The sequence below is a fragment of the Nothobranchius furzeri genome, chromosome 2 (genome assembly GCF_043380555.1).
Source record: "Nothobranchius furzeri strain GRZ-AD chromosome 2, NfurGRZ-RIMD1, whole genome shotgun sequence".
NCBI lineage: Eukaryota > Metazoa > Chordata > Actinopteri > Cyprinodontiformes > Nothobranchiidae > Nothobranchius > Nothobranchius furzeri.
Window position 1 is genome coordinate 82,562,642 of NC_091742.1, and position 136,517 is coordinate 82,699,158.

The 136,517-nt window shown below is 42.1% G+C and overlaps 4 protein-coding genes and 1 long non-coding RNA gene across 7 annotated transcripts; all 5 read left to right on the plus strand.

The window, feature by feature from the left end:
* Window positions 1–27,905: 27,905 nt before the first annotated feature.
* Window positions 27,906–48,162, plus strand: LOC139062072 (C-type mannose receptor 2-like). The gene is made up of 10 exons (XM_070542304.1): window positions 27,906–27,937; window positions 27,988–28,040; window positions 28,270–28,437; window positions 28,655–28,882; window positions 29,717–29,816; window positions 32,787–33,040; window positions 36,826–37,065; window positions 39,771–40,028; window positions 47,537–47,704; window positions 47,894–48,162. The coding sequence occupies exons 1-10, from the start codon at window positions 27,906–27,908 to the stop codon at window positions 48,160–48,162; spliced, it is 1,770 nt and encodes a 589-aa protein (XP_070398405.1).
* Window positions 48,163–48,350: 188 nt separating this feature from the next.
* On the plus strand, window positions 48,351–89,314 carry LOC107376944 (macrophage mannose receptor 1). Its single transcript, XM_054748569.2, has 14 exons — window positions 48,351–48,445; window positions 51,545–51,798; window positions 52,719–52,958; window positions 53,757–54,014; window positions 57,875–58,042; window positions 58,248–58,493; window positions 58,726–58,825; window positions 62,195–62,436; window positions 67,023–67,262; window positions 73,565–73,822; window positions 81,028–81,195; window positions 81,390–81,623; window positions 81,841–81,940; window positions 89,014–89,314. The coding sequence occupies exons 1-14, from the start codon at window positions 48,399–48,401 to the stop codon at window positions 89,276–89,278; spliced, it is 2,820 nt and encodes a 939-aa protein (XP_054604544.2). The 5' UTR covers window positions 48,351–48,398; the 3' UTR covers window positions 89,279–89,314.
* Window positions 89,315–98,211: 8,897 nt separating this feature from the next.
* Window positions 98,212–99,785, plus strand: LOC129165114 (uncharacterized). The gene is made up of 2 exons (XR_008564542.2): window positions 98,212–98,345; window positions 98,423–99,785. It is a non-coding gene; the product is annotated as an uncharacterized lncRNA (long non-coding RNA).
* A 4,766-nt stretch (window positions 99,786–104,551) lies between these two features.
* Window positions 104,552–111,574, plus strand: LOC107376943 (E3 ubiquitin-protein ligase TRIM39). Of its 2 annotated transcripts, XM_054747419.1 has the most exons (9): window positions 104,568–104,646; window positions 104,788–105,000; window positions 106,221–106,785; window positions 106,875–106,970; window positions 107,047–107,280; window positions 108,283–108,430; window positions 109,139–109,165; window positions 110,442–110,587; window positions 110,667–111,574. In XM_054747419.1, the coding sequence occupies exons 3-9, from the start codon at window positions 106,231–106,233 to the stop codon at window positions 111,096–111,098; spliced, it is 1,638 nt and encodes a 545-aa protein (XP_054603394.1). In that variant the 5' UTR covers window positions 104,568–104,646; window positions 104,788–105,000; window positions 106,221–106,230; the 3' UTR covers window positions 111,099–111,574. The 2 variants fall into 2 exon arrangements, with proteins under 2 accessions (XP_015801768.3, XP_054603394.1); XM_015946282.3 differs by lacking the exon at window positions 104,788–105,000 and having other exon boundaries at window positions 104,552–104,646.
* Window positions 111,575–116,306: 4,732 nt separating this feature from the next.
* Window positions 116,307–135,102, plus strand: rpgrip1 (RPGR interacting protein 1). Of its 2 annotated transcripts, none has more exons than XM_054747417.2 (31): window positions 116,307–116,576; window positions 116,762–116,924; window positions 117,152–117,205; window positions 117,289–117,406; window positions 118,744–118,949; window positions 119,020–119,122; window positions 119,205–119,342; window positions 123,553–123,658; window positions 123,735–123,758; window positions 123,843–123,989; window positions 124,070–124,143; window positions 124,263–124,483; window positions 124,552–124,658; window positions 124,742–124,792; window positions 124,873–125,052; window positions 125,140–125,257; window positions 125,359–125,522; window positions 125,591–125,936; window positions 127,615–127,757; window positions 128,697–128,929; window positions 129,006–129,121; window positions 129,635–129,831; window positions 129,937–129,984; window positions 130,066–130,244; window positions 130,456–130,534; window positions 130,670–130,739; window positions 133,925–134,004; window positions 134,096–134,285; window positions 134,361–134,445; window positions 134,550–134,677; window positions 134,840–135,102. In XM_054747417.2, exons 2-31 carry the CDS (start codon window positions 116,837–116,839, stop codon window positions 135,031–135,033), a joined length of 3,987 nt encoding a protein of 1,328 aa, XP_054603392.1. In that variant the 5' UTR covers window positions 116,307–116,576; window positions 116,762–116,836; the 3' UTR covers window positions 135,034–135,102. The 2 variants fall into 2 exon arrangements, with proteins under 2 accessions (XP_054603392.1, XP_054603393.1); XM_054747418.2 differs by having other exon boundaries at window positions 116,762–116,900; window positions 134,840–135,101.
* Window positions 135,103–136,517: the final 1,415 nt, after the last annotated feature.

The following is a 136,517-nucleotide window of genomic DNA, read 5'->3' on the forward strand; positions in this document are numbered from 1 at the left end:
GTTTCTTCTCCTCTGCTCTTGGACTCATGAATAACACTCCTAGGTCTGCCCACTCCAGTCGCTTGGTTTCAGTCACATGACCCCGTGTTGTGTTGTATTTGTACCTGAACTGAAATGCTCTGATCAGTCCCTACACTGTCTTGTATATAGTAGCTGTTTCTCTAAGTATTGTCACTTTATATTATTATTGTATCATGATTATATTCTTACTTCCTATGTTTTCTTATCTCTTATTTTTATTTTCCTTTTTTTGCACCAACTACCACAGCAATTTCCTAATGTTGTGATTCTCACATACATGGCAATAAAACCTTCTGGTTCTTATTATGATTCTTCTTCTCAAACCAACCTGATCTGTATGAGTAACCAACTCAGACACTTATTTGAGCTGCTTTATCGTGTCTTTTGAACCACTTTCATTTTCATTTTGAGTACATGTATCCAATGCGCTTAAGGCAATTTTCCACCTCTGTGGAAACAAAAGACATATTTTATGCTCGGATTCACTTTACCTGTTCTTCATAAGTGGTTTGTCAATGTAATGCAATGTTTCTAAAAAAATCAGTTCTTTAAACAGGGATAAAAGAAATCACATCAATAGTAATGATTTCAAATTTAAATTGAAGAAATTCTATTTAAAATAATAAATATTTCAGTCTTTGATTTTGATTTTCCATTCTGTTTTTAAATAGTAGATTATCTATAGGAGAGATAACCTTCTTAGGTTGCGTTCAGTATTATATTAAAGTATTAGAGTATTCTCAACATTTACAGGTGCTGGCCAGTAAATTAGAATATCATCAAAAGGTTGAAAATATTTCAGTAATTCCATTCAAAACGTGAAACTTGTACATTATATTCATGCAATGCACACAGACCAATGTATTTCCGATGTTTATTACGTTTAATTTTGATATTTATAGGTGACAACCAATGAAAACATCAAATCTGGTATCTCAGAAAATTAGAATATTCTAAAGGCCAATGAAAAAATGTTTGTTTCTCTAATGTTGGCCAACTGAAAAGAATGAACATGAAAAGAATGTGCATGTATAGCACTCAATACTTAGTCGGGGCTCCTTTTGCCTCAATAACTGCAGTAATGCGGCGTGGCATGGACTCGATCAGTCTGTGGCACTGCTCAGGTGTTATGAGAGCCCAGGTTGCTCTGATAGTCGTCTTCAGCTCCTCTGCATTGTTGGGTCTAGCGTATTGCATCCTCCGCTTCACAATACCCCATAGATTTTCTATGGGGTTAAGGTCAGGCGAGTTTGCTGGCCAATCAAGGACAGGGATACCATGGTCCTTGAACCAGGTGCTGGTGGTTTTGGCACTGTGTGCAGGTGCCAAGTCCTGTTGAAAGGTGAAGTCTGCATCCCCATAAAGTTGGTCAGCAGCAGGAAGCATGAAGTGCTCTAAAACTTCCTGGTAGACGGCTGCATTGACCCTGGACCTCAGGAAACAGAGTGGGCCAACACCGGCAGATGACATGGCACCCCACACCATCACTGACGGTGGAAACTTTACACTGGACCTCATGCAACGTGGATTCTGTGCTTCTCCGCTCTTCCTCCAGACTCTGGGTCCTTGATTTCCAAAGGAAATGCAGAACTTGCTTTCATCAGAAAACATAACTTTGGACCACTCAGCATCAGTCCAGTCCTTTTTGTCCTTGGCCCAGGCGAGACGCTTCTTGCGCTGTTCCATGTTCAAGAGTGGCTTGACACACGGAATGCGACACCTGAATCCCATGTCTTTCATGAGTCTCCTCGTGGTGGTTCTTGAAGCGCTGACTCCAGCTGCAGTCCACTCTTTGTGGATCTCCCCCACATTTTTGAATGGGTTTGTCGTCACAATTCTCTGCAGGGTGCGGTTATCCCTAGAGCTTGTACACTTTTTTCTACCACATTTTTTCCGTCCCTTCGCCTGTCTGTTAATGTGCTTGGACACAGAGCTCTGCGAACAGCCAGCTTCTTTAGCAATCACCTTTTGTGTCTTGCCCTCCTTGTGCAAGGTGTCAATGATTGTCTTTTGGACAGCTGTTAAGTCAGAAGTCTTCCCCATGATTGTGGTGCCTTCAAAACAAGACTGAGGGACCTTTTAAAGGCCTTTGCAGGTGTTTTGAGTAAATCAGCTGATTAGAGTGGCAGCAGGTGTCTTCTATATTCAGCCTTTTCAGAATATTCTAATTTTTTGAGATACCAAATTTGGAGTTTTCATTAGTTGTCACTTATGAATATCAAATTTAAATGTAATGAACATTGGAAATACATTGGTCTGTGTGCATTGCATGAATATAATGTACAAGTTTCACGTTTTGAATGGAATTACTGAAATATTTTCAACCTTTTGATGATATTCTAATTTACTGGCCAGCACCTGTATAATGGAAATCTAAAATTCTGTCAATTTAGCGACAATGTTCATCGCCGCCTCCAGAGGTCACCAAGTCCTGCGTTTTTATTTGAGAGAAAGGGATCAGAATCATTAGTATTGTTGTTTGTGACTGTTATGGTTAGTATAAGCAGTATTACTTGTTTCATGGGTTGTATTTAATTTTATTCTCAATTCTACCTGATGCAGATTTCCATCCATCAGAACAAAATGAGACCAGCATCTCTCTGCAGTGGAGTAAAGTCAACAACAATATCAGCTTTGTTCTCCAGTTTAATGGAACAGAGACCAACATCAGTGCACCAGATGGAGACGGACCAGTAACTTACACAGTCTCATCTCTGACTGCTGGATCTAAATACACATTCACTCTGTTATCTGTGTTTGAGAACATCAGGAGCTCTGGAGTACAACTTACAGCTGCTACTGGTAAGATGTTTTAAATACGGATGTCCCGATCAGGTTTTTTTGCCCTCGAGTCCGAGGCGGAACGAATGCCGCAAAATTCGTGCAACACCATGCAGGCCTGGAGTGTTTATAGGCATACCATTGCGGTAATATTGCGCCAATTTGCTGGCATGGTGTGTCTTATAAAAAGGGCTCCTGACTAGTGTCAGGGTCTTTACAGCAATCCTCATACTAAGCAAGCATGCGGCGACTGTGGAGAGGAAAACTCCCTTTTAACAGGAAGACACCTCCAGAGGATCCTGGCTCTGTATAAGCAGCCATCCACCACAACTCACTGAGGATCGAAAAGACAGAGCAGACCTGCTGAGGGTGAGACAGGGAGCACCAGACCTGCTGAGGAGCTGGTAGGTGCTACAATGGAGTGAGATTTTAGATGGTTGATGACGAGAGGAAGACTCGAGCATGATAACAAGTGAACACGACTAAATAATACTATAACAACCATGATTTTAATATTGCACTAGTCCTCCAGCGATATTTTTTACTCCTTATTCATGTCCACTGTTTTTATATTAGAGATCAGATCAAGTTCAGAAGGAACCTGCTGACGGTGAGACAGGGACAGCCAGACCAGCTGAGGGTGAGACAGGGAGAGCCAAACCTGCTGAGGGTGAGACAGGGAGAGCCAGACCTGCTGAGGGTGAGACAGGGAGAGCCAGACCTGCTGAGGGTGAGACAGGGAGAGCCAGACCTGCTGAGGGTGAGACAGAGAGAGCCAGACCTGCTGAGGTGCTACAGTGAAGAGTGAGATGATTTTAGGTTGCTGATGAGAGGAAGATTTGAATGTGATAATAAGTGAACACAGTTGAATGTATTTAATCCCAACAAGTAGAGCTGGGCAGTACGGCTTAAGAATAAAATAAATGCTTCCTTAGAAATATTAGAAAAATAAGTGTTAAACTGTATTCTGGTGCATTTAGACTGCAATTTTGGCCACTGTTTTTTCTTTTGCCCGTCTGAAAATTAACGTAGTTCCAGCTGTTGTTGTGAGTGTCAGAAGCTAACAGATTTTTCTGATTGTTGGTCAGCATTGTTGGCTGATGTAGTTTAAAATATTCTGATGAGAGTCAGATCGATTCAGACTGAATATTCACAGCTTTAGTCTTGTATTAAATCTGTTTACACATCTCTACCCATATGTATAATATATCCTACATTCATACTATTAAATAAAAATAAAACAGTACTGACACATAAACAGCTTTTTTATCATTAAAACGTCCACGTTGGCTGGTAATCACCTGGATTTAGCTAATGGGGAGCCTAAGTCTCCTCCCCTTCATAATGGTCAAATAATGCATTTATCTTCTGTGTCTGGTATACCTTAAGCCATTCCAGGTTTATGTTCTCCCTTCGCTGGTTGAGGTCCTTGGTGAAGGCAGCCTTGAATCGCACACTATAGGCAGGATCATCATCTGAGATCTTCATTGCGTGCTGGAGGTGGCACAGGGCAGGTAGAGCCACAGAGCAGGATACATAGTTTCCCCACCAAGCAGCTCAGTAATGTACCACACACACACACACACACACACACACACACACACACAAACACGCACATGGAGAGAGAGAGAGAGAGAGAGCGTAATAAATAATTAATGATCAATTCATTTGACTCCGATTACACATTTTTTAAATTTTTAATCACATTGCATTTAAGGGCAGATGGTTCTTAGATACAAAAGTGACATTTCAAAGAACTTGTATGCCAATTCATGAACATCTGAATTATCTTTGTAGACCATACCTGCATGGCTCCAGCATTTTCTCCAGCAAGATTGTGCAAGATTGTGCTTCTGCTGAGACAGCGTTGTTTGCAGAGCGTCTCTGTTTCGCCTCACGCGTTTGACCATCTCAAGGGTGGAATTCAACATCTCGCACAAGTTGTTCCTGTTCTTGTCCAATGGAGGCTTGCTGGGCATTCAGCTCGTCTGAGTTTGCTGGACTGTGTTTGAAATGTCCGACCACTTTACGCCACTTGACCAGAACGCCATCAAAACCACTTTCCCGAAGTGACACTACTATAGCTCTCTGAATAACATGTGCAACGCAGGGCAAATGCTCGAATGGCAGCATCCTCCCTGCTGCCACCATATTACGAGCGCTGTCTGTTCCAATAGTGCTGGTTTTGGCAGCTAAGCCCCCACTGATTAGCAATGTCAAGAAACTGACTGGCACATGCGTCTGCAAATTGGCGCTCCTCTGTTTTCATCACACCTAACGGTCAAACAAAGATCAGAATAAGTTCACAAGCAGTAAACAACTAGCAATCATTAAGAAGCAAACATAATGTGGTGGTAATTCATGGTGTTGTGCTAATTAATAAGTAGGCTAATTAAATTAAATTGTACAACAGTTAGTTCTAACCAAGTCATTTGATTGGACAAGAGACATTCCTTGAGTGCTGATATTGGAGTACAACAGCACTGGGACATTTTACAGACAATATCAGGCATTCTAATGTTATGTTGTGTTATTTTTGTGTTGCCTGGCAACAGCTTTTTAGCTGAAACTATTTGTGTTGGCGGAACTAAATAAATGATGGAATAAACTAACAAATTATAATCTTATGTCACTTATTATTGTTAAATAAGAAAATTTGCTCTTAGAACTGTTGTATAAAAACAATATCACATGAGAGGGAGTGCTGTTGTGCCAAATATCAGCACTGGTGTGATTATTTACCTATTAATGATATGAATCACACAAATGCATATGTTCAACACAACAGCACTCCCTCTTGCGTGATATTGGTTAATTATGAAATTTAAAAGGACACAGCCTACCTAAAACAAAGGAGTGAAGTTCCCAGCTGGCATGGATGAGGTGTGCAGTAACACCGAGGTAGTTATCATTACACAAGTTGCCTCCACCAACTTCTCATCTTTCGCGGCTTTCTCTGTTGTATGCTGGTCGTGTATTTTCCTCACGATTGTTCGCCTCGCAGGTAGTTTGTAGGATGAGTCAGCTGTGGCCTCCTGGAGAACAAGCTTGAGCCCATCATCTTCGATCACGCTGATGGGTCGGCAGCTCGTGGCAATCCACTGAGCAAGGAGATTAGTGAGCTTACTTGATAAAGCTGCACTGATGGGCTTGCCTCGGTTGCACTCAAACATAGTAGTTTGACGAAAACTCTTCCCCTGCGCAACACTTGGCCCAGCATCTTCCAAATTAGCTAAGGGATGCTTAGCGTTTAGGTGGTAGATGAGACTGGAAGAACTTCTACAGTAAACAAATTCCGCATTGCACAAGGTGCAAACAACTTTAGCCTTGCCAAGGTTTCCATTGGGAAGCTTCTTAAAAATAAATTTTCCCTGGAGCAAACCCAGCGGCTTCATAGGTGCATCCATGTCGGCGTGTCACGTTTGAAGATTCCTCTGGCATTAAAGATGTTCTCTTTCGCGCGTATACATCCGCGCCTTATATGTCGTCGATCCGCACCGAGTATACATCCGCGCAATTTGAAGAATAGATTAACGGCGTCATTTTTTTAATTGCGCGATAAGAGTCTGGCTTTGCCGCAGCACGTTAACACCGATAACGGCCCACCCCTACTGAATACACATTACTGATTATCATGAATAATAATAATTATTATTAACCCAAAGAATTATAAGTCATTTCAGTAATTCAAAAACATTTATACTGAATCAAGAGATTATTTATGATGATTATAATAACAGTAATAAAGTCAAAGAGTTTATTTAAATTATTATTTAAAAATTATTATTGCGATCTTGAAGTGTCCTTCATCCTGGGACGGAACAGCAGCAGATTTAGATGATATTCAGCAGACATCATGGCTCCTCACTTGTTTAATCTGTGGGGCAAAGTTACAGTCGACCCAGATGACCCAGCTGGGAAAATGTGACCTTTGTCACAAATTAGAGGACCTTCGTGACGCTACACAGCTTCTTCTGGGGAGAAAAACACTTGGAGAAAAAAATCAAGTTAACAGCTGAAATAGCAGGAAATAATACAGTTAAAGAGCAAATTGTAGAAGAACGTACTAGAGTGTGGAAAGTGGTCAATATGTCCTCCAGCAGTCTAAGCCTATAGCAGCATAACTACCGAGATAACTCTGGATAACCTAGCCTTTTGGATGGAGGCATGTTGGAGGCAGGGCAAGGGAGAACCGTCTTTACCAACAAATTGACATAGTGGCCTAAAGTGTCCCAGGAGAAGGGTGGAGTCCTAGCCTGGCAAGCCATTTAGTCTGGCAGTGCTCCATTTTTTTTTATTTTTATTTATTTAACCTTTATTTACCCAAGAAAAAAAGGTCCCATTGAGATTTAAAACCTCTTTTTCAGGGGAGTCCTGCAGCAAACATCACACAAATATACAAGACAAAATTTACAATTTAGACTTGTATGAAAACAATGTAAAATAAAACTTCTTAGAACAAAGTTAAGTAAAATATTTTAAACTTTAAACAAGCCCAAAAATAAAAACAGTCTAAATAAAACAGTTGCATGTCATTGAGTTGCTCTCAAGATTTCTTAGTTTAGATTTAAAAACATTCAATGAAATAAACTCTGTCATCTTCCATTTTTCCTGCAACTCATTCCAAGCTGATGTCGCTGAATAGACAAAAGCTCTCTTTCCAAGTTCAGTACGTACAAATGGGACAGAAAGCAGCAAAGTGTCTTGTAGACGAAGAGAATAACGACCTGCAATTTTCTTTTTAAGTAGGGAAGTTAGCTAGCCTAGTGAACTAGACCAAAGGCTAGCAGTTAGGAAGGTAGCAGACCAAGTATTGACAGCTCTCTGTCATGGGGCGGGTTCTACTGTTGTCTTTCAAACAATCACCGCATGCTACTAGACAATGAACAACAAGTTAAGTGGAGTCCAAAACTCGACCATAGACAGTCACACACAAAAACAATCACACACTCCCACCCTCATGCTCACACATAAACACATACAACCTCAAGACCTGAATGAACATCAAACACCCACTCACAACTCCCCATACACACCCTACACACTCTAGTCCAGGTATTGCTCCACAGCAGGCACATCCATTACCGGACCCAGGAGATGGTCCCAATCTTACTGGGAGCAGGGCACCCCATCCAACACAAGGCAAAGCAACCCACTAGCCCAGACCCCAATCAGATAGCCAGCACTCACTCCCAGCCTCAAGCCTCGAGCATTTAACTGAGAACAGAGGTGTGAGAAGACCCCTAGTCTCCCTCCACCTGCTCCAATGTGCTGCCAATGCGTGTTGTTTTAGGGTGCATTTAACCGGCGGGGATATTCAGATCACTCTTATCACATCACAATATCTGCATCAACAATACATTTGTATGGGTAATGATATAACAGTACAAGGAGCTCTGCTGAGTCAACTTATCTCTCAGATTCTATAACCCTTCCACTTTCCGATGAGGTGACCCTGCCAGGACAGGGGGTGGTTAAACAGGGTTTAAAGTTTATGCTTTGGCAGGGGTGAAGTGATGCACCCCTTAAAAAATATTAAAATAAAAAATAAATATACACCAGAGGTCAATCTGACCCCATTAACAATGCAGTAGGGTTAAGCAAATTGTATGTTTTTCTTTTTTTTCTTTCAGCTCCTCTAAATGCAGATGGGTTCAGAGCATCGGGACAAGATGAGACCAGCATCGCTCTGCAGTGGAATAAAGTCAGTAATGATGTCAGTTTTGTTCTCCAGTTTAATGGAACAGAGTTAACTTATTCTGCACCAACTGGAGATGGACCAGTAACTCACACAGTCTCGTCTCTAACTGCTGGAACTAAATACACGTTCACTCTGTTCTCTGTATTTGAGAACGTCTGGAGTTCTGGAGTCAGCATCACTGCAGCTATTGGTGAGATATTGTACTTCACTTTTGTTAACGGTACACTAAGTGCTTTAACACCCTCTAGTGACTGTTAGAAATCCCTTTCAAAGAAATTGTTCTCCTATCCTTGTTGTGCGCCTGTGTTTTTAACATCTCAATCTAAATGCTGAAAGTTCTCTCCAGCCTTCATCAGTTTTTACAGGAGTGGTTCATCCTTGATTCAAACTAATCAAATCTGTTTAAGCAGGAGAGATCCAAAACATGCAATAATCATTTGCTGGAATCAGAATCAGATTTATTGTCAATGCCCCAGCATCCTGAAGCATTGAAAATTGTCTCCACAGCACAGCCTGACCAAAGTTAAACACACAGACATGTAGAACAAAAAAAAGGCATTCCAGAGTTACCTCCGACAGGGGTTTGCAGAGCAAGAAAACTTACTAATTATCACCCACTCACTACAGTTAGGGTACAGTCCTCCAGCTCCTCTGACTTGACCTGAGCAGCTGCAAAGGCGGAAATATGCACACATGCTCAGTGGGCATTATTTTACCCCAACAATCTGAATGAGTGTTTGTATAGACATCAATCGGACTGACGATCGGACAAAACCACCTCTCTCAATCGGAATGGAATTTCATTTCGATCAGGCCGTTTTGGATCAATATATTCTGATTGACATGTTTACATAAAGAATTTTTGATCTGATAGGCGTTCATTCCGATTACTTGTGCCCATGTAAACCTAGCTTCTGCATTAGATCAGTAGTTCCCAACCTTTTTTTTTTCTTGAGGGCACTCTTGCCTGAGTCCAGGACACTTCAGGACCCCAACCCGCATACACACATTGAAAGTACCTAATTATATTCTACATACAGAGATCCAGAATTATAGCTAGTTTTGATCATACTATTGGGTTTGATATTGGGATTTTATAAATGTCATTTTTACAATTATTTACAAGTAAATTCTCACAACCTCAGCATAGAATAAACTGGGGGGGTCCCACAGATTGGGAATCACTGCATTAGAAGGCTCTATCACCCTCGTTTAAGCTCTGGTATTTCACCAGGAAACCATTTTGTGGTTTAAATATTTATCTTTTTTTCAAACAGCTAAATGTGCAAATTACTCTGCTAGTGTACGTGTATTTCTGCTGCTGCTGTATCCCTCCTCCTGATCAGAGTCTCATGTTGCCAGTTTTCTGGTTCTCCACTCAGGCAGATGGATACAGAAGAAAGATTGAACATATAAGAAAACTACTTATTATGAGTGATCTAGAGGTGGGGTCCTAATTATTGAACATTGTCTGACTGAACATCGCCTGAAATTAGGTGGCATATCCCTTTGAGGCACTGCAAACACAAAGGGGCCATGCAAATGAAAGTTGGCTTTGCTAATGGCTTTAAAGGCAGGCAAAATATCTGAGTCTGAGTTTTTGAAACATCTTTACATCAGTTTTATAAAAACTCAATATTTGTTCCTGCAGCTCTGTTCAATGCAGCCTTTGCCCAAAATCACCAGTACTATTTTGTGAACACACCAAGAAGCTGGAGAGAGGCTCAGACTATCTGCAGACGAGACTACACTGACCTGGCTACAATAACAAACATGGATGATGTTGCTGCTGTTGTCAACACCACCTCAAGTTATAAAGGTGAGTTAGTGAAATAGCAAGAGAGCCATTAATCACATGTTTTTCCTGATAAACTGTATAAGTGAATGTCTAACAGTGCTGTAGACACATAGTCATTATTTTGGCACTTTGGTGCATCTTACTTCAAATTTCAGCCTAAAACCATCATTATTGCTTTTTCGGGGTTTTCACCTTGGCGGAGTCCAACTCTCACTGGGAACGAGCCCCACTTACTGCCGGTATTACGGACCAAGCTTTGTCATACAGGGACCTAACAGCCTGTATCAAAGAGCCTGGTACCCCATATAAAATGGTAAATGGCCTGTATTTGATATAGCGCCTTCTAGAGTCCTGGAGCCCCCCAAGGCTTTACAACACAATCAGTCATTCACCCATTCACATACTGGTGGGGATGAGCTACAATGTAGCCACAGCTGCCCTGGGGCGCACTGACAGAGGCGAGGCTGACGAGCGCTGGCGCCACAGGTCCCTCCGACCACCACCAGCAGGCAAGGTGGGTTTAGTATCTTGCCCAAAGACACAACGACAGCGACAGACTGAGCGGGGCTCGAACCTGCAACCTTCCGATTACGGGGCGAGCGCTTAACTCCTGTGCCACCGTCGCCCCATACTTTTCTTTATGTTATGATTTCCATAGTATAATGTATCAAAAAAGAAATATAGTTGTTTTTGTCTTTGTCTCCCACAAGCCATCAATTTGACGGCATTTTTGTTTACATGGGAAAGTTTTCCCGTGGAAATAAATAAATAAATACAGTGGGGCAAAAAAGTATTTAGTCAGCCACCAATTGTGCAAGTTCTTCCACTTAAAATGATGACAGAGGTCAGTAATTTTCATCATAGGTACACTTCAACTGTGAGAGACAGAATGTGAAAAAAAATCCATGAATTCACATGGCAGGATTTTTAAAGAATTTATTTGTAAATCAGGGTGGAAAATAAGTGGTCAATAACAAAAATTCAACTCAATACTTTGTAACATAACCTTTGTTGGCAATAACAGAGGTCAAACGATTACTATAGGTCTTTACCAGGTTTGCACACACAGTAGCTGGTATTTTGGCCCATTCCTCCATGCAGATCTTCTCGAGGGCAGTGATGTTTTGGGGCTGTCACCGAGCAACACGGACTTTCAACTCCCTCCACAGATTTTCTATGGGGTTGAGGTCTGGAGACCGGCTAGGCCACTCCAGGACTTTCAAATGCTTGGTGTGAAAAAATCAACTGTGGGAGCAATTATCAGAAAATGGAAGACATACAAGACCACTGATAATTTTTTTTTCACATTCTGTCTCTCACAGTTGGAAGTGTACCTATGATGAAAATTACTGACCTCTGTCATCATTTTAAGTGGGAGAACTTGCACAATCGGTGGCTGACTACATACTTTTTTGCCCCACTGTAAACATATATATATATATATATATATATATATATATATTAGGGGCTGCACGACTTAATTTTTTTAAAGTCGACTGTCAAGTAATGAAAATCGAGTCGACTTTGACTAGTCGTTGATGACATCATACACCTGAAGCGGCGCGGGGGGGTTTGCTGGAGTTTTTGACAATTAAAATTGCGCTCACATTTTCAAAGTTAAACACATCTCTTTTAACAACGGTAGTTTCTGCATCTATACTGCTCCGCTTCAGCTCTCTCCCCCGCGCAGCAGCCGCAAACTCACTGCAGCCTCTCAGAGTTCCTGTTGCTCTAAACATTAAAATAATTATTTCATTTTCTGTTCCTCACATCTGATTACCTTCAATGGTGTCTGTTTGTTGCAACCACCAGGTACAAAAACTAACTTGTTTTTATTTGACTATTTTTCTGTCCTGTCTGTTTATTATCTTCCTGCATCTCCTCTCAATCCTAAAGAGAAACTGCTACATTCACCTTATTAGTTACCTTTGAACTGCGGTTCTAAAAGATCTTCCGACTGCAAAAACAGCGGAGTGCGCGCTGCTCGCCGGCCGCACCAGTGAGGTGCTTCACCGGAGGACAAAACAGGTGATGCGCCCCGCTCCACAGCAGCGAAAAGCATCAGGAACAAATAAAAGACAGAAAACACAAAAGGAAATGAGCCGACATGAACGATCGTGTGGTAAATCTGTTTTTGAGGTGGTGACACCTAATTTGATAATGTTACTGTGGCCATGCTCAGGAGGACGCAGATGTCTGGAGCGCGTCAACGATCAGAGCTTTGCATGCGCAAGCTGGTTAAGGATAGGATGGGGGTGAGGGGAAGGTTAAATTGCAAGAGGGTAAAGGTCACAATTTGGTTAAATGTCTGTTTTACGGCGGGTGTCAGTACCGACGCTCTGGCACAGCGGATTGCCTCCCGACGTGCAGGAGCTTGTCACCTGCTGTCTTTTCCGAGGACTGCACCTTGTCAGACATTATCACGTGACAGCGTCAGCGACTAGTCAATGACGGGCATAAAAAGTCACTACAGAGCAGTGAAGTCGACTAGTCGACTAGTTCATACAACCCCTAGTATATATATAAATATATATATATATATATATATATATATATATATATACTGTATATATATATATATACAGTATATATATATACTGTATATATATATATATATATATATATATATATATATATATATATACAGTATATATATATATATATATATATATATATATATATATATACAGTATATATATACTGTATATATATATATATATACAGTATATATATATACAGTATATATATATATATATATATATATATATATATATATATATATATATATATATATATATACAGTACAGGCCAAAAGTTTGGATACACCTTGTTCAATGTATTTACATCAAATCAAATCAAAGATACTTTATTAATCCCAGAGGGAAAGAGGCATCACCACTTACATTGGGAGATTCTCACTGAAGGCATATTAACTATGAATTAACACATGTTGAGTTATGTACTTATCCAAAAAAGGTGAAATAACTGAAAACATGAGCTGGAGGACATGGTCTCTAGAATGAGATGAGCAGCAGGAACTCTGAGAGGCTGCAGGCGCATCAGTGAGTTTACGGCCGCTGCGCAAGGGGATGGGGGAGAGGGCTGAAGCAGGGGAACAGCAAAGATTTAACAACTACCATTGTTAAAAGAAATGTGTGTTAACTTTGAAAATGTGGGAGCAATTTTTAATTACTTGTCAAAAGCTCTAGAGAAATCCATGATTTAATAAAAATGGAGTTTTCAAGAGTAATGCAGAGAAGCGCTTTGTAGACAGACAGCCTTGGGAAAAGATAAGGGAGGAGAAAAGAGCAGCGTCTGTACTCTCCCGGTGCCAGAAGATGCAGTGCTACAAAGTAACGCGTTACTGGCATCACTGATCACCACCCACAGGCAACATGGCTGATGTGTCTTGCCCAAGGACACAACTGCAGCATTCTCTGGCGAGAGCTGGGATTGATCCTAAGACCTTCCAATAACTGGACAACCCATACTACCGCTACTTTGTACACTCTATCAAACTCCAGTCCTCGAGAGTTGGTATCCTGTATATTTTTGTCATTTCACTGTTCCAACATGGTTGATTCACCTGTACAGTAGCTCATCAAACTCTTCTGAAGCCTGTTAATCACTTGCTGATTGAAACCAGGTGTGTTGAAACAGGAAAAACACTAAAACATGTGGGATAGCGGCCCTCGAAGACTGGAGTTTGACACGTGTTCTCTAGAAGGTGTTATATAAATATGGGTCATTTACCATTTTACCATAAACAGTTTCTAATGAGGCTTAAATTGGTGAAAGGCTTCACACGATATCTGAAATCTCTAAATATATTACAGTTTGGATGAATTAGCACTTGAGGACATGATTCACTGGCTTTTTTCCAACAGGCAAGGCTTGGATAGGTCTACACGATAACCTGGTAAACAGCTGGAAATGGTCTCTAACTGACAGCAGCTTCTATGGTGAAGGAGAGACCACATATAGGAACTGGCTTCCTGGTTATGTCAACTACCAAAGCACACGGCAATGTGCTTATATTTATAGCTATTACTATAACTATTACCAAAATGGTAAATGGCTTGACAATCCTTGCACATCCCAACTACCTTTTGTGTGCTATAATGGTAAGTTTTTACCCAGTTTTATAGATAAACTTTATTCTAAATAATACATCATAATATCAGTTGGTTTTCTTTATTTGAAGGAGTAACTTATGATACTTCAGAGATATGGTTAAAAATAATTTATCCTAATGTTGTTTTCTATTTTTTCTACAAACAGGTATCATAAATGGCTCACCATCTTTTGTTTACAGAAGTGAATCTCTGAGCTGGACTGATGCTCAAATATTCTGCAGGGAGAATTATGTTGACCTGGCCAGGTACAGCTAACACTAGTTAATAGTCCATGAATACAGCTCTGTGAATAAAGCATTTTCCTACATACACAGGGTATCTAGCTAATGCTTATAAAGTTTTAAAAACTTTAAATTCAATCGTTGATAATTAAAGGTACACTGAGTAGGAATTCTACAGTGCAATAATCACAGTATAATGTCTTAGTCATTGTGGAAGGAAGGTTACATCAATTTCCTTCTCAACCAGCTGGAGGGTTGCCAGTTTTTTTTTCTTTTAAAAAGACAGAACAGGGATTTAGTCTGTTTACAATCTGTGAACACACGGGGTCTCAGAGTCTAAGCAGGCTAGTGCTGCAGCACCAGCATTTGTTATTTGACACCGACCAGCAAAAAGTTCCTGAGTTGCAGACAGTATATTAACCAGTAAAAGGAGCAGCTCAGAAGCTATTATTCATTCTTTCTATTTTAGATTGAAAACAAAGATGAAAAACTGTTTTGTTTTTTATTCAAACATATTGTGTTTTTCATATTCTCTGTTTTAGTCTTGGATCAAAAATACAAAATGGAAAAACAGCTGCAGGACCAAATTTAATTTTAATATTTCATTTATTGGGTACAAGAGGACAGTTGTTGTACCGATGTAGGTTAACTGAACGTTAAAGCAGATGTGAGGATCTTCTTGTTAGGGAAATGCAGAAGCCTTCTGGTTAGGTGGGAATTTATTCATGAAGTAAAAATCAGTTTATTACTCCAATAGATTCATAATGTGTTGCTGTGGCAATGCCTGACACAAGCTTCCTCTGCATCGGGAGCTCCAAGAGAGCTCACAGCAGGTGTAAAAAAGTCATTAGCCATTGGCTTATCAGGGCAGCACACATGAATATTACAATCACCAACAATCAAAAATTATCATACATCAAGTGATAAATGGTAAAGGGCCTGTATTTGATATAGCGCCTTCTAGATTCCTGGAACCCCCCAAGGTGCTTTACAACACAGTCGTTCACTCATTCACACACACATTCACACACAGGTGGTGATGAGCTACGATGTAGCCACAGCTGCCCTCGGGCGGACTGACAGAGGTGAGGCAGCCGAGCACTGGCACCACCGGTCCCTCCGACCACTGCCAGCAGGCAAGGTGGGTCAAGTGTCTTGCCCAAAGACACAACAGCAGCGACAAACTGGGCAGGGCTTGAACCTGCAACCTTCCGTTTACGGGGCGAGCACTTAACTCCTGTGTCGCTGTCGCCCCCACATCAGCATGTTTGCAGCGAGGAAGTCAGCAAAGTTATTTAAAAAGTCCACATTAAATTTAGGAAGACGATATAGCAATGCCACAAATAACAAGGGAGGTGGGCCAAGCTCAAATAAGCACTTTTCAAAGCTAGAGAGTGGATTCAGAGGAGTAAACAGTTTATAGTTAAAGTAAGATTTATTACAATCAGCCCGCCGCCTCTGCCACAAGACCTGAAGACATTAAAAGTTACAATCCACTGGCAGTAGTTCCAACTAGGCACTTGAATCCCCTATGGGTACCTTGGTCTCACAGATACACAGGAATTCCAGCCCATGTGCATCAAAGTCCTTTAAAATAAAAGTTTTATTCATTACTGACCTGGAGTTCACCAAGCCGGGGCAGAATGGTGGAGAACGATAGCCTGGCAAGCCAGACTAAATAAATGTATTATTTAGTCTGGCCATGCTCCATTGACGGCTCGCGGTTGTGGGGCAGGTTCTACCGTTGTCTTTCAAATGATCTCCGCATGCTACTGGACAATGAATGTGACATACTCTTGTTTCACTCTGTTGCATCATCCCACCCACCAGGCATATAGAGTGCCCTGATTGGCCCACAAAGCGGATAAAGCTCTGTGATTTGTTCACTAAGCAGATAGAGCACTATGATTGGCCCACCATTATGGACCAATCACAGCTCTTTATGTGTTTGAAACCCCTCTAGAGAGCTGTGATTGGCCAGCCAGAGTCCTGGTAGGAGCTGCTGAGGTTCCAATGGAGCATGCCTAGACCATTCTTTGCAATGCAAGAATTTGGTCTAGTTCACTAGGCTAGGAGAACGAATTAATCCAGCACCAATGGAACTCACGGACATGGGCGTGACTCCCACACTAGACACAGGGTGCCGATTCGCCAGGTTCACACCCCTCTATCAGAAAGTGCACCGCACAGGAGCCTCCACTTCCAATCCCACCAGTGGCGCCAGGCAGGGTGGAGGAGGGTCCAGCTGGTGCGACAGCACCAGAAGATAGTGGACAGGCAGACAGTCCTGTGATCTCCTTCCAGGACCATGGTGGTTTGGCACGCAGGCTAACACTTCACCTACCACGGCCACCCCAATGCCTGCAACACTTTCTCTCATGATCTCGATCCAGGATACACCACTGCCAAACAGGTGGCGCCAAAGCGTGCTGGGATGAGAACGGAAAACTGAACCAAATGACCCTTAAGATTGTCCAAAGGAGATGGAGGAGTTACAGCAAGACCGTATCCAGAGTTGCAAAATTATCGATGTCCACCATCTGTTATTCTGTGCACATAAATTACAGTGTAGAGACCAAACTGAAGACCAAAAATTATGTTTAAAGTTAATCCTTTATTTAAAAACGTAAGTGAGATGTGTAAGATGAGTAAATCCGTGAAAAGTGACATATCTGAAGCATCTGTGGAACCCAACAACACTCACTAAACTGATATGAGATAGTAAATCAAATACTTATTTAACCAGTATACAAGTTTTTGACATATATTTCACTTATGCTGCTGAAATTCTCCTGTATCCAGAAGCGTCCTAGCACATCAGAACTTTCTCAGGATCAATTGCTCTGCTTTTATGCACATGCAATATTGTCCTCAATCTCTGTCCAAGTCTGCTGTCCTCCCTTTAAACTCACACAGTCAAGTATACATTTCAGTGACATCTACTGTCCTTGTACTGTCTTTGTCTTTGAATTTATTTTAGATTTAACCCACTGAAATATTTATGTAAATAAACTAATATAAATGGTAAACGGCCTGTGTTTGTATAGCACCTTCTTGGGATTTTACAACCCCCCAATCAGTCATTCACACATTCACACGCTGAAAAAACTTGTTTTATTGTAACAGAAACCTAATCTATTGTTCTAGGCTTGTTTCTGCAGCACAGGTTTGAGACATCAGTTGCCTCAATACCGGGTACATCCTCTAGGTTGTACGAAAAGTCTGGCGTATTGTTTTTATTAAACGGTAAATTGTAACTTTTTTATAGGCTTCTACTCCCTCTGCGGAAGCCCAAGGCGCTGAACATAACATAGATTAAAATAAAAACAAAGTGATAGACAGTCCTAAAAACCACATACAAATATAAAAGCAGGATAGAATACACACACACACACACACACACACACACACACACACACACACACACACACACACACAAAAGAAGGATAAGAAACATGAAATCAAGTCACATAAAAGCCAAACTCTTGAATATGACTTCAAGCGACTCTTGAAGACATGCAGTGAGGGTGACTGTTTGATGCTTAGTGGCAACTCATTCCAGAGGAATGGAGCCAAGACCAAGAAAGCCCGATCTCCTCTAGATCTATACCAGGAGTGAGGAACAGTCAGCAGCTCCAGCTCAGTCGAGTGTAGAGATCGTGATGGGGTGTGACGTGTTAATAATGCTGCCAAATATAGTGGATCACCACCACATAGAGACAAGAAGACAAAGCAAACACCCCAAAACAATTTCATATAATAAGGAAGGGGGCTAAAATGGCAAGCATTTGGAAACAATCTGGGTGATTCCTGGCCGGGTTCCTGCATCTTACCAAAATCAGATCCCGTGTGTTGTGCTTAATCCTGACCAGATGTATTTTAAGGCCATGCTGATTTCACACACTTGTGTGGAGATGCATCTTGTCAATTAGCCTTAGTCAATAATCTGAATTTGATAAGCCAGCAGTTTTTCAAAAGACTACAAACATCTTTTGTGTTTTTCTTCTGACCGCATTTTTAGGTTCTTTTTGAAACACAGGGAAGGTTTTTTACCTTGCTGACAGTTTTGATTGTGTCTGCGATCTTCCTTAAAGCTGACGCCACTGAGCGTATTTTTTTTACACTATCTGAATAATTGCTCAAAAGCAAACCAGATGATGGAGACTTAACAGCCAAACACAGTTGAATGTTTGTTATTGTTAAATCTTACGAATGAAAGGTGATCCCACTTTGTCATAATTGAAGACATCGTCTAGTAGTGCATCCACACAGAAGTCAGGCATGCTTGTTGTGTTTCACGCCTATGTCTGTAAAAATAAAGCCAGCAATTTCCGCTATTTTGATATAGTTCAATCTAAGTTTTTTACTTTTTTTTTTAACAAAGTAAGAAGCCTGGAAAACAAGGGCAATTTTACCCTCAGCTTCCACTGAGGTAAAACATTGTAGCTATGCGGCACAGCCACGGCAACCTCGTCTTCTCTAAGCCAAGTTAGACAGCTAATAAACACTAAAACATCCACCAAGACAGCCATTTAGACAAAAATTTGGTTTACGTACACTTTTTAGTTTCGTTGAACCATACGAACCCTATAATATTGATTGTGGTCTCTCTCTCTCAACCTAACACGCAAAACAGCTTAGCCGGGACACATTGTTCACAATTTTGTCGTGTTTCAAAAGTAATAGCAGTAATTTCAACATGAGTGAGTATCCTGCTTCAAGTCTAAGTATCATACTGTTTGTAATAAGGCAAACCGTTTGTAAATCTGTTAATATACCATCGAGTTATCAGTATTTTTATTTGATTCGTGCACTCACCCTCAGCTAGAGAAAGGTTAGCTGTCCGAAGTAAGATGGCCGTCGTGTAAGGACACTTTCGACTCCCAGTTAGGGCATCTAGTAAATATATATGATATCTATGGGTTACACCACCAAATGGTTCCCAAGCGCGGCTGTGTCTGCAGCTCACCGCTCCCCCAGGGGATGGGTCAAATGCGGAGAACAAATTTCGCACACACATCAGTGTGTGTGACAACTAATGGGACTTTAACATTCCTGTCTCAATTGCAGTCATTCCAAGCTGCCAGCTGTCTTTTCAGTCATCATCAAACTGTCCTTAGTTGCCACCAAGTCTGTTCCTGGGTGTCCCTGGCTTAACCAGATTGGAAGTTATAAAATACATCTTGGTACACATCATCAGTGGTGTCACCTGTTAATTGTAATGTGTAATCAATGAATTCATAATTGTTAATGTAATCAGTTAACTCATAATATATGTTTAGTTTTCATTCAAAAATAATAAATTTATGATATATTTTGTATAGTTAGAGAATAAAGTTAACACTGCATGATCAGATGATGACAATCTGAAATTAAGTGTTGAAAAACAAGGAATTTGTTGCCAATTTTTCTGAAACACATTTGACACGGTTTTATTTTCCTAACTAATAATAAAAGCCACACTAATGTCCTGTTCTCGTTTTGTGGTGCTAACGTGCTTCTCACTTTTTCTTTACAGTGTTCGAAGTCAGAAAGATAATGACATCATCCGTAGTCTGTTTAGTTACACAGTAGCATGGATTGGTCTGTATCGAGAAAAGTTGTGGTCTGATGGCAGCAGCTCTGCGTTTCAATACTGGGCGAACTACGAGCCAAATGGATCTCCTGCAGGATACTATGGTCCAAAGTGTATAGCTGCATCATATGGTGACTCAGGAAAATGGTCTGATGAAGAGTGTATGGACAGTTTACCATTCGTCTGTTACAGAAATGGTAACGTATTTTTTTCCTCCTCCCAAGTTTAGTAGGTGCTCTTCGGTAACGATGAGTGGGATTGTGTTGATTTAATGTTTAACCTAAAGCTACAATTTCCTCTTTTCAGGAATTGTGTATATTTTATTAAACTATCTAAAAAAAGGGATTGTCTTGGCCATTACTGTGATAAAATGAAGCTACATTTTTTGTTGTTGTTGCAAATAACCCTGTTCCATTGAGCTCCATGCAATTTGAGTTGACTTCTGTTCAGCATTAGCCAGTAGGGAGCCTAAGTCACGCCAGTCTACTTCTGGACCATGGGTCCCCAGAAGAACAAAAAAAAAAAAAAAAAAAGAATGCAAGTCAATGGAGCTAAAAACACTATTTTCTAATCCCGCTTGTCATGTGCCATGGATGTCACATTTGATATCCATGAATTTTATAGACACATTCTGGTGCCAAGACCGCGCTTATTTTTTCGAATGGGGCAAACTGTATTTTTTTGTATATTTCTGGTGTTGTGTGAAAATATGTCCGGGACTACAAATGTGCATCACCAAATTGACGTTATATAACAAGAAACAGAGGAAAAATGGAATTAAGTTCAGCAGACATCAAATCCTTCCCTCAGGAGGAAAGAACCACCATAAATCTGGTCATGTGGTAAATAGCAGCAACGCTAGAGGAGAGGAGATTCTGTGGTGACGTCAAATATGCAACGTAATGAAGTCTGATTTGTAGTTATTATAACTAAAAACTTTTACAAGCTGAAAAAAGTATTTGGCTGGCACGGTCAAAACACACCATTACTTTTCAGTTAAATTGAAGGACAACAAATGTGTGATTCAGGGCGTAAGGCTATGTGGATTAGAAAATAACTCTTTTAATTACGTTGACTTTGGGTTTAAAGTTTACCGGGATGTTGTGTTTAACGATGGAAAACATTAAACCCAACAACACCCTTGGACAGAAATTTGGCCAGCCAAAAGACACAACACCCATACAGAATCTTAGTGGCAGTCCGGTGAGGACTGTCCAGATCTTTACATTGGGGAAACTAAACAACAACTACACAAACACATGGCTCAACACAAGAGAATCACCTCCAGGGGATGGAGAGGTGAGGTACCCAGAGTAGTTTTTCCTCGTTAAATAACAACAGACAGCTACAGCTTATCAGCTTGACTCTCCCATATTCCAGTTAGAGTTGACAAAGCTCCTCAGATGAGAAGCAAAACGTCTTCAAGAAACCAAAGAAGTCCAGTTGCCTTCATTTGAACCCTTTAGATTACCGTGACCTGGATGACTGAGAAGCTTCACCAGAAAAATCTAAAATTGTAACTATCTTCTGATGTCACTAAATCCCACATTTAAATGTGAGAGAGATAAATCAGATGTATCATACCAGTATAGTAGTCTGTGGGTGTTACTTGTTTCATGTCTTGTATTTATTTCTTCCTTCTACATGATGCAGATTTCCATCCATCCGAACAAAATGAGACCAGCATCACTCTGCAGTGGAGTAAAGTCAACAACAATATCAGTTTTGTTCTCCAGTTTAATGGAACAGAGACCAACGTCAGTGCACCAGATGGAGATGGACCAGTAACTCAGACATTCTCTTCTCTGACTGCTGGAACTAAATACACATTCACTCTGTTCTCTGTGTTTGAGAACATCAGAAGCTCTGGAGTACAACTTACAGCTGCTACTGGTAAGATGTTTTAGATCTCTGTTGTTACATATGTCTTTTCCTCTCTGGAATATCATATCCTGCCTTCAAAACAAATGTAAACTTTTATGTCATTAAGCCAGAGAACATTTGTCATCTAACACATTTACCTCCCAGACACGACTAAAATATTTTTGTGTTTTGTTTCAGCTCCTCTAAATGCAGATGGATTCAGGTCATCAGAACAAGATGAGACCAGTATCACTCTGCAGTGGAATCAAGTCAACAATGATGTCAGTTTTGTTCTCCAGTTAAATGGTGCAGAGTTAACTTATTCTGCACCAACTGGAGATGGACCAGTAACTCACATCATCTCATCTCTGACTGCTGGAACTGAATACACGTTCACTCTGTTCTCTGTGTTTGAGAACATCAGAAGCTCTGGAGTCAGCATCACTGCATCTACTGGTGAGATACTCACTTCACTTATTGTTAAACTGGAATGAATATTTTATTATGTGAATGATTTAATTATAATTCTTTTAAGTTGTTCATCATTAATAACTTGTAACATTTATAATTTAGAGTAAAATGTTTTTATTTCTTTGTTGACCGTAATAAGCAGCTTTTTTCTTTATTTTGTGAAGTTACATTTTCTGCTCGTTTAAAAATTTTGATTGAGTTAAACAAATATGTAATTTTAAATTTTTTTGCCATTTAATGCTTCCTTACTAATTTGTTTCTCTAAGGGATGTTCCACCCATTTAATGTATCTATATTAAGGATCACCCTGCTGGTGACGTTACTCAAAGTGAGCCAAGACCCTTGAGACAGGAAGTAGTCAAGCAATACTCACGGCTAGCTATCTATTGGCTACATTCCTGTATTTATACAATTCTTGCTCAAAAGCCATACTGTTGTGATAAAATTATCTGATATCCTTATTTGCACCTCAGCAATTTGTAATGAGACCATTTGTTTAGTTAATCCTGGTTTTGCTTCAAATCAAGCAATGCTCTAATTTCTACTCTAGTGTAGGTAAACTGCTGCTGCTGGTGCTTTATCTGTCCTGATCAGTCTCTTGTAGCCAGATTTTGTCGGGCTGATCAGACTGGATGAAGGAGATGAACAAGGTGAGACGTTTAACAGTTTTATTATTTCTCCGGTCGTATCTCTGTGAGGAAGAAACGATGACTGAGATGAGAGGCCGGTACCGGCGTCTTCCATATATAGCCTTGCTTGGCTGTGACGTGGAGGGAATCCCCGCGAGGAGCACGCTGGGAGCTCCCCATGAGGAGCATGTCGGGAGTTGTGGTCCGAAAGTCAGCCGGGAGATACCTGAGTCCTGACAGGACCCCCCGGTCCAGGGACGGCTCCAGAAGTCCCAGCGCGACCCCGGCGGACCCAGAAGTCGGAGATCAGGGAAGGGTCCAGGATGGACCGAGCCGGCTCCCAGGAGCGTTCCTCGGGGCCATAGTCCTTCCAGTCCACTAGGTACTGCCAGCCCCGACCCCTGCGGCGAGCGTCCAGGATGCGCCGGACGGTGTAGATAGGCTCACCGTCGAGGAAGCGGGCAGGAGGCGGCGCCGGAGCCGGAGGCGGGAGAAGGGAGGACTCCACGAAGGGCTTGAGCCGGGAGGTATGGAAGGTGGGATGGATGCGGAGAGTAGCCGGCAGTCGCAACCGGTACGTGACCGGGTTGATGACCCTTTGGATGGGGTATGGGCCGAGGAACCGAGGAGCAAGTTTCTTGGCCCCGGCACGGACCCGAAGGTCAGCCGTGGACACCCAGACCTTGTCCCCAGGAGCATAGGAGGGACCAGGACGGTGTCGACGGAGATGCTGGCGAGCATAGCTGGTGTTAGCTCTGGTTATGGAGGCTCGTGCTTTGATCCAGGCGCTCTTGCAGCGTCTCACCATGGCTTCCGCTGCTGGAACGGCGACCTCGGGTTCTTGGTGGGCAAAGACCGGGGGCTGGAAGCCATAGCAGACCTCGAAAGGGGACAGCCGAGTGGCAGATGAGGTGTGAAGATTGTGGGACAGCTCCGCCCAGAGGAGGTATTTAGGCCACTGTGAGGGTTGAGCCGAGACAAAACAACGAAGGTACCGACCCAGCTGTTGGTTAGCCCGCTCCGTCTGGCCATTGGTCTGCGGGTGGTAGCCTGAGGATAGACTGACCGATGCTCCCATCAGCCGACAGAAAGCTTTCCAGAACCGGGCCGTGAACTGGGGCCCCCGATCCGAGACCACGTCGACTGGGAACCCGTGGAGGCGCACCACGTTCTCCAGGAACAGTTCCGCTGTGCGTTGGGCTGAGGGGAGACCCGGAAGGGCGATGAAATGGACAGACTTGGAAAAGCGGTCCGTAACCGTCATGACAGTGTTGAGGTTATTGACCGACGGGAGACCTGTGACGAAGTCCAGCCCCACGTGGGACCAGGGGCGGCTGGGCACCGGAAGAGGTCGGAGGGCACCAGCCGAGGCCTGGTTGGGGTTCTTGGAGCGGGCACAGACGTCACAGGCGCTGGTGTATTCTTTCACATCCCTCGCCATGCCTGGCCACCAGAGGGCTCGCTGGAGGAATTTAAGAGTTCTGGAGAAACCAGCGTGGCCAGACAGGCGTGATGAGTGGGCCCAGGACAACGCCTCGCTGCGACAGGCCGTGGGGACATAGAGGCGACCCGCTGGGGTCTCAGGAGGCGCGGGGTCGTCCCGGAGGGCGTTCTGGATAGCTTCCTCCAACGGCCACCTCAGTTGGCCCAGGAAACGGTGTTCCGGGAGGATTGGCGCTGGCTCGGACGAGGGCGAGGAGTGGGTGAATTGGCGGGAGAGGGCGTCCGCCTTCTGGTTCTTGGCTCCCGGGCGGTAGGCGAGATGGAAGTCGTAGGGTTCAAAGAAGAGGGCCCAGCGAGCCTGGCGAGGATTAAGCTGCTTGGCAGATTTTATGTGGGTCAGGTTCTGATGGTCAGTCCAGATCGTGAAAGGCTGAGTGGTGCCCAGAAGCCACTGCCTCCATTCCTCCAATGCCCATTTTATGGCCAGTAACTCACGGTCGCCCACACCGTACTTCTGCTGGGTGGTGGAAAACTTCCTGGAGAAGTAGGCGCAGGGATGGAGCCTGTCGTCGGGCCCGCCTTGAGACAGGATGGCGCCGACGTCCGAGGCGTCGACCTCGACCACAAAGGGGACTGCAGGATCTGGATGGCGGAGGATCGGGGCCGAGGTAAAGCGGGTGACCAGGTGGTGGAAAGCCCGAATGGCGTCGGGAGTTAGATGAAACGGCTGGCCAGGGGAGCCTGGTCGAGTGAGAGAGGTGAGAGGGGCTACGAGGGTGCTATAGTTCTTTATAAAACGGCGGTAAAAGTTGCAGAAACCCAGAAAACTCTGCAGTTGTTTCAGGCTGGTTGGCAAGGGCCAGTCCTTCACCGCCTGGATTTTCTGAGGGTCCATGGTTATCCCTTCGTCCGAGATCCTGTAACCCAGGAAGGATATGGACTGCTGATGGAAGGAGCATTTCTCGGGTTTACAGTACAGGTTGTGGTCCAGGAGCCGGGTCAGGACGGCGCGAACATGATGGATGTGTTCGGCCTCGGATTTGGAGTAGATCAGTATATCGTCCAGATAGGCGAACACCCACCGTCCCAGCATGTCGCGGAGGACATCATTAATGAGACGTTGGAAGACAGCAGGGCTATTGCATAGTCCGAAGGGCATAACCAGGTACTCCCAGTGGCCGGTGGGTGTTATGAAAGCGGTCTTCCACTCATCCCCGGCCTTTATACGGACCAGATTGTAGGCGCTCCGGAGATCCAGTTTCGTAAAGATCCGTGCCTGGGAGATGGCATCCAGAGCGGTAGTGAGGAGCGGCAGAGGATGGCGGTCCTTGACCGTGATCTTGTTCAGACCCCGATAGTCTATGCAGGGGCGAAGATCGCCTTCCTTTTTCCTCATGAAGAAGAAGCCAGCGGCACCCGGAGAGGAGGAGGGTCGAATGAACCCCTGCTGGAGGGCCTGGGCGATATATTCTTCCATCGCTTTGGTCTCGGGAGGCACGAGAGAGAAAAGGCGCCCGCGGGGAGGACTGGTTCCGGGTAGCAGCTTGATCTCCATATCATATGGCCGGTGAGGTGGCAGGGAGGTGGCGCGCCGCTTGTCGAACACCGCGGCCAGGTCCCGATAGGGCAGCGGCAGGTGGGGCGGTGTGGAGCTGGGGCCCCCGTCCGGAAGACCCGCCGAGGAGGGAGGAGGAGCGAGGTGGGTCTGGCACGAGGTCCCCCAGCCCAGCAGGCGGTTCTGGGACCAGGAAATATGAGGGTCGTGGAGACGGAGCCAGGGGAACCCCAGGATTAGGGGAGAAGAGGGAGCAGAAATGATCAGGAAATGGAGGGTCTCCTGGTGGCCTTGGGTGATCATACGGAGTGGCTGGGTTCGGTCTCGGACTGGGTAGGGTTGGAGAGGCCTACCGTCCACCGAGGTCACTGGTATAACCCTCTCCAGGGGTTGTAGGGGGATCCGTAGGCGTTTTGCCAGATCCAGGTCCATGAAATTGTCCGCGGCCCCCGAGTCCACCAATGCGTTTACGTGGAGTGAGGCCTCACCATGGAGGAGGGTGACAGGAATAAGGAGACGGTTAGTAGCGACAGGGGTAGAAGAAGACCCAGACTGAGCGACCCCAATACTCAGTGGGGCCCCCCGTTTCCCGATCGTCGCGGGCAGTTCAGGCGTCGGTGGTCGGGAGAGCCACAGTAGGCACAGAGGCCCTCGCGCCACCGTCGTTGTCTCTCCTCGGGGGGAAGGTGGCCGAGCTGCATGGGCTCCTCCGTCAGCATGGGTACAGGAGCTGGCGTGGGTGAACGAGGGCAAGGCACCGGCATCCTGGGGGGACGCGTGGATAACTTGGGTCGAACCAGAACCCGCTGGTCGATGCGCAGCGCCAGATCAACCACCTCATCCAGGGTCTGAGGCAGCTCCCTTCCCGCCAACTCATCACGGATGTAGGGTGCCAGCCCCTCCAGGAAGGCGGCCCGCAGAGCGGAGTCATTCCACTGCAGCTTGGCGGAGATGGTGCGGAACTCCGACGCATAAGCGCACACCGAGCGTTCCCGCTGGTGGAGTTTGAGAAGGCGTGTCTCTGCTCCCACTTCGCTGCTGGGGGGAACAAAGGTCTTCCGGAGAGCGGACACAAACGCAGCATAGTCGTTGCAGGCAGGGGATTTGGAATTGTAAAGCGCAGCAGCCCACTCCGCGGCGCGTCCGGAGAGCAGGGAGGTGAGATGCGCCACTCGGGAGCGCGCAGATGGGTAGCGTCCAGGTTGGCACTCGAACTGCATGTCCAGCGTGGCGAGCAGACCATCAGGGCTCCCCGTCTCTCCGTTCCACCTCTCCGGCAGGCTGAAGTGGGGCTCCTCCCTAGGAGCAGAGCGGGTTGGATGCTGGAGTGCCGCGATCTGTTGCTGCTGATCGTTTGCTTGTTGTTGGAGAGCCGTGAGAGCCGTGGATAGACGCAGGGTGTGGTCGGACAAGGAGTTCACCTTGGTGTTGAGCTGATCTACCATGGAACGCAGCTGCACGTTCTCGTGGCAGAGACGATCGATCTCCGTCGGATCTACTTGGTTCTCAGTCATCCTGTCGGGCTGATCAGACTGGATGAAGGAGACGAACAAGGTGAGACGTTTAACAGTTTTATTATTTCTCCGGTCGTATCTCTGTGAGGAAGAAACGATGACTGAGATGAGAGGCCGGTACCGGCGTCTTCCATATATAGGCTTGCTTGGCTGTGACGTGGAGGGAATCCCCGCGAGGAGCACGCTGGGAGCTCCCCATGAGGAGCATGTCGGGAGTTGTGGTCCGAAAGTCAGCCGGGAGATACCTGAGTCCTGACAGATTTCTGGTTCTCCACTCAGGTGGAGGGATGGCTCAGATACTTTGTGCATGTATACAAACTACTTGCTGCAAGGTTAGATAAATTACTGATATAACATCATCTGAAAAAAGGAAATGGGTGGAATATTCTTCTGAGGCTCTGCACACTCGAGGGGGTAGCAGAACGACAGTGGGGTTTACCGGCACTACTGAACCTGAAAAGCAGGCAAAATGTTTCATTCCTGTTTTATTCTTGTAATATTTTTATCACTTTAACAAAAAAGTCAATTATTTTACAAAGTAACAATAATGTCTTTCTGCAGCTGTTCTCAATGCAGCCTTTGCCAAAAATCATCAGTACTACTTTGTGAACACACCAAGAACCTGGAAAAAGGCTCAGGCTGTCTGCAGACATAAATACACTGACCTGGCTACAATAACAAACAAAGCTGATGTTGCTGCTGTTGTCACCACCACCTCTAGTTATACAGGTGAGTTAGTTATTATCCGGAACTGTTCATAAACAGCCTGTAAAATTACAGCCATAGATTTCTGATGAAGCTCAAACGGTGAGAAAATGTGTCATCAACTCCTACATGCTCTAAATATACTGTATAACATTTTTGATCAATCAGTATTTGAAGACATGATTCGTTACAGCTCTTTTAAATGACAATTTTGTGTGTGGGGGGGTGGGTTTCCCTACAGGCAAAGCTTGGATAGGTCTAAATGATGACCTGTTAAATGGCTGGAAATGGTCTCTATCTGACAGCAGCTACTATGTGGAAGGAAACACCACATATAGAAACTGGTATCCAGGTTACCCAAGCAGTTACATAACCCAACAGGAATGTGTCCGCATGTATGCCTATGAATATTCAGGCAGGTGGTTTGACACTTCTTGCATATCCCTATTCCCATTTGTGTGCTATAATGGTAAGTGTTTTCACAGTATAACAAAAGACCTTTGTTTATTATTCATGCAGTTTATGATTTTCATGTCATTTCCTGAAATATGTCATTTTAGGTTTTCTGAAAAAAGATCTTCATTTTAGAGGCATACTATGCTAAATTTTCATATTTTAAAATCTTTCTTGAGCCAGCATGTGCTAAAATGGCCCTTTACACGGTTGATGAAATGTCAATCACCGAGTGACGTGCCATCACCCCAGGTGCCGCAAACTCCGGTCCTCAAGGGCTACGATCCTTCAAGCTTTTTGTGTTTCCTACTTGACCACACCTTAATGAAGTAATTGAATCCTCTCTTTACCACGTTTAACTTTGCACAGGCTCATTCATTACAACCAGGTGCGTAGGAGCAAAAGAAACTGTTAGAATGTGCAGGATGGTAGCTCTCGAGGACCAGAGTTAGGATTAGGTAACCCCTGTGTTAGACTTAAAAATAATAGAGCCGACATGCCAGCACTGGAGTCTGCTTCCAGCAAGTCTCCTGCGTGTTTTCGATCATGAACACAGCTGATTTGTTTGATTTAGTGATGAATCACATCTGTAGAAACTAATGAAGGCTGGGAGACATCTCAGCTGTTATACTTAGGTGTTAAAAATATGAATGCACAGTGAGGAGATAAGTTTGATTTTCGGTTTGACCACAGAAAATTAATAATGGACATTAGAGGGTTCTAAAAGCAAGCAAATTTGCTAAGTGCACCTTTAAATTAAATAATATTAGATGGTTTGTTTTTGTATGACTGATACATCACACTGCAGTGTTTTGGTTGGTAATGTTATTTTTTTTAAATCTACTTACAGGTGAAGTAAATGGATCACCATCCTTTATTTTCAGAACTGAATCTCTGAATTGGACTGATGCTCAAAAATTCTGCAGGGAGAATTATGTTGACCTGGCCAGGTACAGCTAACCTTAGTTTATACTAATACAAATCTGTGAATAAGGCATTTGGCTCCTTTTTTTTCACTGTTCAATGTTTCACATCAGCAAAACAAATTTCAACATCAAAGATAACCCATGTAAACATAAAATGCAGTTTTCCTAATCATGATTTCATTTATTCATGAAACAAAACTGTCCAAATAAATCAGGTTTCTTTTGGAAATGCATTTGCTCTGTAAATGTAACATAAACATAAACGCAGCAATCAGCAGTTTGTGATTTTTGGTAATGCGTCTCTCATTAGTATGGAGGAACTTTGACCTACTCTTAGTCAGAATTGTTTTAAATCAGACACATGGGAAGGTTTGGTAGCATGAATGGCCTTTTTACTCCCTTTCCACCTTCAAATCCAAACTAAAAACTCACCTTTTCCAGACTGTATATTCTCTATGAGATAGTTCTGCTGCTTGTTTCTGATCTTTGTTTTGTTTTACTAGGGTTTTTATGAGTGATTTGCTGCTGCTTTTAAACTTTTAGCTTGACTTTTATCATTCTTGTACAGGGACCTTGAGTTTTATGAAAGGCACTTTTAAATGAAATGTATTATTATTATTATTATTATTATTATTATTATTATTATTTATTATTATTATTATTATTATTATTATTATTATTATTATTATTATTATTTGAGGTCAGACACTTTCTTCCAGGGTTCAGTCAGTTATATCAAATGTTCCAGGTCCTGAAGAATCAGAGCAGCCCCAGAACATCACTTTATCACCACCATGTTCCACTGTTGTTGTTTTTCTGAACTGGAGTTAGTTTTTTTCTTTGTTATGTTCATTCTGTGTTTTATATCCATACACAGAGTAGGAACAAGCTGTTAGGGCATAAGGACCCATTCTACATGTTGTGGTTTATCATCCCCCTTGTCCAAACAGTTCTTTCCTTCAGGAGTTTAGTGACTTTTTATCCTCCACTGTGAAGTTGTTCAGACTTCTGATTGTTGGTGATTTTCACATCCACGCTGGTGATGCCTCAGACCACTTTGCCATTAGCTTCTCCAGCCTCATGGACTCCTTCAGCTTTACCCGCATGTTTCTGGCCCCACACACACCAGGGGGCACTCTCTGGACCTTGTTTTTAACCTGGGTTTAAATGCTGACAGTGTTTGTCCTGAGGATATTTATATTTCAGATCACCATTGTATTTTCTTTAACTTGTCAGTTTCTGCATCCCCACCTCCTGTTCGTCATCTGGTTAATTCTTGTTTTCTTAATGAAAGCACAGCTAGCAAATTTTCTGCAGCTTTTGCTCCTCCCTGTTCTGATGATTACCCGGATTTCTTCACTTCTCAGTTTAACGAGCACTGGCTCTCCATTTTGAACATCTGTCCTATCAGAACCAAATTATTTGTCCAGACATGTCCCAACTTGCTTCTGTCCTGCAGCCATGCTCAACTGTACACCTTTTTATAGAGTGAAGGATGTCCCAATTCACCAAACACAAGAAGCTCTGCTAGTGAGTTTTGACAGTTCTTCTGACTTCACCTGTTGGTTCTCCATCACATGTGTATGACTCCTTGAGGCTGTGAGGGAGCAGCTTCCCCACTTCTTCTTCAGCCCCACATTGTGCTATCATTTGCCGTCTCATAGGTGGGATCTTTCTCTGGTCTGTGTCTCCAGCCGACCTTTCTTTTTTGGATGACTTCTGCTATCTAACCCATAACTTGACTGAGTTGTGATTTTCAAACCAAGGAGCCATTTGGCAATAAGATTAACAAATACAAATAATCATAGACATGGTCACAAAATCACAGGCCAAATGCCACATCATAAAAATGCATTTTTAAACTAGTTTTAAATGAGGAAACCGTTGGAGCCTATCTGACCAACAGCAGAAGTGCATACCAAAGGGTAGGGGCAGCACACATAAATGCCCGCTCCTCCCGTGCTTTATGTCTTATCCGGGGCATACAGAGCAATAAGATATCAGTGGAGCTCAGTGCTTGCCCAGGGACATAAGGAGCAAGCAGCTCAATATGAGATTTGTTAGCTTGTAAAAATACTAAATGAAAATAACTGCTAATCCAGAGTCGCAAACTGCACTGCAGAGTCTCTTGTCGCCCAGTGTAGCTGCTACTTACCACATGAACAGATTTAGAGTGTTTTGTTCCATGTTTAATACTCCTGCTGTCATCCTGGGAGGAGGAGGCTTGCTAAACTCAGCCATTTTTCTTCTTCTCTTCTTCATACTTTGTTTAATGGTGTCCATTTGATGAGATGAGCATTTGTAGTCTTGGACGTCTTTTCACACAAAACCTAAAATAACTTTTGCTGCCTGTCAATTTGTATCTTTAAAATTCACAGAAATTAAATGTGACATCCAAGGCATATATCAAACAGGATATGAAAAAATTACTTTAATGCTTCATAGACTTCCATTTGTCTTTGTTGGTAGTAGGGGATATTTTTGGCCATTGGAGGCTTTGGTCTTGGACCTCCCCATGATAATATTGTTTCATCGTCTTGGCTTGCTGATTTTAAACCAAGTGAGGCCTGTAACACTTTAAATGTTGGTTTGGGTTTTGTTCTGAATTTTTGAAAATCTGTTTGATGATTTTAGCCTACTTTATATTTTCTGACAGATTTTTGAAGGGATTTCCAATTCTACGGGTCTGGCAGTAATCAGGTCTGAAAATGTGGTTGATCAGTTAATTTGTGACTTACCTGGTTGAGTTTCATCAGAAATAAGAAATCAATCATACACATTTTAATAGATCAAAAACAACAATAACCGTGTATAATTCTTTCATATAAAAATAAAGGCAATGTTGAATCAGAGGCTTACAAGGTATTCTGATAATACATTTGCTGCTGACCAGCCTTTTAAAACCAAAGTTGACATGGTTTTATATTCTTCTATTCATCCATCCACCCTTTTCATGTAGTGCTAATATACTTCTCTCTTTGTTTTTATTTACAGTGTACGAAATCAGACAGAAAATGACATAATCCGTAATCTAATAGGTTACGCAGAGGCATGGATTGGTCTTTATTGGGATAAGTCATGGTCAGATGGCAGCAGCTCTGTGTTTCGATACTGGGCGAACTATGAGCCAAATCATTATCCCGGAAGTTACAATAGTCCAAAATGTATAGCTGCATCGTATTCTGACTCAGGAAAATGGTCTGATGAAGACTGTAGAGGGAGTTTACCACTCATCTGTTACAGAAATGGTAATGTATCTATTTCTCTCTCACATATTTAATAGATGCTATTTTATAAGTGAGACAGACAGTGGTTGTGTAGCTGATGTGTTTAAATGAAAAAGATAAAATGAGATCTTATATAAGTGTGATTCACTGCTGTCGTGCAAATTTTCAAAAATATTGTTCTAAAATTAACTGAAGAAAAGTACATTTTTTGTCAGTTTAAGTAGTAAATCAGATTTTTTAATCATTGCAGATGTGATAACTTTCTTGGGTTGTGTTAACCAATAACCTGGTAAGCTATCCTATACAGGTGCTGGCCAGTAAATTAGAATATCATCAAAAGGTTGAAAATATTTCAGTAATACCATTCAAAACGTGAAACTTGTACATTATATTCATGCAATGCACACAGACCAATGTATTTCCAATGTTCATTACATTTAAATTTGATATTCATAAGTGACAACTAATGAAAACTCCAAATTTGGTATCTCAAAAAATTAGAATATTCTGAAAAGGCTGAATATAGAAGACACCTGCTGCCACTCTAATCAGCTGATTTACTCAAAACACCTGCAAAGGCCTTTAAAAGGTCCCTCAGTCTTGTTTTGAAGGCACCACAATCATGGGGAAGACTTCTGACTTAACAGCTGTCCAAAAGACAATCATTGACACCTTGCACAAGGAGGGCAAGACACAAAAGGTGATTGCTAAAGAAGCTGGCTGTTCGCAGAGCTCTGTGTCCAAGCACATTAACAGACAGGCGAAGGGACGGAAAAAATGTGGTAGAAAAAAGTGTACAAGCTCTAGGGATAACCGCACCCTGCAGAGAATTGTGACGACAAACCCATTCAAAAATGTGGGGGAGATCCACAAAGAGTGGACTGCAGCTGGAGTCAGCGCTTCAAGAACCACCACGAGGAGACTCATGAAAGACATGGGATTCAGGTGTCGCATTCCGTGTGTCAAGCCACTCTTGAACAAGAAACAGCGCAAGAAGCGTCTCGCCTGGGCCAAGGACAAAAAGGACTGGACTGATGCTGAGTGGTCCAAAGTTATGTTTTCTGATGAAAGCAAGTTCTGCATTTCCTTTGGAAATCAAGGACCCAGAGTCTGGAGGAAGAGCGGAGAAGCACAGAATCCACGTTGCATGAGGTCCAGTGTAAAGTTTCCACCGTCAGTGATGGTGTGGGGTGCCATGTCATCTGCCGGTGTTGGCCCACTCTGTTTCCTGAGGTCCAGGGTCAATGCAGCCATCTACCAGGAAGTTTTAGAGCACTTCATGCTTCCTGCTGCTGACCAACTTTATGGGGATGCAGACTTCACCTTTCAACAGGACCTGGCACCTGCACACAGTGCCAAAACCACCAGCACCTGGTTCAAGGACCATGGTATCCCTGTCCTTGATTGGCCAGCAAACTCGCCTGACCTTAACCCCATAGAAAATCTATGGGGTATTGTGAAGCGGAGGATGCAATACGCTAGACCCAACAATGCAGAGGAGCTGAAGACGACTATCAGAGCAACCTGGGCTCTCATAACACCTGAGCAGTGCCACAGACTGATCGAGTCCATGCCACGCCGCATTACTGCAGTTATTGAGGCAAAAGGAGCCCCGACTAAGTATTGAGTGCTATACATGCACATTCTTTTCATGTTCATTCTTTTCAGTTGGCCAACATTAGAGAAACAAACATTTTTTCATTGGCCTTTAGAATATTCTAATTTTCTGAGATACCAGATTTGATGTTTTCATTGGTTGTCACCTATAAATATCAAAATTAAACGTAATAAACATCGGAAATACATTGGTCTGTGTGCATTGCATGAATATAATGTACAAGTTTCACGTTTTGAATGGAATTACTGAAATATTTTCAACCTTTTGATGATATTCTAATTTACTGGCCAGCACCTGTATATGTGAATATATAGTCTGGCCATGACCCATAGAGAGATCTCTGTTGTGGGAAATCTGTGGTTGTCTTTAAAACTCTCTCCACATGCTATTGGCCAATGAGCAAGGTGGCATACTCTCCTATATGGATTTCAGTCAACGGGACAGTTTGTCATACACTGTTGAAGAAGATGCAAATACATCCTTTTTTAAAAATAAAGGACATAAGCACCTCTGTTTGCTCTTGGCTCAAAGAAAAGCCCACGTCTGTATAGTCCAAAGTTGCCAAAGCTGTGTGAATGAAGCTCCTACCATCTTTATTTTTGCGCTCAATCACAGCAACATTCCTCCCACCAAACCAATAGAGTACAGTGATGAACCAGGTTTCCACTACCAGAAATTCAGCGTAGATTTACAGGAAGCTCCCGACATGCCCGTGTCTCCACTTGACCGGGCCGGCAGAACGGCTGTTTTCAGGAACCTTCTGAGTACCTGCTCAGGTTTGGTACTCCGAATGGCCCGGTGGAGTAGCTGATCGGACCCTCTGGTTAACTCACACTGATTGATTGTGACTTAGTAGGAAATTACATCAGCAGACGTCATCCAAAACAACTGGCATTAGTAAAATTAGAAGAGTTATTGGTGAAGAAGACTGGAAGCAAAGTAAAATAAGCAGAGATTGTGTTTATAATCTAACTCCTGACACCAATAAACACGGTGGAATTCTCCCACAGCTGTTACTAAACTCTCGACACTGAAAAAAATGTGAAATTCCTCCACAGACGTAATTAACGGGGCTTTGATTTCTCACAAAGCGGTGTAAAAAACGGCACTTGTTCTGGTCAATGAACACAACATTTAACATCACACAACTGCTCTGGTCCTCTTACTGGATTAAATTATAATATATTTTGATAGAATAAATGCTTTTAATATTTTTTTATCTTATATTGGATGTTTTTTTAAGCTAATCAGTGACATCACTCACTGCTAAAGCAGTCGCAATATGCTGACGTCTGAGCAAAGTTCTGAAAGGGCTGAATTTGAATGAAGACGCAACAGTTGAGAGGACAGGACATCCTATCTCCTGGTCAATTTCCTCATTCCAGGAACTACCCCGGAGTTCCGGTAATGGGAACTCAGCTATTGTCATGATACAAAAATAGTCGGGCCTGATCGGGCTCAAATGGAGCGTGGTTAGACCAACATGTAGAGAAAAATCCTTAGCCTGTCTAGATTTCTAGGCTAGTTGATAATTATTTTTCACACTTGTTTATACAGAATAAAATGAGCAGTGTTAATCCAACACTTAAAGAGTCAATTTCAACACTGAGCCAGTGAACATATGGTCCCATCCTGTACAGTGTAAAAGCTACACTGATCTCAGTGTTGCATACTCAGATTCAATTTTACTCTCATTAGAGTTAAATTCAGTTATAGAGTAAACCTTCTTTAACTCTCACAACTATTAAATTGCTTTAACTACATAAGATATTTAACACTCAGTGTTATTTTAGTATGACACTAACTAAAAACATGACTACCCACAATGCACCTTGCCCTCTGCAACTAAAGAAGCAGAGGAAGAAGAAGGTGGAGCTTACTAGAGTACTTTTTACTCTGCTTTGGAGTAATTATCATCAACACTGGAGTATAGAGTACTCCAAAAGAGTAGATTTTCTTTAACACCTGACAGGTTACACCATAAAGTGTCGTTTTAAAATATCAGTTTTAACTCTGAAAAATAACACCAACATCGCAGGGCAAAGGGAGCTATTTTACACAGAATTTCAATGAATTGGGTGTATTTAGATGTGAGAGAAAGAGATCCCATTATATCAGTACTAGAGGGTTAGCATAAACTGTATTACTCGTTTCATATTTAATTTTTTCTCGATCCTACATGATGCAGATTTCCATCCATCAGAACAAAATGAGACCAGCATCACTCTGCAGTGGAGTAAAGTCAACAACAGTGTCAGTTTTGTTCTCCAGTTTAATGGAACAGAGACCAGCATCAGTGCACCAGATGGAGATGGACCAGTAACTTACACGGTCTCATCGCTGACTGCTGGAACTAAATACACATTCACTCTGTTCTCTGTGTTTGAGAACATCTGGAGCTCTGGCGAACAACTTACAACTGCTACTGGTAAGATGCTTTAGATCACCAGATTGGTTTTTTTAAGGTAACAGTTATCCAAACCAACCTGGATCTATATTAGGAGAAACCAACCCAAACACTTTTTGAGCTTCTTTTACATACCATGTTAAACCACTTACATTGTGCACATTATTGTGTAAAGGAGAGTTTTGGAATCGCTAATCAGTTATCCAAAAACCATTTTCCATATCTTTGAATACAAAAAACGCCCTACTTTTTTACTTTATAGTTCATTTGAATAATATTCACAGCACATCACTTTCATATATATAGAAATATATAGAAATATGTATGTATGCTTGTTTATATGTATATGTAGTGGATACGTGTGTACATCTATATGTATATGTATAGATGAACTATGCGCGACCATATGGGCATGCAATGCACTTTAATGTACACATGTATGAATAGGTATATGTGCAAAAATTCCTTTTGCTTTTTGAATTATTACTATTACTTTTTTCTTTCGTCTTTACAAATTGAACTCAAGTTAGCTAACCAGTCATCAATGACTTTGTATAGGCTAATTTAGAATTATTGTTATTTCAGTGGAAAAATATAATTTTGGTTAAAAAGGGGCAGATAACATAGGTTTTCTTCTTTCTGTACCCTTTTCATTTTCTTGGTTTGAGAAACCTCATTTTATTTGTTAGTATTTTTTTTCTATTTTAATAATAAATGAAATAAGCAATTAAAAAATGGTATATATATATATATATATATATATATATATATATATATATATATATACGGTATATATTTGTGTTACTACTTTATGCATTTGCAGCTTAATTGGAGTCCACCTGTGGCAAAAGTTGATTGTACATAATTTTAAAAAGCAAACACCTGTGTGTTTATAAGGTTCAGCAGTTAACAGTGCATGTTAAAGCACCAGAAGATCTGTTTTAAAACTTCTGAGACCAGATTGCCTCATCTGTCAGTGGGATAAACCAACAGGAAGGGCTTTTTAGTCAGTGAAGTGGCCATCCACCCATTTTCCTCTGCTTATGCAGAGTGGTGTCACGGGGCGAAAGAAACTTGGCGAACTCCCACGCACCCTCAATGACCTCCTGAAAAGTATAGAAGTGGTCCAGTATTCCACGGCCTGGACGAAAACCACCTCTGAGACCTCAGCAACAAAGATTGGAGAGCCCAGCCCAAAGTCCCCAGACTCTGCTTCCTCACTGAAAGACGTGCCAGTGGGATTGAGGCCAGCCTCAAATGGAGGAGTTTACGTGTCTGGGTTTCTTGTTCATGAGTGAGGGGAAATGGAGCACAAGATCGACAGGTGGATTAAAAAATTTTAAATGACCAAAACATTTCATTAAAATGAGAAAAGCAAATATGATGACCAAAAGATACGAGGAAAGGGAAAAATAAAATGAAAAGGGCAATCAGTGGATCCCGGGAAAAAGCAGAATCGTCAGAAAGAGCAGAATGAAGCTAAGGCTGGTATTTGCAAGCATCCAAATTAAATGCCATCTGCCTAGAGGGCGAGCATCTAATCTATAAGAACCCACCCGTTTGGCTAAATGGGTGAGCTCTATTTGATTTGTCAAAAACTTCATGTTCTGTGTCACGGCTGCCAGCCTTGAGTGAGGAGCAGGAGCCAAGATCACCAAGCTCCAGTGAATCGGCCTGACACCGCCCCTCCTTCTCCTATCTCCCGGGCTGCTGAGGAGCACAGCTGAACTGAATCTACCTGATGAAGCAAACACCTGCATAAAAGGGCTGTGCCTTCAGCAGTCTGGGAGGCAGCAGTGCAGGGGTTCTGCTGTCCTCCAGGATTCATTTGGTTTAACCCCCGTCCGTCCGTCCGTCCGTCCGTCCGTCCGTCCGTCCGTCCGTCCGTCCGTCCGTCCGTCCGTCCGTCCGTCCGTTCGGATGAGTTTTTACTTAAAAGTTTAAACTCTTGGATGATCCATAAGGATATTTTGTGTGCAGGTTGTTTTTAAGGTTAACTTTGTCTGTGGCTATTTTACTGACCTCGGTTTTAAACACCTTCCGTTGTGGTAAAGCTTTTAAAATAAGTTTTTACCAGGTGTTTTTAGTCAGTACAATGTTTGTAGCCTTTTATCAACTTCAGGATTTTAAAACACCTTCGTTGCGGTAAAACTTTTAATATAAGTTTTAACCAGGTGTTTTATAGTTGATGATTTGTTGATGTTAACCTTTTAGAGATCTGTTTGCTGTGTTTTGATACCTTTCTGTACAAATAAACCCATTTTAAACTCCTCCACCAGTTCTTATGTTTTCCCCATCCTTCACACTTTTAACATCTCATGTTGGGGACGTAACATTCTGTTTGACTGACAAAATGCATTATGTGTAGCAAACATTTGTGCTAACTATTTATTGCAGTATTTCCCTGTTCTTTGTGATGTGCATATTGTGCATGCTGATATCACAATGACGGTACTCTAAGGATATATTGTGCAGCCCCATATAACAGTAAAAAAAAGTTATGCGCTGTAAAGGCACTGTACATCCCTCACAAATTTAGAACTATTTCTTATCAATCTCCCTCTTACCAGACCTACTCCTTCTGACAGTTCCTGCACAGTCCTATTGTCACTATAAATAACACATGAATACCGGTTTGGAAAAAACACAAGGAGCACTGGTGGCACTTACAAAGTCAACTTACCTCTCCGATTCTTTTAACTTTTTGTGTTTTTATTTCGTTTCAGCTCCTCTAAATGCAGATGGCTTCAGATCATCAGGACAAGATCAAACCAGCATCACTCTGCAGTGGAATAAAGTCAACAATGTTGTCAGTTTTATTCTCCAGTTTAACGATGCAGAGTTAACTTTTTCTGGACAAACTGGAGATGGACCAGTAACTCACATAGTCGCACCTCTCACTGTTGGAACCGAATACACATTCACTCTGTTCTCTGTGTTTGAGAATGTCTGGAGTTCTGGAGTCAGCATCACTGCTTCTACTGGTGAGATACCTCACTTCACTTATTTAATTCAAGTAGAACAAGCATTTTTATTTTCTGATAAAGTATTAAAATGACCATTTTCTTTGGTTTATGTTAATAATTAATGCAGCCATAGTTATGAGTAAAGAAAAATGTTTTTCCATTTTTTTTTATCTTCCATTTATTTTCCGTACATAAAATTTGAGTGGGCCATGTTCTGTACCCCATTATGGAGGAGACTAATTTGTGGAGGAGACTAATCAGAGCTGTGGCTGTAAGGTGGTTGTACCTCACTACAATGTAAACCACCAAACCTGATGCTGTCAAGCTGAAGGAATGAGGTATTTTTGGCCTGTGGTACTCCAGGCAGCTTATGAGTACTGGCATGCTAATCGGTCGTTGAGGCATAAACACGAGCATAGGAGAAGTTACGGTAAGTGAGACCACGGAAAAAGGTCTTCCACACGGCTTCGAGGAGGTTCTGGTCTACCATTCAGCATCTCAGGAGGGGAAGCCGTTGCACTACCAACACTGTTTATAGTGGGGACAGTGTGCTGCTGACTGTGACTCAGGACGTTGTGAGTTGGTGGGTAGAGTACTTCAAAGTCCAGTGAGGAACCGGATTCTGGGGACTTTGAGTTGGGCTCTCCAATCGTTGGTGCTAAAGTCACTGAGGTGATCAAAAAACTCCTCGGTGGCAAGGTCTCAGGGGTGGGTGAGATCCACCCAAAGTTCTGTAGGGCTCTGGATGTTGGTTAACGCAGCTCTGCAATATCCGTCCTGCATTATTGACAGTCTCCTGTTTTAAGTTTAACTCTTTCAAATACTGTGGTGAAGGTTCTGCCGTTCACTCAAGCCAGGAGGCGCGATTTTAAAGCAGGTCTGAAGCATACGGAGGATGCACACAAACCACTAAGGCCTAGTCCACACGTAGCCGGGGTTTTTTAAAAACGAATACCCGCCCCTCCAAAAACTTGCATCCACACCACCGCGTTTTAAAAACAAACTCTGTCCACACGTACCCGGATAAATACGTTGTTAAGGACATGCCAGACCTGTAGGCGGCAGTACTTCCCCCGTTCTTAACCTCGTCCTTCGTCTGTGGTCTTCCGCAAGGAGCAGTAATTCCGCTTGCAAAAACAAACAAGCAGAAAGCGCTTGGACAATTGATGGATCGGGTAGTGACAGAGCTTAGCTCTGAAGGCTTCCATGCTGTCGGCTAGTGTAAACACAGGTCGCACACGTGATGTCAGCATTGCTTTGTCGCGGAAAGTGACGTTGCGGACCTTAAAACTCCGGTTTTGTCCGTCCACACGCAGTCACCCAAAACGGAGAAAACGCAGATCTTCACTTTGGCCGGAGTTTTTAAAAAGATCCGTTTTCGTGTGAAAAAACTCCGTCTTCGTGTGGATGACAGGCCAAAACGTAGAAAAATATCTACGTTTTGGCAGATCCCCGGCTACGTGTGGACAGGGCCTAAAACAATAAGAAAATCAGTAAGCACGGAGGACAGAGAGACGAGTGTGGTGGTGGTGTTGTGGGTTAAAGCTGTTCAGGGCAGCTTGGACAAAGTCTTGGTTGTTTCTCAGTCATATTTTGTGTCACAGTGAGGAGTCTGATATATAACGAAACAGAAAATCGAAGTCACAAAAAATATGTTGGTCAAAAGCGGGTTTCCCAGTAGTTAGCCAGGCTCATCCTACAACCCAGAGAAGGTTCTAACAACGACAATGTGCTGGGGTTTTGTTGTTTCAGATAGATATGAGCTGAACCCTTTTATTTTCTCGAGCTGAACCCCTTTAAAGCCCAAAGAAACGCTGAGAGAAGGAAACTCTAGCTTTGATGACTTTTTCTCAGGATTCTGAGAGAGAAAAGTCAGGATTCTAAATTTAGGTCTGACTTTTTCAGAGATTAAGACCAGTGATGTTTTTTTTCTGCTCCCTGAATAGTTACTATAACAGTAATGCCACGAAAAATGTTGTACATACATACATCAATGCATACTTAAATACATACAAACTTTTAGTGTCTTTTTGTTGTAGAAATTCAGTTCAGTTATTCAGTGACAACTCTGATGGGGTAGTGCCTGTTAAGTTGATGCCCCTCCTGGCCACCTGGTGCTTTAAAGAAACAATGTGTAATTTTTACCCTTAATTTCTAGAAATATTCATCAAAATGTTGTTGAAAATGAATTAAATGATGCCCAGTTGTTGAAAAATATTGGCGGCTTTGTAGCGTGGGCAAATCGATGATTTTTATTTGTTATGACCAGGAAGATGTAATATTTGATATAAATATAAAATATTAACCTGCTAGGTCTTTATTGTAATTATTCAGAAGATTCTAGGATTTAATTCAGAAGATCTAAGCTCTGTTTTTTCAGTGATCAACCACACTTTGTGTTATTTCAAGAAAGAGTCAGGTTTATAAAAGTAAGAATTTATATTACAAACAATTTAAAACATGACTAATTAACTAAGCATTTACTCTGAGAGGATGTAACTAAACGTGATGAAGGATCCTATGTGTGAATGCGATGTCAGTCAGAGCTTCCTTATCACAATAAGCTGAGTTCTGGTGAAAAGAATTTGGTTTGCTCTAAGCTATAAAGTTCTTATCATCAGAAGAACATCAGACGCAATCTGTCATGTCTACTTCACCCGTTTTTGAGAGACCCTCTTGGTGGATCTGAAAATCGCAGGGGTCAGCTGACCTCTGGCACCGGAGGACTGTAGAATACCGTGGTACCGACTCTTCAGTCCAGAGATGTCTCGGGTCACAACAGCTGGATGGAACCGTGCGTCTGGCGGACTCTTAAGGAGTCTAACAATATCAGCTTTGTTTATGCGGGAACTGTTTGCTCATCAGCTTTGCAGGTGAAAAAAAGGTTTTGACGACGTGTCAAAATCTTTGATGGTTAAAGAGGTTTTGCTACAGATGGCCAGTCTGAGCGATTCTCTAGAACTAACGAATCACTCAGCATGATCCAGTTGTAAGGTTTTGATGTTATGATTTGCACAGCCAATCAAAGGCTGACAGCTTGGGAGATGTTACCAAGACAACTCAGAAAAACACCTTCTTGATACAGGATGTTCTTACTGGTTTAATACTATGTGTGTCAGGGTTTAACTTAACCTTACTTGTTATTGTGTGAGTGCAGGTGTGAGGACCTTGTCGTCAAAACATGTTGAACACATGGCAGGTTCTTGTAGAGGAGTGCCGTCAATTGATCCCAGCCTTACAGCCCCACCCTCAGTTCCACCTCTCTTCCCTTTTTTTTTTGGAATTGTCTGGGCTTGAAAGAACCTGTGACACGGTCAAAATGGCAGTGGTGGCCGCCTCCAATTTCAGCTTAAAAACGTATTTGTCAGGTTCAATTGGCTGAGCTGATGTGGAGCAGAGGTTTCTTGTAGCGTGGCTGTGTGACCCAGACGTGGAGGGGCTGGCATTGGGTTGAACAGAGCACGCGGATTTCATCTGGGAATGGCGACGCAGCGCTCGGAAAGAGCCGAGACTGAGCGGTAGTTCCAGATAAACAGGGAAGCCGACTTACTGGTGGTAGGCAGCGTGGAAAGATCTCTTTCCTGGTTTGAGGGCTGGTGAGCCTGAGAACTCGGTTTAATGTCTGTCATGAACGATGACTGAGTGATCACTCAGCGGCAGCACTTCCGTATACAGAGTTGGCGTGATGACGTTGTCGAGCTGCGCCGGTGATGGGGATGCTGGGTAGTGTAGTGCTCTGCCAGTTAGGTCCGTAGGGGGTGGTAGGAGGGGGAGTTCGTGACAGGACCCCCCCCCCACCCCCACCCCGCCCCGAGGGATGGCCCCAGAAGTACCAGGGTGGCATGCCCAGAAATCGGTCAACAGGGCCGGGTCCAGAAACGAGCGAGCGGGTTCCCAAGAGCGCTCCTCCAGACCGTAGCCCACCCAGTCCACCAGGTAATGCCAACCACGTCCTCGGCGGCAGGCTTCCAGAATCCTGCAGACAGTGTACACACGATCCTCGTCAACACAGCGGGGCGGAGGCACCCGGGCCGGAGGACGGTGGAGGAGAGGAGACCACCGGCTTGAGCTGGGAGACATGGAAGACCAGGTGAATCCTGAGAGCGGCCGGAAGGCGCAGCTGGTACGGGACCAGATTGATGACCCTATGGACTGGGAAGGGCCCCAGGAAGCGGGGAGCGAGCTTTCGGGAGCCCACCGGCATCTTCAGATTAGCGGAGGAGAGCCACGCCTGGTCACATGGCTGGAAGACGGGGCCTGGCCAATGGCGGCGGCGATGTTGACGGGAGTACGCCGTGTTGGTCCGAGTGATGGCCGCACGGGCCCGGATCCAGGCAAGACGACAGCAGTGGACCAGAGTCTGAGCAGCAGGGACTTCCACCTCAGGCACCTGGTGGCCGAACAGAGGGGGCTGGTACCCATAACACGTCTCGAAGGGAGAAAGACCCATGGCAGAGGAGGTATGGAGATTGTGGGACAGTTCTGCCCACAGGAGGAATCGGGGCCAGGTGGATGGTTGGGACGAGGCGAAGCAGCGCAAGTAGCGTCCCAGCTGCTGGTTCGCCCATTCTGTCTGACCGTTAGTCTGTGGGTGGTAACCGGAGGATAGGCTGGTTGAAGCGCCGACCAGACGACAGAAGGCCCTCCAGAAACGCGAGACGAACTGGGGTCCTCGGTCGGATACCACGTCCTGGGGGAAGCCGTTAGATGCACGGCCTTCGAGAACTGTTCGTTGATGGTGAGGATAGTGTCCAGGTGATTGACAGCGGGCAGTCCCGTGATAAAATCCAGGCTGATGTGGGACCACGGCCACTTGGGCACGGGGAGCGGTTGCAGGTCCCCGGCGCCAGGTTGGGTGGACGACTTGGACCGGGCGCATACATCACATCACAGTGAACTCGCGAACATCCTTCCTCATAGAAGGCCACCAGAGAGCAGGGGGCGCCACCGCTTACTCCAAGTCCATGCAGCTGCGTCTACGTGATGAACATGAAGGATGGGGAGAGGAAGCAAATGAAGTCACGTTACATCTAAGCTGGACACCCATTTCACCTGAAGCCATTTGATTTCACAGAAGTAAATTCTTTTCATAGTTGTTTGTTTGACTTTCCTTCATGTGGAAAAAGACGTCTCCTCTGCGTCTGCCACCTGTATATGTAGAGGACATCTGATTATTGATGCGCTTTACTTGCTGTTGCGCATGCTCCCGCTGCCACGTCTGCCCTTTGCTCCCCATCCCAGCGCACCGCCATATACGCATTCCCTCTAATGTGCAAAAGGCGCATAACTGTCGTGAAGCGCACCGCCGCCATGCGTACGCTGTCAGCTCAGGCAAGAGGAGAGAAAAAAGAGACGAGTTATTCCACACCGTGCACATTCCAGCAATGATGGACAGCATGCAGCACCTGACCAACTAGTGATCAGATGTGCCAGCATTAAAAACACGCAACACAAGACAAACAAAGAATATGAAATAAAGAAGCAAGAGCTACTGTAACTGGGTGCTGCTCAAACATTTTTCTCATTTTATAACATTTTAATCATTTTTTATTTTTAACCTTTGTTTTTGTGAAGTGCCTTTTGGTTTTTATCTTGAGAGGCACTATATAAAAGGTATTGTCTTCTTTTTCTCCACATCATGAAATGTTTCTCATTAATGTACACACAGCACCCCATATTGACAGGAAAACACTGAATTCTAGAAATTTCTGCAGTTATTAAAAATACAAACTGAAATATCACATGGTCCAAAGTATTCTGACCCTTTCCTCAGTATTTAGTTGAAGCACACTTTTGAGCTAATACAGTTCAATTCAATTCAATTCAAGTTTATTTATATAGCGCCAAATGACGACCAGAGTCGTCTCAAGGCACTTCACATAATAAACATTCCAATTCACAGTTCATTAAGCCAATCAGAAACAATGTTTCCTATATAAGGAACCCAGCAAATTGCATCAAGACACTGATTAGTGTCAGTGACTATACAGTAATCCTCATACTAAGCAAGCATGCAGCGACAGTGGAGAGGAAAACTCCCTTTTAACAGGAAGAAACCTCCAGAGAATCCTGGCTCAGTATAAGCAGCCATCCTCCACGACTCACTGGGGATCAAGAAGACAGAGCACACACACACACACACACACACGCACGCACGCACGCACGCACGCACACACACACACACACACACACAATAATGTGTCCATAGTTCTATTGGGATGTCTTAGTAAATATTCTATTTTGTGAGATCAACTTTATTGTATTTATCCTAGTGGATCTCTAATTAAATGGGTAAACTAGCAGTAACACGTCCAACGTCAAGTAAAGCAAAAAGTTATTATCAGGAGAGGGATAATGTTTAAGTGGTTAGCAGCAGTGTGCTAGACGATGGCCCCCTCCATGAGGCCGCCACAGCTCTGCAGAACGTCGTTGTAGCTTCCTCTGGGGAGAAAAACACTTGGAGAGAAAATAAAGTTAACCGCTGAAATTGCAGAAAGGAATAGAGTTAAAGAGCAGATAGCAGCCACCAGTCTTGTTGGTAAAGAAGCAACAAGTTTCTTACACCAGGATTTGGGGATCCTCTGCCATTCCTCCTTGCAGATCCTCTCCAGGTCTGTCAGGTTGGAGGGTGAACGTTGGTGGACGGCCATTTTTAGGTCTCTTTAGAGATGTTCAATTGGGTTTAAGTCAGGGCTCTGGCTGGGCCATTCAAGAACAGTCACAGAGTTGCCGTGAAGTCACTCTTTTACTATTTTAAGCCTGCCGCTCATGAGAGCAAACTGCTGAGCTAACAGTCATTTGAGGCCATTTGCTCAGCAGTTACCTCGCTGTGTGCACCTGATTTTCACTCCGTTTTTGCAGTGAAATTTTTAACCAGTCGTCCTGTCCCTGCAGCTAAAAAAAACACCCCCACAGCATGATGCTGCCACCACCATGCTTCACTGTGGGGGATGTCTTGAACTATTGAAATAATAAAAGGAGAAGGTGTAGGACCATCTCAAGGATGATCAGAAGAAATATAAAGCACCTGAGTTAAATATATGAGTGTCACAGCAATGCGACAGTTCAGCTTGTCTTTAATAAATCTGCAGAAATTTCTAAAATTCTGTTTTTCTACCAATATGGGGTGCTGTGTGCTCATTAGTGAGGAAAAAAAATTATTTAATTAATTTCAGCAAATGGCTACAATTTAAGAGTGAAAAATTGACGGGGTCTGAATACTTTCTGTATCCACTGTAGGTAGTTTCAGCTCGTTAAGCAAGAGAAACAGCTGCTCTTTTTAAGCTTGACCCTCCCATTTTCCAGTCATAATTGACAAAGCTTCTTTGATGAGAAGCAAAACATCTTCAAGAAACCAAAGAAATCCAGTTGCTTTCACTCAAACTCCTTTAGATTACCATTACCTGTATGACCGACCATCTTCACCAGTACAATGGGATTTTATTACAGCAGACTGAATAGAAAGTAAAATATCTGAATCTGTTCTATTATACGAGATTTACAATAACTCTAATTTATTTCTGCAGCTATGTTCAATGCTCCCTTTGCCCAAAATCATCAGTACTACTTTGTGAACACACCAAGGACCTGGAGGGAGGCTCAGACTATCTGCAGACGAGACTACACTGACCTGGCTACAATAACAAACATAAAGGATGTTGCTGCTGTTGTCAACACCACCTCTAGATATACAGGTGAGCTGATCTGAACTACTCATAGGCAGCATGTACGTTTACATTTACATTTACTGGTGAGGCTCAGACTGGTGAAAATCTTTTCATCACCTCAAATCTTCTAAATGTATTACATTTTAGATCAATCAGCCCTTGAGGACATGATTCACTGCAGCCCATTTAAATGCCAAACTTTTTTTTTTTCAACAGGCCAGGCTTGGATAGGTCTATATGATGACATGATAAATGGCTGGAGATGGTCTCTATCTGACAGCAGCTTCTATGGTGAAGGAGAGACCACATATAGGAACTGGTATCCTGGTTACCAAAACATTTACCAAAGCACACAGACCTGTGCTTCTATGTATGGTTTTGACTCATACTACAGGTGGTATGGCTATCCCTGCACAAACCAACTACCATTTGTGTGCTATAATGGTACGTTTTCACACGGTGGAACAGATAAACTTTCTCATTAATGCAGTTTATGGTTTTAATGCCACTTACTGAATGATCCAATTTTAGGTATCCATTAAAAATTATTTGTTTTAAAATTACAACATATCAGATTATTTTGTTCCTGTCTGACGTAAGACACTGTAGGGATTTGGTAAGAAGAACTCTTTATTCTAATGTTGTTTTCTATTTTTTTCTACGTATAGGTCAAATAAATGGCTCACAATCTTTTGTTTTCATAACCGAATCTCTAAATTGGATGGATGCTCAAAGCTTCTGCAGAGAAAATTATATTGACCTCGCCAGGTACAGCTAACATAATGAATACAGCTCTGTATTGAAGTATTTGCCTAGTTACAGATTTTTTTAGGTTTTTATTGTACCAGTTTAATGCTTCAGATCAACAAAAAAATTCAAACATCAGACAAAGACAACCCGTGTCAGTAGAAACTGCAGTATTCAAGTCATGATTTAATTTTTTATGGAACATCTGCCTATCTCTAGCAGTCACTGGGGAAACAGACAGAGTGCACTCTGACAGACAGCCAGTCCTTCACAGGGTAGCACAGATATGCAGAGGACAAACAAGCATGTAGGCACACTTAATCTTCTTAGGACAATTAAGAGTGGCCAGCAACCTAACAGTCTTATTTTTGGACTGTGGGAGAAAGCCAGAGTATGCATGCAAAGGGAGAACATTCAAACTCCATGCAGAAAGACCCCAGGTTGGCATTTTGACTCAGGACCTCCTCTCTGAGAAGCAACAGTGCTAACCACTGCACCACTGTGAAGCTCCTGTTGAGAGAATAAATGTATTAAAATAAACCAAATTTAACTTCCTAAACTGAAAATCTGGGCTCAGTCATTTTTGATGAGTCTCTCATAACATAGTGAAAGAAAAAGATGTAAAAATGTGCTTGGTCAAAGTGAATCCAGACTTTTGAAATGCATGTATACACCTTAGTCTGTCTGAAAATGAACTGAAAAAGCCTACTCCTTATTTGGTCACCCAGATAATGCGATTAAAAACAAGAATCCATTTAAACACTTCCTTGATAACTCAAACTATGACCAGACTGGGCGCTTCTCCTTCAGCAAGTGACAGGACCGCAGTAGTGGTCCTCTGAAATCATATCATCACCACAAGACTCTGCGTGCATCTGTTGTGATACATCACCAAACAGTACAGCGTGTTCCGAATGTGCTATCCTGCAATGTTGTTCAAGTGGCAGTGTTGAATGCTCTGTGCAGTCACTAAGATTGTACTTAACTTATTAAAAACACATTTAAAAAAAAGATGTTGTTCGATGCAAAGGTGAGAGCAAATTGGAAAATAGCAATAGCCTTTATTGATGCCATCCAAAACAATGACACACTGCAGGGACCACTGAGATATTTCTGATCTAATACAAAAATTATTTAGTTTAACCAAACAGAGCTTTGGGCAGGAAATGTCATATATTGTCTGTCAAATCAGACATCCTAGTGGTATGAGTGTCCACCTTAAGACTGGAGAACTGGAGCTCTAACCTGGTCAGGTCATACCAAAGACTTTTAAAAATAGGACCCAATGCCTTCCTGCTTGACACTCAGCATTAAGGGGTTTGATTGAGTGGTTAAATCACCAAATGACTCCTGAGCGCAGTACTAATGGAACAGGCCTGGACTGAATGATGGCACCTCTAACTTAGTATTGTGTTGCACAACCTTTTGAGGCAGTTTCTGCAATCAAATGATTCCTGTAACTGTCAATGAGACTTCTGCACCTCTCAGCAGGAATTTTGGCCCACTCCTCATTAGCAAACTGCTCCAGTTGTCTTAGGGTTGAAGGACACTGTGGTGGTCTGCTGGGTTGTGCTCATCTGCAGGGGGAGTAGAGAATGGATGTGACAGCAGGAATGTGTGCAACAACAGCTGAAGCGCACCAGCAATTGTCATGGTCTGCGTCTGCGTCTCCCCTCGTGTGTCTCCTTGTGTTCTCCATCCCTCTCTAGGTTCTCCTTTTGTGTCTCCTAGTGCCCTCATGTGTCCTTGTTCTGCATCTTCCTCATGTGTCTCCTGGTGTTCTCCATTTTCCCCCAGATCTTCAGCCCTCTAGGTTTCCCTCCTCAGATATCCCCCTCCCAGTTCCTGTGCTCCCATGGCCCCCTTTAGTCACGCCCCTGTAGCCTTTCTTTCTGTAGTGTTTTTCCTTTAGTTTCAGCTTCCCCCTTAGAATATTATGTTTTTTGCCCTCTCTTAGGTCATTTTCCTTTAGCTACAGCTGTTCATGTTATTAGTCTCTCTAGTGTGTTCTTCCCATCGGTGTTTGAGCCCCCCCCCCCCCCCCCCAGATTATTAAGATATGTTTCCTGCTCTTCTTGTCTTTAGGTTTTATTCTTAGGTCATGTTAGTTTTCCTCCCTGATTAGTAACTCAGTTCACCTGGTCTCTCTCCCCACACACCTGCAGGTCATCTCCCTCTCATCCTCTCCAGTGTATAAAGCCCTGTCTGTGTCTCTGTGTCTTGTTGGTCCATTGTTTGGTGTCAGCGTTGTTTTTGTGCCTCGTCTCTAGGTTTTGTGCTCTATGTGAGCTTTCGTTCTCCTGGTGTTCAGGACTTTGGTTTTTGGCTTCCTGCCCTTTGGATTTTTATGTTCCTCATCCTAATAAAAGGAATTTTACTTCATAAACTGCTTCTGCCTCATGTCATCTGGGGTATTCTGCATCTTGGGTCCTAACCTCCTCCTAACTCGCAATGTGACAGCAATCAGACACCCTCCTCTAAATACAGTATACAGGTGGCAGATGCAGAGAAAGAAAGAAACAATCTTTTATACGCTTCGCAAAAACATAAAAATTTTTCAAGTATTAAATGAGAAAATATAAAAATTGTGATTAAAAAATTTTTAAGGAAAGGGGGAGAAAATAAATAGGAAAGGGGGAAATCAGTGGATCCCGGGAAAGGCAGAATAAAGCGAGAGTACCAACAATTTTTTCCACGTCTGTATGTTTGAACATAGCGAGATATCTTCATAGCAAGGCCAGGTACCTTTATTTATAAAGCACATTCTATCCACAGAAGCAATTCAATGTGCAACTTTGTTCATTCAGCTTTACGTTTTATTCTCTGTTCAGAGACGAGGGTGGGGAGGTGACTTAATGTGCACAAGGGTATTCAAGTTGGTAAATGTGGCAGAAATTCACCATGTTACTGCACTAGTTTCCAAAATGTGCTTACACCAAGGTCAGAGTTTGCGCACATTTTTCTTGTCACAAAGTATTTTCTTCATAAATCACAAAGTTTGTCTAGAAAGTAACTTGTGCAAATTCCAGACCATATTTTGTCTGAATGTAAGCTTTAGAAATGAGACATGAGGCCTCTGTTCTTTTCATGACATGCTAACATACTTCTCCTTTTATACAGTGTTCGAAATCAGACAGAAAATAGCATCATCCGTAATCTAATAGGTTACACACAGGCATGGATTGGTCTGTATCGGGAAAAGTTATGGTCTGATGGCAGCAGCTCTCTGTTTCAATACTGGTCATACTACGAGCCAAATGGTTATCCTGGAAATTACTATGATCCAAAATGTATAGCTGCATCATCATATGACTCAGGAAAATGGTCTGACGAACAATGTACAGAGAGATTGCCGTTCATCTGTTACAGAAATGGTAATGTATCTTTTTCCTTCCCTTACATTTAATAAATGCTCTTAAAAAGGGTGAGACACACAGTAGTTGTGATGCTGTGCTGTAATAAATAGCTCTACATGTTAATTTCATTTATATAGCACCAAATCACAAGAGACATCTCAAGGCACTTAAAGTAAACAGTCTAGTTGAACCTACTTATTAGTGCACTGAGTTAAGTCATACCAATTAGATAAAGGTTTCCTGTTTAAGTGGGACTTGTTGCAGTAATACAAGTTTGCAAAAAAATCCGTTCTGAAATGAACTGATGTGGCTTGAAATTAACACAACCCACAATAATTGTAAGTTTAATTCAATTTATACAAGATGATGTTTGAAAATGAATTAAATAATGCTCAGTTGAATAATAATGGTGGTTTTATAACATATAAGCGGGTCTAAAATACATGGGAGTGTGTCGAAGTCTCTGTGCAACAACATATTAGACACTATGTTTCCTTCTACGGGAGCCTGTGAGGACAAAACACATTTACTGATTTGTAAGAAGCAGTTCAGTACTAGACTTTCACCATTCTTAAACGTTGTTTGTTTACACAATTACCTCTTCACTCGTTGTCAGTGGTGAAAGGGAGTCTGATGTGCTTGTCATTTTGGTGGAGGTTGAACGAACTGACAAAGTACTCGTTCAAAAATTGCGCTCCCATTTATTTTTTACTTTAATGGCCATCCATTGGTCTTATTGAACACAAAAATTCAGCTATCTTGCAGTGATTTAGTTTTGTAGTGTCCCCTATTACCTCGAAAAATGCACACTGTCACTTTAAATGTGAGGAAGAGGGATCAGATTTATTCTACTAGCCTATGAGTTTTAGGGTTAGTATAAACTGTATTACTTGTTTCATTTGCTGTGTTTATTTTGTTCTCACTTCTCCTTGATGCAGATTTCCATCCATCAAAACAAAATGAGACCAGCATAACTCTGCAGTGGAGTAAAGTCAACAACAGTGTCAGTTTTGTTCTCCAGTTTAATGGAACAGAGACTAACATCAGTGCACCAGCTGGAGATGGACCAGTAACTTACACAGTCTCATCTCTAACTGCTGGAACTAAATACACATTCACTCTGTTCTCTGTGTTTGAGAACATCTGGAGCTCTGGAGTAGAACTCACAGCTGCTACTGGTAAGATGTTTTAAACCATTTTTGTTAATCTCCGCAATGTTTTATCCTACAAAGAAAAAAAATTTGTAATATAGCGTCCTTTAGCCAGAGAGTACTTTCCACTACAGATTTCATAGATCAGCAAACAAATTTATCAATTAACGATAAAATTCAGTTTTCAAAATTTTTCATGTGTTTTGGCAACAAAGCTTTATTAACCAACCTTGGATCTATGTGTGGAGAAACCACCTCCGACCATTATTTTAGCTGCTTGTACACATGCTTTTTTACATTTTCTTCAACTTATCTGGGGTCTGGTCGCATGGGCAGCAGCCTAAGCAGGGAGGCCCAGACTTCCCTCTCCCCAGCACTCAAGTCAGCTCCTCCAGGAGAATCCCAAGGCGTTCCCTGGCCATCCGAGAAACATAGTCCCTCCAGTGTGTCCTGGGTCTTCCTTTTTACATATTATTGTAATAATAAGCTTTTGCATATTATTGTAAACCAGTGTCATTGTCATGCTAGTGCCTGTTGTGTTGTTGCTTTATCTTTAATTAAACAAACCACTGAGGATCAAAAAGATCTATTCACTTCTACTCTACCACCCTCAACTATTTGAACCCACTTTTTCTCATCAGCCTTACTCTAACCTGAATTGATCAATCTGAAAACCCCTATCCAGTCACATTATCACTATTAATTATTAATAACACATTGATATTGGTAAGGGCAAACACTACATGTAGCACTGATTTAGCTTTGAAAAAGTCAACTTACCTCTCACATTCTTTTAAATGATTTGAAGTCTCATTTTCCTTTCAGCTCCTCTAAATGCAGATGGGTTCAGATCATCAGGACAAGATCAGACCAGCATCACTCTGCAGTGGAACAAAGTCAACAATGGTGTCAGCTTTGTTCTCCAGTTTAATGGCGCAGAGTTAAAATATTCTGCACCAGCTGGAGATGGACTAGTAGCTCACACGGTCTCATCTCTGACTGCTGGAACTGAATACACATTCACTCTGTTCTCTGTGTTTGAGAATGTCAGAAGCTCTGGAGTCAGCATCACTGCATCCACTGGTGAGATAAGTCACTTCACATATTTAGTGTTTAAGTGGAATAATTATTTTTATTTTTGAAATAACAAAAAAATGTAATAACTTTTTCTTTAATTTAACATCAATAATTTGTGCAGCTATAATTTAGACACTGCAATGAATGTAGAATTACAGTTTAATTAATGACCATAGACATTAAAGATCCATATCGAGTATGAATCCGATCTAATGGACACTGAGTTATTTAAACCAGAAGATTGGATCTTTTTATTGCAGGGATTAGATAACCGTTACATATTCACTCAGAGACAACAGAATAGAGAGAGTCAAGTTTAAAAGTTAAGAATTTTATTATTAACAAATTAAACCAGACTGACTTCAAAACTAAATGTGTGGTGTAACTAAAATGGATGAGACGGTGAATGGATGACGTGTGATGTAAATCAGAACCAGCAAATCCGAAGAAGCGATTGTTCTGACGGGAACTGAAGGTGTTGTTTTGCATTAAGCTTTGGAAAGCTTCAGAAAAACATGAGACCCCATCATGCCGGCCTACCTAGCCTTCGGTGGAAGTCCTCTGCAGATCAGGAATATCGAGGTCCAGTGAACCCTCTCTGGAACCGAGCTGGTAGGAAAAGCCGCAGTTCCGATCAAACCCGTCGAGTTACTTCCGGCACATGACACGTTTATTGGCGTTTGGTCAGACCCAAGCCTGGATCTGAAAGGTGGAGCTTTTGTTCTGAAAGGCTGTTGTTGCCGCTGGTTGTTATAGCGACTGGATTTTTCAGCTTGTCGTTGGTTCTTTCGGTTAAAGAGCATAGATCAGGATCGGCCACTCCGTCACTTTCTCTGGAACGCTTTGAACTGGCGTTAGAGCTGACGTGGCGTAGTTTTATACTTCGGATGTTATGGTTTATTGTCGAATGAAAATTACCAAACACCATCAGAACCACGCCTCCGTCAGATCTGTAAGATTCTGATTGGATCAGTGAAAGTAATGTGTTATGTCTTTTTAACACTACGTGAAATGAGTCCTGTTGGAACACTTAAAGTCACAGTACTTATTATATTCTATAGGATCATAATAAAGTAGTTAATATTTTGATTTCACAGGTCGGTCACATCTTATTCATTGACTAACACTTTGATGGATTTGCTTTATTAAAATAGAGTTCTTTGATTAATTAAAAGAAAAGAGTTCATTCTTCGTTCTTCTGTTGAGCTGAAAATAAGCTGGTTAGAAGGAATGCATGAGACCTTGAGACTATCTCTCATGCAGACTAGTCCTGAGCAAAGAAGGGAAAAAACACAGTCTTCCGTTCCGTTACAACACAAATGTTTAGATATTCTTATTGGCCTTTACGTCAAGTGTAAAAAGCAGCTGCTGTTGCAACTAAGCAGCATATTACCGGACCAGCATATGTAGTGTTTTTGTGCTGCTATGTTGGTCCAGCATGCCAGAGCAGCAGAATGCCAGACCAGTATCCCATGCTGGTGTCCTTCAGAAGTTCTCAAACGACTGCGATTGTTGGACTGATCACTGAGGACGATGATGTGGAGTTCAGAGGACTGAAGCAGGACGTCGTTGACTGGTGCCAGCAAAGCTACATCTTGATCAACGCAGGGAAAACAAAAGAGACAGTGGTGGATCTTCGCAGACGCCGGCCTGCTGTTCCTTCATCAGTGAACATCCAGGGAATGGACATTGAGAGAGTGGACTCTTAGAAATACCTGGGTGTTCACCTGAACAACAAACTGGACCTGTCTCACAACACAGTAAGGGCCAGAGCAGGCTCTACCTCCTGAGGAGACTGCGGTTTTTTGGTGTGATGGGGACGCTCCTGAAGACCTTCTACGACTCTGTGCTGGCATCATCAATCCTGTATGGTGTGGTCTGTTGGAACAGCAGCATCACAGAGAGAAAGAAGCTGGACAGGTTGATAAAGAAGTCCAGCTTTGTCCTGGGCTGTCCTCTGGACTCTGTACAAGAGGTGGAGGGCTGGCAAAACTCAGATCCATGCTGAACCATGAGTCACACCCCCTGCAGGGTGCAGTGTCTCCTCTGTTAGACAATAACAGCCACTGCTTATGGAACCCATACATCTGTAACATTCCACCAAAAAATATCATCTTTCAAGACATGTGCAATACTACTGCTACTACTCTCATTGTTATGTGCAATAATTATCTTAATTTACAATTGCTATATACTCATGCGTGATATCTTGTGTGCCACTCCTGCTGCTATCCTGCTTTACCTAAGCTATTGCAATATTGCAATTTCCCCTCTGAGGGACAAATAAAGGTGTTCTTATTTTTGTTATTCTTAATAAAATTTTAAAAATAACTGTACCGATTTTGGTTCTGAAGACAAACAGAATCCTCCCCGGTGTCCAAAATTGAGTTGCGGGTCTTCTGAGTCAAACATAGGTCATAAAAACAATTAAAAAGAACAGCAAAGTCTAACAAGGTGGAACCATAATATACTAATCCACAGATTAAAAATTGAACATTCAAGATGGAGGGTGACAATGTATGAGTTAATGCTTTGTGGTTTCAGAGTTAAAGGCCAGGAAGAAATGTTGGGGTTTGAGGCATCATTTAAATACAGCAATAGAGGGCGCTTGCCTAATCTGGAGATGTAGTGAGTTCCAAAGTTTTGGGGCACAGCTAGAAAAAGCCCTAACCTCCCATGTATTTAAACATTCCTTAGGGACGGTGCATGAGAAGGTTAAATGGAGAAGTGGCTCATGGTAGGGAAATCATCAATAAAAAATCTTTAACCACAGAATAATGTACAGCCATGGCCAAAAGTTTTGAGAATGACACAAAAATTAGTTTTCACAAAGTTTGCTGCTTAACTGCTTTTAGATCTCTGTTTCAGTTGTTTCTGTGATGTACTGAAATATAACTATGTTGAATATATATATATATATATATATATATATATATATATATATATTCATTAACAATTAGATATGTTACATTTCCAAATAAATGTATTAATTTCAGTCTACTGCACTTAACAGGGGAAATAGTGTGGACATTTATTTAATTAGTTTAATTACAGCTAGCCTAATTTAAAATCCAACTGAAGTCTGACAATAAAGAACAAATGAATATTCAACCAAATGAGTAGTTAACAGTTGACAGTTTTAATATATAAATAACATTGATGTGGAAAAAAGGAGGTGTCCTCGAATTAACAATTAAAAGACAAAATAACAGCATTTAAAAACTATCCAGTAAGTAGTCCTCTTTAACTGAACAAAGTGCAATTTAACTGTTTTAGGAATGGACGAAGTGTCTCTTTTTCGGAACTCAAAAATAGTCCCCCTATTCAAGACTCATGAATAACAACAAAGTATCACTTTTTGCAGCTAGTGGATGGGGACCGGTTGCCAAGCAGTAGAAAGCAGTTCAATGAGCAGTTAATTGGCTGTTTTTCTGCAAAGCAAAATTTCTTGTTTTAACTGGATGAAAGATTAATCAGAAATTAATTAAAACTCAAGACTACAGTGAATATCAAATGTCTACAACCCCCTGGTAAAGTGCAACACTGTTTTAGTGTTTTTGGTTTCCTTCCCTCCACCTAAAAGACTTTTTTTTTTCAATTGAGTGATAAGTTTATAGGTCACGCTAACGGTGGAAGTAGTTACCGGTATATAAATTATTCATATTTGTCAAAATTTTATACAGTTCAGAAACCTGAAATTTTACCAGACTTTTGATATTCAACTCATGATGAATATGTTGTCACTAGTATTCAGTTATTTAGGTCACATCACATTTAATGTAAAAAAAGAAAAGTTTTCTACTTTTTTTGTACATGTTTCAAAATGTAGCTTAGCCAGTTTTACTAAACTCGATTTTTTTCTGCAGCTCTGTTCAGCGCAGCCTTTGCCCAAAATCATCACTATTACTTTATGAACACACCAAGAAGCTGGAGAGAGGCTCGGACCATCTGCAGACATAACTACACTGATCTGGCTACAATAACAAACATGGATGATGTTGCTACTGTTATCAACGCCACCTCTAGTTATACAGGTGAGTTTGTTATTGCTTGGAACTATTCATAAACAGCCTGTAATATTACAGCCACAGTTCTGATGAGGCTCAGATTGATGAAAAACATGTCATGATCTCAGAAGTCTTCTGAACATATTACATTTTAGATGAACCAGCATTTGAGGACGTTTTTTTTTTTTTTCTTGCAGCTCTTAATAACCAATTTGCTTTTCTTTTCCAACAGGCAAGGCTTGGATAGGTCTATATGATGACATGATAAATGGCTGGAAATGGTCTCTACCTGACAGCAGCTTCTATGGTGAACGAGAGACCACATATAGGAACTGGCTTCCTGGTTACCCAAGCATTTATGTAGGCCAACAGCAATGTGTTTACCTGTCTAGCTATTACGATTACTATTATTCTTACTCAGAAGGTCGGTGGCTTGACAATCCTTGCTCATCACTGCTACAATTTGTGTGCTATAATGGTGAGTTCTTATTCAGTTTAACATAGAAACTTTGTTTATTATTTATCCAGTTTACAATTTTAATGTAATTTTCTGAATTATGTATTCTTGGGTATCCAGTAACAAATAGCACTTCATCATTTTATATCGTGATGGCTGATTAATTATTTAGTTCATTTATATGTACTTGTGACACTGCAGTGATTTTGTTTGTAAATATTTTATCCTAATGCTGTGTTTCATTTTTCTACAGGTCAAGTAAATGGCACACCATCCTTTGTTTTCAGAACTGAATCTCTGAACTGGGCTGATGCTCAGACATTCTGCAGGGAGAATTACGTTGACCTGGCCAGGTACAGCTAACACCAGTTAATACTGCATAAATCTGTTAATAATCATTTGCCTCTATATTGATTACAGTAGCCTCTTGTTAAACAATTCACCTTTTGTGGCCACACAGTTTTGCAGATTTTATTTGTGCAATTTTGCATCCTTTTTCTAGAGCAGATTGTGTTCTGCATCTGATGATATGAAGATTAGGTTTTGGGTAGTGTTTACACAAGAGAAAAGTGTGAGAATATTAATGCCTGTCTGACAAAAGTATAAAAAGTGTGCAGTGAGGGGTTTTATAACCTGAAACATTGTGGCGGTGTGCTGGGACAAGCACGTCTATGGAGGAGGGCAGCAGCTGTGTCAGCAAGAGCGCAATAGTTGTCAGTGCTCTCGAGTCTTTATAAACAGGGGAGGGGTTAGAATTGAAAACTATCCGAAGCTTAATGTTTTTTATAAAGGTACATTTAGACTTTCCCATTTTGACCATCGTAAAGCAGTCAAAAAGCACTAGATTACACTTATGAATTGATAGGATGATAAAATAAATATATTGTTAGCTTCTATACAGAACTGTGAAAACAAATCTTCTCCAGGACTTGACATTAAGATTTCAGCCATGTTTATAGAGTGAAATTTTTTCGCATTATTCCATTAAAGAAAGGGCCAAATTCACAAAAGTCAATGGAATAATTAGAAGGGTATCTGGGGAGTTCTCCCAACCAATCTATGTGTTTTGTGGATTTGAGAAGGCATTTGAGCGCATCGCTCGGGGGTACCCCGTGGGGGTACACCAGTAGTATGGGGCACCAGGCCCTTGGATACGGGCTGTTAGGTCCCTGTATGACCGGTGTCAGAGCTTGGTCCACATTGCCGGCAGTAAGTCGGGTTCGTTCCCAGTGAGAGTTGGACTCCGCCAAGGCTGCCCTTTGTCACCGATTCTGTTCATAACCTTTATGGACAGGATTTCTAGGCACAGCCAATGTGTGGAGGGCATCCATTTTGGTGGCCTGAGGATCGGTCTCTGCTTTTTGCAGATGATGTGGTCCTGTTGGTTTCATCAGAACGTGATCTCCAGCTTTCACTGGAACGGTTCACAGCTGACTGTTAAGCAGCTGAGATGAAAATCAGCTCTTCTAAATCCGAGGCCATGGTCTTGAGTCAGAAAAGGATAGAATGCCTTCTCTGTGTCAGGGAGGAGGTCCTGCCCCAAGTGGAAGATCGCGGGGTCTTGTTCACGAGTGAAGACAAGATGGAATGCAAGATCGATAGGCGGATTGGTTCTGCGTCTGTAGTGATGTGGGCGTTGTAACAGTTTGTTGTGGTGAAGAGAGAGCTGAGCTGGAACGTGAAGCTCTTGATTTATCAGTCAATCTACGTTCCAACCCTCACCTCTGGTTACGAGCTTTGCTTAGTGACCAAAACAATGAGATCATGGATACAAGTGGTTGAAATTAGTTTTCTCTGCAGGGTGGCTGGGCTCTCTTAGAGGCAGGGTGAGAAGCTCAGTCATCCATGAGGGACTTGGTGTAGACCCGCTGCTCCTCCACATCAAGAGGAGCCAGTTAAGGTGGCTCAGGCATCTGGTTTGGATGCCTCCTGGTCACCTCCCTGGTAAGGTTCTCCAGGCATGTCCAACCGGGAGGAGACCTAACGAAAGACCCAGGACACGCTGGAGGATGTCTCTTGGCTGGCCAGGGAATGCCTTAAGCCTAATTTATACTTCTCCGTCAGCTCCATGAGGGAGAGACACATACGCATTGACAGAGACAGTTTGCTTTGTAGCATACCAAATGTCCAAGTATTCCATCAAAATGACCAGAAAATAACTTTTAACTTACTTTGCCATGTGTCTTAAACGCTGCCCACGTGCTCAGGGATTTCTGCATTCCAGAGAAGTCCTTGGGAACCATATGTGAACAATACCCAGCGGTACCAGCCCGAACCAATGCGATCAAGCCCTGACCTTGCCAGCTCAGATATGTAAGCGGATGTAGTCCCTTTCAGCGTTTCCTGGGTCTTCCTTTAGGTCTCCTCCCTGTTGGACATTCCTGAAAACCTCAACTGGGAGGCATCCTAACCAGATGCCTGTGCAATCTCAACCAGTCTCTTCTCGATGTGGAGGAGCAGCAGACCTACTCTCCTGGATGACCAAGTTTCCTACCCTGTCTCTAAGGGAAAGCCCAGGCACCCTACAGAGAAAACTAATTTTGGTATATTCGCGATCTCATTCTCTCGGTCACTACCCAAATCTCGTAATCATAGGTGAGGGTTGGAACATAGCTCGACCGGTATATCGAGAGCTTCGCTTTCTGGCTCAGCTCTCTCTTCACCTTGACAGACCGGTACAACGCCTGCATTACTGCAGATGCCGCACCACTCCGCCTGTCAATAACCTGCTCCATCTTTCCCTCATCCAGGCAATACTTAGTATGTGTTACAGTATGTGACATAGTATGTCTGTGTCCCTTGCATTATGTTTCATAGTTCTAGAACCCAAGTTATTAATTTTAATTCATGGTTTTTAGTGGTCAAAGGTTGCAATAATAACTTACTGTCTATGTGTATATAAATGTACCTTTGTTATTATGTTTTCTTTAAATTATCCTCTTAATTGTTTGTGCTGCCGTAACAAGTGAAGTTCCCAATTGTTGGATCTATAAAGTCTATTCTATTCGTCACCAAGACCCAGAAACTGTAACTCCACTAAAAGAGGCTGGACCTTGTCCCTGACCTGGAGAAGGCATTCTACCCATCTTCCTTTTCCAAACATCTATAATAATTGTAAAAATAAAGATGACTATTTCACAAATCTTGCCTATTGCGGGTTATTTTTAGAACATAGCTTGTGGGATTAACAAGGAACACTGTATTCCTATTTTGCTCTTTAGTCAAAGTTCATTAAGATGCATTTTGGCATTGTTTTTTTGTACAGCATAAGTTTTGCTCTTTGAACTCTCCCATGATGCATTTTTTTTAACTCATTGCTAGATTATGACCTTTGATATTAACCAAATGAGGTTTGCAGCACTGTAAATGTTTTTCTGGGTTTTGTTCTTGAATTTTCTTACAACAGGGTATGACGAGTTGCTTGTTGAGATCTTTTAGCCTACTTCATGTTGTCTGACAGTTTATTTAAGCAACTTCTAATCAGTCAGGCAGTAATAAGGTCTGGGCGGGGCTAGTAAAAGCTTTCCAAATAATGTTGTTAATGGGTCTATGCATGATTTACATGGTTGGTTTTCATCCAAAATAGAAAATCTATAATCCAGAATCTAGTTATTCAAAAACTTCAAATGTGCAAAACAATATGTAAAATAATCATAAAAGTCACACCAATGTCCAGTTATTTTCATGTGATGCCAAAATGCCTCTCTGTCTTTTTTTTTCAGTATTCGAAATCCAACAGAAAACAGAATGATCCGTAATCTAATAGGTAACACAAATGCATGGATTGGTCTATATCGGGAAAGGCTATGGTCTGATGGCAGCAGCTCTCTGTTTCGATTTTGGGCTAACTACGAGCCAAATGGCTACTATGGTCCAAAGTGTATAGCTGCATCATATTATGAGTCAGGAAAATGGTCTGATGACGAATGTTCAGCTAATTTACCGTTCATCTGTTATAGAAATGGTAATGTATCTTTTTCCCTCTCACACTTAATAGATGCTCTTGTATAAGTGTCAGACAGAAGTGTGTGTGTGTGTGTGTGTGTGTGTGTGTGTGTGTGTGTGTGTGTGTGTGTGTGTGTGTGTGTGTGTGTGTGTGTGTGTGTGTGTGTGTGTGTGTGTGTGTGTGTGTGTGTGTGTGTGTGTGTGTGTGTGTGTGTGTGTGTGTGTGTGTGTGTGTGTGTGTCTGTTCTGTCTTCTCTATCCCCAGTGAGTCATGGCAGATGGCTGCTCATAGTGAGCAAGGATCTTCTGGAGGTTTCTTCCTGTTCTTCCAATGTTGCTACATGCTTGCTTAGTCTGGGGATTGCTGTAAAGTCTCAGATAAAACAAACCTGACGAGTTCCTTATATAGGAAAATGTTTGTTAACTGGCATAACAAACCAAACTCAACTGCAATATTTTTATGTTGTGAAGTGTTTTGAGACGACTCTTGTCATGATTTGGTGCTATATAAATAAACTGAACTGAACAGTGGCTGTGTTGCTGCAGTAACTGACTGAAAAGTTTTACATAAGTGTCATTCATTGCAGTAATTAATTCTGGTCAGCATAAGTTGTCTCAAAGTGCAATAGGAAACGTTCTGTTTTCCCTGTGTCCTGTCTGACTGTAAAGCAATCAGAATTTCCTTACATTTTTAATCCCTATTTTCTTTTTCATTGTAACCATATCTTTGAATAATTACAAAAATCTTTTTTATATTTTAATTTTTTGTTCTTGTAAAATGCCTTGTGATTTTATCTTGAGAGGTGCTATATAAAAGACCATTTTTGTTCTTTTTTATTAGTTTTCTATCAATGGAAACCAAACAGATTGCATTAAGTCACTGACGAGTGTCAGACACTTTTCAGCAATCCTCGCACCAAGCAAGCATGTAGTGACAGTGGAGAGGAAAACTCCTTTTTAAAGGGATATTCCACCCGTAAGTGAAATTGTGTCTATTTCCATATTCCCCAGAGTTAGGTAAGTGAGAACATTGCTTTTTGTAACCAGCGCAGTAATTCTCTTGGTCTGGCAGCAGTCCGTCTGCTTTAGCATAGCATAAACAATGGAAGTGAACAGCAGAAACTAGCATTTTTTGTGCAATAGTGACATGCATGGTGCATGGATATAACACAGCGGTCGAAAAAGTCTCCAGCGGCTGAAAAAAACAGCAGTCCCATCCATATTTGATGAAAAACCAAAAGGAAGTGCATCAGTACTATCTGTAAGTGGTCATTTTTTAATCTAATTTCTTGGGTTTTGCTGGGCTAATATAAATTACTGTAAGTGTGTGGCTAATGCGTGTGTGTTTGTTTATGGAAGCCGAAAGCTTTTTCGACCGCTGTTTTAGGCACCATGCAGCAGCAGTGCTTTGTCGTAAAGTAGTCCCAAGTCTAAACCTGCTCCTGGAAAACCTTTTGTACTTCTTACTTTTCATTTGAAGTTGACATGATTATTGAGGGGCTGCACAGTGGTGAAGTGGTTAGAGCTGTTGCCTTGCAGCAAGAAGGTCCTGGGTTTGCTTCCTGGCCTGGGGCCTTTCTGCATGGAGTTTGCATGTTCTCCCTGTGCATGTGTGGGTTCTCTCCGGGTACTCCGGCTTCCTCCCACTGTCAAAAAACACTACTGTTGGGTTGATTGGTCTGTCCAAATTGTCTGTAGGTGTGAGTGTGTGTGTGTGCATGATTGTAAATGGTAAATGGCCTGTATTTGATATAGTGCCTTCTAGAGTCCTGGAACCCCCCAAGGCGCTTTACAACAAAATCAGTCATTCACCCATTCACACACACATTCACACGCTGGTGGGGACGAGCTACGATGTAGCCACAGCTGCCCTGGGGCGCACTGACAGAGGCGAGGCTGCCGAGCACTGGCGCCACTGGTCCCTCCGACCACCACCAGCAGGCAAGGTGGGTTAAGTGTCTTGCCAAAGGACACAACAACAGTGACAGACTGAGCGGGGCTCGAACCTGCAACCTTCTGATTATGGGGCAAGCGCTTAACTCCTGTGCTACCGTTGTCCTGTATGTCTCTGTGTTGCCCTGCGATGGACTGGCTTTCTGTCCAGGGTGTACCCCGCCTGATTGCCAGTTGACCACTGGAGATAGTCACCAGTCCCCTGTGACCCTACATGGACAAGCGGGTTCAGAAAATGGGTGGATGGATGGATGGATGATTATTGAGCTCACCAGGAATAATTTGTATCATCATTTAGTAATTTAAATCACGTTTGCACACAAAATGCTAGTTTCTGCTATTTATTTCCATTGTTTATGCTAAGTTGAAGCAGAGAGACTGCTGCCAATTCAATTCAAGTTTATTTATATAGCAGCAAATCACGGCAGGAGTCAGAATTCCTTCTTCCGGCTCTTGGGGAGTGCAGACCCTTTTTTTCCTCCTCTCATCCTATCTTATCCTCAAGGCTCTTTGTCTGTCTCTGTGCTGGTGCACGGCTGCTTCTGCATTTTTTCTGGAAACTGAAATTACTAAAATGGACCTGGTCAGTTGGTCACTCAACGCGACTGATAACATTTTTTCAACGATGAGAACGGGAGAAGGGGCTCCCGGATGCCCCTCTGGGACAGACCCAGTTGGACACGTCATGGACTCCTGGAAACAGTGGAACTTGATTTGTTTATCTCAGCTGTCTGTTGAGGACTCTGAAGACGTGTGGATATTCGTGGTGTTGGTGTCAGGTTTCCTGCTCATTGGTCTAGGAGGCTTCTTGGCTTACCGGAAAATTAACGAGCTGTCGAGGAATATTGGCTTGCTCCCGGAGCTCAGAGATGGTTTGCACTGCGCTGTGAATTCACAGACTCACATAATTGTCGAGATGAATCGTAAGCTTGGAACTTTGGCCAAGATTCATGCTTTGGCACAAAAGATGGATGCCATCAAGGAGAAAGTAGATGAATCAGCATGGATTGGGATAGATTAATGTACACCATTATTGGGATTTTGAAAGGTTGAGGACCATGGTACTCAAAGGAAATTATCTCTATCTGGCCCCAAAACAATTTCTAATCTGAATCTGGAGCCCTTGAGCCTGTAAGGCTCCAGCGAATGCTCCCCCCTCAGAAGAAATGTGGAATGCCGTCGCTATGGCAACTCTGTCTCCTATCCCAGCCTGGGCGGGACTTTGGGCTGTGAAGGCCGAAGAATCATTCCAGGAGTCACTGCACACGGCAAACCTCAACAACCTCCTTCCCCCCCTGTTCAGAATGAAGGGACGTGCGCTGCTTATTGTGGCTGCAGTAACTGAAGTGTGGATAGTCCCAAACCCACACCGCACCTAGTGGACACTTATGTTGTGTGATGTCTGAAGTCTGTTGCATCTCTGTCTGAGATGTTTTTTTTTTGCAGAGCAAAGCTGCCCTCCTGGTGGGAGGGTAACTTTGAAGTGCCTTTTTCTTCCCTTCGCCTGAACCAATCCTCATGTAACCCTCTGATCTCTATTAAGGTAGCGCGACTCAGGGTTGCGAATGACCACAGTCACCAATCCTTCTCATGTGTCTTGCCCATGTATGTCTGATCTCTGAATTGTGTGTACTGAAACTCTAATTTCCCTCTGGGATTAATAAAGTACTGTATCTTTGAATTTGAATTTGATTCTCAAAGCACTACAAAATGCATTTTTCTCCCTTATCTAACTCTAGGGAATATGGAAATAGACAAAAATGTCACTTACGGGTGGAATATACCTTTAAACAGGAAGGAACCTCCAGATAATTCTGGCTCAGTATGAGCAGCCATCTGCAACAGCCATTTGGGGGTTTGAGGGAACAACGCAGATTGAAAAAAATTGAACAGTAACTGAGTTAGTAGCGGTAAATTCTATGTTAAAAAAAAGTCAAAAGTTAATATAAGATGTGGAAGAATGTTTAGTGTTTGGCAGTAGTGTGCCAGCTGATGGCTCCTTCCATCAAGTTATCAAAGCTTAGCAGAATACCAGACCTGGTGCAGCTTCTCTACATAAAAAAACTCTTAGAGAAAACGCAATTAAAAGTTGAAATCAAGCAGTTTGAGAATAGTGGTAAAAGAGAGTGGTAGAGTGTGGAAGAGTCGTCAGTATGTCCTCCGGCAATGTAACTACAGAGACAACCACCTCACTTGTCCAACAACTGGGCCAATATAAACTTAGATTAAGTTTACCCAAAATTCATTTTAAAACGAACTTTAAAATTTAAACAGGAAGATAACCTCAATACTAACACATTCTAAGTTTAATTGGATTTAGAGAAATTGAATATTTCCTTTGTGTATAATTAGGTAGTAGATCAAGTTTTTAAATCATAGAAGAGAATGTCACTGTCTTATTTTGTTATGGTTTCTTGATTCTTACTATAGTTTCTTCCACATGCAAAAAGAAAATCTCAACCTGCAGCTTTCAATTTAGTTGAATGTTTCTTCACCTCCCCTTGATGTCACTAAATACTACATTTAAACATTAGGAACAGAGATCATATTTATTTTACCAGTAATGTAGTCTGAAAGTGTTGGGGTTGGTATAAACAGTATTACTTATTTCATGACTTAATTTTCTTTTCTTCTCACTTCTACCTGATGTAGATTTCCATCCATCAAAACAAAATGAGACCAGCATCACTCTGCAGTGGAGTAAAGTCAACAACAGTGTCAATTTTGTTCTCCAGTTTAATGGAACAGAGACCAACATCAGTGCACCAACTGGAGATGGACCAGTGACTCAGACATTCTCTTCTCTAATTGTTGGAACTAAATACACATTCACTCTGTTCTCTGTGTTTGAGAACATCAGAAGCTCTGGAGTTGAACTTACAACTGCTACTGGTAAGATGTTTAGCTCATTGTTGTGTGAACCCTATTATTAAACCCCCCTCTGGTCAATGAAAATCCAGGAATAGACAACACAGTAAATAAACATGTGAAGGGGGTACAAGGAAGCATCCATCCAAGAGTATAAATTGATTTATTAAAGAAAAAGTGTCTCTAAAGCAAAAGTATGGTGTAAAATGGGGACACTAATGTAAATTCTATAAGCATATGTGACAGTGTGAGCGTCCTGTCACAGTGTCCCAATTGATCATGCGCCCCAGCTACTTGGCCAAGGGGATGTCCCTTTGGCTGACTGGTTGCTGTAGAGAGTGTGGAACCACCAGCTCCATGGTGTTGAAACATGGACAGCCAGGGATAATAACACCTATCAAAGTTAAAACAACAAATCTGCAAACCAAGCTGGCTTAAAACTTTTTTCATACCATTTAACAACGTTCTGACATAGCATAGCCATAAATACTTTGAGGAGTATTGAAGCGGTTTTCTCGCATTTGTCTAATAACCTTAGCTAATAACACAGCTCAGTCCAAAATCAACAAATTTTCACACTTCCACGTTTACCTGTGTCCTCCACTTATTAAGCGCTCACACATTTTGCTACAGAAAACCACTGGTGTGACAGACTTTCCACTCAATAAGATCAGAGAAGGAAAAACAGTTGTCTGCTACCACTTCAACTTTAGGACAAACTACCTGAGTCCCAAAAAGTAAAACACCATTTGAAGTTGCGGTTGTAGGGTTTGGTAAATTGAGTGCTTTAAGAGCTCAAAATACATTACCTCTACTCATGACCAATAAGCTGTGATACTCTATCTAAATATAGAATATCAACTCTGCTTGGCCCTTACTGTGTTTAATCAGAAGATTCTAGGATTCTTTGTTTTATTCAGGGATTGTAAACACTTTGTTTTGATTCAAGGAAAGAGTCAGGTTTGTAAAAGTAAGAATTTAACTCACAAACAATTAAAACATGACAAGTTAACTAATATTTAACTTAGATGTAGTATATGGTTTCTATGTGTAAATGCGATGTTATCAGAACTTCCATATCTAGGAATGCTGAGTTCTGGGTGTAAAAGAATTTGGTTTGCATTAAGTTATGAAGTTAATTCTTATCAAAAAGCATCAGAAGCAATCACACTGTGTTCTACCCCACCCCTTCGGAGACCCTCTTCACGGATCAGGAGGTCATCGAGGTCGGATGACCTCTTAGTACCCAGGTCCAGTAGATTGACCACAGCACCGACTTCTCCCGTCCAGAGATGTCGCCAGGCACACAGGTTGGATTGAACCGTTTGCGTCTAGACCCTTAAGGAGTTGGAACAAAATCAGCTTGTTCTGCAGGAACCTTTTTGCTGTATCAGCTTCGCAACAACCTTGACAGCGTGTCAAAGCTGCTTAGTTAAAGACTTCACCACGGACGGCCGTTTCTGTAGCTTCCTCTAGAACTGTAGAGCTGGAACTCGAACGAACTGCAACTGCTTAATCACCAGAGTGATCCTGTTTTAATGTTCTCATGTTATGATTTATGTGGCCAACCAGAGGTTGACATGTTGACGAATATTACCAAGACAACCTCAGAAACACGCCTTCTCAGATACCGGATGCTCTGATCTGGGATAAAGAAATATCTATGTGTCAGGCGTTTGACTTAACTTTACTTGTGTGAGTGTGGATGGTGATGACCTTGTCATATTAACATGCTGAAACATACATAAATCTTTCAATGTAATAATAGCATAACATTCATTTCAAACTTCAATCATTCAAGCACAGATTAATGAAAGTATTTCATTATATTATAATTATTATAAGTAACAAGAAACAAATGTTTATTTAATTATTTAACTTATAAGTTTTAAATGCTCATATTTAATTTAAGAAATCATTCTTTGATTTAGTAACTAATCCGAGCTGCAAGTGTTCACTTATTCAGAGGCATGAAGAATCCTGTAGGACGACAAGGGAAGCCTTGAGGCCTTGAGGTGGGAACATCATTGACGATATGTTATCATGTGTTCAGAGCTGCAGAGAGGCTCTGAGCTTCAGCTGATGGGATGAAGACAGGCAGATTAAAGGGAACACATGCAGTCTCGTGTCACCATTTTGACCAGATATTGGAGGGTCAAACTGTACTTAAAAACTGACCATTGCTGGACATTACATAACCCCCCTTTTCGAGGGCACAGGGTCCTGGCGGAAACCACGGGTCGTTGAACAATCCCAGAAGCCCTAGGGACTCAGTCAAGAAAGGAAAGGTTAGTTCCCAGGCAACGGCATCAGGAGTGAGGAAAGCAAACCCCCACACCAGAGAATAGTCAATGGCACGCCCAAACATGAAGAGGTAATTCCAAAGAGGCAACGATAATTCCACTTAACATAATCCACAGGAAGGAAGCAGATGAGCAGGGACCGGAGCGGGCCCCAGGCGAACCGTAGAACTCCAGCAACCACGGCAGGAACCACAGGACGGCCAGACCCAAACGAACCGAACCCTCAGGCAGCAGGCAGCCGAATCAGGCGATGGTGTAGAGAAGTCCTCCCAGGAAGCAAGGACCACAGGCGAAACCCAGGAGAGGAGAAGAGCACATATGCAGGGCAGATGGATGTAGACACACATAGATTGCATCTGATGTAAAATAACAAATAAAAATAAACCTTGCACTATATGTACCTATATGTGCTAGTGAACGCAAATTATGTGAACGGAGTTCAGATGAAAGAAATGAATGCAGGAAACTACGTGTGCTGGAAAAGTGTTGCAAAAAGAACAAAATTAACAAAACCCTATAATTTATGTAAGGGAAAATCAACGCTTTTGAGCAAAAATTTTATCAAAACAGAAGGGCTAAATAATCTGTAGCCCATAATTGGTAAAATCAAAATAAAGTAGATCATAATAGAAATAACGAAAAGGAATCAGCTGCAATGAAATAATGCAGAAATGTATATCTGTGAATATATATTTTAAAAGAAATAGTAATATAAAGAAGAAGATACACTAAAATGTAAATCAGTGTTGTTAGTAATCTGACCTATATGTGAATATACCACAATAGGAATCAGAGATTAGTAGATAAAATGAAGCATAAAATGGACCAAAATCAGTCACAAAACGTTTAAAAATTGCAAAAATGATCAAAATCACTAGGAATTGAAAAATAAAAGGAAATTGAATTTGGAGCAAACATAACAGTTAGTGGAGTTACTCACTGTTAACTGCTATGAACTCAGTCATATAACCATAGAAAACCCACAGCATGACCACAACAGTCAACCAAGTCTGTATGTTACGTTCAGACATGAATTCTATCCACGCACACACATACACTCAACAGAACTTGTGTGACTTAAAACAGAGAACCGAGCGAGAGCGAACAGAAAATTCACCCCCTTTTGAGTCGATTCAATTTTGGTCATCAGAGTTATGGGTTGTAATATCATCCAAATTAGCTGAACCCTTGTGCAGTTTGATTTGGTTCCTGTGGACCCACTTATAGACGGGATCTTTGTTTCCTTCGGTGATCTTGATCTGATACACAACCGGAGAGAGTTTTTCAGTTATCAGGTATGGGCCTGACCACTTCGGCGAATGTTTTTTGGCCAGTTTACCAGAGGTGACTTTTTTGTGACTGGAATTAGGAGCAAAGATGTAGAACCAGGCCTCATCACCAACGTTGAGTTCAGAATGTGAGGCCTTCTGATCATAATAAGCCTTCCTGCCCTCAGCTGATTTCTTCAGATTTGACTGTGCAAAAGAAAACGCTGCAGGCAGACAGTTCTTCAGGTCCTGCAAATACTGCCTGTTAGTGTGAGCCGGAGTGGCACTGGGCTGAACTGACTGATACAGCAGGTGAAGTGGCAGGGTCATATGTCTACCCGTCATGATTTCAAACGGGGAGACACCTGTAGACTCATGGGGAGTGGCCCGTATGGCCATGAGGACCAACGGAAGCTTCACATCCCAGTCTCTGTGATTAGAGGACACATATTTCCTTAACATGCTGACAACAGTCCGGTTCATCCTTTCCACCTAGCCGGAAGACTGGGGCCGGTAACCAATGTGGAAATTAGCCTTGACACCCAACATCCGCCAAAGATGTTCCCTCACTCCAGAGGTGGAGTGAGTTCCTCTATCCGAGTTAACATGTGCGGGGAGACCGAACTGGGAGAAGATGTGATTCATCAAAAGGACAGCAGTTGTTTGAGCCATGTCGTTAGATGCCGGCAAACATTCAACCCATTTGGTGAATGCACAGGTCACAGTCAAGAAGTATTTGTTACCTCTGCTGGACTTGGTCAGGAGCCCCACCCAATTGAATTGAAGGTCCGACCACGGTGTGGACGGCCTCCTGCTATGAAGAGGAACTCTGTGGATGGGGTTAGATGGCTGAAATTGACAGCAAACCAAACAGCTCTGGATGTAGTCCAGGATGTCTCGACGCATCCCCGGCCAATAAGCAACCTGGCTCAGGGCACCGAACGTGGCTTTGACACCTTTGTGCCCAGCGGAAGGAGAGTCGTGAGCTTGCGTGATCATACCCCCCCCCCCCCCCCCCACCCACCCCCACCCCCACCCGGGCCAATGTTCCAAGAAAAAGACAAACTGACTTACAGGCAGTAGGCTGGCTGATTATAAAGAGCTAAGTGCACTGAAACTTGTGGCTCGGGTCTATGCGAAATAATGACTGACTGCTGGCGTGAGTGTCAGAGGTGGGTAATGGAGTTTTAGCTAGTAGATCCATGCACTGGAGAGAGCTGGCGGGCTGTAATGGCATGACAGTTTGTAATTAATCGTGTGTGTGCAGGTAGGGGTTGAGGTTATGGGGGGCTGGCTTGTCCTTGACACAGGCAAGGGGCACTCAAGAAAAAAGTTTGGGATCTACTTACCTAGACTCTTCAAAGCTGGACCAGATTATTCTGTACTGATAGCATAATCTGTTAACCCATTAAGCGCCAAGGTCGCAATATTGCGACAAGCATCATTGCTGACTTTAATGAGCCACAGCTTCAATTCCCTCATGAAGTTATTAATTTACACCAGAAGATAGTGGAGATGTGTAACTTCAGGCTAAGCAATGCTTATGGGTGTGTTTGTATTTTAGAGTTTTAAAATGGCCTCCCGCCAAGAGGTTCCCAGTCGGGGAGGGGACGAGAGGAGGAGATGAGCGCAGCTCAAAGAGGGTGAATATTAGAGGGATAAAACGTGCAATTGCCTGCAGGTCTGGTCTTTGTTGACTGATCTCTTTATCTGGTCATGACTGATGCCGATTATGAAGCAGGATATTGACTCTAATGAAGAAAGTCACTCATCCAGCCAGAAAGATTGACACTGCTGCAGCGCACAGCAACAGGTGCTGCACGAGAGTAAGGTGTATGGAGCTTTCAAGATCCAAATGTTGGGTTTGAAGTTCGTTTCACCGTGTTTGGGATATGGTGGATGCATAAATGATAGTTAAAGCACAGCTAATGTAACAGATGTAGTGGCAATGTTAAAAAAAAGCCATAAAAAAGTGGCAGATGTGTTCTTTATGTGTGGAAGTCAAAGTGTGCCACATAATCATAAAAATATGTTTTCCCTTGGATCATATGATCATTACATTCAAGAGAAGGACATCCCTGAAGCTGTAAAAGCCTAAAGAAACATGACACATATGGCTAAAAAGCATTTCTCTTGATTGAGGCCAATGTAAATATAAAAAAATACAATAAAAAAGATAAACAATGCAATCCAAATTTCAAGAGCTTTATATATATATTAAACATTTTCAATTTTCAAAATATGATGAAATTTTCTAAATAACAGAAAAAAATAAGAAGGAAGATCTGTAAAAATGATGCATTCCAATATGGCAGCCTAGTGACATCATAGTATGCTAATTAGATCAGTGAATTCGCTCCCAACACAAACTTTGGGTCCTACTGAAGATGTTTCTCATTTTCAGTTTAGCTTCATCCCTAACCATTTTCAAGCTGCAACCATTTGAAATAGACATGTCAAAATTTAATATTTTCTTGAAAAAACTCTGGTGCCCAAAGGGGTAAATGTATAGATGATGATAAAGGAAACTTTAATTTGATTTGTGAAAATAGTGTTTTTATTTTCCTTCACAAATGTGGAAATGAAATGGTGTTAAAATGTAAAAAAAAAAATGCAACCCTAAACCTACAATGCTAGAATTGCCCCTGTATATTGGTAATGATAAAACAATACAAGGGGTACTGTGAAGAAGATCATTTGCATCTCACTTTCTTTGAGAATTATTATTGATAACGGTTGTGGTTTGTTGTTTCAGCTCCTCTAAATGCAGATGGCTTCAGAGCATCAGGACAAAATGAAAATAGCATTTTTCTTCAGTGGAATCAAGTCAACAATGTTGTCAGTTTTGTTCTTCAGTATAATGGAACAGAGTTGACCTATTCTGGACAAACTGGAGATGGACCAGTTACTCACATAGTCTCATCTCTGACTGCTGGAACCACATACACATTCACCCTGTTCTCTGTGTTTGAGAACATCTGGAGCTCTGGAGTCAGCATCACTGCATCTACTGGTGAGATACTCACTTCACTTATTTTATGTTAAAGTGCGATATTTTATTTTCTGACTAATCAAAATATTCGATTAACTTTTTATTTTTAGTTCATCATTAATGATTTATGAATTTGGTTGAAATTTAGCTGGGTTCTGAGCATTTGATTTATTAAGTGTCATTTTCTGTTTGTTCTTAATTAATTGGGTAGATTTAAAGAAAAAATTTGCAGTTTAAATTTAACTTTTAGTGATATAATGCATCTTTACTATTTCTTGTATTTAAGGGATATTCCACTTTTTTAAGTGACATTCAAACTGTTTATCTAATTTATCTACAGCAGGGGTGTCAAATATGCGGCCCGCGGGCCGCATCCAGCCCGCAAGCAGTTTAAATCCGGCCCGCGAGATGGTTGTGTAAACTTTATTTTCATACTTTACAATGTAGAGTGAAAATAAACTTATCTTTGTGAGCAAGTTTTCTCTGTAATGAGTATAAATAAAACAAAGCTGCGCTCAAAGCTCACACAAGAACTTGAATCACACCCTGAAGTTGGCCACCACTCAGGATGTGACTTCTGATGTTGATGTGCTGGTGAAAGCTAAAAGATGTAAAGTAAAATGAGTCAAATATACTTTAAGTGCTGCATGAAACTGATCTAGCCATGTGATCTGTAAGCTCTTTGAATCACTAAGGAATGTTTTTTTCATTTATTGATTATTTATATTTTTCTAATTTTCAAGTACACTTCAGGTGTTGTACTTGTACTATTTTGGATACACTGTCCTCAGGCCCCAGCCTTGTTTTATGTTGATTGTATTAAAACAAAGAAAACAATCTGAAGTTGTTTTTAATTTACCGATCCGGCCCACTTGGGACTCGATTTCTCTCAATGTGGCCCCTGAGCTAAAATGAGTTTGACACACCTGATCTACAGTAATGACCCTAACATCACTCAAAGTGAGTCTCTTGAGACAGGAAGTAGTCCTCTGACCAAAGCAATAAGACAGGAAGTAGTCCTCTGACCAAAGCAATACTCATGGCTAGCCAAACACTAGTGGTTAATTTCCAACATTTAAACAACTCTTGCCGAATAGTCACATTGATGGTATTTGAACAATCTATTATCCTCTTATAATTCTGCAATCTGGCATTTGACCATTTTGCACTTTTATTTGTTTCAGACTAAATAACATCTGCATTATTCCACTATTGTACAGGTGCTGGCCAGTAAATTAGAATATCATCAAAAGGTTGAAAATATTTCAGTAATTCCATTCAAAACGTGAAACTTGTACATTATATTCATGCAATGCACACAGACCAATGTATTTCCGATGTTTATTACGTTTAATTTTGATATTTATAGGTGACAACCAATGAAAACATCAAATCTGGTATCTCAGAAAATTAGAATATTCTAAAGGCCAATGAAAAAATGTTTGTTTCTCTAATGTTGGCCAACTGAAAAGAATGAACATGAAAAGAATGTGCATGTATAGCACTCAATACTTAGTCGGGGCTCCTTTTGCCTCAATAACTGCAGTAATGCGGCGTGGCATGGACTCGATCAGTCTGTGGCACTGCTCAGGTGTTATGAGAGCCCAGGTTGCTCTGATAGTCGTCTTCAGCTCCTCTGCATTGTTGGGTCTAGCGTATTGCATCCTCCGCTTCACAATACCCCATAGATTTTCTATGGGGTTAAGGTCAGGCGAGTTTGCTGGCCAATCAAGGACAGGGATACCATGGTCCTTGAACCAGGTGCTGGTGGTTTTGGCACTGTGTGCAGGTGCCAAGTCCTGTTGAAAGGTGAAGTCTGCATCCCCATAAAGTTGGTCAGCAGCAGGAAGCATGAAGTGCTCTAAAACTTCCTGGTAGACGGCTGCATTGACCCTGGACCTCAGGAAACAGAGTGGGCCAACACCGGCAGATGACATGGCACCCCACACCATCACTGACGGTGGAAACTTTACACTGGACCTCATGCAACGTGGATTCTGTGCTTCTCCGCTCTTCCTCCAGACTCTGGGTCCTTGATTTCCAAAGGAAATGCAGAACTTGCTTTCATCAGAAAACATAACTTTGGACCACTCAGCATCAGTCCAGTCCTTTTTGTCCTTGGCCCAGGCGAGACGCTTCTTGCGCTGTTTCATGTTCAAGAGTGGCTTGACACACGGAATGCGACACCTGAATCCCATGTCTTTCATGAGTCTCCTCGTGGTGGTTCTTGAAGCGCTGACTCCAGCTGCAGTCCACTCTTTGTGGATCTCCCCCACATTTTTGAATGGGTTTGTCGTCACAATTCTCTGCAGGGTGCGGTTATCCCTAGAGCTTGTACACTTTTTTCTACCACATTTTTTCCGTCCCTTCGCCTGTCTGTTAATGTGCTTGGACACAGAGCTCTGCGAACAGCCAGCTTCTTTAGCAATCACCTTTTGTGTCTTGCCCTCCTTGTGCAAGGTGTCAATGATTGTCTTTTGGACAGCTGTTAAGTCAGAAGTCTTCCCCATGATTGTGGTGCCTTCAAAACAAGACTGAGGGACCTTTTAAAGGCCTTTGCAGGTGTTTTGAGTAAATCAGCTGATTAGAGTGGCAGCAGGTGTCTTCTATATTCAGCCTTTTCAGAATATTCTAATTTTTTGAGATACCAAATTTGGAGTTTTCATTAGTTGTCACTTATGAATATCAAATTTAAATGTAATGAACATTGGAAATACATTGGTCTGTGTGCATTGCATGAATATAATGTACAAGTTTCACGTTTTGAATGGAATTACTGAAATATTTTCAACCTTTTGATGATATTCTAATTTACTGGCCAGCACCTGTACATAAACCTATGCTCCTCTTTCACGGGCTCTGATACATGGGGAGATGGTGGAATCATTTAATGTAGCTAGGAGTGAGGGAACAAGGAACAACAGGTGGCACAAACAGGGAGACATAAAGACTGATGTGAGCAGACGAACCAACATTACAAAAGGGACAAACGAGTGCGCACCAGTGAGATATAAAATCACCGGTGGAAAAAACAGGTGATGCGCTCCGCTCCACAGCAGCGAAAAGCATCAGGCACAAATAAAAGACAGAAAACATAAAAGAAAATGAGCCGACATAAACGATCGCATGTTAAATTTGTTTTTGAGGTGGCGACACCTAATGTGATAATGTTACTGTGGCCGTGCTAGGACGCAGATGTCTGGAGCGCGTCATCGATCAGAGCTTTGCATGCGCAAGCTGGTTAAGGTTAGGGAGGGGATGAGGGGAAGGTTTAATTGCAAGAGGGTAAAGGTCACAAATCAGTCAAATGTCCGTTTTACCGCGGGCGTCAGATACCGACGCTCTGGCACAGCGTGTCGCCTCCCGACATGTAGGGGCTCATCACGTACTGTCTTGCCGGTCATTATCACGTGACAGCGACTAGTCTGTGAAATGCATAAAAAGTCACTACAGAGCAGTGAAGTCGACTAGTTGATACAACCCCTAGTTCACGAACGTATCATCTTCCAGTAACAAACTTTCATGGAAGTCGGTATAGTGCATGTAATATTATTCTATATCATGACCTACTATGGTGTCCCACCTGAAGGCTGAGAGTCTGCTGGTGCAGCTCTTAGGCCAGCGATATTCAACTGGCAGCCCGCGAGCCACATACGGCCTGCAAGCCCTCTCTTTGTGGCCCCAAAACCCCTTCACACCCCCCACCCCCGACGGCCAACCAGGAGGTGTAGGATAGATAGAGCTGAGGAAAATAATCAAATAATCAATGCATCAAGATGCGGGCATAAAAGATTCTGCATCATAAATCAGTTATAGTGGCATGTGGTTTTGTTATTTTAACGACGGCACCAGCGCAGCATCCACATCTGTCAGAGCAGGTGTTCTCCACATTTACTGGGTAGGAAACTTTGATCTGCCTTTATGTGGTACTGCAGGGCTGAGCGCTGGAGTTATAACCTGAGACCGAACCCGAATCGAATCAGCCCGATCGGTTCTGTTGGATTTGGGCCGCGAATAATGTTAATTGAACGGGTTGTCGCGCGGCGTGCTCCGCTCGCTCTATCAGCGACTGAGAGAGAGAGAGGGAGAGGGCGATTGTCTGCTCACACAAGGATCGGAGGACGCTCCTCCAAACACGCATTATTATTTTCATAATTTCATTATTATTTCTCCTGGAAGCGCTCAGTCAGACCGAGTGCTGTGATGTCGGGAGATCCGGTCTTGGGGAGGAAGCGGGGTCAGTGACGGCGGCAGCAGCGTAATCATCCGTCTCTTTTATTCAGGGACACGGAGAAGTTTAAAGTGGAGAGAAATAGAAGATAATTTTTGTTCCACTTTATTCTTTTGTTTCATGATATAAACTGATGATAAATTAAACTTAAAGCTTCTTTCCGGAGTATTTTTCTTATTCGATGGCACCATCTAGTGGCTGACAAGCGTATCACACAAAAACTCTGTTCCAGAGGGAGAGACCAGGTGAACTGAGTTACTAATCAGGGAGGAAACTAACATGACCTAAGAATAAAACTTAAAGACAAGAAGAGCAGGAAACATAACAATTAATCTAAGGGGGGAGAAAAACCTCAAACATCTGGTGGGAAAAACACACTAGAGAGACTAATAATATGAACAGCTGTAGCTAAAGGAAAATGACCTAAGAGAAAAACCTAAAGACCAGAAGGGCAGCAAACATAACTAATATTCTAAGGGGGGAGCTGAAAAATACTACAGAAAGAAAAACTACAGGGGCGTGACTAAAGGGGCCACGGGAGCGCAGGACCTGGGAGGGGGATACCTGAGGAAGGAAACCTAGAGGGCTGAAGATCTGGGGAAAAAATGGGGAACACCAGGAGACACATGAGGAAGACGCAGACAAGGACACATGAGGGTGCTAGGAGACACAAAAGGAGAAACTAGAGAGGGATGGAGAAAACAAGGAGACACATGAGGGGAGACGCAGACCATGACAAATTGGCCCTGGACCCCACACAGACCACTACTGCCCTTGTCAGCCGCATTTGCAGAGTCTACTTTTTATAAAGTGTTTTAACCAAGACTGTAACTCCCTGGAGATCTGGAGCTTGAACTGCAAGAGAGCGCCATTTATAAACCCATTCACACATGTGATATTTGCCCAATTCCAATACTAGCACCACACCATATGGTCTTCTGTGAAGTGCACTTGGAGGAAGTGTGCAGTAAGGCTTTGAGTGTGTAGTACACAAGGGTGAAAATAATTGCCAAATTGGGACAGCGAGCATTGCCTCATCAACCGCAACGCATGCCGGGATGCTCGTCGCTTTGATAATTTTTTTTTAAAGAAATTTTTATTATCAACTTTCAAACAAACAACCAAACGTTCATCTGACATAATTTACATTAATTACTGTCTGCATTAAATCTTTGTCTAAAAATTTCAGAGCATCAACTGATCATCCTAAAATGAGCTCCTTTCATTTGAAAATACATAATTTCAGAAAAAGTACTTCAGTGTTTGCTCCTGCAGCAAATCAATCAATCAAGTTTTATTTTTATAGCGCTTTCTACCGCCCTCAAAGGGGGCCCAAGGCGCTGGACAAGAAAGGTAACAAAGATAAAAGTAGCAAGTCATAAAAACATTAAAACAAAATAATAACATAGACATTTGTGAGAACAATAAAATGCCAATGATATAAAATTTTGATGAAATAAAATTAAAATTTATGTGTTAAAAGAAAGCTAAAAACAAAAATATATGAACCAGAGACCAAAAGCTTTAGGAGAAAGCCATCCTAAAAAATGAGTCTTCAACCTGCTCTTAAAGATGGATTGTGGGTAATGTCTTTTGCCAAAGTCCACATCAGTGCAGACTGACATGGTCTCGGGAAGATGTTTGACCCAAGACAAAATCAGACTCAGCACACAACACAGAACTGGGTAAAGAATAACAGGGGTTTATTTACAACCTAGAGAGCACCACAAAAAGGGGTGAAGAGCGGGAGGCAATGGCTTGACCAAAATGTCTGGGGAGATAAACCAGAGATTTAGGAGGTGGGGAGAATGATCCATCTTGTAGGGCATAGCCCTCTCACTGTCTTCATGGGTGACCCCGCCAGGAAAGTTGGCCATTGAGCAGGATTGATGGTTTATCCCTTGGGTCCACGCGGCAGGAGTGAGGAGTGAGCACCACCTCACCCCTGCCGCATGGACCTCAAAGGATAAACCATCAATCCTGCTCAATGGCCAACTTTCCTGGCGGGGTCACCCATGAAGACAGTGGGAGGGTTAAAAAAGATGTACAGTTGGATGTCAGCTGCATAAAGATGGTAAGAGATTAATTTAAAAGAGCTCAGGATGTGCTGAAGATGAAGCAGATAGAGGATGAATAATAGAGGCCCCAGCACAGACCATAGGTGAAGGAGGTGGTGGAGGACTGGAAGAACAAATGGGTGCTCCTCAACCTGGAGCACCAGGATGTCCCAGGCAGTGACTCACCGCTGAATCCTCTGTGGTTGGTTTGTTCTGTCACAAGGTGAGTGTTGAGGTGCGAATCCAGTGGCAGGTGTGTGAGCCTCTTAGAGTCAGGTAGATGGTGAAATCCTTTAATGAGGTCCGATAGGAGTGCAGGAACAACAGTAAACACCTTAGGAGGCATGAAGACTGATGTGAGCAGACAAACCAACATTACACAAGGGACAAACAGCAGGTTACAGGTGATCAGGGATATGAGGGGCAGGTGTGACGAGATAAATGCTCAGTAGAGAGAAAAGACTATCAGGGCTGTGGAGCAGTGCGTAACAATTTCAGAGTCGGAGAACTCTGAAGCGTTTCACAATTCAGTGTATCATTTATCCATTCACACACACATTCCTATGCTGATGGTGATGAGCTACAATGTAGCCACAGCCGCTCTGGGACTCATTGACACTGACACTCTCCTGAACTCCTCCTGATCGGTTTTCTGGCTTTCTGCTGATCAGAAGACTCAGTGCACATTTAAAAACTATTCCCTTTGAGTGATTTTCCCTACAGGTAGGGTCCTAATCATCCCTAACTAATATGACTTACACATAAGTGGAATATTCCTTTGAGGCTCTGCAAACCCAAATGCGCCATCAGAATGATAGTGGGGTTTACTCACAGCAGCCTGATCAGCAAGCAAAAAAATCTGAACTGTCTTATTCTTGTAACATGTTTATATCAGTTTCATATGTAAAAAACAAACAAACAATATTTTGTTTCTGCAGCTCTGTTTAATGCAGCCTTTGCCCAAAATCATCAGTACCACTTTGTGAACACGCCAAGAACCTGGACAGAGGCCCGGGCTTTCTGCAGAGCTAACTACACGGACCTGGCCACAATAACAAACATAGATGATGTAGCTGCTGTTGTCAACACCACCTCTAGTTATACAGGTGAGTTTGTTAATATCTGGAACTACTAACAAACAGCCTGTAATATTACACCCACAGTTCCTGACGAGGCTCATATTCGTGATAAACTTTTCATGATCTCAGAAATCTTCTAAACACATTACATTTTAGATCAATCAGCATTTAAGGATGCATTTCCTTGCAGCTCTTACAATAAATGTGCTTTTTTCCAACAGGCAAGGCTTGGATAGGTCTATACGATGACATGGTAAAGGGCTGGAAATGGTCTTTATCTGACAGCAGCTTCTATGGTGAAGGAGAGACCACATATAGGAATTGGTACTGGTATTATAATTACCAATATTATAACGACAGGCAACAGCATTGTGCCTATATGTATAATTATTATTACAATGGGCAGTGGTCTGAGATGTTATGCACATCCTACCTACCTTTTGTGTGCTATAATGGTAAGTATTTACACATTCAACAGGAAACTTTGTTCATTATGTATTTTGTTTATTTTTCATGCCATTATCTGAATTGTCTTAGTTAGCCAGTAAAAAAAAATTCCATCATTTCAAAACTAATTCCTAATGTCCGATAAACAATACTGTTTTTGTACTTGAAAGTTTGCATTGATTTGGTTTAAGAATAATTTTTCCTACTATTTTTATCTACTTACAGGTCACATTAATGGCAGACCATCATTTGTTTTCAGAACTGAATCTCTGACTTGGACTGAGGCCCAAACATTCTGCAGGGAGAACTATGTTGACCTGGCCAGGTACAGCTAACCCCAGTTAATATTGTATGATTACAGATCTGTGATTAAAGTGTTTGCCTAGTTACAGATTTCTTCTGGATTTGCTCTTTTGTCACAGTTTAATGTTTCAGATAAGTAAACAAATTCCAGCATCAAGCAAAGATAATCTGTGTAAACAGACATTTTTCAGTTTATTTTTATGTTACTATTGGAAAAAAGCTGTCAAAATCAGCAGGTCTGCATAAAGAATATTTGCTCCTCATGTTGTCAGACAGATTACTAGAGTGATTCCTAACCTCATCAGAAATAAGAACTCTATATAGGTAAGGAAAGGGTGCTTTATTTATATGTTTATGTATTTAGCAGACGCTTTTGTCCAAAGCGACTTACAAGTAATAATCGGCATGTTGCCCTTGAGGCTAACAACAACAATAACTACAACAACTTGACTTCAGTCATGGAGAGGAGGGAACAAGGAGTGGACAGTAGAGAGTGGGGACGGGTGCAGGGAGGGTGCTAGTTTAGAAGATGCTCTCTGAAGAGCAGGGTCTTCAGGAGTTTCTTGAAAATTGAAAAGGAAGCCCCTGTTCTGGTAGTGCTTGGTAGGTCATTCCACATTTGTGGAACGATGCATGAGAAGAGTCTGGATTGTCCTGAGCGTGGTGTAGGCACTGCTAGCCGACGATCTTGTGATGACCGGAGCGGCCGGGCCAAGACGTAAGCCTTTGCAAGAGGATTCAGGTAGATGGGAGCCGTACCATCTCAGACTTTGTATGCTAGTGTTAACAATTTGAATTTGATGTGTGCAGCTAGCGGTAGCCAGTGGAGCTCAACGAACAGAGGGGTGACGTGTGCTCTTTTTGGCTGATTGAAGACCAGACGCGCCACTGCGTTCTGGACCATTTGAAGAGGTCTCACACTACACTACTTTGGGACAGCAGTAGCTCAGGTGGTAGAGCGGGTTGCCTCATGATCGGAGGGTCATGGGTTCGATTCCAGCTTCCGCCAGGGGTATTCTGCTGTTGTGTCCTTGGGCAAGACACTTCACCCAACTTGCCTGTGTTAGTGGTGGTCAGAGGGGCCGACGGCACCAAATGGCAGCCTCGCCTCTGTCAGACCTCCCCAGGGCGGCTGTGGCTACAAGTAGCTTACCATCACTAGCAGTGTGTGAATGTGAGAGTGTGTGAAAAGCGTCTTTGGGGGTCTTGAAAAGCGCTATATAAGTTCAATGCATTATTACAGCCTGGAAGACCAGTTAAAAGGGCATTGCAGTAATCGAGGCGGGAGATGACAGTAGATTGAACCAGGAGCTGGGTGGCATGTTGTGTTAGGTATGGTCTGATCTTTCGTTATTATTATGTTATTTTCTGATTCTGATTCTGATTCTGATACAGCACAAAGCGGCATGAACGATCAACAGAGGCAACATGATCTTTAAAGGTCAGGTGTTAATCAATCACAACACCCAGATTTCGAACAGCCTTTGAAGGAGCCAGAGATAGGAAGTCATTCTGGATTGAGATACTGTGCTGTATGGATGGTTTTGCTGGTATGACAAGTAGTTCAGTTTTAGAGAGGTTGAGTTGGAGATGGTGGGATTTCATCCATTTTGATATGTCAGAGAGACAGTTTGATATTCGTGCAGAGACAGTGTGGTCATCCGGTGGAAATGACAGATAGAGCTGGGTGTCGTCTGCATAGCAGTGGTAGGAGAAGCCATGTGATCGAATGATCTCACCCAGTGAGGTGGTGTGTATGGCAAAGAGAAGAGGTCCTAGTACAGAGCCCTGGGGGACTCCTGTGGCAAGATGGTGTACGGTAGAGGGTTGTCCAAGCCAAGATACACTGAATGATCGTCCTGTGGATCGTCCTGTGTCCTATTTATATAGCACATTGCATACACAGAGGCAATTTAATGTGTTTTCCAGGTGCAAGAAATCATCAGAACATAAGACTACATTTTAGCATCAAATTTTAAAATCAGTGTGATAACATAAAATTGTAGATTTTAACATGTTTAAAATGCATAAATAAAAGCAAATGTAAGACATTAAAAAACAAAGGCAAAGTTAAAGACTGAGTACGTTTTCTTTAGTTCTTTGTTGTTTTTACTTTTGCTGACGTGTTTCGACATCACTGATGTCTTCATCCGGGTAACCGCCGGATATTTGTGGCATCACTTCCTTTTATCCACGGCAGCAGAGGACGATATCGCCCTCTGCTGCCTGCGCCCTCTCCACTGATCACAGTGTCCCATGAATGGTCCAGCGTGTGTAGACTCCTTCGTCCCTGTTCAATGTGGACCCAGGAGGCTAGTGTCCACCATCGACATATTTACTGGACAATTCATCTCCATAGGCTCCAATAACACGTTTTTGAGGAGAAATGGGAGGTGGCCACCACTGCCATTTTGACCGTGTCACAGGTTCCGTCAAGCCCAGACAATTCTACAAAAGGGAAGAGAGGTGGAGCTGAGGGTGGTGCTGTAAGGCTGGGATCAACTGACAACACCTGGTCGAACTAGCTACAGGCTAACCTGAAGCTAACCCAAAGCTAAAGCGGAGGTGGGAGCTAAGCTAACGGAGGTAGCAACCTAGCTACAACCGGAGTTAACTGTGCACAACACCAGAGCTTCTGAGTCAGATATGCCGGGCTGACCGCTGGGTAAAACCGGGTAGAACACAGAGGTCTCCTGAGAGCTCTACAAGCCGGCAGCCGCGCAGTAGACAAGCGCTGCTGCGATCTGAGATGCGCAGAGCTGCCGCTGGGGAGAACCGGGTGGAAAGATTTCCATCCCAGATCTCCACAAGCCGGCAGCCCGTGCAGCAGACATGAGCCGCGATCAGACAGAGATGCGCCAAGCTGCGGGGAGGGGAGAACCGGGTAGAAAACATCGGGTTCCATCCGAGAGCTCCACAAGCTGGCAGCCCGCGCAGCAGACAGGAGCCGCGGCGATCAGAGATGCGCCGAGCTGTGGGGAGGGGAGAACTGGGTGGAAAACATTGGTCTCCCGAGAGCTCCACAAGCCGATAGTCGGAACCCAGCTCCACCAACATGTTATATTTCAACCCATTTTCTAAAATGCAGCATTATGTCAAATGCACTGGGTTTTACCCTATTAAATTTAAATTTCATGGTTAAACAGTACATGTTAAAATCTAAGCTCAGCTCGGCAGTGACCTAAAATACATAGATATAATTTTACTTACCGAAAAAAATTAAGTGGACTCCTTGGATGCTCTATTAGTGCAATTAATACCACAGCAAGTCATTTTGTCCAACAATTGCACAAAAAATATCCAAAAAAGAACGCACAAACGGCACAACTAATGGTCTAAGTTGAGAGACTGAAAATGACGGAACAGTTTTCAGGTGAGGCCGAGGCTCAGGCTGAGGCCTTTCCCCGGAGCTAGCTCTGTGGTCACGTGGGTCTGATGCTCATTAATTATACAGAATTTTAGGCTTTTAATACACTTAAACAGAAGAGTGAGAACAAAACTCACCCCCCTCAGAGTTGTCATGAGTGTAAACTAGATCATTTAAACCAAAAACATGTTTTGGTACCAGGCTGTAAACATGTTTATTTCTGCTGTGAAATTGGTATTTTTAACATTGAATGCCCAATCAGATCGAAAATTCTGCATGTAAACATGTCAATCAAAATATTCTGATCCGATTCGGCCCGATCGGATTGAAATTTCAATGCGATTGAGAGAGGTGGTTTATTCTGTTCTTCATTCCGATTGACGTGCATGTACACAGCCATTCGGATTGTTGGGGTAAAATAATGCCCACTGCGCATGTGTGCAACAGCGAGCGGGCCTATTCCGCTGTCATTTGGACTACCTGACTTCAAAAATGACGGCGTAATTAACGAGCGGCGGCTTTTAAATCCAACGACAAGCCGTCCCGTTTGAGCAATATTTAATTCAGAACTTGCATTTTGTGGAAGTAAAACAAAAATCTGATTATTGCACAAATCATTAGACAAACATGTTCAAATCTGTACTGGAAATACGCAGGTTTATTGCGGGGGTTGCAGCGCACGGATCCCCGTTTCTGTCAGCTTTGAACGTAGCAGCTTCTGCAGCAGGTGATGGAGACGCGCTTGTAAAGAACACAGGATAATACGGGTTTTACAGACCTGATTGGAGGCTGATGTTGGGTAGGAAAACGCCCTCGGTTAAATACTCTGGACGACAGTAAAGTCCGTGTTAGAAGCACGTAAACACAGATGACCTGAGATGCGGTTCGTTGATGATGAACACAGGCTTCTAAACTTTCTGAACATCTTCTGTTATTTTGTTTGAACAGATTTTTCTCAACAGTTTCACCTGATTGTCACATGTTATTAATACTAAGCCACAACAGAGCTCAGTAATACAACATGAGTCTAACCAGCGAGCGGCTGCGACCCAAAAAGTACCAGAACCGCTCACGGTGCATGCGCAATCATGCATCAACACTGCTCGCCCGCTATTTCCCTAATAACACGCGTTATAGTCGTGAAAATACGGTACTTCCGAATTTTTATCCCAACTTGACAGAGTTGATACAGTTTTATTTGCCTGTATATTACTTTTTGGGTCGTCACGTGTACAACATTTAAGTGGATTTACCTCGGAGAAAATGGCGAAGTGGCCATTCTGTAGATGCCTCTTCAGATTCGTTGTGTTTTTTCCTCGGAACGACAGTCCACTCTCGGCATGTAGTTTTGGTAGCAAAGTTATCATAAGAAAAATGACTCCACACATCTTCTCTTCTTTTTCGCCCAGTAGTTAACATTTTCCTCTACTCCTTCTTCTTATGCCGTCGATATATTCTGTGAGCTATGTTTAGCATGCCGCGCATACCTGCCCCTTTATACTATTCGGGATCTGTCTTCGCTCACGTCCCGCACGTTCACGGCACGTCATGCCCCTTGTCTTCTACTACGTTCGTGTCTCACAACAACACAATAGGCGCACCGCACCATAGAGCGCCATGTAGAGCGTCATTGTGGAGTTTCAATCAATTTAATTATCGTCTTCGTCTTTTTCCAAGCTTTTATTTTGAAAATTTGTTACGTTTTCGTCTGTAAATATATTTTCGTGACGAAAAAAAAGACGAAAATATTTTGTCAACAAAATTAACACTGCACTCCAGTACTCGACCGCTAGCCAGTGGCTAAATCAGCATTGTTTACATGATCTCCACAGACACTTTTTAACGGCGGTGAAGTTCTCCGTGCGTTACAGAGATGATGTGCTTCTCACAGAGCTTCTTCAAAAATGTTATCTTTGGACGTCGGTCTCCTTCGGCTGGTAATCCGTGGGAGTTTACCGCAGCATACACAGCGTGTCCCCCGGCTCGCTAGCCATACTGCAATTAGCTGGTGGCTAAGTCAGCATTGTTTACTTGATCTCCACAGTGTGTCACCGGCTAACCCTCCTTCGCCAACCATGGCGCTGCCAGTGATCGCTCCAAAAAAGATTGTTTTCTTTCTTTTTCCATATCCATTAGCTGGTAGCAAGCTTGTTTACAAAGCTGCTCTCATCTACGTGAAATGGTTGTTGTGGGAGATTATGTTCCCCTGAAATATTCTGTTTCCCTGAGGCAGTCAAGAGCAAATATTTCCAAATTCACAGAACTTGTTGTCCATTACGCAGACTAAACAACCTCAAATAAAAGAGTTAAACGAGTGAGATTATATCATTTTACAGAACTTTCAAAAACGATCAGTAAGCTTGTAAAGAGTGAACAGAAATGTTTTTACTGTACCTTTTTTATTTTTTTAGGAGGTGTCAGGTTAAACCCTTCTAGACACCATACACAGGGAAGAAAAGAGACACAAAGACAGAATTCTGTTTTATGCTCGCGGAGAATGGAATAAGGCCTCACCAACTCAGTCTCCACTGAGCTGACAGTTCCTCCAATCCATTCTAACTCTGAGATCCGAGCGTGTACTTTTATTACAAGCTGGGAGGGTCCCTAGATACATGCCTGATGAGCTGATCTGAAGGGAGGGGGAAAGCACAGCTCTGAGTTTTTAGTTGTTGCAAGTTTCACACAAACCGCTCAGTATTACACAAAGAGCATTCAGTGCTAATCAGTGTTTAATCATATGATGTGCAGTTGCACGAGTCAGCAGCTGTCCTTTGGGTCACATAAGGTCAGGATCAAGACTCAGCGTTCTTAAAGTCTCATGAGGAAACTTCATAACAATACAGCAACTGTTTAAGCAAAAATGGTAAAATCTTTAAATGTAATAAAATCATAAAGCATGATAAAAGAAAACATATAATTATCTTAACAGTACGACATATAGATTTAAAAACATCACAAGCATTACATTATTACATTACATTTTTTTCCCGTAAAAGTCTATCACAAATTTGTGAAGATAACCTGAAGTGCGACCTCCGAACACGGGGAAACAGAGTATTTCAGGGGAACACATTTTCTCACAACACCTGACCGCCTGGCTGACGTCAACCCTCCTCTGTGTGAATCGTGACATCTTCAAGATCTAACAGAACTAACTTGCTTCCTTCAGGACTGGTAGGGTGATAAAACCGTCATAATTAAAAATGCTTTTTTAACTGGTCAAGTGGTCATAAGCTTTTTGAGGGTTAGGCTAGAGAGGGGCCTCATTTATAAAGCTTGCTTATGCACAAAATGGGGTCGGAAAACTGCAACTTTCCATGAAAACTTTGGGATTTATGAAAGAAAATGTAGCAGAAAAATGTGCACAACTTTAAGTTGACCAAAGACCTGGCTGACGCACATTTTGGACACGGAGAGCACCTGCAGTGCTGCTGCTGAGAATGATAAAATGATGAAATCCAGCAGCATTATCACTGCCCCACCCTCACCCCACTCCGCCCCCCACACACACACATACACACAATGGAAGAACAACAATGGTGTAATTGTTTCACACTTTAAAATGAGGTCAACTTAAGTGCTTGTAAAATATTCTAGTAATAAAAATGTTGCTGCAGTTTTTCTACACTACATTTAACACCGTCTTACATTTCTGAGTGGTCATTAATAGACATATGTCCTGTTCTCTTCATGTAATGCTGACATGCTTTTTTCTCCTTTTTTTACAGTGTTCGAAATCAGACAGAAAATGAAATAATCCGTAATCTAATAGGTTACACAAATGCATGGATTGGTCTGTATCGGGAAAAGTTGTGGTCTGATGGTAGCAACTCTCAGTTTCAAAACTGGGCAAACTACGAGCCCAATGGCTATGGTCCAAAGTGTATAGCTTCATCATATTATGACTCAGGAAAATGGTCCGATGAAGAATGTACAGATAGTTTACCATTCATCTGTTACACAAATGGTAATTTATTTTTCTCCCTCTCATAATTTTTTATAGATGCTACTTAATATGGATAGGACACACAGTGGTTGTGTTGCTATGGTGTTTAAAGATGATTGTGTAATATTTCACTTTACATGTTTTACATAAGTATAATTTATTGCAGTGATGGCTGTTTTCAAAATATTCATTAAAATACCAATACAATAAAAGCTACAACAAAATGGCAATTGGTATTTTACAGACTGAATACGGAACAGTTTATAAAGCTATGTTTTTAGAGGTGTTCAGAATGAAGGTACAATATTTCCTTTAAAAGTTTTATTTTAACAAAAATTTAATTATTTATTTTGATGGGTATAGCACTGGGTTAATGTTTACATATACCAGCAAATAGAGGGCACCATTGCCAGTTAGGGTTATTGTTGCAATTAGAACTTTCAGACACCAGATGTTCCTATGGTGTTTGTGTTCCATATTTAAACTTTAAAGAGCAAGTCACCCCCTGCAGAGTCTTACTCCACTCCCACTTCATGTTTGAAAAATGCAACAAATGCTGTTGCCTGGCAGACAAAGAGGGCAGAGTAGCTAACAAATACACATGTGCACACACACACAGACTCACAGCGACATTGTGACATCATAGTGTACCAGTAAACGTCACCGTGTACCTCTTAGCCAATAGCGATGGCAGATTTATATTCAAATGCAGTGCAGAGTTTTTACCTGACGATGACACAACACTAACAGGTTTAGGCTGAATATTTAAATTTTAACAAGATGCACTTAAGTGCCGAATTAGTGACTACATGTGTCCACAGCACGATTAGACACTCATTTATATAGTTTGTCAGCAAAAAAAAGTTGATTTTGGGGTGACTTGTTCTTTAATGTTTCCATTCTGTCAAATAAGTAGTTGTAAAAATGGGTTTTTAAATCATGGCAGACACGATAATTTTATTAGGTTGTGTTAATTTATGATTAATTTGTAAAGTGTAATTTTCTGTTTGTTTTGAATTATTGTACATTGAATTCCAGCATGGTTTTTTTTTTTTTTTTTTTTTTTTTTTGCATGTTAACAAACACCATCAAACCCGGTTGGTCTACAGGTCAAGGACAAAGTAAGTAAACACCTTTGTCATTTTCTTTCTTTCTGTCAAATCAACGTTTTAAAATTTGTATGTAATTTTAAAAATCTTACTTTTTATCAGCATAAATATGTCTGTTACTTCAGTTTGTCATTTGCATATTGACTGTTATTTCGCACTTCTACAACTTTTGATATTCATAGTTGGGATGTCCCGATCTGTCTCTTTATGAAACACTATGAATTAGGGATGTCCCAATCAGGTTCTTTTGCCCTCGAATCCGAGTCATTTGATTTTGAGAATCTGCCGATAGAGTCCCGATCTGATACTTTTGATACATAAAAAGAATAAAGAAAGCGAATAAACAGATCCAGAATGTTCCTTGTTTTTTATTCACGTACCTTTATTTTAACATTTAACAACTCTGTTAACAAACAGATCACTTTTGTGAGATAGCTCGAACAATTTGGACATGGGACTGAAGTTTGAAGGTGATTTGAATTATATCAAATAAATAAATATTACATGCTGATAAATTATTGCTTTACAAAGGTAAAAATGTGCAGTGAGATAAATCTACCTACATTTTATTTTTCAAGAACTTAAGTTTTGTTTTCTTGGTTTTTATTTTCCAATTTTCCTATCCTGTCTGTCTCTGAACTTCCAGCATCGCCTCTTAGGCCCTGTCCACACGTAGCCGGGGATCTGCCAAAACGTAGATATTTTTCTACGTTTTGGCCTGTCGTCCACACGAAAACGGAGTTTTTTCACACAAAAACTGATCTTTTTAAAAACTCCAGCCAAAGTGAAGATCTGCGTTTTCTCCGTTTTGGGTGTCTGCGTGTGGACAGACAAACCCGGAGTTTTAAGGTCCGCAACGTCACTTTCCACGAGAAAAAAATGCTGACATCACGTGTGCGACCTGTGTTTACACTAGCCGACAGCATGGATGCCCTCAGAGCTGCGCTCGCTTTATCAATTGTCCAAGCGCTTTTTGCTTGTTTGTTTTTGCAAGCGGAATTACTGCTCCTTGCGGAAGACCACAGACGAAGGACGAGGTTAAGAACGGGGGAAGTACTGCCGCCTACAGGTCTGGCATGTCCTTAACAACGTATTTACCCGGGTACCTGTGGACAGAGTTTTTTTTTAAAAACGAGGTGGTGTGGATGCAAGTTTTTGGAGGAGCGGATATTCATTTTTTTAAAAACCTGGCTACGTGTGGACTAGGCCTCAGTCCTCCAGAAAAACTGCTGCCTGATTCCTCTTTTTTTGCCACACGGGTTTCTTTTATCGAAGCAAATCAAATGGATCTACTGACCGCAAAAATAGCAGAGTGTGCGCTGCCCGGCCACACCAGTGACTTGGAATCATCAGACCTGGGTGATGAGCACTGTAGCGGCAGAGAGTGTCTATAGGCTTGAACAAAAGACTGAAATTACTGATATTATATATATATATATATATATATATATATATATATATATATATATATACAGAGAGAGAGAGAGAGAGAGAGAGAGAGAGAGAGAGATTATATATATTAGGGATGAGCGAGTACACCACTATCTGTATCTGTATCTGTTCAACCAACTAAATTATCTGTATCTGTATCTGTACTCGGAATGGGCGTGGCATAACCCGGAAGTGGGAGTGGCTTAACCAGAAGTGGGTGTGGTTTACATCAATATATTGTTTTAAGACTGAAATTGATATGGATTGATCAGAAGTTGCTATTTGTATTGTTTATTTGAAAACTATTTACAGAGCAGCCTCAGAATTGAGATTAAATATTTTTGATCACAATAGTAAAGAAACTATTACAGAACAAGTGTTTCAATAAAATCAGGACATTAATATTTAAGTGCATGGATTAATACATCTGAACTCATGCAGTAGGAACTAGGAAATATGAACTGCTAGAACCAGACAGAACTTTTTTTTTTTTTTGATTAAACAGATTTTTTTTTCTTAACGTTCTTGGCATTTTCCCAAACAAAGTTAAACAAAACAATGTTGATTAAGGTGTGTGTGTCTGAGAGAGGGAGAGAGAGGGAGTTAAAAAAAATAAATAACCCGACCGGAGCGGAGGTAGTGACTGACACAGCACGTCATCTCTGTCTTGTCAAATGCACCATGTAAGTTACGAAAAAAGTAACTTTAAATATTCAACCCAAAAAGAGGCGAGCTGAAGAAAACCTAGGGAAAACTGAAGAAACGTGAGCAACAGTGAAGCAATCACAGCGAGATCCGTTACTGTCTGTGTGTGTGCGTGGATGAGCCGGACAGACTGCTCTCCCGGCCGGCTGCAGAGTTTTGCGTGTAGGGAGGGGCGGGCGCTCTATGTGACTGGCCAATCGCTGAGCGTGAAGACAAGACAGTCAGTTACCCAATGAGGATTTTCCTTCAGCACAATTACAGATATTTCCGAGTTTTACTCGTTTCATGCTCGTATTCGTCAAAAATGCTTTATCCGTACCGGATACCCGTCTGAAACGAGTACCCGGCTCATCCCTAATACATATATATATATATATACATATATATATATATACCTGAATCCTCTTGCAAAGGCTTACGTCTCGGCCCGGCCGCTCCGGTCATCACAGGATTGTCGGCTAGCAGTGCCTACACCTCGCTCAGGACAATCCAGACTCTTCTCATGCATCGTTCCACAAATGTGGAATGGTCTTCCAAGCACTGCCAGAACAGCGGCTTCTTTTTCAATTTTCAAGAAACTCCTGAAGACCCTGCTCTTCAGAGAGCATCTTCTTAACTAGCACCCTGCCTGCACCCGTCCCCCCTCTCTACTGTCCACTCCTTGTTCCCTCCTCTCCATGACTGATGTCAAGTTGCTGTTATTGTTGTTGTTAGCCTCAAGGGCAACATGCCAATTATCACTTGTAAGTTGCTTTGGACAAAAGCGTCTGCTAAATACATAAACTTAAACATAAACTGTGGCTGTGTGCAGGATGCAGCTGCCTGGGGCGCATGAATAATCAGCGCTGCCGCTCTCTGCATCTCTGCTCAAAAGGATCCCCGCTATGCTGAGAGCTCATAAATACCAATATAATATAGGTAGAAACAGTGTTGCCAACTCAGCAACTTTGTTGCTGTTCCTAACGACTTTTTGACCCCCCTCAACAACTTTTTTTCCAAAAAGCGCCTAGTGACAAACCTAGCGACATTTCTCAGGACCCGTTGCTGCTTTCTGTAGAACTTTCTTGTAGATATTCCCTACAGATTAGCAACAAAGAAACCATTTGCACTCTGAACCGTTCTTCCGGGAGTAAGGAAAGAGAACGATAATCTGCACATGTGCACGAGGACTGACCAATCATAAACCGTTTTTGGCCGGGCTGATTCGCCGAAGACAAATGTACAGTTGCAGAGCTGGAGACCACTGATTTACGTCTGCTGCTGCTGCTGCAGGCTCACGCTTCTACTAGAGACGGCGCAGGCGTCAACCTGCCATCTCTGGTTCTGCAGCCGTCAGACACTTTGGCTTTTCCTGCATTTGGCAAATAAAGTCAAGGGGAGTTTCAAGTACCGTCCCATTTACACACGCAGCTCTGTGGCTGATCTGAATCTCCTTCAGTGACACAGGGATGGTTATACTATGAGACACCTGCTCCCTTTTGCTCGGTGCGCCGTTATTATCACGATGGAGAGAAAACACAACAGAGAAGTTGAGAAACTATGAGGTGTAAAAAAAACAGCTTTTTAGGAAAATGTCTGTGAGAATGAGGAGAGCAGGAGGTCTGATTTATATCCTACAACAGAACTGTTTGGATAACCACACCATATCTGTCTTAATGTCACTTTATTGATACTTTTGGAATTTATTGTACATATCAAAGCAATTTGGGCCATTTTAATCATACTAATTAATAACTTTAACACATAACATAGTTTTTATTTTCCTCCCTTGTAGTCCTATACATATATATATATATAATCTTTTAGATGCTATGGAGAAAATGAACGCCAATGTGACGTAATGACGTCATCAATATGTAAATTAGCACGTGAAGTCATCTGGCGACATCTAGCGACTTTTGAGGGGAACTTCAGCTACTTTCAGTCAAAAACAGTTGGCAACACTGGGTAGAAGCAATCTTTTTTTCAGGCTCCCTCTGGGTGTGTAAGTTGCGGGCTTCAGGGGAGCCTGACACCCTGTCAGGAGAACCAGGTTCCCTTAGTTCTCCTGTAATTTGAACCTTCTATCCGTGTCCATATCGGGACATAATGCCCAATCTCGATGCAAGTCTGAAACCACGTGACTGGGACAGATTTCCGATCACGTGATCGGATCGGAACATCCCTACTGCTAATGTTAGTGGCGGAGAAGGAAGAAACATCACCAACATCGGCAGTGCTCTGAGGAAGGCTATAGCGTTAACCAAAATTTGTCAGCTATAAAGGTAAAAACAAATCTTCTATGCTGTGTTTAGAAAATAACTAAGAAATGGAATTTGGTCACAAAGCTCCTCAATGGCAAGGCCCCATGGGTGCACAAGATCCACTCGGAGTTCTTTAAAGCCCTGGATGTTGTGCAGCTGTGTTGGTTGATGTGGCTCTGCAACAAGTAGGACAACAAGAGACATCAAGGGCTGTTTCACTGGGTTGTCAGACCAGGGTGGTGGTCCCACACAGCTTTTGTTCCAACAAAGGGGATTACACACCTGAGCCTCCCTGGTAAGGTTGAATGATGAGGCTCAGGTGAGGCATGCTAGAGAGGAAGATAGTTGAACCTCGGATTCAGGAGGAGCATTGAGGTTTTAATCCTGGCCGTGGAACACTAGATCAGCTCTATACTCTTAGGGGCTCCTGGAGCGCAGTGTTGTGCCCGAACGTGTTCATTGAACGATCGTTCGTTTTTGCCGTGAACGTGAACTGAACTTGTTTGTATTTTGCCTGACGAACATAAAAGTGAGTGCGTTCGTCCTGGCGTGTGTGAACGGGTTTATGAACGCATTCTTTCACCGTTCTAGCTCCAGATCTCCACGGATCTTTTCCGGAACTAAAGCCTAGCTAAAACATCCCGATAACCATAGAGTTTATTAAAAAGTAGAACCTGCAAATGCGGCCAAACATGGACAGTAGCGGTTGTTGTGGCGTCTACTCTTCTACATCTATGCTGTGTGCAGGAGTCAAAGTTCATTCAGAAAAATTGAAAAGGGACTTAACTGAAAGATTATACCTTTTTTAATATTTTGCACTTTTAATATTGCACTTGAGTTTGCTACCTCAGCCTGCTTCCTAAGATTGTTGAATAATTTCCCATTAAAAAAAACGTTTCAAATGTTTTCCTCATGTTATTGAGAATATACTGTAGGGTAAAAACTAGGGCCCGACCGATATATCGGCTGGCCGATATTGGGATCATTAACACTATTGGCTATCGGCCAAAAAGACGGCCGATATGGCCGATATTGTGCTACATATCCAACAGATGGCGCCAGCTTTATGAACTCATGTTGTGTGGCTCCACTCCTCAGGGGAATACGCATAACAGCTGTAATTAAAGTGCAAAGTGAGTGTTTGAACACAAATTATTCTTTTGGAACTTTTTTTATTTATTCTTATTTATGTTTCTTATATGCAGTTATTTCCTGTCCAGGGTGAATAAGTTCACCAAGTTAGCTTCCACAAAGTGTTACTTTGTTACAAAGCACACGTATTACGTTTTATTTATTGCTGCATTTTTATTATTTTAATATTCTTTTTGGGATCTTCTGTCCCTAAACGTGTGTGTGTTGTTAGATTCCCCAGAGTTAGCTAAGTCAGCAAAAACCTTTTGTAACCAGTTGTTTTAGCATAAAGCAATGGAAGGGAAGGCTTGCATTCACCTACATAAAAAAAACACTACAATGTATGTGAATTCACTTACATTGTTTTATGCTAAACTAAGAAATTCAACTGCTGCCAGATCATATTGGGCTGGTTATAAAATGCTTTTTCTGACTTGTCTAACTCTGGGGAATCTTAACAAGACACAACTTTACTGAGTGGTGGAATATTCCTTTAAGTTAAAATGTATTTGTGGAAACAACAGTTTACAAGAAAACACTTGAATGTTAGATTTATGCTGTGACTGAGTTTATGTGTTCTGTTGTTTTTGAGATCTGCTAAATAAATCTTATTTGCATTACTTGGAAACCCTAGTGAGTTACTGAGACAGTTCTTTGGTGTGTAATAGAGAAATAAGTTTGCATAAAAAAGGCAGAGAATGAAGGGTTTAAGCTTAAGAAAATTTTTATTTTTATTTCTTTTTTTTTTGTGAGGGAGATTTATTGGCCATTATATCGGCTATCGGCCTTTGTTAAAAGTTTTATATCGGTATCGGTCCCAAAAAAAGCATATCGGTGGGCCCTAGTAAAAACTACAGCTGGGTATGAGTGTGGACTAAACGGGTGCCAACTATTGGAAAATTATTTAATAAGTTATATATATATATGTGTGTGTGTGTGTAGGAGAAAAAAAAACTATGAACTAGTTCATTTTTGAAGCAGTGAACTCAGTTCAAATTTTTTTTAAATTATGACCTAAGAAACTAACTACTGTACTTCGTTTTAAAATGTATGAACTGAATTTTGAACTAGCTCATTTTTTAAACGAACTTTCCCAACACTGCTGGAGGGTGCATTTTGCACAATCAATCTACATGGGTTTTGTGGATTTGGAGACGGTGTTTGAAAGCATCCCTAAGGAGGCCTGGTGGAGGGATACTTCGGGAGTATGGGGTACCAGGCTCCTTGATATTGGCTGTTATGTCCCTGTTTGATCTTTCCCTGTCAGAGCATGGTCTGCATTGGAGTAAGTTAGACTCGTTCCCAATGAGTCATACTCCCTTTGTCAATGATTCTGTTCAACAAAGACAAGGAGTTTTAGGTGTAGCCAAGGTGTTAAAGGGGTCCGTTTTCGTGGCTTAAGGATGAGGTCTCTGCTTTATGCAGATGATGTGGTCTTCATCTGTAGCTTCATCAAAACATGATCTCTATCTTTCACTGGAATGGTTTGCAGCCAAGTGTGAAGCAACTGTGATGAAAAGCAGCTCCTCTAAATGTGATACCATGGTGCTGAATCTACAAAGGGTAGAATGCCTTCTCCAGTTCAGGGGCATGGTCCTGCCTAAAGTGAAGTAAATTAGGTATCTCAGGGTCTTGTTCACGAGAGACGGAAAGATAGAGTACAAGATCAAAAGGTGGATTGGCACTGCATCTGCAGTGATGCGGGCATTGTACCTGGCTTGTCATGGTGAAGAGAGAGCTCAGCAGGAAGACGAAGCTCTCGATTCACCAATTGATCTATGTTCCTTCCCTCACCATTGGTCATGAGCTTTGGGTAGTGACCAAACGAATGAGATCGCAGATACAAGCGGGCCAAAATTTGTTTTTTCTACAGGGTGTCTGGGCTCTCCCTTAGAGATAGGATGAGAAGCTCTGTGGTCCAGGGGACGCTGCCCCTCCGCATCAAGGGAAGCCAGTTGAGGTGACCCGAGCATCCGGTTAGGTTGCCTCCAGGACGCCTCCCTAATAAGGTTTTCCAGAAATGTCCTACCGAGATGAGACCCCAGGTCTGACCCAGGACACGCTGGAGTGACTTATGTTTCTCGGCTGGCCAGGGTACGCCTTTGGATTTCTCAGAGTAGCTAGTCCAAGTCTTGGCCTAACTCCTGAGGCTGCTGCCCCCATGATCCAACTCTGTATAAGTGAATGAAAATGGGTGGATGAATAGTTTTTCATTAAAAAATACAGTGTAGTATATTTGTTTTACTAGTGATTACTGCATTATTAACATTATCCATTAAATAGTTCAGTTTTCAAACAGATTTTTAAATTAGTATTCCATATTTCTGTCTTCAAAGGGTTAATATCACTTATGTATACCCGTCTTTGTAAAAACTTCCTTTGACATTATTTATTTTTGTGTGTTTGTGTTGACAGACTATGTTGCTAGAATGAATGCACGAGTCAGGTCTCAGACCCAACTCTCAGAATCAGAGATGGAAGTGATTTTGGCAGAGGTGAGGCTGACGTCAACTTTAAAAAAAATTCTTTATTTGAATATTTTCTGTTTCACTGCTTTTTTTTTGTGTTCCAGTATCTTAAACAGCATGGTTTGCCACATCTGTCATCTTTGAAAGTTCGTTTTATCAAACCTTGAGATGAGTGAAGGAACACAAAGGATGAAAAAGAGGAGAATAAGCCACCATTCAACATGAGCAGTCTTTCAAGACAGGAAGTAGTCCTCTATCTGGGACAGTACCAGTTTAACTTGTCCCTAGGAATGTCCGATATTAACGGTCGATATTCATATTAAAATGTAATAAAAGAAGTTACGTGCATGTCTTTATTATTGACATAACTTACATGCTATAATGGAAACATTTGCCCTTATTTGTGCTTCCATTTTTCTGCTCTGTAAGCAAATGTGGTTAAATGATTCACACACATGCTTGCGTAGGGTTACGGTAACAATGTATTTTGGGCACTGGGTACAGAAGTGTACATATCACTGGACTTTTCTGACAGTAAGATGTCGTGCACATATTATGCATCAAACTCTGCAGCTAATTCTCTCAGCCTAAATGTCTAAATATGAAAGATCTGAAGTTTAGATTTGAGAAATTTTAGTTTGGACACAACTGGACTAACTTACATTTGAACAATAGTCATATTTTACAAACATCATGTTTAAAGTTTAATTATGCATGCAAGAAATATGTGATATTAGTTACCTGTAATAATAAATGTCTATTTTTGTACAATGGGGGACTCTGCATACGTTAACATTTAATATAGGTATCAGACATTAAAAGTCAGACAATATTGTTATGTCAGATATAATAATGAGGTTTACTATGTTGTTGAAACATCCCCATATTTTTTAGATTTGTTTTGTTTCTTTTTATTTTATATTTCACAGTTAAATTCAGTTAATTCTTTAATGAGATGTGGGGAGTTAAATGTGCCCTACCAAGCAGCTGAGCTAGCAGTTAAAGGGTTGTCAGAAGCAGAGGATTTGTTTTCACACAGTTGTACCAGTTTGAATAAGATATAACATGTAATTATCTGTCCTATGTGTGGTATATCTAGTCAGACGCCTCCTCCAAGAGTAGCATGAGGAGACTTTCCTGTTTTGTTTGTTGGGTCAGTCTTCCAGAACTGGACACTTAGAGCTGGTGTGGCTAAAGAGATGATTGATCAATACTCAGAGCTGTCATTACTGGTATCTTTATTCAATATTTTAGTAATCTATGCCACTTTTACAGCTTGTTTTGGTTGTGGGGTCTTTTTAATATTTAGTTACATTGAAAATTGGTATTGGGGTTTTTGATTAAATGATTTGTAAAACCTGTCCAAGTACAACTGATGAGGAGCAGCCTTTTGGTCTATATCTTGTATTTTTTACATGTATCTGATTTTTCTTTGTTGTCCTTGATAAATAAACCAACAATCTTGAATCAAGTCACGTTTTCAAATTGAAGTTTTTGTGGCGGTTTGTGGGGAACCTGATGTGGGGGGCTGGCTTTATAGCGACCCTGCTGCATCAGATCTAAAGCCTGGGTCATGCGTCTGCGTCAGTGCGGAGACACGCAACGCCATTGTCCATCCTTGCGGGCTTGCTGGAGAGCCCCGTAAGGATGGACGGAGTCAAGCTGTCTTTTCTAAACATCCGTCCATCGAGACGGAGAACACAAGCTTGTGATTGGTCAGGGCACTGCTGTCGTCTACACCGCCGCCATTGTGCCCTCAAAACCATAAAGAGAGCTGAGGATAACTAGCGGCAGACACGGAGAAGCTTGAAAAATACCTTGTGAAAAAACTCTACAAACATGAACGTTTAGTTCCCCCGTGATTGAAGGAGTGAAAAGATGCTCAGCAAGTGTTTTATTTGTGGACAGAAATGACAGGAAACGTGGTTTTAGAGGTGGTGAGTGCATGAAGAGGTGGAGGAGAATGAGAGACAAATTTGGATGTGTTAAAAAGTCTCTTATATACAAAAAAACACAATATAAACACATTATCTTGGACCGATACATGACAGGATACCACAGAACAGCACTACGCCCTCTGCTGTCCCGGCGAATTGCTTTGCAACACTCCCCAGGAGACGGAGAAGTATGAGGGCAAAAAGTCTTCGTCCATGCGTGCGTGTCTCTCCCTTTCGGAGCTAATGGAGAAGCATGACTCAGGCTTTACAGAGATGTCAAGCTGCAGCACTCAACAAGAATAGTCTGGAACGAGCGATCCCCTTGACTTTTATGTCTGGTCTGTGGAACTTCTACGGTAGCACAGGAGCTAAGTGCTCGCCCCGTAATCGGAAGGTTGCAGGTTCGAGCCCCGTTCAGTCTGTCGCTGTCGTTGTGTCCTTGAGCAAGACACTTAACCCACGTTGCCTGCTGGTGGTGGTCGGAGGGACCAGTGGCTCCAGTGCTCGGCAGCCTCGCCTCTGTCAGTGCGCCCCAGGGCAGCTGTGGCTACATCGTAGCTCATCCCCACCAGTGTGTGAATGTGTGTGTGAATGGGTGAATGACTGATTGTGTTGTAAAGCGCCTTGGGGGGTTTCAGGACTCTAGAAGGCGCTATATCAAATACAGGCCATTTACCATGTACCATTTCTAGAAGGTTCTGGTTTGTGGACCTGAGGGCTCGGGTTAGAGCATAAGACTTTAACAGTTCAGTAATATAAGGAGGAGCTTGAGCGTTAAAAGTTATAGTCAGGATCCTAAAATGAAGTCTAAAGTTAATGGGTAACCAGTGCAGAGACATTAGAATAGGAGTGATGTGAGCTCATCTGTTTTGCTCCAGTTAATTCTGGACCAACTGAAGTCGATCAAGGGTTTTTTGTTAAAACATGTGTTACAGCACTTGTTACAGACCAGTGATTCCCAACCAGAGGTCTGCGTACCCCTAGTGGCACGTGAGAGCATTACAGGGGTACACGAAAAAATTCATATTTAATTACCCAGATGATGACTGTGCCCTGGTAAAAAAAAATTTTTAAAAAATTGGGCTGGGATGTGCAATGCTTGATGAATATGCAAATAAAGTAACGCACAGTAATATTTGTTTGATGTCATATTGATCATAATATCAATTGAGGCCAACTGCGGCTGTGCATGATTTTTTTTTAAGCTGCGTCAGTTTTTGACCAGAGGCTGCTGCAGCGTGGATTCAGATGCTCTTGATCCGGTAACATTGGTTATACGGACCTAATCTGGGTTTTTGGAGCTGATGTCAAACAGAGAATCATCCTCAGTAAATGATTTTGGCTATAGTAAAGGCATATCTGCGCTAATTGCTCGTTAACACTCATTCGCTTCCGGTGCTCTTTGAAACACGATAAACACACAGACTTCCAAACTTTCGGACATCTCCAGGGATTTATCCACAGCTTTTTCTCCCATTAATAACGCTTGTGGTTGTGCAGCTCCTCTCTTCCTGTCCAGGGGAGGAATCGTTTTGGGCAATCGTCCAAACATTTGACTAAGAATGTACTAGTGGTATGAGAAAATGGCTCAGGGGGTCCACGAGTCAAAAAAGGTCGGGAACCACATACAGGTCCTTCTCAAAAACTTAGCATATAGTGATAAAGTTCATTTTTGTCTGTAATGCACTGATAAACATTAGACTTTCATATATATTAGATTCATTACACACAACTGAAGTAGTTCAAGCCTTTTATTGTTTCTAAAATTGATGATTTTGGCGTACAGCCCATGAAAACCCAAAATTCCTATCTCAATTAGCATATTTCATCCGACCAATAAAAGAAAAGTGTTTGTAATGCAAAAAAGTCAACCTTCAAATAATTATGTTCAGTTATGCACTCAATACTTGGTCAGGAATCCTTTTGCAGAAATGACTGCTTCAATGTGCTGTGGCACTGCTGAGGTGTTATGGAGGCCCAGGATGCCTTCGATAGCGGCCTTAAGCTCATCCAGAGTGTTGGGTCTTGCGTCTCTCAACTTTCTCTTCACAATATCCCACAGATTCTCTATGGGGTTCAGGTCAGGAGAGTTGGCAGACCAACTGACCACAGTAATATCATAGCCAGTGAACCATTTACTAGTGGTTTTGGCACTGTGAGCAGGTGCCAGGCTGTGCTAAAAAATTAAATCTTCATCTCCATAAAGTTTTTCAGCAGATGGAAGCATGAAGTGCTCCAAAATATCCTGATAGCTAGCTGCATTGACCCTGCCATTGATAAAACACAGTGGACTAACACCAGCAGCTGACATGGCGCCCCAGACCATCACTGACTGTGGGTACTTGACACTGGACTTCAGGCATTTTGGCATTTCCCTCTGCCCAGTCTTCCTCCAGACTCTGGCACCTTGATTTCCGAATGACATGCAAAATTTGCTTTCATCCGAAAAAAGCTGAGCAACAGTCCAGTGCTGCTTCTCTGTAGCCCAGGTCAGGCGCTTCTGCCGCTGTTTCTGGTTCAAAAGTGGCTTGACCTGGGGAATGCGGCACCTGTAGCCCATTTCCTGCACACGCCTGTACACGGTGGCTCTAGATGTCTCTACTCCAGACTCAGTCCACTGCTTCCGCAGGTTCCCCAAGGTCTGGAATTGGTCCTTCTCCACAATCTTCCTCAGGGTCCGGTCACCTCTTCTCGTTGTGTAGCGTTTTCTGCCACACCTTTTCCTTCCCACAGACTTCCCACTGAGGTGCCTTGATACAGCACTCTGGGAACAGCCTATTTGTTCAGAAATTTCTTTCTGTGTCTTACCCTCTTGCTTGAGGGTGTCAATGATGGCCTTCTGGACAGCAGTCAGGTCGGCAGTCTTACCCATGATTGCAGTTTTGAGTAATGAGGCCTCGCCCGGGGAGTAATTCCATGCAGAACCGCCACTGCACGGCTCCTCACTCACACCAACAAGAGAGATCACATAACCCCGGTCCTAAAAAGCCTTCACTGGCTTCCCATTCAGTTCAAGATCTTACTCGTCACCTACAAGGCCCTCAATAATCTTGCCCCTTGTTATCTATCTGACCTTCTGCGTCTCCACCGCCCTTCCCGTTGTCTTAGATATTCTGCCTCCAATCTCCGCTCTCACACAATAACTTCAAAACATCGCACCATTGGGGACAGAGCTTTCTCTGTGGCTGCTCCCACCATATGGAACTCTCTCCCCCAACACATTCGTACTGCTGACTCACTTCATAAATTCAAAAAACTCCTGAAAACTTACCTGATTAATCAAGCGTTTAAAGCTTGTTAATTTATTTTACTGTGTCCTTCTCTCTGATTGTAAAGCGTCTTTGAGCAGTGGTTAAAAGCACAATATAAAACCTATGCATTATTATTATTATTAATTTGCTTAGAGTTCCTCACACTTACTTTCACCCTAGGAGTGACCATTCCTTCAAAGCTGTAGCCCCTAAGCTCTGGAATGATCTACCCACTGCTCTGTGTGTAACTGACTGTTGAGTTCAAGAGCGAACCATACTCATTTGTTTGTTCGGGCATTCGTCTAGTTTTTTGTGGGCAGTTACGTTTTCTGTGTGTTCTTGGCCTTATATGATATGTTTTTATTCACTCTTTTTTATTTTATTCTATTTATTTATTGTTTAAAATGTTTACAATGTTGAGAAGCACTTTGTGGCTTGTGCCTACGAAAGGTGCTATACAAACAAAGATTACTACTAGCAATGGGCAAAAGATGAAAATTAACGTGTTTTTACAGTTTTTGACAGCATCTGGGTGGTGTTACATCAGCGACCATTAGGTTCTATGACTCTAAAGAAGATTCTGAACGAGTGGGATTGGACCATGGCAGTTTTCCCCTAAAATTAGCAAAAAGAGGTTTTTCAAAAGTAAATAAATAATATCTCATTCGCTCTTAGATTAATTACTCATATGTGTTGTTGTCATATCCTGCCATTACCACAAGAGGGTGATGCTCTCGTGTTCATTTTAATTGTCTCCATTAGTGCTCGAATTGTACTGGTCTGCAGCAACAAGAAGGAAGCTGATAAATGTTGCTTGTAACATATGATTAGAGTATTAAGTTTCTATGGTTTCTTTTCTGCAAAATCAAATGTTAACTTGTCCTGCCTCATGAGGTTTAGTATCCTTGTTCTGTTAAAATGCAGATCACAAGAGGAAATAGTTAACTAAACAAATCAGTTTCTGCTCCTGACCCACACAATACTCCTCCGATCCTGGAACGGCATGCAAAAAAAAAAAAAAAAAAAAAAATCCCACAGGGAGTGGTGTACAACTGAGTGGGGAGGACTTTGGCTTCTCTATCACAATGCCAGTGTTTGCCTTTGCTCTCATCGAGGTCACCGTTCACATTCAGGGACAAGGTAGGACCCCGTGTAAATATAGAGTGTTTCATGTTTCAGTCTTTTGACAGAACTAAATACTTGTGTGTGTGTGTGTGTGTGTGTGTGTGTGTGTGTGTGTGTGTGTGTGTGTGTGTGTGTGTGTGTGTGTGTGTGTGTTAGTGTGTGTGCGCGTGTGTGTGTGTGTGTTCATCAGATTTTATCTTTTGTCCACCAAAAGAGTAATGTAGAGAGGAATCATGAAGTCTGTTGTTTTTGTCCAGTCTGGGGTTAAAATGGAGCAGTAGAAGAAGAAGAAGAAGAAGAAAATATCATTTCTATAGCGCTTCTCAAAATAAAAATCACGAGGCACTTAAGGAAGGAAAGGAGGAGCGGGTTTGTGTTTATTCTTTAGTGTTTTCTGAGTCTGTGTTTCAACCAACTGAAACCGAGAGTAAAGTCCAGGACTCGTGACCTTGAAAGTAGACTTTGGTCAGTGGGAATCTTTAAAAAATCCTTCTGTAGATCCTTATAAAGACCACACTGAGGACAAATAATGTATTTCTGCGCTCTACTGGTGCCTCTTGGATAATAAAGCAAACTGCTGTGGCTCGAACACTAAACACCAAGTGTCTAAATTACCATTTTGATAACTTTACACACAAAGATGATTTTTTTAACGTGGAGTGTCCAGCCTGGGCGACAGAGATAGATGAGTTAAGGACCCACCCCTGAACCAGAGGGTTGCACCTAAAAATTCCTCTCAACCCCCCATCCTCAATCAGTGCAGAGTATACTCCCCCAAATTCCAACAGGTGTCCATCATGTTTCACCTCAGATATGTTTTTTTCATCTGACAGGGAATTGTGTTTTTTTTACTGTTCAAAGTTCTGCGTTGACCTTAAGGAACTGTTTGTGGTTACCGTGGTGATTCTAATGATTCAGTGCTGGTTACCATAGTGACCTTAAGTACTATTGGTCAATACCATAGTGATTTATCAGTGGTTACTATGGTGACCCTAAAGAGCCATTCAAGGTTACCATGGTGACCATAATGATCCATTAGTGGTGACCTTAATAAGCCCCTATTTGTTTCCATAGTAACCTTAATTTAGCAATCGACGGTTACTATGCTGGTCATAAATTGCAAGCTGTGATTACCATAGTGACCTTAAGGAGCCATTGGTGTAACCACATGCTGTAGCGCAATTATTACATTGATCCAAATGAGTCACACAGGTTACCATGGTGACCTTAACAAACCATTAGTGGTAATCTTAGTGACCTTAAAAGACCAATGGTGGTACCTTAATAAGCGTGGTTACCATGGTTACTTTAATGACCCACTTGTTTTTGCTGATCCCAGTGAGTCATTGACAGCAGCTTTAACATTTCTTTTGATCTTGATGATTCATACACTTACACTTTTACGTCCTTTTAGAATATTACAAAACTCAATCTAAGTTCGCCTTCGGACTTCATTGAAAAATGTTGATGTCGTACTGCTGGACAGTATTTACTTTCGGATTTCTTCAGGAATGATTTTGCTCATGAAAGGCCTTGAACAAACACTTTCCTGTTTACTGGTGTAAGTCACACTGATGTTTCTGCTTTAGTTCTGAGGTCATGATCTCCAGCAGCCTTCTTTTGTCAGAGGCGCAGTTTCAGTGCTGCATCTGTCAGGATGTTTTCTCCGAGCCAGTCTCCATCCCCTGCGGCCACAGCTTCTGCCTCACCTGCATCACGTCGCACTGGGACAACAGCCTCACCTGTCCCAAATGTCACACCGAGTTCAACGCTCGCCCTGAACTTTGTGAAAACTCTTTCGCCAAAGAGATGTCGGAGCAGATCAGAGCAAGAAGGCAGAATGGCGTGATGGAGGAGAACATACGATGTGATGTGTGCGTGGGAAAGCAAAGTAAGGCTCTGAAGTCCTGCCTCGTGTGTCTGACCTCGTTCTGCGAGAGCCACCTGGAGCCTCACCTGAGAGTCGCCACCTTGAAACTTCACAAGCTGGTGGAGCCGGTGGCCATGCTGGAGAACAGGATGTGCAGGCAGCACCAGAGGCTCCTGGAGCTGTTCTGCAGGAGTGACCAGACGTGTGTGTGTGTCCTATGCACTGAAACGGACCACTGTGGTCACGACACCCTCCCAGTGGAGCGGGAGAGCCAGCTGAAGAAGGTCTGGTCCATCACCCCTCTTTTTTATTGCTCCATATCCTTTTATAAATTCAATGTGAGGTTTTGTTTTGTTTTTGCTCCAATATTCAGGCCCAGATGAAAAGAACAAAGACAAAAATTCATCAGATGATCCAGGATAGAGAGCAGAAAGTGAAGGAGATCAAACTGAAAGTTGAGCTAAGCAAAGTGAGTCGATGCCTAAAGTAATTTCACTAAAACTTGCAGGACTTGGACCAATCTTTCTTTACTCACACACCTGCAGGAGAACTCAAAGAGGGACATTGAGGAAAGCAAGGAGGTTTTCTCCGCTGTGCTTCGCAGCATCGAGGAAATCCAGGCCAATCTGGTGGAGACAATCCAGAGGAAGCAGGCAGTGGCAGAACAGAGAGCCCAGAGGCTCGTGGAGGAGCTGGAGCAGGAAATCACAGAGCTGCAGAGGAGACAGAGTCATCTGGAGCAGCTTTTTCACTCAGAGGATCACCTCCATGTTGTCCAGGTCAGGAGGTTGGGAACAGATAACCCTTTCTGGGCTGTGACTGTTATTAGTGATTATTTACAAAGATATTTCTAAACTGTCTTGAAACAATTGTGAGTTCTCAATTTCCTGAAAGTGTCTGAAAGTGGGATAACTTAAGCAAACGTTGGTGGTGTTGAAGTTGTGCCTGCTTGGAGACAAAAAGAAGAACGTGACATTCGTGCCATGATGGAATTTAAAATAAAATGATCAGTTGTGGCCAAGTGAAGACACCAAGAACAAATGCAACAAGATAATCTACCGAGCTGTTGCAGAGACGTCATGCAAAAGTCACAATTTAATTGCCATTTTTGACAAATACAAAAATGTTTTCTCTCGTTTTTGTGTCACCAACAGTCACAGCAGACTGATGTGGAGCTTAAAGCTTGGTTTATGCTTGAAGCATTCACTTTCCGCGCAGTGATGCGGCTCGCGGATGGAACGCGCTTCACAACTCGCAGCGTTTATGGTTCGTGCGGCTCGTCTCTGCGGTGAGCCAATATTCTCCCAAACTGAGCGGGGCAGCATGGAGCTCTTCAGCATGCATCCAACACTACACCATAGTAGAAGTAAAAATCACTGTTTACAGCATGGCAACCCAGCATTTATAACAGCGTCCTCGTCTTTTCCGACAGTGCGAGCTATTTCTCTCCAAGAATTATAAACAACATGTTGATCACGGTGATCTCTGAGAGCTGAATCATACAAATGTCTGTTTTTACGAACCTCTGCCATACTAGTTCTTGCCAGTCCGCTATGTTTTTCCGCGTTTGACCGTCCGCGTGGTTAGAAATTTTCCTAGGTGCGCGTTGCGGAAATTTTGGGCCTTGCAGAGATGCGGTGGAAGGGCGTGGTTGTTAAAATGACGCAATTTCGCCGCGCGGAGCCGTGCGGACCTCGCGGACGCGTCAAGCATAAACCAACCTTATGTCTAAATGTTTTTAGGTTAAAACAAGTCTCTTCTCTCCTCTTTGACTTTGTCAGAGTTTTCCAGCTGCCGCCTCGCCTCCATCTGTTAGACCCTGCTCCGACCTCTTCGTCCACTCAGACACGAGTTTGGGAACCATAAGGCGAGCGGTGGCTGATATTCGGGAGAAGCTCCAATCAAAACTGAAAAAGCTTTCCAGTCAAGGTCAGCCTCTGGGGGACAAACATAATGTTAAAGACAACTTTAACCAGCAGGTCAGCTGCTTTGTAGAGCATAATTTAGTCCTTAAATGTTGTTTACGCACAAAACTTAACTGAAAATAAAAACTTCTAAACTAAAAACAAAATCTAAGATATACGGGGATGTTTGAATACTTACATCATTTTTATTTATTTTTTTCATATTCATTTTACATTATTTATACCTTATTTTTTTATAACCCAGATTGTCCCAAATAGACTGTATGTCGACACAGGTGTCTAACAACAAGAAGGTTGGAGGTTCGAATCCCAGCTAAAGGCTTTCAGTGTGGGATTTCTCCAGGCACTCTGGTGTCCTCCCACAGGCAAAAACATGGAATTTTGTTTAATTAGAGATTTAAATTGTCCCTAGGTGTGAGTGTGTGAGTGGTTGTCCCTGTGATGTACTGGAGACCTGCCCAGGGTGTCCCCCATCCCTTGCCAGATATCTGCTAGAGAAAGAGACACCAGCTCCCAAAGACCCTACTGAGGATGAACTGGTTTAGACGGACGGACGGATGGATTACACCAAATAATATTTTTTTAAATGCCAAAATTTAGAACAATTGAAACATGGTTGGTTGTATTTTTCTTGGTAAGGAAGTTAAAGCATGAAGATAAAACTGACATAAGGATAAATATGTTTTATTCATGTAATCTTGTTCTTTTCTAGAACATGAGAAGATCCAACAGTATGCAGGTAAAAATATTCTGTTATGTTGTTGTCTCATAATTGTTTAATGAAGCAGTCTCTGTATGGGGTTACAAAATAAAAGAATGTTAAAATCCACTTTGATTAACTTGAAATTTTATGTAATGAGTTAAAAATAAATGCTCAAATGACATTTCCTAAAATAATTTTACTTCCAGAGTTTGTTTTCATTTCTGCCTCTTGAGCTGCAACTGTTGGAGACTAAAGATGGTCAGGAAAAGAAAGAAATGCTGATTTTCTGTCAAAATCCCACTAAATTGGCACTTTTCCTTCAATTAAAACTGCAAACAAACATATGATTTTTGAGGATATTAATCCGTTTGCAACTTATCTTTATTTATTTGTTGTCATGTCCGTCCCTTTTTTGCCTCCAGAATTTAGTTTCACCAGTTTCGAACCTCAGAAGGATGCTCCATTAGGCGATATCAGCTCCTTTACCGATATCCGATATAGTCCCAATTTCTTATATAAACTGACACCGTATGTGGGGGTCCTCCCCATAAAAGAACCTATATCATCTTAGGTAATTAATGTCACATCTGTCCTATATGCAGTGCTTTAACCTCCTGAGGCCTGCGTCCACAGATATAAACATTGGCCTCTTGCACTAGAATATTTTATTCTCTTCAACTTAAACCTTTTTGTATTATTTAGAAACATTTGATATTGAATTAAAGTTGAAAATATATTTTACTTCTGTTTTTCTAGGAAACCTGTCAATATTTTTAATTAATTTTATTTCACATCACACCAAATACAAGTTCAGGTTTCAAGAGGTTAAGTGGGCTGGTATACACCAATACTCTTTATGGACACTTTTAAATTTTACCTTTCAGCGTACCGGGACTCTTTTCTGGTGCATACCAGTAGTTCATCCAGCTATTTAACAGGTAAAGTCTTTGAAGTTACTGAATCTGTCCGTAAACAACGTCCCCCACCCCCACCCCCACCAACGCACACCCTGCAGTTAACGGACCATTTTCGATGTTGCATATATTGGTCGATAGTTTCAGACATTTCTAGTTTCACTACATTTATTTTTTTCTTTTTAAAATTCCCGCTATGCCACGTGACTCATGCTAGAAACTGTTCGGAAACTCCAACATTTGCAGCCCTGGGAGATAATGGTTTCAAATATTTTTGGTAAAAAAAAAAAAAAAAAACAGAGATTAAAACCTTTGCCAGTGCTAGGAATAGTGATTTAATTTACACGTGTTCCAGATTTAATTAGAGAAATAAGGAATAATGTAATTTTACATTACAGTTGACATTCGTCTGGACCCCAGGACTGCCAACCCCTGGCTTATCCTGTCAGAAGACGGGAAACAAGTCCAGGATGGAGAAGTTGAACAAAATGTAATGAATGCTCCTGAACGTTTCGACAAAGCTCCGTGTGTCCTTGCTCTGAAGGTAAGGATGTGTCCTTCATCTCCTCCCCTCTGATGTGTTTCTGTTGGTCATCCTGACTTGAAACCTTCTTCCTTTGCAGAGTGTCACCTCAGGCAGACACTACTGGGAGGTTTGTGTTGGAGACAAGACGGCGTGGGATTTAGGGGTAGCCCGAGAGTCCATCAACAGGAAGGGATTGGTGACCCTGAGTCCGGAGGACGGGTACTGGGCCATTTGTCTGAGGAGAGCCATGGAGTACCGAGCCTGTGCGGGTCAGGCGGAGCTGCTGTGTCTGTCTCAGAGGCCACAGGTCGTCGGGGTCTTTCTGGATTACGAGGACGGGATGGTGTCTTTTTACGACGCTGTCAACAAGTCGCACATCTTCTCCTTCACAGAGTTCCGGTTCACGGAAGCCATGTTTCCTTTTTTCAACCCAGAAATGAATGAGAATGGTAGCAACAAGTCACCGCTCACCATCCGCCCTGTTAGTGAGGTCTACAGGAGCGGGGACTTGGATGACATCACTATATGATGCAATAAGTGTGAATTCTGTGACTTTTTATTCATACTTCATTTTAATTTTCACAGTCAGGCGCACATTTTATTTGCTAAATGGAGAATAAAAATCTAAATCAAATGTTTATTGGTGTAATGTCCAGAAAGGGTCAATTTTGACCTGTATATTGACCTACATAGTGACCCCTCATCTACAGAACTAATTCCACTATCTAGGTGGATTTTCTATTCTATCTTCTAACACCCAGAAGATTCTGCAGTGCTTGTCGGCAGTCCATGGAGACAAGATTGTCAACCTAGGTCTCCAAACAAAGGCTGTCCTCTTATCTCAGACTGCTGGATTCCACACTGACTGAAAAGTGAACTTTTACAACTCATAAGTTAAATAATCATATGGGTGAATGAACAAGATGTTATATGAAATTATTGAATAATCTGTGCCTAATTCAGTGAAGTTGAAATAAATATTGTTCGTACAATGAGCCATTTATATCTCATGATCAGCACTGTTTGATTTAACAAGTTAATCATTATCTACACTCATACACAATGTTCATTAGATGCAAATTAAGGTTAAGGTCATCTCGCATAAAGTTTAAAGATTCTTTATTCACAGAACTAGAACAGCTTGTATCTGGAAGGTGTGGCTATCTGAGGGATGTTTGGTAAAGGTTCAAACATGTCAAATTCTGATTGGTAGAAATCCTAACAAGTGGATTGTTAAAACAAGAGTCACTTCCTGAGTTAGTCCGTTTCTAGCGGAACTCTGAAGTGGCCAATTCGGAACCAGCCTCCTCAACCCGTTGGCACACTGCCAGCTGACACAGCCACATGGCTACTTAAGAACCATTTTCCACTTTAAACTCATCTAAGCATTTTTGGATACCTTGACCTATATAAGATGTGTTTTGAATGTAATTATGACTGAGTTCAAATTATTAAAGCGTGCTTTGGTGCCTCCTAGTGGGTTTCTCATGACCTGCTTGAAAAACAGCACCTTCTGGTAAAAAAACTGGAAGTGACGTAGGAGGGAGAAGTCGTTCGCTTGGCTGTTCACACAGAGCTTTACCGGGAGATGTCGCCAGAATTGTTGGAAGAATTCGCCCACATTTCCTCTGTCTTTTCTTTAACTTTTGGGTGCTAACATTTTGTCTTTATTCACCAGACATGTCCTACTAATGATGGGAATTCCGGCTCTTTTTAGAGAGCCGCTTCTTTCGGCTCAGCTCACCAAAAAGAGCTGGCTCTTTCGGCTCCCATGTGGCTCCTCAGATTTTCTTTGCGTAAAGTATATTTATCACCAAAACTAATGCAAAACTATATGTAAAATGATTTACAAATGTAAAAAATGCAATATATCAAATATTTATCATTTATATCAATTTATTAACTGAATACTTTAAGAAATCTCGTCTTTCCTACTGCTGTTGCTCATTTTCTCATCGTCTTCGTCTCACTCTTCTCTCTCTCACTCGCCTTTTTCCTCCTCCTCAGTCCCTCTCGTCTCCCTCCGCCCACATGCGCTCTGCTGTGTGTCTGTCGAGTCTGATCCTCCCTCTTCCCTGCCCCTGCTGCTCTGTGTGTGGACAGTCTGGACACGCAGTTACACATGTTGACCAAAATCACACTTCCATATTACTACAATATATCAGAAGCAAATGTGTAGATGTAAAAGTAATAATCACCAGAGAAACTTCAAGTTTCCGAGCAGCAGTTCCTCGTGGAGTCTTGGATCTGCTGCGGCTCTACCCAGGAGTAGCCATTGTTGTGGACACCGTCTCACCTCCTTGTTGTCCCTACCACTGTCGACTGCCTCTGCTGTGTACTGACGGTACTGTGGTGGGCTTCAGCCTGACCTTATCCTTGCTTTTGAAACCCATCTTTTGCTCACTCAAATCACTTTCATTGTAGTCTATGGCGTCAGATGGGTGCCAAAACCCGTGCACGTGGAAAATGCGTGCACAGGTTTTGGCACCCATCTGACGCCATAGGAGTCATCCTCACGAAAATGCGCGCCACATAGTACGGAGCTAGCACACACAGTCAAACCCCACCCATGCTCGAAATACCGGGTTTGTTCTCAAAGAAAATTGATGAACTCGATGTCCAGACAGACAGGAGTTGGAACAACCTCCACAAACACAAACTTTTACCATTTTGACGGATTTCAATACTTTTGTGAGCTTTATGCTAATGCCGTGAGAATAGTAAGTCTCCGCTGTTTTGCCCCTCCTACGTCACGACGTCACATGACAGAAATTTTCTAGCTTTTTGTTGAAGCTGACTTTTTGCACAGTGTAAGGAGAAACTGGTTTAGCTCAGCCCTATTGTAGCGTTGTGGTTTTATGCTCTTTTATGAAAGAGGAACCATGCTACGTATTAATTCGGAATATTAATTTTTGATAAATCAATAACCAAATTTTATATTGCTAAGAAGACTCAAAGGTTGTTTTCATCGATAAACTGACGATAATATCTGTGTGTCTGTGTTTCAGTTCAATGAGGAAACCAGTTTGACAATTAAAAGTTTTAATTCTTCAAATTAAAGTAATGATTTTGAAATTGACAAACAGGAAATAACAATCAACATTGGCAACTTGTGGGACAATCTTTAACAGTTGATATGATCAAATAGACCTTGTGGTGAATTTATGAAGATTGAGAATGTTGTGATATGAATGCGTGTGTGAGTCTGATTTTGCTTCAGGAAGAAACAGGTGTCTGAGTGAAGTGATGGTTTGGATAAACTTAGGTCTTATCAGAGAACTGCATCAAACGCTAAACACCGTGCTCTGTCTCACCGAACTCTTGTGGACCCTCTTTCAGATCCGGGCCGTGGAGGATGGTGGTGGTTCATCCAGATGACACCAACGGCTGACAGGAGAGACGTAGGTGTCGAACGGAACCGGTCCAGAGTTGCCCTCGGTACACGTTGATGGTAAAGCGTTTTGTCGATGCGCTTTCTTAAGTTAATTCACTCAGAAATCAAAGACTCGGTAATGAGTCTGCGTTAGAATTTGCGATTCAGCTATTCTGTCTGGCTGACAGGAACAGCGTGAAAGGGGGGAAGAAACGAGCCAACCGGCTCTGCCCCCCTTTGGCTCTCAGGTCCTCTCTCTTTCGTAGTCAAACACGAACTGAAATCATAAGACTGAAACTTACCAAAAACCTTTCTCTTCTCAAAGCAAACGTGTGCGTCAGCAAATGTGTTTGGAGTTTACTGTGAGAATCTGTGTGTGGGTGTGTGTGCTTGAGTGTGTGTGAAGGTCAGTAACAAACATCCTCAAACATTATTTAAGAATGGCTTCATTAATCCATTATAATTACCCAAAGCATAAGAACCATTCATTTGATTAAACACATTTATAATGAGCAAAATGATAATGGTTATTCTAACATTAAAATCAAGAAACAAAGTTTTAAGACTTGTTATGACTACTTTTATGGGAACAACATCTTCTATGGGAACAACATCTTCTGGCAGGAAGCTGCAGGTGGCAGATGTTATGGTTTCCTCCCAGACTCGCTGGCGTTCAGGTCTTAATCTGTGGGTGAAAGTTCTCAGCGACCGAGCTTTGACCCAGCTGAGTCCAACACCACCTTTGTGACAGAAAACCCATATTTCCTCACGTTACAACAGCTAAAGACCAATTATAACATCTGAGAGTCATTCAAACACTGAAAAGTGTGATAAACTTTATTTTTTCACCAAATAGAAAGATGTTTATGATTTTAAAACAACTTAAAAGATGGATTTTAAGAGCACACCCGTTTTAGACACAATGAACCTTCCTGCCTGTTGTGACCTGGAGACAACTCGAGACCGGACTGGTCGCACTCACTGCGGTTATTCTACGAACTTCGGTGCCTTGAGGTCCACCCGACTTCCTGGCATTCCGGATCTGACCGGGGGTGTCCGATCAGGGTTTGTAGACACAACAGATTGCATTTGTTTTATTAATAAACTCACTAGTTTATAGCAGACAACAAATTCTTTTACACCCAAAATTCACAAGTTTTTTCAGATACTAAGGTTCTGACACACATCTACTTTACACCACACCACCTACAACTCACATCACCGCATATACAGTCAATCACATACCATTATTCATAGCTTGTCATGAATAATCATTAGTTTAGAAAAGAATAAAATTCCTTTTAACTATATACTTGAATCTGCCTGAATTAATACTAAGTGTGTTTATGGTCCCTGAACAAGCAAAAAATCCTAAGCTCTTCTGGTTAAACATTCAAAGATCAATCAGGTTGATATTTCATATTTATATGAAATCATCACATCTTATTGGTCATAATTAAATATGCAGTCATTACGCTATAAAAAGTGACGCTACATTGGTGTTTTTTTTATTCTGAAAACAGATAAAGTGTTCAAATCAAATGATTGAATTAAAGGTGCAGTAAGTAAGAACTGTACAGTGAAATAATCACAGTCTAATGTCTCAATCATTTAGGCATGAAGGTTACATTGAAACAAAATTCTTTCTCAGCTGGCTGGGCGGTTGTCAGTTTTTCTCATTTTAAAAGGGTTGATGAGGATTGTGGTCATTGTTTAAGTTTCTTCTCCAAACTTCCGGGTTCCAGAATCAATCATAATTGAGCCCATGGGGTTGCCAAGCCTGTGCCTGCAAACTCCGCTGCACCAGCATCTGTAACTCTACACCAGCCAGCCAAAAGCAGCAGTGTTACGGAAAGAGTGTTAGCCTGTAAAATGAAGGACCCAGAAGTTATTTCTTATACACTTAAAAAGCCACCGCCTCTTTTTGTTTTACTCTAATACCAGGTTAAGAAGGTGTAGTGGTTAAGAGGCTAACATTGAGCGACCAATGCTAATGGTGAATTAGAAGTAAATAGTCTCTAAAAATATCGCAAGCTACTTTTTCAATGACCAACAACTCAGTATTACATTGAAATGTACTTATGTACTCATTGGCTTACTGTGTATGACTCGTCATTGCGGACTTGTTTGTTTTGATACATGGACTCCAAATTTGACCACAGGATATCATTCTTACTTCATGCCCCTTTAAGAAATATTTAATAAATGACATTAAATGGGATTACACATGCAGATTGTCCATGTTTATTTCCACTTGTAATATAATTTTATCCCTTGAGATGCTAGAAGCTTTACACTGGTCTCAGATCTGCCTCACTCCCCATGCAGCTTACAAACAGAACTGACCACAGAGCACATCCTCACGTTAAACAACCTGCTGCTAGCTGATCAGATTAGCTCAGGATTAGCCTCGGGGCAGATGGAGCTCTGGGACAGACTTCATCTTCTCATTCTCAGGTCACACAAATATATTTGCTGCAGACAGAAATTTGTTTCCGGAGAGTAGACGTGAGTGTCCAGACCCATCTGATGAGAAATTCAGGATTTATTGAAGGACGAGGATTAAAACCTCGATTGTAGTTTTCTGGAGGCTGCTGCAGAGACACCTTCTTACCAGATGGTCCACAGACAAAGGTGAGTCATGTATATTAGTTAACTGGTCTGGTTTGATTCTCAAATTGGTAAATATCGTATTTGTTCATTGTTCTTTAGATATTACCACTTGTATTGTTTTTTTTTTTTTTTGCCAATCTTTAAATGTATTTTTGTTACAAATGATTGATGAGTCTTATTTTGTTCTTTTCATGTTTTTTGCAAAGTTTTTCTAATCATTTGAAATGACCAAGTTTTACCTGGAGTTCTCTAATTGGCCGAGGCCATAGCTGGGAGTTGTGATGTCTCCAGTGGTGGACGAGACAGCCGGGGACCTACCGGTCCGAGACGTGGGACTGATGAGAGGTGGGCTGATGCCAGCTGTCCCAGGTTTCTCTTCACTCATCAATCATATTTTATAAGTCAGCAAAACAGCATTTACATTTTTTTTTCCAATTTTTTTCCCTCTTTTTGTTATCATGAGACAAAAAAATGTTTGTTTAAAAGTTTGTTTAAAGCACTTTTTTAGAACTCACAAAGATCAGGTGCCTTCAGTAAGAACAAAGCTTAGTTTTAGCTCGCTAAAGTTTAGAAGGTGCATTTGCTTCTACCCCTAGATACGCTTCGTGATGTCAGACCATGGAAGAAGCATCATATCATGAAGACAAAAGGTGCAACCATTATTGTTGTAATTCAAGATTAAATCTACTAGATTTTCTATTTGAATCTCTGTTTGTGCTTCTGGTCCTCACAGACCCTCAGCGGTTGTTTCGATTTCCCAGGGAGCACCTGGAGGACCTGTGTCTCCGGCTGCAGGAGGAGAACAGCGTGCTCAGACAGCACACGCGCACACAGGAGCAGCGGCTCTGCAGGTAAACTAAAAGATGATGAGATCTTTATGAAAGGCTTCAGTAAGATTAGATCAAACAAGTCAACACAACTCTCTACAACTCCAAAAATACAGCTGATCATATATAAGTAGCAACAATAGACAACGAGCTATCACAACGAGAGCTTACAACACCTGGAGCCAAGTTGAGGGTACGAGGGCCATGACTAGTGTCTGTTGAACCAGGATGAAACCACAGCAGTCACCCCAGACTGCTGCTTAAATGGGTTCATTTTGCACGATTCATTCAGGTTTATATCGGTTGTTGCTGATGGTGCAGCGAGCAGCTGCCTACCCTGGAATGTTTTGGGGGAAAACAATTATTTTTTATAACTTTTCAATGTGATACTCTGTTTACATTTTTAAAAGATAGATTTTAAACAACATTAATTTTTTTCTTACATTTTTAAACTTAACTACTTTACTTTTTTGTAATTTGTTGGTAACTGTTTTTTTTTAACTTTTTATATTTTTATGTTTACTCTTTAAACATTTTACTTTAAAAAAAACTTTTACCGTTTTTTTCCAGTTATACAAAACTGTTTTAAAACTGTATGACTTATTTCTATTTACTTTTGTAGTTTTTAAAACTTTAACGACATTTTTATCTTCAGTTTACTTTTTAAAAAAGTCTTTTTTGAATGTTCTAAAAAAAATTCTGCAATTTTAAACTTTTTAAAACTTCTTGTTTACTTTTGCCTTTTAACATTTAATCTTATGTGCAACTTCTATTTGCTTTTTAAAAAATCTTTATAATTTCTGTATTCTTTGTTTTACTTTTTTAAAATTGTTTTTCATAAGTTTTATGTTGACACTGATAATCAAGATTAAAAGTGAGCTCAAATGATTAAATACAGTGACTTGTACCTCCAACGGTTAACAACGTTTTTTTTTATTTGAGACAAAAAATAATGTAAATTAGAAGAGAACATAAAACATGACATGGAGTAGTTCTTCATGTCAAGTGCCATAGGGATTTGGTTGTAACAGGAAAGCAAGTCTTTTGAGAGCTTCGCTGTGAAACAGACAGTGGAAGCAGCTTTACTCAGGGTTGAATTAAGGTGGAGACAAAGATGACGAGGTTGGATGGGCTGAGATGATGATCTGCTTATCCCTCTGTAAATCTCAGGGTCATGTGAGTCAGAGATGTGGGTTTATTTTTTTAATTTTCAGATTATAGATATATTAGGCCTTTACATCCCCCAAAACAGTTCTTCTTCATCATTTGTCTCTGTTAGGTTGATTGTTTACACTTTTGCAACACTTCACAATAACTGCAGATGACTAGTTCCCTAAGTGTAACCCTCTGCTTTACACCAGGATGTCCACACGTCTGATGCGTCTTCGTCAGGCCCGTCCCGGCTCTGCCACTGTCAAAGAGAGGGATTTGGAAGACACGCTCCAGGAGATGGAGGCCCGTGTGGCAATGCTGGAGAGTCAGAAAGAGGTGCTGCAGAATAAACTCAGCCTGGCCAAGCAGCACATCATGGACCTCGGGGCTCGAACGGCAAACAGATACAGCAAAGGTGAGTTTCAGGCAAAGATAGGAAAGAACTTCAACGTGTGGCCCTGTGGTCTCCCTCACTGTGTTTTCAGGTAGAACTCTGGATGGAGAGGGTGGAGTCAGGAGGGCGGCGCAGACTGCTCCACCACGATACTGTGTCACGCTGGAGGACACCAGGACAGAGATGGAGAAGCTGTAATATCCACCTTCTGTTGTGTAGTTACATTTAACTTTCCTAACAACCTCTGATCGTTGGACCTTGTCCTCCATCCATCAGGTCCAGTCTGACAGAGCAGGTCAGGATGACTGAACTGGAGCTGACGGCTCAGGCCCTCAGAGACACTCTACGGGAGAAAGAGAAGGAGATGGATGGAACATTTAGAGAGCTGAGGAAGCAGCAGACCGACAGACACAGGTAGCAAATCGACATCATGGCTCACAGTCTCATGGTAGACCATGAGTCTTACCCTGGCAAACATGTAGTCTGGCCACGACCCATAGACACTTTTGTACATTTGTTCTGTGTTTGACTTCGTAATCCATCACTTTGTTCTTTTTTTTTTTTTTTTTACACAATTTAGTAAAGAAATTTTTTTTTACCTGACATGTTTCGACTAAAGCCTCAAGTCATCATCAGATGTTGGTGTTGGTGGCGCCGCTTCTGTTTCTCGTGACTCTGGTGATAACTAGAGGCATTAGTTGAAACATGTCAGGTAAAAAAAACTATTTTTTACTAAACTTTGTAAAAAAAAAAAAAAAAAAGTAATGGATGACCCATAGACAAATCTCAGTTTTGGGGTGGAATCTACGGTTGTCTTTCAAATTGTCTCTGCAGGCCATTAGACAATGCTTGGGCCAATCAGAGCAAGAAAAAACCCATAGGGGGCGCTATGGAGCCGTGGACCAAGATGGCAGCATAAAGTGGCTGCTCCGTGTAACCTGCACTAAAGACTTAGAACAACCCAAAACTAGAAACTTAACTGTCATTGGAAAATGTCAAAAACGACTAATCTCAAGGACTGTGATATTTTCACCCGAAAACGTGGTTCCCAAAAACCAGTTAAAACCGATACTTTGGCAACGCCTGACGACGACGAGGGAGCTGCTAGCGTTAGTAGCATGAGTGAGCTTAGAACGGTGTTAGCTGAACTTCGCTCATTGCGCTCCGAGTTTAGTGTTTTCGGAACTAAACTGGACAGCATAGATAACCGTATGGGCGAAATGACGAAGTCAGTTGCTGCTTTGGAGAAAAACATGACGGAGGTAAAGCAAAATGTTGCTGCAAACGCTACACGACTGGAGGAAGCTGAAAACAGAATAATGTCGGCAGAGGAGCTCATGGGAAAGAGCGTGGCCGATCTCAGCAAGGCCATGAAACGGATATCCTACCTGGAGGCAAAGACCGATGACCTGGAGAACCGGGGCCGAAGGAAGAACCTGCGGCTATTTGGCCTCCGGGAGGGCGCCGAGGGTCAGCTACCACTGCTGGAGTTTATAAGGAAGATGTTACCGCGCTGGCTTGAGACCGACAGATCGTTCATTATTGAGAGGGCTCACCGTACTCTAGCACCTCCAAAGCCAAACCAACACAGAGCTGTCCTCGTCCGATTCCTGAACTTCCAAGATCGGGAGTTTGTTTTCCGCTTCACAAAACACAGTAACATCAAACACGATGGAAACGCACTCTTCTTTGCCGAGGATTTCTCAGCTGAGACCATCCGGCAGCGAACCGAGTTCAACGCGATCAGAAAGTTGTTCGCCGATAAAGGAATGTTCCGCGGGTTTCAATATAATCCATGCAAGATGAGGATCCTCCACGATGGGAAGATACACCTGTTTTCATCTCCAAAGGAGGCTAAGGATTTTCACTATAGACACACTGGACAGGACTAACTGTTATCTAGGATTCTTAATCACTTGTGGATGGTTTCCTTTGTTCTGTAAAGGTGGCAGTTACTTACATGTGAATCGGTGGTGTAGTGACAATTCCTTCAAAGATTCCAACATTTCATGTTCCAAAATGTTGCCTGTCTGTGTCTCCAGTCAACCTTTCTTCTTTAGAGGAGTTCTGCTCTCTGACGTGGAACACAACTCATCATCTGAAGACAAATCAAAACTCTCCTGCAAGAGAATGGATTCTTCCTCCCCCAACTGGATCACAAGAACCCATATTTTGCAGCAGAGCCAAAGCCTCGGCAGCAGTGTAGCCTTTAAGCATCTTTGTGTCGTGTTTATCAAGCCAAAGGTTCTTGTAGTAAACTGTCCTTCTTATTCCCAGGTTTATATTGTCATCACAGTTCACAATCCCGCCCACCGTCCAACACACCACACCCAAGTCTGTGTATGCGTATGACTTGATTTCCACGCCTGAAAAGTAGCTTTATCATAGGTGTTAGGAGCCATCTTTTCAAATGCAACTATAGCAAGTTCGTCTGCTAAAAGTCACCTATTCACATTTAGCTGAACAGTTTAAGTCGGCCTTGCAGTTTGCAGTTATCCTGCCTGTGAGGCTCTAATGGCAGGCCTCCGTTGTTGTTGGTTGGTTGTGATTTCTGACCAGAATACACTTCCTACTCTGTTTATGTAACCACACATAAAAGGCTTAACAGAAAATAATGGCAACAATGAAAACACACAACATAAGTACACCAACAAAACCATACATTACAGTTAGAAAAAGACTTGTACACCCCAAAGACAAGATATCAGCAGAACACAAATGTGGAGTCATATATATAAAATCCCACGCAAACTATGCAATAAAACATACATTGGTGATGCCGGACGGCAACTCAACACACAAAAAGGAAAGGAAGTGGTGCCACTAACAGTGGCAAAACTCTAAAGAAGGCTGCAGTGATTGTCGAAACATCAGTAAAAACAAGGTAAAAATAACACTTTTTCTGTGTTAAAGTAAGAGCCATAATGCAGTGCAAACATGAAGATTACTGAAAGTGAAAAGCTAGGAGAACATAAGGATAAACTAACAAAATGATAAAACTTAACACCAAGAAAAGGATCTTACAAAGTCAATCAAAGAGCAGAGGGGATAAACACAATTGAAAAAAAAACTGAGGAAAAAACTAGAACAGGAGAAGAGACTCTAAACAACAACAAAAAAACTAAGAAAAATGCAGTGCTCAAAGGCACAAAATGGAAGCTAAATAAAACATGAAAATAGAAAAATTACACAAAAAATAAGAAAGTGAAAACTGATGAGAAATTAAAACTGAAATAATCAGAGGCTAGGGCTGGGAATGGCTGGACTGACACTAACAAGGGTGTGTGTATGAAAGCTGAAAGATAATAAATAGAGGGACAGAAAACACAAAGATGCATAGGAAAAGGGGAGAGACATGGGAGACAGGACAGAGGACATGAACAATTCCACATTTTTCAGGATCCCATGCTAACCTTATTTATTTATTTTTCATTTTTATTCTTATTTTTTAAAATCTTTATTCTTCATTTTATCTTCAATTTTTTATTATATTTTTACCTCATTTATATTTTAATTGTTCTTTTGAAGCGACTCATGCTTTGTTTTTATTAAGCGCTACATAAAAAATCCTTTCTTGTCATTTGTGTGCTTCTGTGAAGTCTTTGGATGGACAAGTTCAGTTAACCAGATTCAAGACAGGAGAGGGACAAGTAGAGCCACTGGGCCAGCCTGAAAGACTGACAACCCCCAACACCCAAGCACATTCCATTGGCCATCATCTAGTTCAAGTTCAAGTTTATTCATATAGCGCCAAATCACGACAAGAGTCGTCTCAAGGCACTTCACATAATAAACATTCCAATTCAGATCAGTTCATTAAGCCAATCAGAAATAATGTTTCCTATATAAGGAACCCAGCAAATTGCATCAAGTCACTGAGTAGTGTCGGTGACTTTACAGCAAGCCTCATACTAAGCAAGCATAAAGCGACAGTGGAGAGGAAAACTCCCTTTTAACAGGAAGAAACCTCCAGAGAATCCTGGCTCTAGCCTGGCAAGCCAGACTAAATAAATGTATTATTTAGTCTGGCAACGCTCCATTGACGGCTCTCGGTTGTGGGGCGGGATCTACCGTTATCTTTCAAACAATCTCTGCATTCCACTGGACAATGAATGTGACATACTCTTGTTTCACTCTGTTGCATCATCCCACCCACCAGGCATATAGAGTGCCCTGATTGGCCCACAAAGCGGATAAAGCTCTGTGATTTGTTCACTAAGCAGATAGAGCACTATGATTGGCCCACCATTATGGACCAATTACAGCTCTTTATGTGTTTGAAACCCCCTCTAGAGAGCTGTGATTGGCTAGCCAGAGTCCTGGTAGGAGCTGCTGATGTTCCAATGGAGCATGCCTAGACCAAACTTTGCAAAGCCAGAATTTGGTCTAGTTCACTAGGCTATCCTGGCTCAGTATAAGCAGCCATCCTCCACGACTCACTGGGGATCGAGAAGACAGAGCAGACACACACACACACACACACACACACACACACACACACACAGAGACAAGTAATGTGTCTATAGGCCGATCTGCTGAGCAAATCTTTTGCTACTGCTAAGGTTTGGCTAGATGTTTCAGCTAGCCAACTCCCTGACTGACATAAAACATTTTTGTTCATCAGAACGACAATCAGAGAAAACGTGGACCTGATCCGTCTACAGAAGCAGCTGTCGGAGAAGAGTACAGCTCTGAGAGTCAGCCAAGAGAAGTTCGGCAGCCTGCAGGAGGTTTCTGGACAGTTTGTGTCTACACTTTTCACAGTTGTTTCACACCGTGTTTCATAAATGTTGTCTCTCTTTCTAGGCATATGAAAACCAGCTAGAGGAGGTAGATGTGCCTGAAGTTTAATGAACATTTGGTGTTGATTTAAATGATTTTGTGCTCAGAGGAACAATGTTTTGTTCACTTCAGACTCAGAGGTTGCTGAAGGAAAGCCAAGGAGCTCTGCTGGAGAAAGTGGAGGAGCTGACAGAACAATTAAAACACGAGAGACAGAAAGCTCTGGGACTGGAGGGACAACTCGCCACCATGACCCTGTCCGTTCAGACCCTGGAGAAGGTAACGCATCTCCAAACGTCTCATGATCAACTCCGAAAAAATAAGAAAAGACTTCAAAGCGCCGACTCTCTCTCCTGCAGCTCCAAGAGAGGATATCAGACCTGGAGGGAGAGAGGGACCTGATTAAGGAAAACTACGACTCTCTGCTGAAGAGGTGAGGGACCTCAACGAGACACATTCTGGCTAATCTGAACCAGACAGAAACAAAGAAAATGGAAAAGGGTCATAAATTGGGTGTTTCCGGAGGCGTAAACATGGTTTTATCTTTTTCAGTACTTTATCTGCCCAAAGCGACAATATATCCCAGGCTGAAAAACACAGCGAGGTGGAGCAGAGAGGAGAAAAACTGGTTGAAAACATGTCTAAGGTGGACATTCAGACACTGGAGGAGGCGCTGCAAGCAGAGAGGGAGGAAAGGAGGAAGCTGGAGCTGGAGAAGGAGAAACTGAAGCAGGAGAAGGAGACTTTGGAGAAGCAGAGAGTGCGAGAGGAAGGTTAGCAGTCTCAGATAATAATAAAGTTCGTTTTAATTCTGGGTTTTCATTTGTTTTATTACATTTAGAGTTGTCTGTGTTAATGAGAGAGAGACAGGAGCATCTGGAGCGTGAGGTTGTCCGCTACAGCGAGCAGGCCTCGGCTCTGCAGGACAGACTGGACTCCATTTCTAAGGTCAGAAAGGAACACAAAAAGTACCAATCCATCCTTTTTCACAGTTCTACCCCATTTTCTGACATGTTCACTCTCCATCCCAGGAGTTTGACATGAGCATTGAGGAGCTGAGTGAAACATTTCTGCAGATCAAGGTTTGTACCTCGCTGCGCTGCATTAATCTAAATCAGTGATCATAAAAACCTGATGCCACATAACCCCCTCCAACCATTAGACCTTCAGGATGCAGCAGGAGACAAGCGATGGCCTGCAGTTCCTTGTGACAGATTCAAAGGTGGAAGATCCAACCCATGAGCTGATAAACATCCAAGCGTCTTATGCTGAGACTGTCCTTGAGCTCCAGAAAACCAGGAACCTTCTGCTGCTGGAGCACAAAATCACCAGAGACCTGCAGGTACGCGCGTATTTTCTGTGAACTCAAGAGACTTCAGCTCATTTTCTTTCAAAATGTCAAAATAATGGTTTGTTTTTAATCTCAAAGGAAGAGTTGAACACCACCAACCAGAGAGTGGAAAGAGACAAGGAGGAGATCAGAAGGAGGATGGCAGACAAAGACAAACTTTTGTCAAAAAGAGCTCTTCAGATCAACACTTTACAAGGTTTGCTTACTTCTGTGTTAGCGGCCACATCACGGCAAAGCAGAATCCTTTGGGAAATGCAAAACCAGGTAGTGTGACTCAAAGATTCTCTAAATCTTAAGCCCAACTGAAAGAGTTGGCGTACAGCCCCAGGAACTACAAGAGAACCATACCGATCCAGTACACCTGGCCAGCTGGAGAGCAGGAGGTGGTCCAGTCCAGCGAGGATGACCTGTGTTTCTCTCAGCTGAAGGCTGGAGAGTCACTTTTGGAGATCCACCTGAAGGTACAAACCTAAATAAGTAACTCCAGTCACTTTGGCTGATGGCTTAAATGCTGTTTTTGCACCTCTAGGCAGCCATTTTCACCCCTACAGGCCTCCGCATCATGAACAGCGTCCATCCAGGAGCAGACAAAAACGAAGACATCGTGACCTTCTGCACTTACTGCCTGTTGGACTTTGAGTTGCACTCCACTCCTCTTGTGTCAGGAAGCCATCCGAACTATGGCTATACGTCCCGCTACGCTCTGACAGCTCGGGATCTGGGCAGGCTCGGAGGTCAGGGGTCAAGAGTGCGACTGGAGCTGCATCAGGCCTTAGGAGGGGTCCGTTTTGTCACGCACGGAAATGGACACATGTCACTCGTGGGTGCCATCGAGAGAACAGGGGAGCGGATTGGAGGAAGCGCCAGTATCACAGGTGAGGGCTGCTGGTGGAGTCCTTGTTGTTATAATCTTGGGTTTTCAGTCATCCGGGGAATGCTCTTAAAGTCAGACAAAGGTATCTGCAACTTTGTCTAGATTATCATAAAGGTCTCGTTCACGTGTGTTTTAACTAACTTGCTGTGGTCCCCAACATGAACGTGAGTTGTTTCCTGTGGAAATAAAATCTGGCACTCCTGTTTCAGGGGTTTGATCATTGACTGAGGAGCTGTGGGTGGAAAATGGCAGGAGGAAGAGTCCTACTGATTAATATTCATGATATGCAAACGTTTTGCCTCTGATTGGCAAACAGCAACACAACTATTCTGCTGCTTCTGTTAACAAAACTTCAAACCCTTTCTGTGGCTAACAATGGGGGTTAAAGAAAATGTTTGCGATCAGCATGCTTATGCTACACAGAGTGACTGGTCCGATTTAAAAAAGAGCAAATATTATGGGGTTTCTCTGTGAATCTGTCCTTTTAAGTCCTACAATGATGCCTGGAGCTACTGACAGACAGAGCCAACCTAATAAAGTACGGTGTCATCTGCATAAAGGTTTCTCAGTGAACTACCCTTTTAAGCTGTAATAAACAGGGCAGGCTCTACAATGTAAAACCTTGGTGCTTCATACATTTTGGATTGAATTAGAGAAAACTCTTCAAGATAAAGTACTGGCGCCTCATTTATCAAGCTTGCTTACACAAAAAATGGGGTCGGAAAACTGCGTAAGCAACTTTCCACGCAAACTTTGGGATTTATCAAAGAAAACTTAGCGGAAAAATGTGCGCAACTTTAAGTTGACTAAGGACCTTGTTTATGCACATTTTGGACAAAGAGAGCACCTGCCACGTGTATGCACACACACATGCGCGCACACACACACGCGTACACGCTCACACACATACAGCCTGAAGTGCAGAATACAGAATGCAGAATATCAGCCGGGGATTGAGACAGAATGTCATGCGCCTGTGACAGTGTGTGTCCTATCACTGTGACCCAATTGATCATGCGCCCTGGCTACTTGGACAAGGGAAATCTCTGTTTGGCTGACTGGTTAGTGTGCGTGACTTTCACCCGGGAGTCTGAGGATCGAATCCTGATTGGACCATCTTTTTTTTATATCCACCACAGATCTCTCTGAAGAATTCACAACATTGACGGCTTCAGCAACGCTGTGCCACTCTGTAGATTTTCTCTTATTTGTTTTGCAAAAGCACTTCCTTTCATTTCTCCACCTCACCCATAAGTACCTCAATTTCTGCTTCTGTGAAATAGCGCTTCCTTGATCTGCCTTGATCTACGGCCACCATAGTCATTGGCGGAGCGCTGCAACAGCCAGCTTATGTATGTGCATGAGGTCCACAAGGCACTTTGCATTGACTATTTATGGCAGTAAGTGGGTGCGGTGAGGGCAGGATGTGCCAAAACTGCAGCTGAGAAACATTCTCGTTAGTCTCCGATTCATGAAGCGGAGATTGCGTGCAGCTGTGCGTACTCCATGTTTGATAGATCACAAACCTACTTGGCGTGAGTACATTTTTTTGCTGAGCTTAAGTACGGTTTTAGTAAGGATTCTACGCAATGTTTGATAATGAGACCCTTGGTTGCCTCTCATGTGGTAATAAATGTCATTTTTGCCTTCTTTTTGTGTTTTATTTGATTTTCTCACAGGAAATGAGGGAGAAATTATTGGTGTTGTGGAATTCTGGGTATGCCTGTTCCCTCCTGCAGAACCCATCATTGGAGCTGAGAGAACAAACACTCAAAGGAGTCCTGTTCAGAGCTCACTTGGCTGGCAGGACACCGGCCGTGAGGTAAAACAGAACAAGTCCAGATAACATTCAAGCAGACATTTTTTGCAGTTCCTGTGATGATAAAAAAGAATGTAATGTATGTCAACATGATAGAACAAACAGCTACAGTCCAGCAAGTGGCTTGGTTTGTGGACTCCTTTCAGCAATCCAGTTTAGCTCACGATCACTAGAAAATATTTGTTTTTGAACCTGCAGCACCTTTGGTTTAACTTTCCAACAACAGCAGCTCGTCAGAACATTTTTAATTAGTTATAATGAAATGTATCAATAAAGAAAAGCAAAAATTAAGGATGTTCTGCATTATTTCTTCTATGAATGACTGGCTGAGTAACATAAATGAATAATGCAGATGTTCTGCCTGAAATAGTGGAACTGGAACAACAAGAGCTGCATTTTGCACCCGTGCAGTATAATTATCTGTGCACATCAGAACTTCCTCTTACTCGAATGCTCCAATTTTATACGTAAATGTTTGTAATGAGATCTAGGTCTATTTAAATGTTTCTGAGAGTGGAAAGCCCCACTAAGGAAACGGCCTGACTGTTGTGATGCAGCAAACTTCTGCATTAGCTTTTCTGATAAAACACAACATTAACGTAGACACCTAATCTAGGATGAGGGATGAGGTTTTGTGAGGGTTTAATTTCAACAAATGACAAAGATCTTAGCTAAAATTATAAACAACAAACACATTATGCCTTTTTTGTTTTTATAGGAAAAGTCTTTATGACAAAGCGTTACGGCCATTAGGGATGAATGAAAGGGGTAAAATTCTCAGAATGTCTTGGGTTAATGTCATGTTTATGTGAAAAATATTCTCTAAAGTTGGAAAGTACTAAATTTGCAGTAATAAAAGGTCAACAGTCATTTGAAGCTAGCTGTACACTTCTAAACATGACCAAGGTTTGCATTCATGAGATTATTGTTTCTCTCCAACAGGAGCTGTATGACTATGGTGGTGGAATCCCCAATGAACTGGTGGTGATGTTGGAGCGCTGCATTGGCCTGAACGCCCGCTGGCCTGGACTCCATCCTGATTCCTACTTGACGTACAGATTGTACGACCTGCCCCCTCACGTCTCACTAACCGTCCAGTGCACGTCTGATCCGGTATTCAACGACGTCACTAGTTACCCTCTGGCAGTAACGATGGATGTGCTGCACTACCTCAGGTTGTTCACAGTCCAAGGATGTGGGACAAAGTCCCTTATGTGGTTGGTACTAACACTTTGTAGTGCGTTCCCTCAGGTCCAGCAGTCTGTGGGTGTATGTCTTTGATGACAGTGATGACCAGACACCGCCAACCTACCTGGCCAAGACTCCAATCCCACTGCGAGCTTTGGCTTCAGGCAGAGAGATCAGAGGTGAGGCTGGGAACTGAAAGTCCATACAAGTGCTCTCCATTTAAATTAAGAATGATGGTAGGAACCTTTATGCAGATGACACCATCATTTATTCAGTTGGGCCTGCCTTGCAGCAGCTCCTGGCATCATTGTAGGACTTAAAGTTGGTGTTTATTGGTGAAGTCCAACCCTCACCAGGAAAAGGTCAAATTTACTGCCAGCTACCTCAATCAGACCCGCTCTCCTATACAAAGGACCAATGACCTCATGCTCTCTGAGCGCCACCCAAATGGTGCCTCAGAGAAAACAGTTATCTGCATCATTTGTGTACAAAGCCTCACAGGGTCAACTCCACTAATTACATGAAACTTTAACATCTTCAAAGTTCTTTCTTTCTGATCTTGGTTCATCAGTATTTTTGTATTTTACTACTTGGTCAATTTCCCTTTTTTTCTTAAATTTATCGATCGTACCTTCGTAACGGTAAGCCATCTTGACCGGGTCGAGCTACTCGATTTTCTTCTGTCCCGTCAGGTGATTACGTACTGAGAGATCCAGCTGGTGGACCTCGAGGGATGGTCAGAGTCACGTTGAAATGGAAGTACCCCTTTCAGCCTCCCATGGATGTATTACAGGGGAGGGATGTGGAAGACAGGGCGATGAATTCCACACAACGGGAGGAGAGAAGAGAGGAAGTTTTGCAGAGGCCCACAGCAAAGCCCAGAGTGAAGGTAAAGTTAATTCACTCAGTCGGGTTAAAAACACTTTTACTCAGTTAGTGTGTGGAGGGACTCCTCTGTTCATTCAAATCTACTTCCTGTTTCATGGCTCTACAGACTGAGCCCAGAGAAGCCAAAGCTGTGCAGAAAGAGACAAAAGCTTGGGTACGGTTTCCAGCTGGTTTGCATCTGAAAAAGACTTTTCAATGTACAGCTTTTTTATCTGTGCATTTGTCTTTTTTTCAGCCTCAGTCTCCAACTATCAAACACAAAAGCTCACAGGATGTTAGATCAGATCAAATCACCACTGTGAAACCGCGACACTGTTATCCATCAGTGGAGAGGAGGAAATCCACCAGGACGTTGACCGAAAGGTCTCAGAAAACACCTCACCTGACCCCTGAGTCGACACTGCGCTCTCACAGGTAGGTGCTTTCATGTTGTGGGTTTTGTGTACAAAGTCCAGTAAAGTAGGATTTAAATTGGCAAGAAAAAGAATCTGAGAAGAAATTTTTCTCCTAAAACATCAAAGTCGACAAAACATTATTGGTGAAAACGTCCTTAAAATGTCTAAATTTCATCTCACAAACACACACACACACACAATCACTCACTCAACGCTTTCTTCTATTGAAGGTCTTCAGTGAGGTCCTTTCCCAGACAGTCTGTCACCACAGCATCAAGGGGATGTTCTGTCAGTGATGCAGGAAATCAGGTCAGCTCACTCTTTTTCATCAAATGCATGAAGTGAAATCCCTTTTCAGCCTAAGACAAGGCTCAGGAAAGGTAATCAGTGTACTTTAGTATTGTGAACCTAAAGATCCATGGGCTCAAATGTCTTATTTCCCAGGACCTTCCCTCTGTGGATCAGGTGTCTGTTTTTGAAGCAGCAGAGGAGGGAGAGGAGAGGAGTGAGAGTGGTAATTGTTCTCACACATTTAAACTTTTTCCTTCAGTTCATTTGTGTAAATGTGGCATATTACGTATCGACGAGGGAAGTTTAATATTAGAAACAAATGCCAGTTTGGGAATTTCATCCAGGGAATAAGTTTGAGATTACCCTAAGGTAGGTCCATTCTTGCCCAAGAGGTTGAGAGTCATAGTTCAGAGTGTTAACCCTCTCAGGCTCAAATTAAGTTTTGATAAAAGGACTAACAACTAAGCCCTTCAGGGATACTTCTGAGTTAAAAAATGCTCATGAAATACGTACGTGGAGTAACCAGGTAGGTAGGTTTTAACATTGCAAATCTGCAACGCCTGCCTCCAGAGGGTTAAAGGGATAATCCATTGCAACATAAAAATCTGAGTTAAAATGATTGCATTAAATCAGTTTGAGACTGATCTGTAAAAACCTAGAGCTGAGGCTTACCAGTGGAGCAGGGCCCACCACAGGCCAGTGGCAACCCGACCCACCACCATATCATGTGTTGTGGACACACACACATACACACACACACACACACACAGCAAATCAAAAGAACACAAAAAAACTGGAGATGCCACCACCCGCCGCCTACACTAGGAACCTCCACTGTAATAAAACAAAGAAATAAGTTAAAAATCAGGGGTCTCATTTATCAAACATTGCGTAGAATCCTTACTAAAACCGTACTTAAGCTCAGCAACAAAACAATATGTACTTACACAAGTAGGTTTGTGATCTATCAAACATGGAGTACGCACAGCTGCACGCAATCTCCGCTTCAAAAATCGGAGACTAACGAGAAAGTTTCTCAGCTGTTTTTAGTCACATCCCGCCCTCACCACGCCCACTTACTGCCATAAATAGTCAATGCAAAGTGCCTTGTGGATCCCATGCATTTACATAAGCCGGCTGTTGCAGCGCTCCACCAATGACATGGCGACCGTAGATCAAGGCAGATCAAGGAAGCGCAATTTTACAGAAGCAGAAGTTGAGGTACTTATGGGTGAGGTGGAGAAATGAAAGGAAGTACTTTTGCAAAACAAATAAGAGAAAATCCACGGAGTGGCACAGCGTTGCTGAAGCCGTCAATGTTGTGAGTTATTCAGAGAGATCTGTGGCGGATAAAAAACAATGGTTCAATCAGGATTCGATCCCCAGACTCCCGGGTGAAAGTCACACGTGCTAACCAGTCACCCAAATTGAAATCTTCCTTGTCCAAGTAGACAGGGCGCATGATCAATCGGGTCACAGTGACAGGACACACACACACACTGTCACAGACGCATGACATTCTGCCTCAATCTGTCCCCCTGCTGATATTCTGCATTCCGTATTCTGCACTTCAGGCTGTGTGTGTGTGAGCGCGTACGTGTGTGTGTGAGTGTGTGTGTGAGTGAGCGAGTGTGTGTGTGCGCACGCATGTGTGTGGGGTCTTGTTCTGTGTGAAAATGAAGCAGTACAAGTGATAATGCTGCAGGATTTAACAATTTTATCCTTCTCAGCAGCAGCACTGCAGGTGCTCTCCATGTCCAAAATGTGCGTAAGCCAGGTCTAAATCCCAAAGTTTGCATGGAAAGTTGCTTACACAGTTTTCCGACCCCGTTTTGTGCGTAAGCAAGCTTGATAAATGAGGCCCCAGAAGAATAATTAAAAGTTTGATGTGACAATTTCCCACCCTGACAATCCAGCACGTTTTAGTGGTTTCTCCACTCCATCACCCTAGATTCAATGGCTGAGTCACCTGCACAGCAGCTCATCAGGCTCTGCAGAAGCCTGTCAATCACCTGGGGCCTCATTTATCAAGGTGCTTATGTGGAGAGCACCTGCAGTGATGCTGCTGAGAAGGATAAAATTATGAAATCCTGCAGCATTATCACTTGTACTGCTTCATACACACACAGAACAAGAACCCCCCACACGCACACATGTGCACGCACACACACCCACATGCGCGCACACTCACACACACACACACACACACAGCCTGAAGCGCAGAATACGGAAGGCAGAATATCAGCAGGGTGACAGATTGGGACAGAATGTCATGCATCTGTGACAGTGTGTCCTGTCACTGTGACCCGATTGATGATGCACCCTGGTTACTTGGACAAGGAAGATTTTCGTCTGGCTGATTGGTTAGCACATGTGACTATCACCCTGGGAGTCTGGGGATCGAATCCTGACTGGTTCGTTTTTTATATCCGCCACAGATCTCTCTGAAGAACTCAGCATTGACGGCTTAAAAAAATGATTAAAAAAAAGAAAAGAAAGAGAATTCTTACTTCCTTGCTTGAAAAGCACATCAGCTTGGATTATACAGTGAAATAACGCCAGTGGCGGTTTTACCATTAGGCATAGATCGGTGGCCGCCTGGGGCCCCTTTTGTTGGGGGGCCGCCTAGTCTTGACCACCGGCACCCCTCTGTTAATGCCTCAATGGACTATTCCTTTAAGATGCCGATGCACAAACAGGAAGTAATAGGTAGTCATTCCACTCCAATCCAGTTGGTGACAGTAATGCACAAAATTGTTGTTTGCCAAGTGCCATAAGATCACAAATAAGAATAAGAAGAGAAAGCAGAAGAAAAAGAGGTGGGAGCGTTCGTAACAAACTTGAAGCAGTAGTCAAAACATTAAGCATGAAATGGAGTTATCCTAATGGCTCCAATAAGAGAAAGAAGCAGGTAGCTTTAAAAAAGCTTTTATCTTCACTTCCAAAAGTGACATCGCTTTTCAATGTAAACATCAAAAGGAAGCAGAAAGGAAAGGTAATAGAAACTGTTTAAAAGGAGGAAAACGTAGACCAAAGTGGAAAATAGAAAAAATAAAGGCAAAAGCATAGGAGCACTGACTGGAAGAAGAAAGCAGAGCAAACATTAAAGGCACTCAAAGGGAAAGAAAGACAGGAAAAAAGCGGAGGACTAATAAAAAGTGAAAATAACTCATGCCAGAAGAGGGTAGAGTTTCGCAAATTCAGTTAAAGATAAGATTGTCGAAATTTTTGTGTAAGGGGGCCCCATATCTGTGTTCGCCTTGGGCTCCCAAATTGCTAAATCTGCCACTGGAGAGTTGGCAGCCCTGAATTCATAACCTTCTTTTAGAGCCACCTTTAAAAGATTTGGACAATATTTTTCACTTTTATATGATTCACTTTTTCTGTTGTTTTTCTACGTTTCTTCAGGGGCCAGTGAAGCCTCTAGATCTTTGGGATCCAGTTCCTCACAGAGTGACATTGTAATCGTACCTCGCAAAATGAAAAAGGTACAAACGTATTTGTTATTTTTCACTGGACGAAAATGTTTTAGATGCAAGGCTAATAATCTAAATGCTATAAATGTCACTAACGTTTCAGCGAGACAAGCTAAGAGTTGAGATTTTGTCCCTGACTTTTGAACCGTCCTCCCATGTGGCACTGGACAAGTCGGTTCAACGTGTATATGTGGAATATCGGCTGCTTGGCGTTCCATTGGAAACGACCGAGACACCCATGTCCCTCCGTAAGCCAGTGGCGGGAGAGGAGATTCATTACAACTTCACACGAGGTGTGAACAGGGTCATTGTGTCTATATAAAGCCTTTTTAAAGATCCTACCTACTCTAACTGTTTGTTTCTCCCAGTGATTTATGTGGACAGCTCCCAGTCCGCTCCACTCAGACACTATCTCTACACCATGTTGGAGGGCATGGACCCTAACCAGGGCAGGTAACGTCATGCTAATCCATTTATCTCACAACTTTAAGGAATATGTTTTTATTGTTTGGTTAATACTTTATTCTGTGTCTGTGTGTTGGTGTGTGTCATAAAAGGTTAAAGTTCACAGTGGTCAGTGAGCCGATGGACGACGATGAAGAGTGCGTGGAAGTAGGACATGCTTTCCTGGACCTGCAGGAGCTGCTGCTCACAGGAAATGATGTCATCGAACAACAAATTGATAGTTGGTGCTTTTGTGTGATTATGTGGGCCAAAAGTTATGAAATCAGTTGTTTGAATTAAACGTAAAAGCATGTGTTAAAGGAGAGTTTGTAAAAATGCTAGCAAAGTTAAATGTTTTAGTATTGAGCACATGTTGATATTTTTCTATGACTGTTTTTTCTAGTTGTGAGTGTGGATGAAGACAAGGAGGTGATCGGGACTCTGAAAGTGTCGCTAGAGGCAGCAAAAGTCCTGACTGGGATATACCAGGAGTTTCACCAGAAAGACAATGGTAAAACTGAAGATGAGGAGGAAGAAAAGAAAAAGAAAACTGATCAGATACAAGTGCTAGATTATGAAGAAGACGGTGACTTTTAATGAATGTAAGAACACAATCCTTCTGTAGTTCTGTAAACTGTCAGAAAAACAATAAAAATATAAAACTAAATGTTTTATTATTCTCAAGATCTGGGCTTTCATTATCATACTTTATCCTAAATTGCTCTACATAAAAATTATTTATTGGTTTATATATTGGGGAAATGAAGGTCATCGAGTCCGATTGGCCCTGTTCCGTGCCACCATTGTTGAGGCGGCCGACCGGCTGCAGCTGCAGGGTCGTTTTTTTGTTGTTGTGGTTTTTGTCCTGGCCGTGGAACACTGGACCAGCTCTATACCCTTAGGAGGGTCCTGGAGGGTGCGTGGGAGTTTGCCCAACTACATGTGTTTTGTGGATTTGGAGAAGGTGTTCAACAGCATCCCTTGGAAGTGATGTGGAGGATGCTTCAGGAGTATGGGGTACTAGGCCCTCTGTATAGGCTGTTGGATCCCTGTACAACCTGTGCCCAAGCTTGGTTCGCATTGCCGGCAGTAAGTCGGGCTCGTTTCCAGTGAGAGTTGGGCTCTGCCATGGCTGCCCTTTGTCGCTGATTCTGTTCATAACTTTAAGGGGGAGAAGCTCTGTCATCCGGGAGGGGCTCGGAGTAGACCCGCTGCTCCTCCACATCGAGAAGAGCCAGTTGAGTTGGCTCAGGCATCTAATTAGGATGCTTCTGGACACCTCCCTGATGAAGTTTTCCGGGCATGTCCAACCGGGAGGAGACCTAAAGGAAGATCCAGGACATGCTGGAGGGACTATGTCTCTCGGCTGGACAGGGAATGCCTTACGATTCCCCTGGAAGAGCTGGCTCAAGTGGCTGGGGAGAGTGAGGTCCGGGTCTCTCGGCTTAGGCTGCTGCCCCTGTGACCCGACCCCGGATAAGCGGAAGAAAATGAATGGATGGATTTTTAAACCAAAATAAATAAATAAATTCGTAAAATAATTTAAAAGTTTGGTCCATTTCAAGTTACACCCTTAGATTTTACAAAGTTGGGAAACTGCTTTAAAAACTGAACACAATGATTTGCTAATACTTGAAATCCAGACACTAAATACATTTAATATTTAAACATCAGTGAAAGTGAATTATTTATTCATAAAGTCTTTGGTTTTGATATTTATTTCATTACTAAAATTAATTGGATAAAGTGAAAATGTCATTTTAGCAGGATTAGAAGCTGGATTTAATCAAAATATATTAGGATTATTCATTATAGATTTTGGATTTGATATAAATGGTTTTAGGTTATATTGCTATAATTGCATGTTTATATCATTTTTCTATAAACTAATATTACAATTCTAATAACAAAATAGGTAAACATGTATGCATTATTAAAATTATTGCTGTATTATTGTAGATGAAATAATGTATAAACACAAATGGAATACAAAATTAAAACAAGTTAATCAATTGCAGTTGATTAGAATAAATCCTGTTACATTTCTGAATAAACAAAAACATACTGAACAGTCAGTGTAA

Coding starts and splice junctions, on each gene's coding strand:
- LOC139062072 (XM_070542304.1), top strand. CDS start 27,906: ATGAGGAGCATGTCGGGAGTTGTGGTCCGAAA. Junction 28,883..29,716: donor CCCATTTGTGTGCTATAATG/GTAAGTGTTTTC, acceptor ATCTACTTACAG/GTGAAGTAAATGGATCACCA. Junction 29,817..32,786: donor AATTATGTTGACCTGGCCAG/GTACAGCTAACC, acceptor TTTTATTTACAG/TGTACGAAATCAGACAGAAA.
- LOC107376943 (XM_015946282.3), top strand. CDS start 106,231: ATGATCTCCAGCAGCCTTCTTTTGTCAGAGGCGCAGTTTCAGTGCTGC. Junction 108,431..109,138: donor GAAAAAGCTTTCCAGTCAAG/GTCAGCCTCTGG, acceptor GTTCTTTTCTAG/AACATGAGAAGATCCAACAG. Junction 110,588..110,666: donor CGTGTGTCCTTGCTCTGAAG/GTAAGGATGTGT, acceptor CTTCCTTTGCAG/AGTGTCACCTCAGGCAGACA.
- LOC107376944 (XM_054748569.2), top strand. CDS start 48,399: ATGGATGCTCAAAGCTTCTGCAGAGAAAATTATATTGACCTCGCCAG. Junction 51,799..52,718: donor GTTCATCTGTTACAGAAATG/GTAATGTATCTT, acceptor TCCTTGATGCAG/ATTTCCATCCATCAAAACAA. Junction 52,959..53,756: donor AGAACTCACAGCTGCTACTG/GTAAGATGTTTT, acceptor TTTTCCTTTCAG/CTCCTCTAAATGCAGATGGG.
- rpgrip1 (XM_054747417.2), top strand. CDS start 116,837: ATGTCTCCAGTGGTGGACGAGACAGCCGGGGACCTACCGGTCCGAGAC. Junction 125,937..127,614: donor AGGAAGCGCCAGTATCACAG/GTGAGGGCTGCT, acceptor ATTTTCTCACAG/GAAATGAGGGAGAAATTATT. Junction 134,286..134,360: donor TCATTACAACTTCACACGAG/GTGTGAACAGGG, acceptor TGTTTCTCCCAG/TGATTTATGTGGACAGCTCC.